The sequence below is a fragment of the Amblyomma mixtum genome, chromosome 4 (genome assembly GCF_055824585.1).
Source record: "Amblyomma mixtum isolate Tamu chromosome 4, ASM5582458v1, whole genome shotgun sequence".
In the NCBI taxonomy this organism is placed as follows: Eukaryota; Metazoa; Arthropoda; class Arachnida; order Ixodida; family Ixodidae; genus Amblyomma; species Amblyomma mixtum.
Window position 1 is genome coordinate 77,103,834 of NC_143015.1, and position 144,179 is coordinate 77,248,012.

General features: G+C 46.6%; 3 protein-coding genes across 4 annotated transcripts in view; 1 reads left to right on the forward strand and 2 right to left on the reverse strand.

Moving 5' to 3' along the window:
• Positions 1-6,574: 6,574 nt before the first annotated feature.
• LOC149347122 (sodium-coupled monocarboxylate transporter 2-like) lies at positions 6,575-74,696 on the reverse strand. Its single transcript, XM_089541494.1, has 16 exons — positions 74,583-74,696; positions 69,111-69,374; positions 63,411-63,476; positions 59,788-59,839; positions 56,875-56,942; positions 53,527-53,684; positions 49,346-49,486; positions 48,637-48,766; positions 45,980-46,068; positions 42,978-43,087; positions 17,691-17,758; positions 16,032-16,118; positions 14,716-14,888; positions 8,639-8,739; positions 8,028-8,122; positions 6,575-6,595 (listed from the first exon to the last, which is right to left on the reverse strand). Exons 1-16 carry the CDS (start codon positions 74,694-74,696, stop codon positions 6,575-6,577), a joined length of 1,737 nt encoding a protein of 578 aa, XP_089397620.1.
• A 23,344-nt stretch (positions 74,697-98,040) lies between these two features.
• On the reverse strand, positions 98,041-114,906 carry LOC149347123 (pancreatic lipase-related protein 2-like). Its single transcript, XM_089541495.1, has 7 exons — positions 114,858-114,906; positions 113,210-113,358; positions 107,805-107,966; positions 102,230-102,547; positions 101,095-101,344; positions 99,691-99,882; positions 98,041-98,312 (listed from the first exon to the last, which is right to left on the reverse strand). Exons 1-7 carry the CDS (start codon positions 114,904-114,906, stop codon positions 98,041-98,043), a joined length of 1,392 nt encoding a protein of 463 aa, XP_089397621.1.
• Positions 114,907-131,137: 16,231 nt separating this feature from the next.
• LOC149347124 (prostaglandin reductase 3-like) overlaps positions 131,138-144,179 on the forward strand; it is a 17,659-nt gene continuing 4,617 nt past the window's right edge. The window contains exons 1-2 of one of the 2 annotated variants that reach the window (XM_089585496.1): positions 131,138-131,167; positions 131,905-132,165. In XM_089585496.1, the coding sequence (XP_089441622.1) occupies positions 131,147-131,167; positions 131,905-132,165 (282 nt within the window). In that variant the 5' untranslated portion in view covers positions 131,138-131,146. Of the gene's footprint in view, positions 131,168-131,883; positions 132,166-144,179 lie in introns of those variants that run through there. The other variant, XM_089585497.1, reaches the window with a different exon arrangement.

Consider the following 144,179-nt stretch of genomic DNA (forward strand, 5'->3'; position numbering starts at 1 on the left):
TCCTCGGCTTTCGCCTCTCAACTCTTTAGTTGCCAAATTTTTTTTTCTCGACCCGGTGCCTGTTTGAACGTGCACGCCATTACCACTTCAAAACTTTTTCAATCGCTTCACCGGAAAGACGGCCGCAGCTGCAGGGAATCATACGCGTGCCCTCGTCCTAGCTAGCAAAACTCTAGAGCAAACCTCTGGAGGTCACTCCCGCCGCCGACGCGGCTGCTTGGTTATTTTTGGAAAGGACGGTACCTCAGAGCCACTGGTGTTGCTTTCGCATGTTAGAATTTATAGATCAATTTATCTATCCGTGCTTCATCTCACTCATTTTTTTTGGTTCTTCATGACACAGAAAACGGTAGAGGAGAAGTTATTCATAGCTGACATCCGAAGGCTAAGAACGGTTAACGAGAGAACCCAGTAGGTAGCTGAAAGCTGTGTTTGTTCATGCATTGAAAAGGATCAAGTTCAAGTTCAAGTTCAAGTTTATTTTCCTTTCTTACAAAGGAGGAGCCGGGACTAAAAGCTGTGGTAACAGCTTGACTGAAGGTCCCGACTCCTTGAGACAGTGGCAGTACAAAAGGAAGGCGAGGGTCACATCATTTACATCAATTAGTAATGTCATGGGTATGCGATGCAGATCCACATTTACGCGAAACGCGAACACACATGCAAAACGAAAGTCGCAATACACACATGTACTCAAAGCAAATGTTATACATCACTAAAATATACAAGATAGATGTCCCAAACTTTGGAAAAAAAAATCATGTCTGCTTCTTTCACAGATTGAAATTGTCCCGGCAGTAGTCACGGATATTGTGTTTTGAATTTCTGGTAATATCAAAATTGTCATGGATTAGTTTGTTTAGCAAGAGGGGAAGGTTGTAACTTAAGGACTGGTTCATAGAGTAAGTTCTTGGTGTTGGAGTGAACCAAGTTTCTTTGTATCTAGTGTTACGGCAGCTGTTATTTTCTCTCAGTTGTCCAAGTACAATGAAGGGATTGTCACGTTGTTGTGAAGAGTATTTATAGCATAATAGAAGCCTGTAAAAGTATAACGCGAAGATTGGAAGGATATCATACTTTATAAAGATATTTCTTGTGGGGAAAAGGAATGGCACATTTGCTATGGACCGGACGGCTTTTTTCTGCAGCAAATGCAATCTGTGAAGATTTGTTACCCCTGTTGTTCCCCAAACGAAACTGCAGTATTGGATATGACTTAGTACTAACGCGTTGTAGAGCAACACCTTAACCCTTACTGGAAAAATATGTCTAAAGCGACCAAGTATACCTAGAGCTGAGGAAACTTTCGAACAAATGTGTTCTATGTACGCATTCCAAGTTAGGTTGTGAGAAAAGATAACGCCCAGTGTTTTTACAGAAGTCACAAGCTCTATTGGTTGGCTGTTTAAGGCTATTTTGAGAGGCCTAGATATTTTCTTTCCCTTAGGGAGGTATAACAGAATTTGTGTTTTTGACGGATTTATGCGCAAGGAGTTTGCATCTGCCCATGAGTGCAGTTTATTAAGGGCTTCGCTTATTTTGCTTTCAATCTCGGCCTCGGAAATACCTGTGACAAAAAAAGTTGTGTCATCTGCAAATGACACAACCTGAACATTACTAGCGCTGTGGACGATGTCATTTATATAAACTAAAAATAGCAAAGGCCCAAGAATGCTTCCTTGGGGCACTCCACATGTTATATGAAGGGTAGGAGAGGATGCTGTGTTTATATCTACATATTGGGTTCTGTGAGATAAGTAAGATTGTAATAGGGTTAGCGCTAGGCCCCGCACACCATACCTTTCTAACTTAAAAAGAAGAATATCATGATTTATGAGGTCAAAGGCCTTAGTAAAATCGATGTAGATACCCATGGTGAGCTTGTTTTCACTGAATGCCTTAATTATAATTTCTTTCTGAGTTAGAAGTGCTGTCTCTGTAGATCTTTTCTTCCTGAATCCATGTTGAAAATCTAGAAATAAGTGATTTTCGTCAAAATAAGAAGTCACTCTGTGATGTATTATTTTCTCGATGCCTTTGGAAAACACAGGCAGTATAGAAATCGGTCGGTAGTTTGTGAATAGGTTCTTGTCACCTTTTTTAAAAATGGGTATCACTCGAGCAATTTGCAGGGCACGTCGTTCTAACCTTTTGTTCTTTGGACTAACCGATGAAGAACAAGAAACGTGGTCGGAGTCTGAGGACTCAGTCGTAAATTTCTGTAGTACTAAACTGAACATTGAAATTACACCTACGGACATCGAACGGGCGCACCGGTTGGGAAAATTTGATTCTAACAAAACTAGGCCTATTGTAGTAAAATTCGCACGCTTCAAGACTAAAGAGCAGATACTTTCAAACGAAAACAAGCTGAAGAACACGGACTACCGCATAAGCCAGGACTACTCACTGAAAACCCGTACCGCACGGAAACATCTCGTCGAATATGGAAAGGCACAACCGAAAACATTTAAGCTGCGTCATAACAAACTCATTATCAACAACAAAGCGTACATATTTAACCATACTATGCAGAAAGTCGTCCCAATAACCCCGTAGCTAGACCGCAACACCAGCACGACTCATAATACGAATGCCGTATCATTTCTGTACACTAACATAAGTTTACTACCCAAGCTTGACACACTTCGTAGCCTAATCGGCACGACGGAAAGCAAGCTTATCATATTAACCGAAACATGGTTAAACTCAACCATCCACGACACAGAAATTCTTTCATTTCTTCCCGAATTCAATATCTTCCGGCGTGATCGCGAAAATAGGCGCGGCGGTGGTGTACTCATAGCTACCCACCACTCCCTCCACTGCACTCTAATTAACATCACTTCTTCTTTAGAAGCCGTGTTTGTAATATGCAACATCTCATACCCACCCATTATTATCGGAACCTTCTATCGAGCCCCAGACGCAGATCCCTCGTTTTCTGAACACTTCTACAATGCCGTTCACTTTTTAACATCGTCATACCGCCAAGCCTCCATTTTCCTGTTTGGTGATTTTAACTTTCCTGCTATCACATGGTCTGACGTCACATTAACAACAGCTAAAAATAACGCCGAAAGCGATTTCGTCAATGCATGTCTTACATTCGGGTTATCCCAGCTTGTTTCCATCCCTACTAGAGAAGATAACCATTCCGCGAACATACTAGACTTAGTGCTCACTTCCCACCCCGACAACATATCTTCCCTTACGTATCTACGTGGCATTAGTGATCACAAAATAATACAAGCCTCGATCTACTGCCAACTACCTCATACCAAAAAAGCTAAGAAGAAACTAACACTTTATCATAAAGGGGATTACGCAAAATGAAATGATAAGTTATCTGAGTTTAGCACGTCGTATCTAGCAGAATTCACCACTCGTTCCATTGAAACCAACTGGTCGCTTTTCAAGCACAAAATGCACGAACTCATCGATGCACATGTTCCTACTATAACCGTAACCGAAAGATCAATGTCCCCCTGGTTCAACACTACATTAAAGCGCCTAAGCAACAAAAAGAAAAGACAATATCGAACAGCTAAACGCTTAAACACCCCTTCCGCTTGGGAAAAATACTACACCACTGACAAAACGCTTCAATCACTGATCACTAGAACTAAGCGCGCCTTCTATTCAAATACATTGCCTAATATGCTACTCACAAATCCTAGACAATTCTGGAAAATTATTAACCCAACCCAATCCAATCCCTTATCTCTTCTCGACGAACACAACAATCCTATTCCTGATCCGGCAGTGCCTCAAGCTCTAAATTCCGTATTTTCATCCGTATTTACTAATGAGCCTGATGATAACCTCCCAGATTTCCCGCAATACAATCACCCAGTCATGCTTGCCGTTACCTTTGACGCTATTGGCATCGAGAATTTAATAGACAACCTTAAGGTCTCATCCTCAGCCGGTGTCGACGGGATCAACTCCAAACTACTCAAGAACACAAAAAATATTACAAGCCTAATACTCTCGTACATATTTCAGCAATCATTATCATCTGGAGTGGTGCTACAGGACTGGAAGGTGGGCAAGGTGATTCCAGTACCAAAAAAAGGTTTGCCATCTTCATGCAAGAGCTATCGTCCCATATCCCTCACAAGCATTTGTTCGAAGTTAATGGAACATGTAATTTACTCTCACATCGTCAATTTCCTTATATCAGTAAATTTCTTTCATCCTTGTCAGCACGGTTTCCGAAAAGGTATGTCATGTGACACTCAACTAGCTCTCTTCATTAATGACGTTAGAACTAACCTAGACCTTAACATACCAGTGGATGCATTATTTTTGGATTTTGAGAAAGCTTTCGACAAAGTTTCCCATAGACGGCTTTTTCTTAAACTTTCACGACTGAACCTTAACCCTCTCATTCTTGATTGGATACGAAGCTTCCTCACTAACCATCAACAGTTCGTACATGCTAATGGACACTCCTCCCCCTTGCACCCCGTTGTTTCTGGTGTGCCACAAGGCACAGTACTCGGCCCTTTGCTTTTCTTAATCTACATTAATGACTTGCCTACTGGTATCACTTCTAACATGCGATTGTTTGCAGATGACTGCGTAATCTACCAGCCTATCACTAACACCAGCGATCCCGAAATATTGCAAGCAGACCTGGACTACATCGAATCTTGGTGCAACAAATGGCTCATGTCTTTAAACACTAATAAAACATCGTTAATTACATTTCATCGCAGGCAGTCCTTTGTTTCACCAAATTACTATATCTCTGGCTCTGTAATTTCCGCTGTTGAATCTTATAAATACCTTGGTGTCACCATTTCTAATTCCCTGAACTGGGCTTCCCACATTTCTAACATTACTAAAGACGCCAACCGCGTGCTCGGTTTTCTACGTCGTAACCTGCGTCTAGCACCTCCTTCTATAAAACAGCTTACCTACATAACACTCGTCCGTCCCAAATTGGAGTACGCATGTGCAGTTTGGGACCCTCATCAGACAAATCTTTCTCTCGCCCTCGAATCCATTCAAAATCGTGCAGCAAGATTCATTCATTCGAACTACTCCTATCATTCAAGTGTCACTAATATGAAGTTGCAATCTAATCTTCCATCCCTCGATTCGCGACGTAAAATAGCCAGACTATGCCTTTTTCACAAGTTTTACCACTCATCACTTGGAAGCTGTGTCATCGTCCCTGCACATCGAGCCTCTCACCGCCTTAACCACAGCAAAGCAGTCTACCCGCCATCAGCACATACCACTGCGCATCTGAACGCTTTTTTCGTTCAGACAGCAAAGGACTGGAATCGCCTTCCTGCCGAAGCAGTTCGCCACATCCATCCAGACCGCTTCAAGTCATTCATCGAAAGAATAACATAACGCCTGTAATAAGCCCACCCCTCATGTAATACCCCAACTGCGGCATTTGAGGTATAATAAATAAATAAATAAATAAATAAATAAATTTCTGTAGGGAAAATCCCAGTAGAGAAAATCAAATTATAAATATAGGTAATAATTGGGCACAGTATGTCAAGAACATATTTCAATAGGGAATATCTGAAAGCCATTTACGTCCAGCGTTTTACTATTCTTCAAGTTATTGATGGAAGAGAAAACCTCAGCTGTTTCAGTCGGGGCCAAGAACAGCGAACTTATCCTATCGTTTCCTCGCACGTACTGAGCGTAGTTTCTAATGGTACTCACATCGAGTTCATTATCTTTCGTTTGCTGAATAAAAAAGTGATTGAAAGCATCTGCCAATGGAACACCGGAGAGCTCTTTTTCCTCATGCCTAAAGGTGCCAAGTGTAAGCGTAGGAGTACCGGGACGCACCAAGGAGTTCAACTTGCGCCAGGCTGCATCTGGCCGCAGTGTAGTTTCAGCATCGAACATATCTATTAGGTATGAATCATTAGCTTTCCTCAGCGTAGACGTAAGTTTATTCCGGTAGCTCTTAAATTCTGCAAGTATATTTAGATCTTTAGTCCTTACAAATTTGGCATACAACGCATTTTTATGCTTGACCATTCTCAGGTGTTCTCTCGTTAACCAAGGTTTTCGCGCTCTCTTTAGCTTTTTTACTTGTGTTACTGGAAAATGCTGGTGGTATATTTTCTTAAGTATACTTATAAAGATAAGGTACGCTGTGTTGCTCTCACGGCATTCATATACTGCATCCCATGTTTGTTTTTCAACATCCTGGCGGAATGATTCAAGACGCGAAGATGTAATAACTTGACGGTATGTGGGCTTTGGTTCGTTCCACTTGATGGGAAATTGCTTGTCTACGAATAAAAAGGTTCCCAGATGGTCACTTATACCTGTACAAAGAGTGCCAGCAAATGTAGTGTCTGTGTTAACGTTGGTAATAAATACGTCTAATAATGTAGAACTTTGCTCTGTGATACGCGTTGGGTTGGTGATTACATTAGATAGGCCATATGTAGAAAGGGTAAGGCTCAAGTCTTTCTGGTAAGGAGTAGGTACAATCATGTTCACATTCATGTCTCCACCTAAGAAGATCTGTGCTTTTTGCTCCGTCACATATTCTAAAAGTTCTTCAAGGAAGGCCAAAAAACGGCTAAAGGTACCAGATGGCGGTCTGTAGACCACGCAAAACATATTGTCAAGGTGTCGTAAGGTAAGCACTTCAAAATCAGGAGTGACAGCACATAATTTCTCTTCGGTATCACACAGCAGGTTATCTTTTATCAGCATAGAAACACCACCGCCTCTTTTGTCGTGACGATTTCGATAGAAGCATTGATAACCAGATGGGCAGAATATAGCCGTTTCGCGTTCATACCATGTTTCAGTAAGCATGAGCACAGTGAAAGACATTTCAAGTACTTCTAGCAAAGCATGCATTTCATTTTCTTTGTTTCTTAGAGATCGGACGTTCTGATGAAAAAAAGATAGGGCAGGTTTTTTCTTTTTGACCAATTCATGAATTTGCTGTGGTAGAAAATCCATGTTTACAGCATACAAGCTGTACAGATAAGCTGGAACATTTTAAGCAATCCTAGACAGCTGATCCTTGCTAGTGATAGGAATAACTGTCGATGTTTCAGTTTGGCGAACGTAGATTTTTCCATTCTTGACCCAGGCGTATTCCCATCCTCGTTCCTTTTTCGCGGCATTTACAGCACCGAAGAGGCGTTTCATTGCCGGACACAGGTGCTCATTGACAAAAATTTTGTCATCTTGTTCTATCGCGAGGTCACGAGCCGTTAGCCTGTGCTTTCTTGCTTTTTCTAAGAAAGAGTTGCGCGGAGCTCTGTGAGTAAACTGCACAATTATGTTAGGGGAGGTAGAATTTCCGGCGGTCTGGACCCGATGGCAGACTTCAATGTCAGTGTCCTTCAGAGGCATCCCGATTACTTCACCCAACTGTTTTGTTAGCTCGTGCAGGTTTTCACCGTCTACCTGTGGCACGCCTTTAATTTCGACATTCAGGCACCGCGAGTGTTGCTCGTTTTGCATAAGTCGGGATTCCTGCTCTTTTACTTGCGTATAGAGAGCTTCGCGTTCTTCCTTCAACGTGCTTATACTTTCTTTCAGAGCCTCGTTCTCTGCTTCACCGATATACACTCCACAGCATTTGAACAATACATTGATTACCCTGCTCACCCTTACAGTGTGTGTGTGGGGGGGGTTGTACATACCCGTAGTTTTTTTCTGAAGGCACCCATTTAGTTCTTAATTACTCGTTCATTTACACACGACGGCGTATTTTTGTCATCTTTCTCATGAATGTTGGAGCCGTAAACGTTACTAGCCCCACGCGACACATCAACGAGAGAAATAAAAAAATGATTGCCGCTTTTCCTCTACTGCGCCCCCCCCCCCCCCCCTTTGTCTCTACTTTTCCTCTACTACCACACTTCAGTGCGTGAATAACTGCAATACAGGAATTGTTACATGCTGGATACATTACATCTTTAAGCATTCATCAGAGGTTTGGCCATAGGTGTGCTGCCTAAAATCAGAACATTCCTTAACCTTTTCGTTCCAGCTGGATGCCTTGTACTCACCTGAAGTGCTTGCCGAAAAGGCCTGAAGCGCATCCACAGGTTAAGGAACACGGGGCTAGTGAGATGCATATTTTTTCGGGCTCTCAGGACTCCGCCTAAAGGAAGGCCAGAAATATAGAGACGGAAAAAAATTGAAGGAGGCACCTAAGCTCCACATTCAGGGTATGACGCGACAGCGTAATGGGTTAATCCTCATATATGGAGAAGATCATTCTCTAGGTTCATAAATCCCTGGGAGTCCTCATGCCCCTCCTGGCGCAAGCACAAACCGAAGAAGAGCGAGAGGCTCGTCGGAAAAAGCAGGGGGCAGCAGCGGCGGGAACGACGACAGAGGATGCTGGTAGCGGACGCCGCCATTGCCTACGCTTCGAGCTTCTGCTCTGTAAACTAGATTAAGCCAGGTTCAACCGCAGGGAATTTTGTCTATGCCGTAATCTGCTAACGCTGTGCGTACTACATACGCGTTCGACAACGAGCTTTCTGTTGCGATAAACACCCATAGTTGTGCAACTCGTAACAACGGTGCCGTTATTTCACACTCGCCAGCTTCAGTCTCCATGGCTGTTTCGTTATTGTGCGCCATGAATGAAAAACAAGTCGCGCATACTCGCCTGTGACCAAACTGAGGGCCGTTCCCAGGGAAACTGTGAGAACGATTCCGAAGAAGGCGACCCAGAAGAAGGACAGCCGGTACAGTGGGAACACGTACGGGCTGCGTAAGAAATAAAGGGACAGAATATTAATGGCAGTTCATGAATGACAGTTTGCTAAAATTCCTCAAGAGAAAAGTCTACAACAGCTGTATCTTACCGGTACTCACTTATGGGGCAGAAACGTGGAGGCTAACAAAGAGGGTTCAGCTTAAGTTAAGGACAACGCAGCGAGCTATGGAAAGAAAAGTGATAGCTGTAACGTTGAGAAATCCGAAGCGGGCGGAGTGGGTGAGGAAACAAATGCGGGTTAATAACATCCTAGTCGAAATCAAGAGGAAGAAATGGGCTGCGGCAGGGCATGTAATGCGAAGGCAAGATAACCGCTGGTCCTTAAGGGTAACGGAGTGGACTCCAAGAGAAGGCAAACGTACAGGGGGCGACAGAAAGTTAGGTCGGCGGATGAGACTAAAAGTTTGCGGGGATAGGGTGGCCGCAACTGGCAAATGACAGGGTTAATTGGAGAGACATGGGAGAGGCCTTTTTTGCACTGCAGTGGGAGTATACCCATGCTGCTGATGATGATGGCGTGTGAGCTATGCATTGACGTGTACTTAGCAGGAAGTAAAACTTCTGCCCGCAAAATAACACACCGATGTTATCCTAGAACAGTCTATGGCTTTACTGACATGTCTCTTCCGCAGGTGCCGTCCAGGTCAACTTAGGTGTCAAGCTGTCAGATGGGGATACCAGTGCCGGTTGTGCTTTCAATACCGCTTTACCAGAGCCATGCAAGGGCTCTGGCTTTACCAGAGCCATGCATAACATACGATTAGCTGCGCTCTGTTATCCAGCCTGTCAGGACTGCCGACGAGAGTAATAAATGTCGCAGCTATTCGTGGGATATTTCTGCGAGGTTTCCTGCCCCGCTTTCAACAGACAGTGACGCAACTGGAAAATTGCAGGCTACGCTGTTAACTGGTGAGAGGTTAACCAAGGTCGACCAAGGTCACGTGGACAGCGGGAGCACGCCGAGACGGTCACGACGTGGGCGTGGACTGGACATCCTGAAAAACGTTTTCTGCACGGCCGTCTAGACCCCGGGGGTGTGCGAGGGGCGCTGATTCCGGTGAAATGCGGTGTAACTACCATCACGCCCCCACACCACACGCACTCTGTTCGGCCACATTTTATGGAATAGGAAAGACCGACCACTGAAGCTCCACATCTATCTATCGCCAACCCCCTACTCCCTAACTCTTCCTTTTGCAACAATAAATGTTTTTAATACTACTACTACCACCACGCCTCCTAGGTCCTGGAGAAAAGGTGCGGGTCTGAGAAATATCTTTTACTCCGAATTTTGGTTAACATGGACGTCTAAATCAGTCTGGCGCTAAACAAATGGGGCCTAACTTTCCTGGCTTCTATAATTTTGCGATTTGAATACCATAGCATTAGAAGGCTCATTTAAGAAAAAAATCCCCAGTTGTGGTCTGTCAATAAATTCGGTGCTCGGTCGTGGCAGTTACGACATGATGAGGTCACGTGACTTGCCGTGTGCGACACCTGCTACCTCTCTTCCTCCTCTCCATCTGCACTGCCTCAAACAGAAGCCTTACCACAGAAAAAATCCGGCGTCGTGGTGTGTCATAAAGTACGCTGATTTAATGCTATCACATCAACACATAAAGTAATGGTATGTCCCCATAGTTTTTCTTTCACAGCGAAAGCTGTTAACTGCTTGTTTTCCGGCTTCGTAGAAGGAGTGCGGGGAGGAGGAGGGACAGGAAAAGGAGGTGCCGGTTAGAGAGGAAGTAATCATCGACGTCATCAGTCTTAACTACATCCACTGCAGGACAATGGTCTCTCCAATCAATGAATAATTAATCTAATCCTGTCCTGCGACAGCTGCTGCATATTTTCTCCGTTGCTTTCACAAGCTGGCGACTGTAAGCGACAGCTTTGACCGTTATTTGTCTGGAGTGAGAAAATAAAAAGCTAGAAATTTGTTCTTTTAGGAAACGCAGAGCAAATATCAACGAACATGAAGCTCGTGACGTCACACACGGGGTTGCCCGTAGAAATAAGAGAAATATAGGTTAAGAAGAGAGAAAGTATAGTATTAATTTCCAAGGCAACAAACTGCTGTCCGCCAGCGAAACCTGGCACAAAAGATAAGATGACTGCGCTATACGTAAGCCTGAGTAAAATCCGGACTGTTAGGAAACACACCTGAGCGTCCTTTGAAAGAGACCGACCACTGACGAAAACGTATCGTGAGATTATGGCGGAGACGAAAAGAACGGGCCTCATATTGTAAGAATTGAGCACCGAAATATCGAAGAAACTAGGATTTTGTACTTTCAATTTGGCATTAAAAATCGCATAAAACGAACTGAAGAGCGATCTTGTGGTCAAACCCTTCCGTTATTAGCGTATCCCATTACGCGACCCTACCTCGCAAAATATCGCTGATTTGTTTTAAGTGCTCTTTGTTTTTTTTTTCTTTCAGAAGAGTTTCATGTTTTACTCTAATTCTCACAGAAGACTCTCACAACTTCTGTATGCGCCAGCGAATCACTCCGGAACTATGCAGTTCCGCGCATCGATCCTTCTTAGACTACTAGTTCGCTGCGCCGCCGCGGCGTGGCGTCGATTCTGTGAAAATCGCCGGTAGCTTCGAAGGAAGACGAAACCTCTGGTAGTATTTTATGCAGGTCTACAAATTGCCGATGGTTCAATTTTGTACTATATACAGGGTTCTTCGTTGTCGGGATTTATTTTTCTCACATTTAGGGGGATAAAAATCGAACGGTGTTTTTTCAGTGGATGCTCCGGTAGATATCGGCTGATAAAAAAAATCAGGTCCGTAACTTGCATCTTCACAGGTATTTTTTTATTGGAGTGAAAATAATGCGCTGCTTGCACTTTATTTCTCTTCGGACTTAATTAAGATGCCCCAGCTGTTGGCCATTATTTTTAAAAACATTCGGGAACGGGAAGTTTTCGCTGAAAGGCGGTCAACAAAATGAATGATTTCTTTTCGTTCACTTACTCTTTTGTGTACACTGCCGTCGCCATATAAAGCCCTTTCGCACATGTCTTAGACCTCCCAGTCTTTGTTTCTATGTTGTGAAATATTTTTATCAACATCACATTGGCCATATTAACCATACAATAGTTTTGACCAGGACGCTGTTGGTGTGAGGGTCTGCGCTGCATAAAATACTGCAATTAAGACGTCTGGTCTTCCTGTGTTCTGGCATCGCTTCCGAACGCATGTTTCCAGCTTACTTTAAATAAGCAGCACTATAGACAGCAAGCGGTAAAATTGAATTAAAGTAATCAGCTATTAGGCGAAAACAACGTTCCAGAGCAAGTTAAGATATCAGCTAGTTGCTGTGTTTGCCTTGAGGTTAATCCACTGATGAACAAAATTTTCTTGAATGCGCATAGGACAGAAGTCACGTTTAACCTGATTTTTAATCAGTCTACTTGGGGTGAAATAATTAGCAAAAACTGGGCTTTACCCGAAGACGCAGGACCCGAAAGATATCTCAGCGCTAGCGGCTACTAGCAGGGAGAGCACAGTGCCATCCCTGCGCGGTGCCTACTGCTGGCTCAACTTTTAAGTTAGATCGTGCCGACTAGAGCACAGATTACGCTATAGCAACAAATGACAAACACTGTCAAGTGGCAGTCACCTAAAAACACTAGAACGGTGGTGGCGTTACTTTTAGTATCCGAATTCTAGGCTTAATGAAGCATTCTTCCAAGTTTCAGTGACGCGTGGAAGAAGCTCACAGGTTAGGCGTCGTCCTGGTCCACTCCTTTACATTTTAACCTCATTGTCTGCCGTGCCACACTGCAAATATACTGCAATAGCCAACGTTTACAGCGAAAGCTCTACTCCTCCAGGCAAACTCCCAAGGTGAAATGTGGCGCAGGTTTGACCTTCAGCTGGCGGAGCGGAGGTGTGTTCTGTGACGTCACGCCACTTGACCCAAGGCGGAGAGGCGTCGCAGCTGCGGTACCACGTCACTAGCGGGGCTCCTTCACGTGCGCTGGTCGCTCAGTCTCGCCATGGATGAAACACGCGCCGGTCTGAGCGCGTCAACTCTTCGCCGCAGGCGCCAGGCTACCCATGCTTAATAGATATTTCGCCCTTATAACTAGATTGAAGCCGTGCTTAAACCAGCCTCAATTTTAAGGCGGAAGCCTTTAATGCCTCATCGTTGTAAGCAGGAGCTGTCGACAGAGAATGTCACGCTTTTCAGTTGGTCGAAACGGTCGTCACGTCACAGTGCGCGAATTTCAATCGGGGCCAATTGTACTTTGGCTACTAACCATGCAACCAATTAAAGGGCTCGTATAGTGATGCTCCAAGTAAGTTTGAGTTTAGTTAATTGCTTACTTAACTAATTAGTCTAATTAACCTTTCTAGTCCGACCAGATAAATAAATAAAACCAAGTAAGAAATTTGCCGAGCTTGGGAATCGAACCCCGGTCTCCGGAGTGCGAGTCGAGCACGCTTCCACTCCGCCATGCCAGCACGATGGTTTGGAATGAACAAAGGTGCGTCTAGTGAATACGGTGTCTTCGTTCACTCCCATCTTCCTCCCTTCCCGTTACGGTGAGGTTTAGGTGTCCACTGAGATATGAGGGACAGATACATTTCCTTTCCTCAGAAACCAATTTACCGACGAGCAAGGCGTAATTGTCCGCGTTTCAGATTGGTCCAAATTGTCGTGACATCACCGCGCGCGCATTTTGACGGGTGTCCACCGAATTATGTGACACAGTTACTGCGCAACTTCCTTTCCTCAAATACAATTTTCGACTAGTGTCTACTCAGATATGTGAGACAGTTAATGCGTAATTTCCTTTCCTCAAATACAATTTTCATTTTCTTCATTACGGCCCCTCTTTCTTCTTTCACTCACACTTCCTCCCTTCCTGTACGGTGCGGCTCAGGTGTCCACCGAGATGACAGAGAATTACAGCCCCATTTCCTTTCCTCAAAAAGCTTTGCGTTCAAAGGGCAACGCATCGCGCCGAACGGGTGGTGGCGTTCCTTGGACTCCGTGGCAGCGCTACAACACGCTGTCGCGTTCCACTTCTAAAGGCGAAGCTTAAGCGTCATTAATTGGCAGTTAATTAATGCACCAACAAACTGTGCAGTGAACAATCACGTAGCAGAATGCAGCACTCAGGCTTTCGCCTTTCAGCACTTTAGCCGCTAAAGTTTCTCGTAATTTTTTCCCCTTAGGGCAGAACATTACACTTTTGGGCTCCGGGTCATGGCGATGGCCGCTGCATGTGAAGAAAGTACTATGAAAGCTTATCCAGTGGTCTGAGTACGGGCTGGTTCATACTTCACAAACGTGTCCTTGCAAAATGGCACCAGCAGTCGTCTCGACGATTTCATAAATGGCCGTTGACTGTTACCGCCGTTACGAATCTGTCGTCCCTCTCGCAAAAGTTCCCCTCACGGCACATCCATGACTCGCATTTTCTCAAAGTAATGAAATGCCACAATTCACTCATCCGAAACTAGCAGTAAGTGGGTGGAAGTTCCGGCAAATGCGTACAGTAGCTACATCAGCAACGAATGGAACGTGAACACGAAAACAGAGGTGCCAACACAAAAACACCAATATATTAGCTCTTGGAGAGCAAATAGGAACGAGGCTGATTAACACTTCTGTGGAGTCCCCGCGCTTTCAAAGTGAAATTGCCCTCTTCTAGTATTAAGGTTTCCCTGGCTAAGAGCTTCTTATTTTGCTATTTGTAGCTTAGTTGTCCGCGTTTCATTTCTTCCTGATAGTACATCTCTCAGGGCTTGGTCCCAACGGAGTTACGTAAACTGATTGGAAAATACGGCACTAGCTTTTGATACTGCCCCAACAATTGACGTCAGTATCCGTTTTCACCAATGTGACCATGCCAGTAAGTGGACGCTCGTCATTGCGCTTGCTTGCTGGAAGTACGTTAGACGTTTGAAGAGAAGTGCTACTTGCCTGGGCTGCGATAACGGGTTCATTGGAGATGCTGTAGCGCCGGCTGATGTGACAGTGTTGTTGGTCTGCGGTGGACATCGCTCCAGTGTTCCGGTAACCACGGGCGGTGGCGGCACTGCCGACAGCCCCCTGCCCACAGCGTGCCACAACTGCAGCGCGCACGCCAGTAGGCTGGCCCATGCAGCACCCTACACACCATACAAGCACTGATGCCATAAGCGTGCGGGCTCATTAGATATTTACTAAAGAATAATTAATCATTATGAAGATGATAATTTTTATGGCACAAGGGCATCTGTGGCCAAAGAGCGACACGCCACAAGATGTTTTCGTGTACTCAAGGTGGGGTAAACGACACATTTCCAAGCATTTCACCCCAGATAAGCCGAACACCATGCCAGAAGAAAGCTAGTACCGAGTGTAACGCCGGTGGGTACTCGGCGGACTGGGGATCGAACCCCGCGCCTCGCGCATGCGAAGCGGTAGCTCAAACCGCGAATCCACCGCTGCAGAGATAAGTGCTCATTAGGGCTCATAAGCGCAGCCATAAGGGCATTACAAATCTACTCCACCATGGAGGATTCCCTAAACGTTTGTATAACTCTACAGATATATACGGATTTGGTTTGGTTTATGGGGTTTAACGTCCCAAAGCGACTGAGGCTATGAGAGACGCCGTAGTGGAGGGCTCCGGAAATTTCGACCACCTGGGGTTCTTTAACGTGCACTGACATCGCACAGTACACGGGCCTCTAGAATTTCTCCTCCAAAGAAATTCCAGCCGCCGCGGCCGGGATCGAACCCGCGTCTTTTGGGTCAGCAGCCGAGCACCATAGCCACTGAGCCACCGCGGCGGCACAGATATATAAAATGTTCATTTAAATGCTTACCGTACCATGTGAGTTATGTTCGCTCAGCAACTGCATCACCGAGAAACCTTCTTCACGTCACTCTAAGCTAGAAACCGTATTCTCTATTAGTCTGGTTGGGGCAATAATAAATGCGTTTGAAGTTTCGTGGTGTGAGGGGCCACATTTGGGATGAAAGTACAAGACGCTTCCCACTCGAAATAGACCGTGCAGCTGTCATGAGCCCATTGGCCTCGTCAGTTTAACCTGGTCCCCTCCCTCCTTGCTCAGGTGTGATCCGCAGCTCGCTGTACGCCTTCCTAGAGAAGCTGCCATACTGGACGCTCTTAGTAGAGGAAAGAGTTGAGGATTAAGCTCCCTCACGCTTACCCCACAGTCCCGCCCCCCCAAAAAAACGTGCTGCTCCAAATGTCACGAAAAGGTCTCATTGGTCAGTGCTTATAAGGATGCCGTGATACAGACCTTTGCATTGACCCACGGCGACGAGACAGCTAGGAGGATGAGACCAACGAACGGGCCCGAAGCTGATGAGTACAGTGACACGAACAGCTGTGGGAGGAAACAAATCTGTATAAGGAACCGAATCTCTGTCCGCTTGCGGCAGCTCGTTAAATGAGTTTTGCGGACGGCGTGAGAGACCACGCAGAATCTAGGTGAGCACTTTTCTTGGCAACTCGCTCCACTTATGCCGTGCCTTGCATATCAGCACTGGTTTCGGCTGTTTGTTACGCGGCGGAAACTATAGAGTAGCGACAGCATCTGGCGGGAAGCGCTGCTATGCTCCACAAGACGGCACGGCATTGGCTGTCAATACACTCTCGTTTGTTAGGATCTGTACGTCGTGTTCCCTTACCGGCGACTTTTGTCAATTCTGTAACCGCAGCGACTCTCCCGGGTTTCCCCTATACTTGATCTGCTGACAGATTCAACTCAAGCTTCTTACTGGACCGTTCGAAAACCCCTCATGAAAGCAATGCTTAGAGACCCAGTAGGGTAAATGGCCGAATGTTCCAAGCTTCCCCATTATCCCGTGACATGTGCCAGCAAATGGAAATGAGTAGAAGTGCTAACAAAATGCCAGTACGCCACCCACTGTTAACCGCACAGACCCTGTCTTAAATAGCTCGGATGCCAACACCATGTTTGGTCCTGGACGTGCGATGCACGCGTTCGTGTAAATGAGGTATTTGAAGCAAGAGGTTCAGTGCACTGTGGTGCAAGGTTGCCGCAACTGTCGCGCTACGTACCTGTTCGTGAAAAGATTTATGAAAATGAGTCGTGAGAAGATTTATGAACTCCCTCCCTCAAGGCAAAACGCAAGAATCAACCGAAAAAAGTTGTGCAAAGTTTTGTTTCCTTTACATCGTTTGAACGAAGGAGCGCAACGAGCTTATTATACTACTGGAATTATGGTTTGGTGCAGACTCTGAGACTCTGCCTGTGCTAGCGACAAAAGTTGAAAATTATGGCTTAAAGCTGTACACAGCTCAAGCATCTGTTTCGGGGTGAATATTAGAGACGGACTTAAGAATGACTCCGCCAGACACTGGCCACAATATTAAGTAGTAGTAAGGGCTCCATCTAACGTGTAAAAAAAATGAAATATATTAACTGTTTGTGAACAAGCGTCTGTATATGTAATCTGCGAGCACAGCAAGGTAAAACGGCTAAGTGTGAATCCATGACAGCTCGATAAAGGGTGTAAGGCAGCAGATTATAGCGAATAATGACACCCCTTTCGGAAAATTTGCTCAGCTCAAGGTAAATAGAGACCAAACACAAATAAACTAAAAGGCTTAATATGCCCTTATTTACACATGGAGGTTGCGATTTCCTGTTCGAGAGATGTAAAGTAGACCTGGGTTGAACCAGAAATAAGACCGCAGCTGGAACTCAGAAAGGTTTTTATCACTACTATGGGAGACATTAACTTGAAGCATGGGATGAGATTTTCGTTTACAACTAATTTACCGGTGCAGCTGAATGACAAGTGCACATGAAATTGCAAAGTTTTTATTGAGCTATATCTGAACCCGTTTTACTTCACTTTTCTTCAGCACCCGGATATTCTTCGATGTTGAGTAAGCTCATTGAGTGGTCGATTGGAGAATCAGTACGTACCCTAGTAGCCGTGCCCATAAGTGGTACCGCCACGGCATAGAGCGTCATCATGACGCCGCTTGCTAAAGCTGGAAATAATTTTCGTATGTTAGTACACTTTGCCGCAAAATATTAGCTCCATTAGAAAAATTCCTTTCGACAGTATATTGACCGTCCATAGACTTTTGTCTATTAAGCACATTAACTTTCTCTAGACAAATCCTATAGACTAGTCTATAAGCAATACAAGCTCTATAGACAGCCGATAGAGAATCCATTATGGCCACAAACTTTTAGTAGACTTTTGTCTATACACTATGAAGAGACAAAAGGCAATAGTGTCTACAAGCTGTCTATACACAGTCTACAGATAATTTTTGTAAAGGCTGTTCGCTTAATAGTTCAATTTCATTGCATTTTATGGCAAAATTATTGTTCAGTAAGCATTGCACTCGACCGTAATGAATTTTTCGGACGTGCTAAGAGGCTCTCAACGTTGTGAAACCCAACCTCTAAAAACGACCTGATCGACACAATATCAGCCTCCGCTTAAAAGCCACCGACAGTAACAGAAAAAAGTTTAATGCGTTGAAATTCATGTACAGTTTCTATTAACTAGTTGCCACATCTGACCCATCGAATTTAAGGACACCGGTGCGCGCTGTCATTATCCAATCACGTTCGTTGTATGTCGACAAGGTAACGTAATTTACGGTCTCCGACAAAACGCAGTAAGGACAATTCTCGCGCTGGCGTTTAAAACAGCAGCCAATTTCCGATCTGGAGCTGTGGTACGCTGACGACTTCGTGAAAAATTCCAGCCATCACTGAACAAAATACGTAACTGAGCCCGAATGCAATGTTTGGTTGCATATCCTTGCCGTCGGTGTTGTCTTTATCGTGTGGCCCTTGCTTTCGAGGCGCAATATGTTTATTTGAGTCGACGTTGAGAAACACCTGCTCTGCTAACTCTCTTCGGCTCCCCACACCTCAGCTGATGCTTCTGTCGAAGGCGACAAGGTCGTTATTTTCCCGCGAGTCGAAAATACACGTAGTAAGTTTTCTTGTTGCAGTCCGCAGAGTAGAACAGAGAGGGCGCCACACACACAAATAAGCTAGAGCTCTAAAACAAGCTAGTCACTGGATCAAGGGTACGAAAAACATGCTGGCTCATAACTACCGATGCGTCCCGGTTCGCTCCATGAAAGAAATGCCATTAGAAAGCATTCGTCGAGACCTTTCGTACGGTATACGCGAGTGTGCGAGTATTAAGGCGGAAGCCTTTAATGCCTCATCTTTGTCGACAGAAGGTTGTCAGCAGAGGTGTCACGCTTTCCAGTTCCTCGAAATGGTTATGACGTCAGAGTGCGCGGATTCGGAGTCATCCCCAGGATTCCGGCCCATGCGCCTCGGAAAACCGGTCGCGCCATCTCGCGACAGCCGGCGGCGCGGCGGCGCGTAACTGAATGGCGATGAAAAATAAAAAATCAATATCTCGTCACGCATAACAGTTACAAGCGAGCTCTGACCCTGAGGGGTTAAATACCTCATAAAGTTTCTTTTAATAAAGTTTCATCACTGTGGCTTAAATATTGCGTTTACCCTGCGCGATGAGATATGGTCGCATGATGCCTATGACGAGGTCGCGAAAAAAACCCCACTTGTCCTCACTTGATCACTCACCGCTGCCATGATTTACAATATATCGGACTGCTCTAGGAGCTTTAGGTAGCGAAATGTCCCATCTTTTAATAGATGTAAAGTATTTTACATTTGAAAGAGGCAGAATTTTTCCCTGGCTATTTTTCTATTCATCATGCATCCTCAGCATCGGCAAGAAACGTGTGGCGCCCTCTCTTGGTGCGTTTGGCTAGGCGCACGTCTACGCTTTCTTTGCTTGCTTTAAGGAGTTCAAGTCACGCCTTGTGAATGCGCGCTTTTATTAAAAGTGTCCCCATCGGATGTAGGCACACAAACATGGGCCGCTACAAGAAAGTGCTCGCCATGAATGGGTATTATAGAGGACTATAAGCAAACTCCAGAGCTTTACAGACACATTTACTATTGCAAACGCGTACAGTGGCTACTTGAGGATGAGTGATAGTGGAAATGCGTGCGCATTAACTATACAAAGCCACGAAACTTAGGTATCAGCGCATTAATCGCTACATCTTAAAGCTCAATTGCGTTCAGCTCTTCGAAAGTTTAGGCGATGCGGTCAAAATGCAGCAGGGATGCGTTGAAATCAGTGTACCTCTGTAGTCTCCTTATTGAATATAAACTATTTCTGTAAGGGTACAAGCCCAATCAAGCCGAATTCGTTTGGCTTCTTGCTGTACTCCTGTCATCTGTACATATATAGATGCCCATAAGCTTGTACGTTGCAAGTACTGCAGGATTCTATGCAAGAAACCTGGTGCTCCGTTTCGTGCCTGTTTCACTAACTGATTGTGCGCATTAGGCAATTTGTCCAGTGTAACAATTCGTAGTGTGGTAATTCACAGCATTTCTTCTAGGTTGTTAAAGTGCCTCCAGTTATTCGATCATTCGCCGTCGCTAAGGGCTTTGCCATTGCCGTAATCGCTGCTAATTTCCGCGTTCATGTCAAAAGTGTGTGCAAACTATGAAGCGATAACGAAGAGTTCATAGAACGGCATGTTGTGAGCTATTCTGACAAATCTGCCATTTGCTGTGCAGGAAGCTACGCCTTTTCCCAAAGCTGCAACCCAGAGGCAAATCCAATTAAAATTTTATGACTATAATTTGCATTTATTTGAGAAGTAAACGCCAGCCAAATAAGTTCTTGTAGGATAACACGACGTTTCAAAGCCGGCTCTGTTTCTGCTTTAAGGCGGCAGCTGGGCGCTCCATCCGGGCCACTTGCGCAATGCGCCGCTCGCGCTGTCCATTAGCGACAGGACGCTACGTGCACGCGGCCTAGAATATGCAGTTAATTTACGCGCGTTGTAAATGTGTACAACAAAGCTTAGGCACTAGCTTGCGAGCGGCGCGAACTTGGACAACTTGCAGAATAACGAGCGCCCTCTACAATTTTCCAACCAAGAACCCTCGTACGCAGACGGCAATCTCTCATTCTTCTTCGAAAAGAGAGAGGAGAGCCGTCCCTTTATCTGTATGGGAGGGAAATTGTTGAAAGGACACAATAGAGCCGAGACGCGAAGGACAGGTGCGGGTCGAGACAGGCAGTCGTCAAGGGAATGCATCATTGTAACCTTTGCAAAGCTTTCCTTTACACTCTACCTCGAAAGCTGGCAATGTCTGGCGGGGCTTCAGGTTCACGCAGATTTGTGGGGCGCCCCGCACACCTTTTCGAAGAAGGACACAGTGCAGGGCTGCTGACTCATCTCCCCTCGCGGTTAAACCCTTCATGCATCATTGCAGGAAGCGAAAACGTGTCTGTGAACGAGGGTTCTTGGTTGGAAAACATCTTCCTGTTAGTCAGCTTTCCCGCAGTTTTGCAAGTTGTCCAATGGACAACTTGCAAACAAAGCTTCCCCGTCTTTTCTGCCGGTCGCTTTCCTTCGTACTTTTCCCGCTATCCTCTCCCTGTGACTTCCGCCGGCTCTGAATTCCGTGAATTCCACCGGCTGCAGCTCTCGTGCTTCCTTTTTGTATTTTTTTGTCAGTAAACGATTACTACTACTTCTTGAAGGTGCGACTGCGGGCGCGTTGCGGAGCCTTTTTTAAGCCCACATAAGGTCGACCGCAGGGTCATGGAGCTTATACCGTGGATGTAGGAAAAGGGAGTTATTCCCAGAAAACATTCAACATTCTCCTCCGTCATGACTCAAGTAGAAGGCTTCTGCGCAGTTTGGTTCGGTTTCCACCACAATAGTGCCGTCAAAGTCACCCCTGTGGTGGCATGGCTGGGAAGTACGGCCACTGCGCTTCTGTTCATTTGCTTGACATAAGCTTTGTGCTGCTTCACTCTTTCCGTCATATTGTTGGTGTCCCCAGCCTAAGCCTCGTTTACATGAACCGGACTGCGGTAGATCGAATCGGGGGGTCAAGTTGTGTAAGGTCAGCCCGACTCGACGATTGCGTGTTTACATGAACTAGATTTTAGCGAGTCGAGACCGGTTCAACTGCAGCGACACCAAGCGTCGAGCAGCGCAGCGGGTGAGGGCAGTGGCAGCCTCCAAGATTGCGGCCCGGCACCGCTGTCTCGCAGGCGCGATGGCGCAAGCGTAAAAGCAGGATCGTAATTTATGCTCTCCACTCCCGCTAACCCGACTCTTCGTCTGTATCCGGTTTACGTGCTATCTTCCGTTGGAATTGAGCGAGTCAACCCCCCCCCCCCCCCCCCTGCAGCGGAGTTGACTGGACTCACTTCCTCGACTCCCGGAACCGACTGTGCGGTGTTTACATGAAACCAGTAACCGGTTTTCAACTGAATTCCTCAACTAAACCCCTTCAAGTAAACGCCGCTCTAGACACCATGCACTCGAGCAGGGTTTTTGCGTACCACGCCTTGCATCTTTTCTGTAGGACGATGGGTCTTCGGGACAGGGGAGGAGGCGCCTGATAATGATGTCCGGCTGGTACCCAGTTTCCACCGCTTCCTTTCCGCGAATGCTGGCCAATGTTTTGCTGACGCCTTTTACGTACAGATTGCATACGCGTTTTTGCTCCTGGCGTGTACTTACTTAGCCTACGCGTAGAATTGTTTTCGTTGCGTTTTTTCCCATAAGGATGTTTTCTTTTGTTGACAAGCGCCATGGAACAGTGTTTTCTTCTACATAAGGTTAGGTGAAAGACATTTTTCGAGTCAATTCACCTCAGAGAAACCACGAAAAAATTTGTATGCATTGGAAAGCGATAGGTACCCGGGGGGCACTGGGAATCGAACAACCGAACCGCCCGCGAACCGCATGCTAAAAGCACTGCTATCGCTGATTTTAAAATAAATAAGGAAGAATTGGGCATCGCTTTCAACCTAAACTTGCTTGAATTTCACGCTACCCTTCCGACACAACTCTTTGACAATATGTTCCTCTCAGAAAGGCTATGACAACGCGACACAAGATTCGCAGAATTAAATGGATGACGAACACAGGGAGAAATGGGCGTTATTTTCAAGAGGTACGTAGGTGACCGGTTGCGGGGGTAAGGGGGAGGAGAGAGCAAAGGGCAGTAGGGAGAGGGTGCTGTCTCCTGCTGTACCTTTGTGTGCGCCTTTATCTTTTTCCCCTTTTACTTCTCCTCGAGCCGTGGACCGCAGGCCGCGAATTCTTCTAAAATGCGCTGTTTTTTTTACTTCCGACGCTGAAGAACGACAAAGCTGGCGCGTCTGCCAAACCGGTCCTGAAAGGTCTCATGCATGAACGCATCCTTGCCGGCTCACGTAAAAAAAAAAAAAAAAAAAAACCCTTACAGCTGCTAATGTGCCACTCCTGACTGAAGCGGTCAAACATTTCCCAAAAATCCCATCAGAGTTTTTGGAGAGAATCAGTTGCATTCTCTGACGTCCTGGTTACGCAGGACTGCCACCAGCTTTGCGAAGAGAGCAGTGCAAGGCAAAAAGAGTGGCACAAAAAGAAATTTTGGTCCATTTGTCGTGGCTACGGCAAATGCGAATTAGATGTGTTAGCACTGCGGTTTCGATATTCGAATCCGCTGATCACGGCTGCAAGTTGATGCAGAAGATACCCAAAGCACAGCGCGAGAGACGGGTAGTTTAGGACACGGGATGTTCGGCTGCGGTGATGTAAGAGCGAGTGCTGTGGTGCTGAGGTGTGTCGTATTACGTGTCATGTCGATCTGCTACTGTTTTCCATATGGTTTGAACACGGTTCATGTACATAGAACAAAAGGCAGTGATGTAGTGGTCTGATGCAGTGGCCAGCAAAACTAATCTATACGCGCCGTCCGGATTCGCAACCCACTCGGTCCGTAAGGTATTTTCGTTTAGTTAATTTTATTTAAGGTCAAGAAAACTCCAGACATACAGACGGACCTAGGCGAACACTAAGAAGCCTCAGCACCGAGTAAAAAAAAAAACTTTGATCGCATCAGGTCGCTGTTGTTCCACTGCCATGTGGAGCAAGACCTTTCTGCGGCCACGCGTAATTGGTGGAAGCTTCGGAAACCACGTGTCCTCAGCCTGTGTGTCAAGAAACCAGCCGTATTGCGTTTATTTTTTCTTTTCTCACCCAGCGTGTTCAAGGCGGGCTGACTGTGCGGCTGCCCCCCGTGCTCCCTTTGTTGGCGTGCAGGAAAAGGAAAAGTCGGGTCGCGGCTAACAGGGCTCTGTGCCTTCTTCGTGCGACTTCGAGCGATGATTTGTCAAAAATTACTGCAAGTATACACATAACATAAGACATGACTAAACGTCCCATAAGCGGCACAGAACTTTTTCGAGACAACGGGACAAGATTTTGCTGCGATAATCAGAGAGCGGAGCCCTAAAAGCCTGACAGTTGCTATCATTAACAACATGGTCGGGAAGGTATCCAAACTGTGAAGGATGAGGTAAATGGGATAGTTGGTTCAGAAGCAACAAAACTTTCCACCACACCAGCACTTCTCAGCATGAGGGGTTGTTTTAATAAATATTTTGTGTATTGGAGCTCCACAATACTGGTATTACTGCAACAAAATGGCGATATTTCTACTTCACAGCTGCATCAGAATGCACATTTTTCGTTCCATAGTTGCCCCAGAACGCCCATTTTTGTTCTCCAAAAGCTTTAAAAAAAAACATATTTCGGCCATTCCAGCACTGTTGTCAGCGCTCCGTCACTCAGTCGCTAGCTTTCGTTGCGAGCAGTCTCAGTCACCGGAAGCAGGACTCCGAAAGTTCGCGAACAATGCTGAAACGGTGAGCGCAAGCGGCGCCTATGTGTTGATCCTGCGTGAACTGAACGAAGCCTTCAACGGTGGGCAGAGTCACGCGCGATCTTGCGATGCCACCATTATTAGGAAGTGCGCGCCCACGAAGTCAAAACCGCCAGACGCAAGAAACAGCAAAAACAAAGAAGGTGCCATTTGGGCATTCGAATGCCAGTTCAGCGTCAATACATTCGGCTTTACGTGTTTGGCCAGTGAAATGCAGACTAATACCCGTGCCACACGGACAGATTTAATGCCATTAAGTGCTTACTGCCTTAAGTTTAATGGCATTCGTGTGGTGCCACACGCATAAATTTAATGGCATTAGCCTTACTGCCATTCGCGACCTGCTGAGTTCGCCACAACTCATTCGCCCGTGCAATGTGTACTCTCGTTCCCATTCCACACGCAGAAAAGCGTGCAGCTTTGTTAGTAACAACTTCCTAGCCAGTAGGAAATGGTTGATTCTTAACTTTCAGTCAGATGAGGCATCTATATCGCATTTTCGTTGCAAAGAGAGCCATTTTAACCAGCCTTATTGACAGGAACTGCCATTTTACTACTGACAGGTACTCTCGACTTATGTGCTGACATGTGAGTTTATGGCTACTTTTTCGACTTGTAAAGCAGGAACAGCCGTATTTTCTGGAAAGTCGTTTTCACATTACATTTGAACAACATTCCCGTTATATTATACTCATTAGGAATGTTTATATTCAGATGGAACTTTTGACCACCTTGCAAGCGTTATCGTCATCGCCACTTTCGATAATGGCATTAAATGTGGACGTGTAGCACCAACTCCAAAAATAATGTCATTAACAAACTTAAGGCCTTAAGCATTTACTGCCATTTCTTGTGCGCGTGTGGCACGGGTATAAGACGCTGCCAGGTAAGCTGTAGGTACTCTGAGCAGCTCCGTTTTTCATAGTGAGGCGGGGCTAACCAAAGTGCAAGCGCAGAATAGAAGGCTTGATGATCGATACAACTCATGAACGGTACGACGAATACACCCTATGGCTTCACCGATTGGCATGACGCCGTGACATCTTGTACCTGTCAGCCTGTCATCACGAGTTTTTGCACGTTAAATGGGATTACTGAGGATTAGGCAGATTAAACACGACGATAGCGAAACCCGGCAGACGGCATTTGACGGAAGGCCTCCTTTCAGCGGAATTTGTCGATTACGGTTCTTGAGTTCTATTCGACAATTTTGACTTTCTCAGCTTCTCAGATTATCGGCTCTTGAAAAAAAGTATAATATGTGATTAACGTAAATTAAACCAAGGATAAAAAAATGGAGTTCCAGAGCTACGTGAAACCACCCACAGAGTGTTTCCCGTCGTATGGTCCTCCTCAGAGTATTTTATAAATTCCGATCAATTAGTTAATTAGGTAAGATTAATTATGCTAAATTTTAAACATGCACTTTAGGTTAACGTGCCTTTTGTTAAGTTGTAGAGGAGAGTTACGAAAGAACCGATCAAGTTTTTTTGTAGGAGCGTGTCTTCTACGTGGTTCTTTCTTCAAGTTTTTTTTTAAAAAGCCCGCGAAATATGAAAACATCACGTGTTTTCTCTCTTGCGCTACCGTACTGTCGCGTTGCAAGCCAGCTCTGAATGAACGAAGCGTGTGCGCTCACCGTGGCCAAGTAAGCGGCCGGGGCGTAGTTCGACGGGCTGCAAAATTATGAACAAAAAAAAAAGGAAGACTACACTGGAATACACGACTTCACTACTTTCACTTCATTTTTTGGTTTGCCTGCGCGATGTCTCATAAAAGCCCTATCGCAATTGGCAGATCACGCCGTGCGCTTTCCATGCTGGAAGAATGTGCTGATCGCACTTTCAAGATTATGCTAAGAGCGGCGTCGACTGCTCACTTCCAGAAGGTGAGCGCGCACGCTTCATTCAGAACGCGCTTGGCAGCGCTACAATGCAGTAGCGCAAGAGCGCAATGAAGTGTTTTTTCTTTTTCATATTTAGCGAGCATTCCATGAAAACTCGAAAAAAGGGCCACGTACGTTGCTACAAAAAACTGGATCGGTTCTTTCGTAACGCCCCTGTACAACTTAACAAAATGCACGTTCCCTTACAGTAAACGTTAAAATTATGTATAATTGATCTTAAATAAGTAACTAATTAAGCGAAAATAAGAAATACTCTGAGGAGCGCCACACAGTGAGCAACAACATGTCGTTGGTTTCACCTGGCTACGCAGCAACCCTTTTTTTTTAATCTTTGGTTCAAGTTCCGTGAAACACCCTGAATAGATTTGGCCTGCAATTGCGTCTATCTGGAATGAGGCAGGGGCCCTTGTGCTTGCCTCGTCCTCTGGAATAATGACACACGCACCCTATGGCGCCTCTTGGAAAGCGCTTGGGTGCTTTATTTCGTTGCTAAGGCGTTTCACTAAAAAACCTAGGGTTCCGTGTTTTCAGTATTTCTTTTTTTTTTACATTTGGGGGTTATATGGGGTTTATTTTTTCTCTTTGGTTCGATGATTTTCGCTTTCTACTTTCAATGCCGGAGAGAAACCGGCGTTTATCGGGATAGGTGTTGTAAAGCGGCTGTATAGTTACTGGAGAAAATATAGCGCACCTGAATTTTTTCATTAAACACATACCAAACACCCTACCCAATGAATTAATGCCCAAACGAGTAAAAATAAAAGAGAAATGCTATGACAGCAACGGAACGCTGCACGACGTAAGGTTATTCAAAATTTTGGCACGAATGTAGTTGGGAATACTGCCACCGCATTGAGCCTCTGCCAGTGATGGCATCGCTTGGATTGCCTGTAGTGTATGTAGTACATACGCACGCAAATACTTGGAACGACGAACGCACGGCGCCGGATTTTCTCGTAATGGAACTATAAGGCTTTAAAGAGTATAAAATGTTATATTTACACGTAGTGAAAAAAAATGGACACGTACATTGAGAGATTTGTCAGCCATCGGAGGAATGCGGCCAGAAAGCACACGTTTTACATTTGCGCTTGATGGGGGGATGGCAAGAAAATCAAGAGATGGTTTTAACAAGACCGGCCATTCTTTACAGCGCGCTCTCCATATGCTGTGAAAGCAAACGTCAGCAGATGTATTTTGAACAGCGATTATTCTGAGATCCTTCTTTCAAAAACGGGTGGTCTGCAGAGCTCACAACAGGCGAAAATAATCCATTAAAGACTTCTTTGTCATCAATTCCTGCTCTATGGGCGGGTCCACAACTTGCACTTGATGCCAGAAGTCATCGCTATCAAGTGAGTTTTCGCGGAAGCTGCGCATATATTTCTCGCGGACTTCATAGCTTGTCGAGTAGCGAATATATCGGTCTTCGCACCAAACGCTGACCATTCAGGAAGGTATTGACCAGTGAAGGTGCAGGCTAGATGAACCAGGATTGAGTACACGCAGCAGACAAGTGCCTCCTCTGATTCCAATGATTTTATTGCTGTGTTTATTGCTTCGATGTTCTATACCACGCGATTACACTCCACAAAAACTATATATACAGTCATGTCTTCGGGGATAGCGAGTACTGCTAGCAGGTTCTCGAGCTTTTCACCTTTTGTTTGATTGCTCTCCAGAAACCAAGAACATGAATGAACGCTAAAAAAAAAGTACCAGCTCTCAGGGGAGCCACAGCGGCAAGTTGCCAAACTGGCAATGAGAGAGACGTGCAGGCAATGTGAAAATCCCGCCGTATTCCCCTGGAGCCTGTAAGCACTGCTGAGCCGAAAGAGCAGAAGATTTTGTCGGGTGGGGAGCTTGTCCTAGGTACTCTCGTGTCCTGTTGCGTTCCTCGCTACAGGAAACTTATGCCTGACCTACACACTTGAAAACCGTCACGCTGGTTAAGAGAAGACAAAGGAACGCGACAACAGAATTTGGTTTCGATTGAAAGGAATGGTACCAAGGACAGTTCAGTGCGGCTGTGTTCCGGGTGAACTAGAAAAAAAAAGTAGAGTACATTTCTTCACTTGAAACTGGCATTCTTTTCTTCAAGGACGGCTGAAAATAAGTGTTCATTGGTTTTCCAGCATTCATATCAAAATGCCGCGGGGGTCATTTTTCGGAGTTTAACGGAGTTTAACGGATACCGAAAACACGGCATCTCTACTTGTAACAGGGTTAGTTGGTGCGATTGCAATGTTAGAACTACGCTCACTTCAATAAACCGGCCTACACGGATTCGTGTACTACCAGTACGTGTGGGTCTTTGTTCTGTACAGTCCAGCCAGCGCAGCTCTAACGCAATATGTTTTCCTCTTTCCGACTTTCTACGGGAGCCAGATCAATTTCAGCTTAACTTCCACACTTTCACGCAGCTGCTGCGCGGCTTCTAGAACGGATATGATAAAACGTTCCGCTGACAAACCACTTGCCCGAGTGCCTGGCATACCGAAGTTTACCAAACATGAACCGATGCTGCAAGCAGTACAGCGACGGCGTACGCCGAACGGGCGCCGAAAAAGGGCATGCACCTCCATGTTCTTGGTGCTGGCTGGCTCCCCCTCTGAAGCCGACGGAAGTAATTTCGAGCCGTGAAGAAAAGAGGTTGGGTGCTCTGAAGGGCAACTCGAACCGCGAAAAGTTCTGGGAACCTGATAGAGCTTCAAGCCATAAAGAAAAGAGTCGCCGAGAGCTCCGCTGTCCTCTGAATGTCGTAAACCGGACCCCGCTTCCTACGCGTGCGCGAGCGCCCGTGCGTTCCGGTGGTGGTCCGGTGACGTCTCCTATAGTGCGCATGCTTATACCGGTTCTGTGGTATTCCAAGAGCGCCCACCTTGAGCGCGTACGCCAAAGAAGGGCCCTTGGAGCACACTTTCAGCATATCGAGTGCCCTCAACAATTTTTCAACCGAACATTCTCGTTCGAAAAATGAGGGGGGAGATGTCCCTTTGTCAATATAAGACAGAAGTTGTGGAAAGGATGTGAGGAGCGGGTCGGGACAGGTACTTGTCACGAGAACGCATCATGGTAACCTTTCGGCAACTTCTTTTTACACTATCTCGATGGCTGGAGGCGTGCGTCGAGGCTTCAGGTTCCGGCATATTAGGGAGCAGCCCCCCTCACCTTCTTCCAAGAACGACACAATGGAGGGCTACTGTATCATCCCCCTTCGCGCTAACCCCTTGAGCCAGCCGAGCAGGAAGTGGAAACGCGGTCTGTGAACGAGGGTTCTTGGTTTGAAGAGACCTTCATGAAAATAAGCTTTCCTGCAATTCTGCAAGTTGTCCATTTACTTCAGACACAATGAATGCCGGCACGTCGAGAGTATGCTAGGGTGCGTCAGCGGACATCAAGGCCGCCAAGCGACCCACAGCGAAAGCGGGTATCTTCCACGGAGCTGCCTTCGTTGCCTACATTCTCAGTGCACGCTCTGCGACGTATTAACATCGACAGCTGTTGAGGGCATGTTTCTCGGTTGTGCATCGTCGGTGTTGGTGTTGATGTCTGAGAGGTACGAGCACAGTTACATCACGAGTGAAAGAATAGTGAGGCCATGCGTATTGAAAGCAATATGAAAATGAATGGCAATAAGAAATACGAATTTCATCACCTGAAATCTCGCGTTCTACAGCGGTAATCACGTCCTGTGATTTTTGCATTCTACTCTGAGCGTTTTATTTTTGTTTTTGATATAGTGACATTGGAGCCTCGACGCTTTGTCGTCGCCAGATGATCTCTGGAGAAACGGAAAGTTTGCTACATTCGACTGGTTTCTAGCCACACAAGGAGAGAACACGCGGTTTTTGAAGCTTTGACCAATTACGTGGCCGCTGAAAGGTCTCGTCCGTTCCCAACGGTTTGTTTTATTTGATACTGCACACAAGCCATAATAACACTGTGCACGCACGTTTAATGAGAAGGAACGAAGTAAAGGCTCTAGGAAAAGCCTTTCAGCATGCCGTATTTTTCAGTAAGTGAGCAGACGAGAACCACGGCCACTCGGTGATGCGGTTCCATCGAGCGGCCGTTTTTTTGTCAACCGCCACCTCCACAAACTGGTAAAACAACAGCCAGCTGACGGGGTCGCATTTTTTGGTGCGGCACTAAGGCTTGAATTCTCGATTTCGACGTGGTCTGTCTGTATGTCTGAAGCCTGCTTCACGTGAAATAAAATAATCGAAAATGTTTTGCGGCCGCGAGTGGGTTTCGAACCCTGGCCAGCGCGAACAGATCAATTTTAGACAACTACATCACCGCAACCGAGCATCCCGCATGCATCTTAAACTACCAGTCTCTTGCGCTGTGTCTTGGATATCATTTCTTCAACAGCATCCGTGCGCAATGGATCCGAACACCGCAACCGCAGTGAAAACCGGAGTGCGGGCGCACCTGCGCATGTCGAGTAACCGCGCTAAATCGTCCGAAATTTGTTTTTGTGCAACTCTTCGTACCACGCCATGACCACGCGCTCTGGTTTTAACAAAGCTGGTGGAAGTCCTTAAACTGGTGGAAGGCCTTAAAGAATGTAACTGATCCTCTGCAAAAGCTCTGATGTCATTTTTGGGAGATTTCTTTCGCGCATGGAGTGACCCTTCGCCAGGACTGACACATTACGGGTTGTAAGTTTTTTTTTTTTATGAAAGCCTAGAGACAAGAGTGCGTTCATGTATGAGACCTTTCCGGGCCGTTTTCGCAGAGGCGCTGTCTCCGTCCTGTTTCACTGTAGGGAGCAGAAAAACAGCGCACTCCAGAAGCAACCACGGTCTGCGCTCTAGGACTCGAGGAAAAGTAAAAGGGGAAAAAAAGAAAGGCAGGCAAAGGCACAACAGGAGACCCCCCTACTGTCATTTTCTCTCCCGCCCCCTTACCACCCACGACCGATCCCCCGTTGCAAAATAACCGCTCTTAAAAAATAACAACAATTTCTCTCTACCTATGCAACAGCTCACATGAGTCACTTCATCCTTCGCCCTTCATGATACTACACCTCCCCCTTCTTCATCAGTTCCCCGCTGGAAAAAGTTGTATGATGCAATAAACTCATACAGTTTGTCATACAAATATCATATACTTATCATACGAATCATAAAAAATTATCATAGAAATGTCATACATTTCTGTAAAATTACACAGTCATCATAGAGATGTCACAGAATATCATACAAATTGTATGATATATCATAAAAATTGCACGATATTCTATGATGAAGCCTCTGTGAGGTTATTGCATCATAGACCTTTTTTTCAGTAGGGTTTGATGTTGCCAACAGTGCGTCTTGTTCTTGTTGCCTTTGTGGGAAGAACACTGCCAAAAAGTCATGTCCGAAGGGTACAGTGAAATGCAAGCAAGTTTTGATTAAGACGAAGTCAGCGAAACCTTGGCCAGTATTCTCAAAAAGGAAGGGATGTAAACTACACACAAGCCGGCCACCATTATCGGACGCCTCCTCCACCGTCCCAAAGACAGTCATCCTAAAGAAAAGGCCTAAGGCGTGGTATGTAATACCTTGCTTCAAGTGCTTGGTGTCGTAGGCTGTGAAATATGGCGGTAAGGTGAAGCAGCACAATGCTTACGTCAAACAAATGAACGTAGAGCGAAGCGCGGTGGCCTAGCCCTTCGAGGCGTCTGTCAACAGGACTGACTTCAACAGAACCATTGTGCTCGAGTCCGAGCCAGATTTGCGCAGAACGAAAATAGTCGGCCAAGTCGGTGACGCCGCAGTGCGATTTTCTCACAGTGCTTTCACATGCAACGCGTACCCAGCGAATTCGGTCGGAGGGACACGCAAGGTTGGTCGATGTTTGCATAGGCAACCCACGATTAAACGCGACAGAAAGGCTGCACGGAATGTGTTGACGATGTTATGGCCAGCGTGTTTTTAGATGCAAGGCAATAATTGGTATGTTGTGATTAGAATAAACAGTTTGGATTACGCCGCGGGAACAGCTCCCACGTGACCCCATGCCGAGACGGCGCGTGACGTGACGTCACGTGGGAGCTGTTGCCGCGGCGGTCTCGACACGCGCGCCTCGAGACCGGCCGTGGCCGAGGCAACAGCTCCCACGTGACACGCGCCGTCTCGGCGCTGCCCATTGGTCAGTCGCAGAGCGAACACACCGACGCTGCGACTGAATTCCAACCGGACGGAACTTGGTCGCAGGCCGTCTGCGGCTAGACCGACGGACCTCCCCAATCACAGCGTCGCAGGCGAGAATCGCATGCATGTGAAACGGCCCTAAGTCATGGCACAGTTAATTTTTTTTTGTGTGTGTGATGGAACAGAGTAAAACACCGGGACACAGGTTTTTGCGCTGTTCCATCACAAATGCAAATGAGTAACCAACATGCCCAACCTGTTGCCCTGGCTGATTTAAAAGTCGCGGGGGAATGTTAATCGTTCCCTGGAAATGGCTCCCTCTTCTTAACCCGCGTTTGTGGGCTTAAAAAGAACCTGCAACTCCCCTGCAGTCCCTCCTTTAAGAAGTAGTAGTAGTAGTAGTGGTTTGCCAGAGGCAATAACAGTTGACAAAAATAAACTAACGAAATTAAAAATGTTGCCGGCTGCGGTGAGTGCTATCGAGTACCTTTGCCCTGCAGTGGGTGTAGTCAGGCTGATGATGATGATGATGATGACCTCAAACATTGGAGCTGCGCCGGTGTAATTAAAGGCAAAGGGAGAGGAAAGCGAGAAGTACGTAGCGGAGCGACAGAGAAAAAAGGCAGGGGTAGCTTTGCACAACATTCCAAAATGAAAAAAAAATTATATGTTCGCGCCACTCGCGTGCGAGCGCCTAGGTATTGTTGCACGTATTCGCATCCGTGACGGGTAAATTCACTGCATATTCAGGGCCGCGCGCACGTAGCGTCCTCTCGCTAATGAATCGCGCGAGCGGCCCACTGCACAAGCGGGCGGGGTGGAGCGCCAAGCCGCCGCGCTTGAGAAACCCAGTCAGCTTTTAAACGTCGTGCTATCTAAAAATAACTTCTCTTCATTTCTCAAGAAATTTAAATCATAATCAACAACATTTAACTAAGGTTTGACTCTTGAGTGCTGCTCTGGGTAAAGGCGTAGTTTCTTGCCGAACAGACGGGAAACGCTTCGGAATAGTTCCCAGCATGCCGTTTGTGAAGTCTTCTTTAGCTCTTCATAGTTTGCGTACACCACTGGAATATTTTCAAAAACTAGCATCGCTTGCAGCAGTGGTAAAGCCCTTATCGACGGTGAACGAATAATCATCGGAGGCACTTTACCAACCTAGAAAAAATGTGAACTACCACACTACTAATTGTTACATTGGATAAATCACGTACCGCGCACAATGAGTCAGTGAAACAAGCATGAAGCGCAGCATCAGGTGTTGCCGCTTATTATACTGCAGCACTTGCTCACTCAACGCATTCGTACTGCATTTTCACCACATCGACAGAAGTTTCGAAGAGCTGACTGCTATCGAGGCCAATAACATGAGTGTTGAAATGCAGTGATTAATACACGATTTTAATATTTTTAATGCACAGAGTAAGAGCCACATACAAGTATTCGTGAGTGAGCTCTAAGTATGAGCGTCGGGAATTACGCATTTCACTGCTTGAACGAGTGTCCCTGGAAGTTTCATTGCTTTTGTATTGTTAAAGGGGTGGAGACACCAAATTTTGAAGCTATAAAAAGCCTGCTATGGGATTCCTAAGTATGCAAGGGCAGTCACTGCCAGGTGTTGGACGCAACAAACGTTTAAAAAGTATTTTAATTCGGTTCCAAAGATTACCTAAATGCTCACTCTCACGGCCTAGACCCATTCGCTAGCGCCATCAACCATGACGTCACAAGGGGTGTAGAAAAATAAAGTTTTAGTGACGTCATACCAAAATACAGTGACGTACGATGAGCGGGGCACAGCCGCGTGAGCGCAGTCGACGCACCAGCGAGCCGCGTTTGCTGCTAACCGCCACTCGCTCGGTTTGCGGCGCGCCGTTGCGAACAGCGTCGCAACGTCCGATTGCAGCTCGTTGCCTGCGTCCGGCCTGCTAGATGTCAACGGCGGGCCGCTCGCGGCAACAACGACGGGAAGCGGCAGCCAATGCGAGCGCGGAGAGCGGCAGCGTCATGATGACATAGGGCGCACTCCTTGGAGCCGGGCGGCCTGCGCCAGTCTTCGTGCCGAACGCCGGCATCTGAAGAACGCGATAGTATTGTTTGTTCACGTTCATAGCAAACCCTGGGATATATGAATATCAAAAATGCATCGTTTGTGACGATCGTTGGCAAATACCGAGTTCCTGGTAGAAGTGATGACTGCGATGCAAGCAAATTTCATCCCATAGCCGGTTTTGTGCTGCTGCTACCTGGTGCGGTTCGCCTGCCGTCTGCTAGCTCTGTTGCTGAAGACGTCGTGGAAATCGAGCATATCTTTTATTATGGGACGAGTTCACAGTAAAGGGGTGCCGAGCGGAGCACGTTTCTGAGCGCTGGCCAGTCCCGAAGCTCCCTCAGCTGCGGAGTCGATATCGAAAGCAGCTAGGCCTAGCGACGACTAGGGCAGTCTGGGACCAGCGCGCAGGTCGTCGGCCGGCGTTGCCGCAGGCAGTGTCGCTGCCGAAAGATCCACTTTTAGCACAGATGCATGCTGTCGTATCTCGAATCTAGAAAGCATCCTTTCTGGTGGCATGGCTGTTTTGTATTTTCTTGTGCGGACGTGAAGTACGCCGAGTCTGCCGGCCGGTAGGTCAGCCTGGATACCGTCTGCCGACGTCATAAAAGCGAGCTAAAGAGTGTTCTTGACGTAAATAATAAACCATGGGACAAGAAATGTGAAAAAAGTGTCATTTTTGAGGATCGCTGACCAATACTGAGCTGCTAGTAGAGGTAACAACTGTGATATGAGCAAATTTCTCACAAACGCGCCTAGCAGCTGCCGCTGGCGCGACGTCGGGGTCCGGCTCGCCTGGCGCCCGCTAGCTCCGCTGCCGAAGGCGTCGAGGAGATTGACCATACTATTATTTTATTGTGAGATGATTCTGTTAACACTACAGCTATTTGTGAAAAGTAGGCCTTTTATTATAGCGCAGGCGACTTCCGAAGCGCCGGCCGCTTGCTAAACAGGCTATAGGCCTAGCGACGACCACGGCAGCCAGGCAGCAGCAGAGCTCGTCGCCCGGAGCGCCCGCGAGCGGTGCCGTTGCCGAAAGCTCCCAACATAAGCAGACATGCTTTGTCGCTGCTCGAGTATAGCTGGCAGTTCTGATAACAAGGCGATCTTGTCTTTTCTTGTGATATTTGTACACCATCCCAAGCAGCGCTCAGGTACTGCTGCACGGCAGCGAAGTGTGACACCGGTTGTGGGCGCAGCTTGGGTAGAGCGGCGCAGCGATGCTTACTGGCATTTTGCAAAGTGTTTCGCATCCTCACGCGAACCCGCGAAGGCGATATTAGCGTGCGAACAAAAAAAAAGTCGATGTCCTCACTCGTTGGAATCAGATCTGTCAGAATCCGAGCTGCTGGGACTAGACGTGCAGTTGTTTGTTTTCATATGCGCTGGTCAGCACGTGTGTGGGAAAGCAGACGATGCAGCAGTAGGTGCGTCACAACTTTTGTGGGCCCACGTGACCAAGCGAAGCAGTTGATCTTCCCCTTCTGTGACGTCAGTGTACAACTCGGCGTTCCGAAACCGAAACCGAAAATCGTTCACCTAAAAATGCTATAATAAATTATTCACTGTGAATATATGAATCTTTGAGTGTGTATCATGCTTCCTGGAGCCATAAGAAACGTTTGCAACTAAGAACGCGCGAACCACAAATTTGGTGTCTCCACCCCTTTAATGCGTACGCAATATCAGTGTCATTATGCATATGTGGTCACTGTACGCGCTTAATAAAAAATGCACCTATCACGCAAAAGAGTCCTTGTAATCTCCTCTATCCACCCCGGGCGCGCTTTCTTGTCGCACTTTATGCAGCAGCCCATGGTATAGCCTCACTCCGATGGGAGCACTTTTGATTAAAGGGGTGGAGATACCAAATTTGTGGTTCGCGCGTTCTTAGTTGCAAACGTTTCTTATGGCTCCAGGAAGCATGATACACACTCAAAGATTCATATATTCACAGTGAATAATTTATTATAGCATTTTTAGGTGAACGATTTTCGGTTTCGGTTTCGGAACGCCGAGTTGTACAGTGACGTCACAGAGGGGGAAGATCAACTGCTTCGCTTGGTCACGTGGGCCCACAAAAGTTGTGACGCACCTACTGCTGCATCGTCTGCTTTCCCACACACGTGCTGACCAGCGCATATGAAAACAAACAACTGCACGTCTGTATAGTCCCAGCAGCTCGGATTCTGACAGATCTGATTGCAACGAGTGAGGACATCGACTTTTTTTTGTTCGCACGCTAATATCGCCTTCGCGGGTTCGCGTGAGGATGCGAAACACTTTGCAAAATGCCAGTAAGCATCGCTGCGCCGCTCTACCCAAGCTGCGCCCACAACCGGTGTCACACTTCGCTGCCGTGCAGCAGTACCTGAGCGCTGCTTGGGATGGTTGGTCAAATGTTTAGGGGAATCCCCCAAGGTGGAGTAGATTTGTAATAAGGGAGTAATTACTCATTGTCATCCACCCAAGCGCAGCCATACGGCTACAAAGGAAAGCTATACAGCTTTCTCAGAAACTTCGTAGTTAAAGAAAAATTCGTCCTGGTCCGGGGATGGTGTACAAATATCACAAGAAAAGACAAGATCGCCTTGTTATCAGAACTGCCAGCTATACTCGAGCAGCGACAAAGCATGTCTGCTTATCTTGGGAGCTTTCGGCAACGGCACCGCTCGCGGGCGCTCCGGGCGACGAGCTCTGCTGCTGCCTGGCTGCCGTGGTCGTCGCTAGGCCTATAGCCTGTTTAGCAAGCGGCAGGCGCTTCGGAAGTCGCCTGCGCTATAATAAAAGGCCTACTTTTCACAAATAGCTGTAGTGTTAACAGAATCATCTCACAATAAAATAATAGTATGGTCAATCTCCTCGACGCCTTCGGCAGCGGAGCTAGCGGGCGCCAGGCGAGCCGGACCCCGACGTCGCGCCAGCGGCAGCTGCTAGGCGCGGTTGTGAGAAATTTGCTCATATCACAGTTGTTACCTCTACTAGCAGCTCAGTATTGGTCAGCGATCCTCAAAAATGACACTTTTTTCACATTTCTTGTCCCATGGTTTATTATTTACGTCAAGAACACTCTTTAGCTCGCTTTTATGACGTCGGCAGACGGTATCCAGGCTGACCTACCGGCCGGCAGACTCGGCGTACTTCACGTCCGCACAAGAAAATACAAAACAGCCATGCCACCAGAAAGGATGCTTTCTAGATTCGAGATACGACAGCATGCATCTGTGCTAAAAGTGGATCTTTCGGCAGCGACACTGCCTGCGGCAACGCCGGCCGACGACCTGCGCGCTGGTCCCAGACTGCCCTAGTCGTCGCTAGGCCTAGCTGCTTTCGATATCGACTCCGCAGCTGAGGGAGCTTCGGGACTGGCCAGCGCTCAGAAACGTGCTCCGCTCGGCACCCCTTTACTGTGAACTCGTCCCATAATAAAAGATATGCTCGATTTCCACGACGTCTTCAGCAACAGAGCTAGCAGACGGCAGGCGAACCGCACCAGGTAGCAGCAGCACAAAACCGGCTATGGGATGAAATTTGCTTGCATCGCAGTCATCACTTCTACCAGGAACTCGGTATTTGCCAACGATCGTCACAAACGATGCATTTTTGATATTCATATATCCCAGGGTTTGCTATGAACGTGAACAAACAATACAATCGCGTTCTTCAGATGCCGGCGTTCAGCACGAAGACTGGCGCAGGCCGCCCGGCTCCAAGGAGTGCGCCCTATGTCATCATGACGCTGCCGCTCTCCGCGCTCGCATTGGCTGCCGCTTCCCGTCGTTGTTGCCGCGAGCGGCCCGCCGTTGACATCTAGCAGGCCGGACGCAGGCAACGAGCTGCAATCGGACGTTGCGACGCTGTTCGCAACGGCGCGCCGCAAACCGAGCGAGTGGCGGTTAGCAGCAAACGCGGCTCGCTGGTGCGTCGACTGCGCTCACGCGGCTGTGCCCCGCTCATCGTACGTCACTGTATTTTGGTATGACGTCACTAAAACTTTATTTTAGGTCTGTTCGATTCAGAACTGGTTCTCTGCACTAATTCTGAAAAAGTTCCGTCGGTGCCGGCGCGGTGCAATTCCAGTTTCTTGGTGCAGGTGCAGCGCGTCAGCAGCGTCACAAATCACTGGTGCGGAGATTTTCAATCGAGCGCGTGCACGCACATGCCTTGTCGTCTGCTATCCGGTTCTCGTCCGTCGTGGTGTGTTGTGTTGCGGTGTGTCGCGTCTGTTTTTCGTGCCTCGTGGAGTCATGGACTACGACATCGCCGAATCCACTTTTATGGAATTTTCTGAGTCGTCAGACAGCGAAGATGAGGAAGCCGACGTGGTGCTTTCTTTAGCAGCAACACACTTCGGACAGACCGCAACAGAATCCCCAACTACTACGAAAGCGTAGTAGCTAGGTATTTCAGCTTCGAATTCAAGAGGCTGTTCAGGCTGTCGCGAGAAACGGGAAAAACTTCCTTTAGTTGGCCATTGACGTTAAGAAAAAAAACGTCGGCTGCGCGCGTCGTCTGCTTACGCTGTCAAACACGTGCACCACTATCCTGCACCTCCGTCTCTGAGGGTGCCGCGGTTCTTTGCACCGAAGCGGCACCACGACTGCACCAAAATCAATCGCGGATGGTGGTGCAGGGGGCGCTTTGAATCGAGCGCTTTGGTGCAGCGCACCGTGAACCGGTTCCGGCGGTGCAGAGAACCACGGCTGAATCGAATGCAGCTTTTTCTACACCCCTTGTGACGTCATGGTTGATGGCGCTAGCGAATGGGTCTAGGTCGTGAGAGTGAGCATTTAGGTAATCTTTGGAACCGAATTAAAATATTTTTTAAACGTTTGTTGCGTCCAACACCTGGCAGTGACTGCCCTTGCATACATAGGAATCCCATAGCAGGCTTTTTATAGACGCTTTACAGCGGCGTATCATGGGGGCTGCCATCTTTGATCACGTGATCACGCCGCCATTACTCGCCTCCTGACTGCTCGGCGCGCGCCTCGTCGCGACGGTTGATGCGTCTGATGTTTCGCTTCCGACAGGCAGTGTTCCGGCTGATACGGCTGTAAAGGAGTGGGAAGACGACACTGTGGTTGGTCCGAAGCTTCGAAGGACATGTGAAAATGTGAAACACCAATTTGATCACTTTAGGCGTGAAAACGTGATCGGGCTTCATGTCGTGAAGAGCCGCTGAGCTCTCCGCCTGTTCGATGCAACGGGTGGATCGCCTGAATGCCGCAGAAGGCTTTGCTTATTATTTTTTTATTGTTATTATCTAATCCGACCTCTACTTGAATATGCCTCCCCTGTATGGAACCCGCACAAACAACGCGAAATTAACCAAATCGAGGCCGTGCAGAAGAAAGCCGTTCGCTTCATATGCCACAGGTTTGGTAGAGATTTTTCGCCTTCAACAGCACTTTCATCACTGGGCCTGCAACCACTGTGATCTCGACGAAGGCCTGAGTCTAAAATTTTTGTATTGCATTATTAACTCTTCCTGCCGGACCTCTGCAAATGATTACCTAATCCCTGCTATACCATCTAAAACTAGAAGTCACCACAGCCTAAACATCACGCCTTATTTTGCCCGCACATACACTTTTAAATACAGTTATTTTCCGCGTGCAATCGAATATTGGAATTGTTTACCCGGTTCTACTCGCTCTCTTCCTTTAGAGCTGTTTTTAGCGGTTATTGAATAGTTTTTCCGTTTTTCTTGTTTTCACTCGTACTGTTTCGGATGTTTGCCATTGTTGTGCTCCATGTTTTCCTACATTGTTGTTCACACCCACCCCTGCAATAGCCCAATAGGGCTGCAGTATGTATACATAAATAAATAAATAAATAAATAAATAAACAGCAAGGTATAATGACCCTGCGGCTGCGCAGGTCGTTGTCGTATTGTGTGCATGCATGCAGACACTGCTCTAAAACGCTCACATGCACATCGTACTCATTTGTTTACAACCTGTTAAAAGTGAAGCCTAAAATATTTTCTGTTGGTTTGCTAAACAAAGGAAGGCGACAAAAATAAATAAACAAACAAATGTTACCCAATCATTTAAGCAGTACCATGCATCAGGCAGCCTTCACAAGACTGCATGCAATCGTTTACAAGGATTCCGCGATATAATTGTTATAACGCGCGCATGGCAGAGCGTTCACTGCACGAAGTTCACAATTATGTCAGCCTCACATAGTATAAAATTGTGGTACACTCCATGCTCGATATGCGGACATGAAATTGCTCGAGGTCTCGTTGGTTGTAAGTAATCAGCTGAAGTCACTTTTCACGTCTGTCTCGCATAGATCGCGAGGAAGTGACAACCGCGGAGCACAGCAGCCGTAACACAAATGCTTTATTCCGATTGTGGGCCACGAAAACCGCGCTACTTGGAGCGAAGTTCAACAGTAGCACCAAGACGGTGTGTAATACACGAACTGACAGTAAGCGTTGTCCGCTCGCACGGCTATGCACTGCAGAATATGCAGTAGAGGTATAGGAGCGTAAGTCGTCTTTTTTTTTCTTTTGCGACGTTTCGGTGGCAGGACAGCTTGTTCATACGGCTATGTTGCGCACTTACCCTCGCAGATTTTCGAAGATCGAGACCTTTCTTTCTATATTCGCTGTCTTGCGCTGGCGAACATGTGTGTTGCGTTCGCCCGTTCGGAAAGGGTGGATGCCCAACGGGCGCGAGCAGGGGCAGTACGTACTTGTGCGGTTCGGTTCCGTGAAGCTCGCAAACGATCGCATCCCGCCCCTATAACTATTTGTCGCAATTCTTGCAATCCACAACAGAGCATGTATTTTCTCTTTCTACATTTCCACTGCTGCGCCGAGGCATACGCCGGCGACTTACGAGGCAAGTAATGACGCCGTGTTTTGAGCGCACCTGTGGCGCCATCTGGTCTCAAACGGAAGAACTGCGCGCTGTAAACTGTCTATAGCTTCAAAATTTGGTGTCTCCACCCCTTTAAAGTACGCCTTCATGTGGCACGACTCAACCTCTCAAAGCAAACAACCAAAGCATAGCACGGCCGGTCTCGACGCGCTCGCTCACGAGCGAGCGCGTCGGGACCACATAAAAAACTTGCTTTCGAAAAATATTTCGTAGCTAGCAGGGCTAAACCGCCCCCAAATTTTTTGACGAAGTTGGCATGCGTACACCGCACTAGCCACGGTCCGGCTTCTTTTCTTTCACCCCAGCAAAGAAGGGAGCGAGTAGGGGAGCGACACAATCAGCGCGCCTTGAATACGCTGGGTGACAAAAGAATAAAGGGAATCTCTGCCGGGGCCCCGAAAAGTTGGGTTCACGTGATGGGAGCGCACACAAAGTGGAGAATGGGGGAATGTGAAGGCATCTCTCCCCCAACCCAGGAAGGAGGAATGTAAGAGGAGAAGGAGGAGCTCAACTTCATTCGGCGCGTGGTGGCAGATTTGTGAACTAAGGGCGCATGAACCAGAATCCTGGCCATGAGTGAGGTCACCCACAGATGCCTGACGCCCCCTTTTGGAGGAGACGACAACTAATAATAAAACAGCTGTCGTCCGCTTGGACAGGGGGCGCAAGGCGTCCGTGGGTGACCGCATTACATACCTCTTTACTACGAACAGAGCCATGGACTGTGGACACTACCGAACTCATCGAAGCAGAGAGAGAGTCGTGCTAAAGAAAAAGTCAAAGTCGGCAGTCAAAGTGCGTAGTTGTAATATGTAGTCAAAGTGTGTGGTCAAATAAAGCACTAATACAGCACAAACAGTCTCCAAGTCAACGCCAAGCAGTGCGCCAAGAAAGGCTTTTGCCTTGCAGCACTTCAGAGAGCCAAAGTGCCCCCTGAATGTTTTCTAGAAAATTTGGGATAGCGAATAAAATACAGAAGATTTTTCACCTGGGATCTTTCAGGATTTTTAAAGGTACGTTTTTTGAGTAAGAAGAGCGTTTTTTTCGGCATAGCACTGCCAGCAGTGTAGTACATCAGAATACAGCAACGACGTGCTAACTTGCAGGCTGGTTGACTAATATTGAATAGTTAACTTTTTAACTGACTGTTAGGCTCCTCAATTATTAAGAGATGTGTAGCCCACAGTAAGTAATATTCATATCAGTTTTTGGAATTTACAAAACGAGGTTACCTTCTGCACTGTGGTCCAAAAAATTCTGGCTATATCGCGCCAAAATACATGCGCTTTCAAGAAGCTTCAGGTAAAGCAACCTTTCCAGTGCACGTAACTAGTCGAAATAGCCAAAGCATTGCTAGTAGTATCACGGCCTACAAACTTAAGCGCCCACTAAAACGTGTCCACAAATTGTCCACCATTCATTAGAATATACTAGAAATGCTTCCTTTTTTACCTAGAAGTCGCATCACGTGGACGGCTGTCCGGTCCCTCATCTTGACGTACGGTGCGATGATGTCGATGTAAAAGGTGGCGGCATTAGAGTTGACGACCGAGGACACTGTGCTGCAGAATGCGAGAGGCAACGTCGTAACAGGACGAATACGCCCAAATGTGCACTATCTTTGTCTATCCCTATATTTTATGTGATTCTCTACTTTTCGATGGAACTGCTTCACCATACTTTGCTGGGTTTCCTTATAAGAGTGCATCAGCAAAAAACAGTATCATCGCTATCGCGCTGAGAACCGGTACATTGGTGCCCTTATCAACACCACTTACATTTGAGACGTTCTCTTTACGGTTAGTTTATTCGTCTCCACCATTCCAATAAACTTCGTTCTTTTTCTAAAAGTGCGTCTGACATGTTCGTAATGACTGGCATGGCCAGCCCACCTTACTTTCCTTGACACCCTCACTCGCTTATATTCTCAAACGCGATGCTATAGACACCTTTAACATATAGTGTAACGTGTTACCGTTATCGTTACCGGAGTACCGGAAGCGTGTTCGCCAAATGCAGCCGGTACAGCCAGCGATGACAGCGCCGCCCACCGGCAGGTAGCAGCCACCATTAAGGCTCGTTATAAATATTCATTCAGAACGATGGCTTGACATCGCCGCTATGGCGCAGTGGATTAGAGGCACGTGTTGCGTATGGAAGGTCGCCCGTTCGACACCGCTCTCTGTACTGTAATTTTATTGTTTTTAAATTTCATTTCTTATTTTTTTTCCCTTTTAGGTCGCAAATCGTGATGCTTAGTGGCATATAACGCCGTTTAAGCATTATTTAGGGAATAATTACCCCTTTTAGGTAAGCCGTTGTGACAATCTTCAGTCACCGTGATCAATTCACCGTGGTTTCAAGCCTTGTGGCTGTACAGGCTGCAGTTGGCGAATACGCGTACCGGAACCCCGCCCACCACCGGTGAGCACGCGCTGATTGGTCCCGATGCTGCAAGCGCGCGCGCAGCTACCGGGTACCTGGCGCCACCTGGCGCCGTCAAGGCGATTTGCGCATGCGCATTGGCGGTGGGCGGGCTTCCGGTACTCCCGTACCAGTAACGGTAACGCGGTACACAGTATGCTAAAGGTTCTATTCTCCCGGGTGTAACGGAATACCTATGGAACTGGCCAGAAGTATTTAGTAGCCGCAGCCTTTGGGATTTTAATCAGTTACAGGTGTGGACAAAACTAAATGGAGCACGCGATTGTCTTCTAACATATTTGACGCGTTTCCTAATTGAAACTGGCAGATGTATGTGAAGGCTGGTAGAGGGTGCTAGTGCGCTCTCTCATGAACAAATATGTATTTTTGTTTCATGTCCAATAGGAAACGCGTGAATGTAATTAGAACGGAATAGCATGACCCTTTTAATTATGTAGACACCTGTGCATCTATGAGTTTAAGTATCACTTCGAAAATTCCCGGCCAGCGGTGCAAGCTAAAATGCGCAGAATAGGTTTGATTTAGTTTATGGGGTTTAACGTCCCAAAGCGACTCAGGCTATAAGAGACGCCGTAGTGGAGGGCTCCGCAAATTTCGACCACCTGGGGTTCTTTAATGTGCACTGACATCAAACAGTACACGGGCCTCCAGAATTTCGCCTTCATCGAAATTCGACCGCCACGGCCGGGATCGAACCCGTGTCTTTCGGGTCAACAGCCGAGCGCCATAACCACTGAGCCACCGCCGCAGCCGAAAAAAAAATGCGCAGAATAAAAAATAAGTCACCTTAAAGGGCAGCTGCACCACTTTTTGAAAATTCCTCTCTATTCAAGGATTCAAACCTATATAGGCTGCAGGTAAAACATACAAAATATTTTTGCGCTAGCATTCAAAATAGTCATGCAATTGACGATTAAATTTTAGGCTTCTCCTTACAGCACCAGTGGACTGCGGAGGAGCTTGGTGTGACGTCACGGAAGGTAAGATTTTGAATTTCCACTCCCGCCAACACACCCCACCGCGCCTAGTTTGATGCTGCCATACAGCGCTGGGAGGTCTTTGCCTTCGGTGGCGTTGGTTTTTTTTCCTTGAAAGCAAGCGTTTATGCGTTGGAAATGTAACTGCGAAGACGTCATGATGCGCCTCCCACTTGGAGCTCTGCGCTGCGGAGAAGCTTGAAGGCCGTCTCGATTTAAATCGACGATTACGTCACCATTTCAAATGCTAGCCCGAAAGGACTTTGCATGCTTTATCTGCAAGTTTCACACTTTCTACCGCATTAAGCTCGTAGATTTCTAAAACTTATGCAGTTGCCCCCTGTGAGTGGGAGGTGATAGGATTAGAAGCTGCTACACGTTTATGTCTCCGTGTCAGTTATTTCGCCACATACACAATGTCGTCGTTGTCATCATGTCTTTCTTTGCACACCAATAACAATGTGCTGAGTGGTCTGCGGAAAACATGTTCCAGTCTGCCTGTCTCTCTTTTTACCTCTTGAACGCTCCCCCCTCGTTTATTAGGTTTGCAGATTTTGTACCGCGATCATAAGGAATTGTGAAGTCATCGCTCTCTCGACCAATCAGCGACTTTTTTGACTAACGCAAGTCGCGAAAATCACATGATGTGAAGTGCCGCGGTGAGCAGGTGGTAACTGAACTGAATGTAATTGAATTGATTTAATTGCCACCTGCCCCGATAGGCACGTTGTGACGTCATCACCCTCTCACGAAATCAGCAAGTATCAGTTAATAGAACGTAATTAATTAAATTGTCATCTGCCATGGTGAACTGACTTTAATGATGACACATGGTCACGAGGGACATAGAAAACAGTCTAAACCCCAGGTGGTCGAAATTTCCGGAGCCCTTCACTACGGCGTCCCCCATAGCCTGAGTCGCTTTGGGACGTTAAACCACTATAAACGAAACCAGTCTATAGGCAATACATATTCCTGCTCTGCAGGAGGAAAGTTGCGTGCGAGACGGCAACGTCGTTTACGCTCCCTTACCTTGTAGCAGCGCTTAGTAATCCGGCCAGGAACAAGCCCCGCAACATTGGAACGTTTGACAGTCTTTCCTTCATGAAGTACGGGACAACCTGAAAAGGAAGGTTTCACGCGGAGTGCATACTGATGTTGGCCTGAATCGACAGACTACAGGATTCGAACGACAAAGGGACCATTCTCACGGAAAACGGCGCCTTTATAAGCTAGAAAAATGCAAAAAAAGGAAATGCAGGTGTCGCCATCACCGGCGGATTTCGCAAGTAAACTGGATACGTCGACACCGAATTTCCGGAACTGATCCCAGAGGCCATGCTACATCGCCACTCGCTTCAAAACGGCGCTAACCAATCCTTCTCGGTGTACACGTCACAAGTCTGAATGGAATGGAAGGAAATTCTTGAACATTATTTTTTTCAAAGACAAATGGGTATTGTGCTGCCGGGCAAACAATAACGCACTTTGAAACTGCCAGGTATTCAAATCTCCCCGAGAATAGTAATTCGTTGGATCAGCGTCCTTTTAAAACTTAAATTGCAGAGAATTAGTGATGTCACGCCATTAAAAGAAGATGACGAGAACGAAGACGCCGAGAAGAAAATAAAATAAATGATAAGGACACGTGGCATTTCCTTGGAGTGTGCGGATGTGCAGTTCGAGGCAATGTGAGGTGTCCATGACCCTTTTGCGCTGCAGGATACCGCAGCTGAATCTTTATTTATGCCGATCGGGGTTTTCGATATCCAACCTTTGTGAGTCTTGTGGCGGAATTGAGTCTATATAACATTTTTTCCTCTCCTGCCGGCGGCTCGGTGCTCTCCGTAGAATGTACTTGGAGATTCCTCTCGCTCGGCTCGGGCTTCCTCTATCTATTCTGATTCTCCTATCCTTCGGGGCAAGCGCCAAGGGATATGCCCTGAAACCAGTGTTCGATTATATCCACGATTATGTAATTTCATCTGGTAGATTCCTCCGCTAGAATGTGAACACACAACTTTCCCTTCTCAGTATTTTTTGTTTTGTACAAATTCTAGCTCTGCGTTCCAAAATTTTAAAAAATACTCCTTTCCCTGTATACATGAGTGCGTTTGTATGCGCTATGCACCCTGACCAATCCCCCGCCGTAGGTATGTTCCATTAAGCCTGAGGATACCATCATCCTCATCCATGTGTGGTCAATGAGCGTAGTTTGCAACGGCGACCGCTCACGCATTTCCGTCGTGTCGCACAAGCGAGCGCCGTTGAGTTTTTTTTTTTTCCGGCTTAAGGCCGAAGCCCTCCGCGTCGAAGGCTGCCAAGGCAAGCAGCGCGCAAAAAAGTGGAGGGGACATTCAAGCTCCGCCTTAAGGGTATGACGTCATAGCGTAATGGGTTAATTCCCATATATGCAGAAGGTCATTCCGTACTTTACATTCATATATCCCTGGGAGTCCTCATACCCCTCCTGGCATAAAGGTGCAGCGGTTAAGCGATGCGCAGCTGCCCTGGGATGGCAGATGCTCCCAGCGGTGGGCCCTGTGCGGCCCAGGTTACTCTTCCTGAGCGACCAGTCGCTAATTTAATTGCCAATTGCCATGGTGGGCAGTTTGCTCACTATCCGGTAAGCAGGTGGTGATGACGCCGTAAGGTCACGTGACCTAGATATCCCACCACCTGTCTCCTAGTTTGCTCTCTGGGCAGCCCCTGCCCGATTCACGCGCGGGATTTTTCCATACCCAGCAATTCTGGAGAAAATTGTTTTTATTGCGAAAGCAATACCAGTTGCACTTTCAGCCCGTCGCGTAGCGAGGCCGGTAGCTGCCATATTAGCATATTGGATTGGATTGGATTGGATTGTATAACCGATGCATCACCACAAGTCTAACCACAAGCACCACCACCAGCTACACTACCAGCTGAACCATGGCGTAGGTACGGATATTGCTTTCGCAATTACCGAGCTTAACCAAGCTAAGCCACAGCCATTTTTTTTAGTGGAAAACCGTTTATGAACGCAATTTTTTGACATTATGTAAGATTTCACTATAAAAATCACTATATCCGCAGATCACCAGACGGCACTCTTGAATTTTTTTTTTCTGTTAACATTTCTGCTATCTTGATAAGTGTTCGCTACTGTTTTTCTGTGGAAGTCTTAACTGTTCGATGCGATCGATAGAAAGTCTTTAAAGGAAAGATTTGGCTACATATCAAAGAATGGACCATTACCTTCAATATTTTTATAAGAGCATGTTACAATTTTCCAATTTTGAAAATTTTTGTCCGAGAATGTCGGACGTGGCTTACAACGCCGACAACGGATTTTCTGGGTAAAGGTAAATGGTAAATTGGTTTTTGAGGAAAGGAAAATGCCGCAGTATCTGTCTCACATGTCTTGGCGGACACCTGAACCGCGCCGTAAGGAAAGGGAGGAAGGTAGGAGTGTAAGAAGAAATAGAGAAAGAGGGGCTGTAGTGGAGGTCTCCGGATTAATTCGACCCCTTGGAGATCTTTAACGTGCACTGACACACACGGGCGCCTTTAGCGTTCCGCCTCCATCGAAACACAGCTGCTGCGGTCGGGTTCGAGTCCGGGTACGCCGGCTCGGTAGACGAGCGCCTTAACCACAGAGCCACCGCGGCGGGTGGGTAAAGGGGCCCTTAACGCCCTCTGTTTAGAATCACCTGGTCGTAGGTGTTGATAGCGCCGGAGAGCATTAGGTCGCAGTCACGGTACCAGTATACCATGAATAAGGCTCCGCACGTTCCTAGTACGAAGAAGGACACGACAAAGAGACCGCCGGCGATCGCAATCCTGCAACGAAAAGGGTGCGAATTATAATTATGGGTTATTAAGGCGAAATCCTTTAATGGCTCCTACTGTCGTCCGTTAACAAAGCGTGTCAAACACGTTTAACTCCAGAACTAAAAATAATGGAACAAATTCAATGATTGCCTCAGATAGAGGAGGAAAAATGAACCTAGAAGCCAAGTTTGATGACTGTAGGTTAGTTAGTTAACTAATTAGAGGCAAAAATTTCGAAATTGCGTCGAAATAGCGCGGACATCGATATAGCCACGGGAACAGTGTGACGTCACATTCACGAGAAGTCGTCACGGCAGAGCGAGAATTGTCACAGAATGGTCGGAAAAACGTCGGTTTTGTGTCAAATTAGATAGAAAATGTGTACTTAAGCATAATTAACACTTAAGATCTTTGAAAGATGTATAATTTGGGTATCGATATAGCCACGGGAACGGTGTGACGTCCCATCCACCGGAAGTCGTCACGGCATAGTGTCCTCGGCTTCCACCTCTCAACACTTTATTTGCTAAAGTGTCCTTGCAATTTTTTAAAACTTTTTATGTGTTAAGTAAGACTAAAAACGAATACCTCCTCGCCTCTCGCAGTGTCCTGGCAGCAATGAACCTTTGCACTGCCATCTGGTCCAATCCGGTGCGCACCATGGTGAAGGACAGTCCTCCCACCAGGCTGCTCCAGAAGTTCTCGTCGGTGGTCACGTCGAAGTCAGTTCTGAACATGGGACGGAAGCATTCGCTCGCACGCGTACGCAACGAGGAACTTTCAACGACAGCCTGGTATATTTTAAATTATATGGATTTAAAAAATTGGCAGAGCTAAGCTTAACGGCTTTCGTGGAGAAACAACCTAGGTTGGGCCACCCAGGTCACGTGACCTTGTCGCGTTACTACAATGCGCCCACCAAACTGCGAGCATACTGCGCACCGTGATAGGTAGCAGCAGTTCATTTAATGATTGGTCGCCGGAGGTTGCTCGGGATGAGCAACCTGGGTCTCACAATCCCCCATAGATGGCAGCACCTACTAACGTAGGGCGGTGGCGGGTAGCTTAACCGCTGCACCACTGCGCCAGGAGGGGTATGGGGACTCCTGGGGACCTGTGAATGCTATGGATAGAATGACCAATTTTGCATATATGGGCATTACCCCGTACGCGATCGCGTCATACCCGTAAGGTGGAGCTTAAGTTTCTCCTCCCTCCAGTTCTTTTGTAGCTTGCTTTGTAGCTTCGGGTTCTAAGACACCCTGATCTAGCTTCAAAGATTAGGGCATTGCCTCTTGAATTTTCATACGACGATTTCTTCGTGACCTGCTTTTACAATTTCGATATAGTTCTACGCTCTGCTTCTTTTCCATCGACTTAATCCAGTTTTTACCTTCTGCGTTTTTACCTGTAATTTAAAGCTCTTCATTTCTCCGTTCTTGTGTCCTGCATACTTATTGGTTAGCTTTCTAGTACTTTTCGCCTCTGAGACAAAGCTATTTATGTGTAACTATTTAAATACCTTAGCTGCCCACCTGTTATCGTCCAACTTCCTCGGGCGTTCTTCATACAACATTTTACTCTGAGCTTCCCATGCTTCAAACGATGTCCAGCCCATATCCCCTTGCATTGCCTTGTTTATGGTTTTGCCGTGGGCACCTAGCACTAAATTCCCCGCAGCGGTGGCTCAGTGGTTACGGCGCTCGGCTGCTGACCCGCAAGACGCGGGTTCGATCCCGGCTGCGGCGGCTGAATTTCTTGAAGGCAAAATTCTAGAGGCCCGTGTGCTGTGCGATGTAAGTGCACGTTAAAGAACCCCAGGTGGTCGAAATTTCCGGAGCCCTTCACTACGGCGTCTCTCGTAGCCTCAGTCGCTTTGGGACGTTAAACCCCAATAAACCAAACCAAACCAAACCTAGTACTAATCTTCTAACAGCTCTGATTTACTTCTAATCTCGACTGAACTTCTGCCCTTAAACCCATAACAGCATACCCGAAAGTAAGCCCACGCACCATTATTCCTTTCCAAACACCTCTCAATACTTCACACTTGTTTTACCCCCATAATGCCCCATGTTTTGTTATCACGGCATCTGTTCGCCCTTTAGCACTAGCAGTCTGTCCGTGCTTCTGCATGTCCTTCATTTACCCATACCGCGAGATATTTGCATTCTGCACTATGGGTAATTCATGGTCCCGTATTGTAGCGAGAGCTACATTGGCCGTATTCTCGCCGTTTCGCTGTGGCCGGTGGCCACAATGCGAGCTAAGCCGTTGCCTAGCAACCGCCGCAGCTGGCAGCACCGCTCGCCGTGCCATCTGGCATGACGTCAGAGGAAGAGCCGGTGAAACCACGTTGCAACAACAGAGGAGGAGCCGGCGTTGCATCCTGTATATAGAAAGGGCGGCTCGGTGGGATTCGTCGGCAGATATGAAGAGTGAGTCGGAGAGACTGAAAGAAGCCAGTCTTCGTCGTCGGAACGAAACCAATAGGAGGCAGCGAGCCGAGGAGACGGAGGAAGAGCGAACAAACTAACAAAAACAAGAACAAACAAGAACAAACATGCAAAAAAAAACAGAAAAAACAGACAAGCACAAACCTTGGCCTCAAAGTAATGTGTCGGAGCCATTGAGACGGCTGCTTGCTACTTCACCGACCATCAGACCGTTTTTGTGGTAATTGAAAAGCAACAAGATGAAGGCTTTGAAAATAAATGCGCTACACTTTAAAAATGTCTAGTCTTTAATGCAACCACAACTTAACGATAGGTAATAACAAAGCCTAAACACTGAGACGTTCCAAGCTGAACGATAAAGATGTAACCGTAGAGATAACCAAGCTAAACAATAAGATTAACCGCACCTCTCGCTACGCACATCCAGCCATAAGTGAGTTAAGCCACAGCCAATTTTTGTAAGCACCTGATGAAAGGAATCGCTGAAAATCATCAGAGCTGACTTAACTGGACTTAAGTGAAGTGTCTCCTTTGTCTTCAGAAGAATTAACTCGAGTCTGCGCATATTCCTGACTACCTGCTAGCAGTATAATATTTTCCGCATGCATTAAACCGGGGAGCCGCTGCTCTACGACCTTTCTGCCTAATCTGTACGACTGATTATAACCTAGCTTACTTTCTTGTGGCTTTCTTTCCATATTTATCATATAAGTCATGAACAAGAGCGGTGATCGAGAACAACCTTGCCTTTATCCTTTTCGTACCTAGAGAGATTTTCTACCCCTTATTCCTTCCCATGTAATTTAACATTATCTCGGTATATTTGTAGATTTCCTGTGGGAAATCAGTTATCTCATGACCATACCTTCTACTTTCAGTATGTTCCACAAGCGTACCTTGTTGACGTTTTATGCATGACTTACGTCAAGAAAGGCAGAGGTCCGTTTTCCATCCTAGCTATATTGTCACGTTGTAGTGACGGCAGTACAGCGGTCAGGAAGACACCAGAAATACTTGCAAACGAAGCTCTTTATTTGGGCTGACTTGCGCCCGCAAAAGAACTGACTCACTCGGTGGCGGCGTAAGCAACAAGCGTGCTCGTCAATCGTCGAACTAAGAATGTCCGCCGCTCGCGGCATCGCTCAATTTAAAGGCGGCAAGGAAACTTCCAGATAACAGGACAAGATCATCTACAGTAATCTAGAAAAACCTAGATGCAGCCCTTCATGGCTGCGATCAATCGAGATTAGTCTGGTCGCTTCTCGCGCCACGAACAAAAGTGATAACAACCCTTTCCTGCAGCCTTGAGCGTGAACGAACAAACACTACAATGATACGTGGCAATATTTATCCATTGGGTAAGCACGAACAGACTATCATCTAAGCGCCTACCACTTCTGACCCCGTTCTCAAGCTCTCTTAGTATCTCATTGATTTCTACCCACGACTACAGTGTTAATTTCACACATAGCCTGCATTGTGAGCCTGTATATAACAGATGTTATCGTAATCAATGCGTAGGATTCTATGTGCATCCTATCTCCTTTCATTTACAAATCAAATTCATTTTATTCTCTCGCCAGCTGTCCAGAGTTTACTTATTATGACTTTATCGTATGCTTTTAACAACGTTTGCTTGCTTCTTGGACCAAGCGCTTGTATTGTGTCTTTATTCGTTCGTCTCGTTTTCCCGCGCTGTTTTCACTATGAATTCACTAAAAAGCTTGTTTGGATTAATTGGGTTCATTAATCAGCTTGATTGGGCCTCCGCCCTCCAGAAACGCCACCTACCACCCCTCCCAATCACATCCACCCACCTTCACTCTCCAGAAAAAATCTGACGCATTCATTAGAGCAAAAAGTCGCAAAGTAGTCATCGCGGGTAAATTGAATTTATGTCTCAACTTTCTCGCCGCAGGTTTGACGTTCGTCTAGTCACTTTTTTTTCCAGCAGGGATCCCTGAGGCCATGCTAAGCCGTCATTCAATTCCAAAAGGTGATCACGGAGTCCTTTCCGGTCTGAACACAAATTTGAATCGAGTGGGTTAAAACTTCAAATTTCCTTAGCAGACAAAAACGGTTACTGCTACCGGGCAAAAACCGATACAGCCAGAAAGAGCGAGAGGATTAAGTTTTGCTGAAAACATTAAATGGATGATGTTGTCCTCAGGAGACCTTCATAAGGATAAGTTGAATGACATGGCTTCGCCACCTCAGCATGCATCTGAGAAAAGCGCTATTGGGGCCGACTCACTTTATCAGCAGTCCTGTTACTAACATTACAAAGAAAACACTCTGTGGCGGAAATCTTACCGAAGCATATAAGCCGTGATGTTGAAATCACTCAAAGGCCTCAGAGGTGGACTGGCGCTGCCTGAGTCGTGGATTACCTTTGCGATAATGATTGCAGGCATCGAAAGCATCACCAGAGCTTGGACGCAGTCCGCCCACACGACACTGCGGAGTCCGCCCTTTGATGGAAAAAAGAGATATTATTAGAACCGCAATGAAAAGTTCAATATGACGAGTACCATAATGCCATGTTTTCTATATGGCTCATATAAAGTTCGTATGGAATGTTTGTGTATATAGACTATATAAAATAAAATGCGCATATAGAAGCATACAGACTGTATATTATGGCACACTCATCATATAGTTACCATATGGAGAGCAAGCGGAAAGAATGCGATACCCGTATGCCAAACGTGCGGAAAACAATCGCATTGCTGTATACGTAATTTTCCTTGTCATATGGACTCTACATACCCATAATTCAGTATTAGCGGCTCATATGGAACGTTTCAGCAGGGAGTGTGGGACAAAAAAAGAGGCCAGAAGTGTTTTACACATGCTACGAAACTTCTACCAGCCATAATATTCTTTGGAGCCATTTGTGTGTATTGACACAATTAATCCCTTATAAAAATGGTCTATAGACAGTCATAGACTTCTTATTGACTCTATTGACTTCCTATAGATATTGCTTTTTGTCTATTCATAGTCTATAGACGAAAGTGTACTAAAAGTGTATGGCCATAAACCTATAGATGGTCTATAGACTGTCTATGACATTAGTATTGCCTATAGACTGTTCTCTAGGATTCGTCTATATACAGTCTATAGACTTTATAGACAGAAGTCTATAGAAACTCTATAGACTGTCTAAAACTTTTTTTGTAAGTGAAGGATCAAATGCTCGAAGTTAAAGAAGAAAACACTGCAAAGGGGACAAGAACATGCAGGAGGTGCACATGATTGGAATTTTCTGCTGAGATAATCGGGAAGGCCTAAATGGCGTATGTAGTTAAAAACAATGTGCAGAGCTTGTGCGCGGATATTGTGGACACCGAGAATTGTGACACACAAAAATGGCGTGCCACCGCAAACTCAATCGAGGTTCCTTTTGAAGGGAAAATACCGGCACTAGATTCACGTCCGAGAAAATCCGACTCCCTCCTCATATCGCCTTATTTTAGAGCGGGAGCTCTACTACTCGAGGTACAACTCAGAGTTTCGCCTGACTCTGCGCGTTTGACCTTGAAGCCCGACCAAGGTCAAGCCAATCACACACCCCAAGACTAACAATGTATGACTATATGTGTCTTAATTGCGGCATATAGCCTCGATATGCATGCATGGTATGGTCATAACTAATGGCCAGCAACCACGTGACCGATAACCAGTGGCCACTTGACCGTTCACCCGTTGACCTTCGCCTTTAGAACTGAGATTCGCATCGCCTGATGTGACGTCATGCGATGACGTAGCAAAACGTCACACCATTCTTCACTATAAAGACCACCGGCTTTGCTTTCGCTCGTTTACTAGATTCAGCCTGGTTGAACCTCAGCCAATTTTAAGGCGAAAGCCTTTAATGGCTCATACTGTCGTCCGTTAACAGAGGGTGTCACAAATTTGGCAGCGTGTTAACTCGGGAACTAGTAAAGATAAGAGAAAACCAATGGCTACTTCAGATAGCGGAGGAAAAAGTAAACCTAGAAGCCACGTTTGATGATTGTAGAGTAATTGGTTAATTAATTATAGTCAGGAATGTCAAAATTGCGTAGAAATAACGCAGACGTCGATATAGCCAAGGGAACAATGTGACGTCACATCGACCGGAAGTCGTCACGGCGTCGTGAAAATTGTCACAGAATGGTCGGAAAAACGACGGATTTGTGTCAAATTAGATGGAAAACTGTGCAATTAAGCGCAATTAACACTTAAGATCCCCGAAAGATGTATATTTTGGGTATCGATATAGCCACGGGAACGGTGTGACGTCACATCCACCGGAAGTCCTCACGGCATAGTGTCCTCGGCTTTCGCCTCTCAACACTTTAGTTGCCAAATTGTCCTCGCAATTTTTTTTTTCACCCCAGCTTTGTTAGAGCTTTGAACCTTCAGGTTTTGCGGTTTTCCTGAGATCCGTATCAGCGGGAATGCGTACAATAGCTAGGAACCCTACATAAGGATCTGCACGCTGTCGCCCTCCTGAGTTATGCCGAAAGCCCTACTCGCGACTCGCACAGATGCCAGCCCCAAAGAGCGCTCTAAGACACGCGGGCCTGCCGCACTCCCTCCCACCCTCCCTCCCTCCCTCCCTCCCTCCCTCCCTCCCTCCCTCCCTCCCTCCCTCCCTCCCTCCAAGTTATCCAAACAGCCGTTTGGATAACTCTTCTAACCGACAGCCGCGCATGGAAGTAATACGCATGGAAAAAGCAAGGGCTCACCAGCAATTACGGAAGCTCCTCGAACCTAGAAAAGCGATATAACAATCGTCGATGGGACAATGAGGACTTTAGCTGAACCATTGCTGTTCAGGTGTTAACACCTGAACAAGATTGTTTAACCTGGTGTAGTACGAGGGCGAATCACGAGACTCCAGGACTGCGCTTTCAGCAACGCCACACTCTGGTCTTGATGTCGAATATGGCTAGGATAAATTGTATTTGTTTTTAGCTACGCGAAGTAATTGACAGAATTCCGCTTGCCTAGAGACGCGTGAAATTAGGTTGCTGGCAAGACCGCGTCAGCATGAGTTGTTTAGTGACAGCAAGTACATAGAAGCTTTTATATTGGTCAAATGTTTAGAGGAATCCCCCAAGGTGGAGTAGATTTGTAATAAGGGAGCAATTACTCATTGACATCCACCCAAGCGCAGCCAACACTGTTCCCATTTCGAGTTATTGATCAATTCACTCTCGCCCTACCATAAGCTTGCCGTCCCGGTTAGCTCAACTGGTAGAGCGACTACTCCGGTGAAGCGGTGGCCCCGAGTTCGAAACCGGACCAGGACAAATTTTTCTATAACTACGATGTTTCTGAGAAAGCTGTATAGCTTTCCTTTGTAGCCGTTTGGCTGCGTTTGGGTGGATGTCAATGAGTAATTGCTCCCTCATTACAAGCTTTTATATTTTGCCTTCGCAAATGTATTGTATGTATTATCGCGCTGTTTCTAGCGATTCGCTACATTCACTGAGAGGATGCTGAACTCTGCACGCTTTATCAGTTCATGTTTTCTCTTGTAATCTCTTTTACATGTACTGATTTTATTGCACGTAATATGCAGAAATAAGAGCAACAGAAAGTTCTCAGAGTATTTCAAATGTTTCAACGGAAGCCCAATCCTTAAAACAAGTGCACAATATTAGTTACCATGGCTGTGTATAATGTTCCCGCCAAGCCGATGGCAATGTCTGAGTACACCAGAGGCACCGGAAACACTGTAAAAGCAGCAAAAAATTAGAGATGCAGGAAAGTTCGGTGAAGCATACTCAACAATGCTGGACAAAAGCATTTTTGAAAGGAAAAGGGTTTATGAACGCAGTTTTTCTTTTCATGCATTGAAAGATTTCACAATAACATTCAAGATATCAGCAGATATATCCGTAGGCATGCTGTTATTTTTGCTTGCTATTAAGGTTTTTGCTACAATCAAAAGAGTTCGCCATTAGTTTTCAATAGCAGTCTTAACGGCTCGATGCGAGCGATGGTGGCGGAATAAAAGAAACATTTTGCTACATATCGCAAGAATGGACCATTATCTTCAATATAAAGATTACACATTAAAGATATGTATAATTACAACCTATGTCTGCATTAATTCGAGAAAGGAGGCAAAATAACAAGATCCTAAAAAATTAGCAGAACTAGCCGTTAAGAGTTCGTCAGGTAACTTCACAAGAAAACCAGAAAACTAGAAAGTTGGTTCCTGCAGAACAAATTACGCTGCACAAACCCTAAAACACCGCATTCCTTTGGTCTTAAACTCGTGTTTGCTTAAAGATGTAGACATTTTAGCGCTGAATTCTAGGCAGCCTAAGAATATTTTTCTTCAATAAATCGCAAACTGTATGTAACCGCAGTTAACATTGTACAATTCATAAACAGATGTGTTGTCAATACTGAAATCTGATGTATTCCTTTTTCGGTAACCATGTTCAAATGCAAGTGCACTGCTATATCGAATAGTGAGTCGAGTCATCATTGTTTATAATGGCGTAAATTTACTTTCCTTAGATTTGTTTAGTATCATGTTTTGTTGCCATATATTGTTACCTTAGGCATTTGTACATTCTGCCGCGTCAAAACGACTGTTCTTCTGATATGCTTTTTCTTGTTTAGTGTTTTGCTGTCAAGTGCCCCCTGTCGTTTTCATGTAGGGGGGGAGGACCAGTCAAGCCACGGTTGCAGCTTTTAGCCCCGTCTCCCCCATCTTTTTTGATGGAAAATAAAGTTTATCTTTATCTTTATGTTCACATCAGTACCTTACAGTTTTTCAATATTCAAAACTTTTGCCCAAGGTTGTTGGACGTGGTGCTTGATTTTGAAAAACTGAACAACATTGACACAAATGCACCCTGTGGTGTCGGGGAATAAATTACTTTGCATGCAAAGGGAACTCTGTCACGGAGATCTTGCGTTTCTAAACAATTAGATTACTAACAAGCGCTTGCCACGTCGTTTACGTCGTTGTTCACCTCAGCATGCCTTCTCTTTTGTTATCACATACAAATAAGGTGATCGATTAGTACTTCAGGTCAGTTCACTTTATTACCTTTTAAGGACCTCAGAATTGGGGTAGTCATGTTTTAACGGTCGTCGTTATAGATTACGAAGAATGCGCACAGGTGGACAATATATATTTCTTATTTGTAAGACAGGAATACAGAAAAAAATCTATAGTTATGTCCCGTGGCTTCTTCGTAATGAAAATAGTGCCAAATTTCTGAGGTAAGTAAAAAAAAAAGAAAACTAAACCAGTTAACTCTTTTGAAGCATTAGAGTCCAGCGCAAAAAGGCGGCACAGGACATAGCAGAAACACAGAACACAGGATGGGCGTTGTCCTGTGTTCTGAGTTTGTGCTGTGTCCTGTGCCGTCTTTTTGCGCTGGACTGTAATTTTTATAAATGAACGAACTAGCCCAAGCTCAGATTTGAACAGTAAATTCCGTTTGGCTTTTCATTTCCGTACGGCAAGGATTCAGGCAATGGGGCCTTTATACACAATGACACATTTTCAACTTCGTTTTAAGCTTGCAACCCGTCTGTGTTACTGTTTCGGCAATGAATGAATGGAACACAAAAAGCTACTTTCTGAGCAGTGCTTTCGTTTTGGCACACACCACATATGCTAACACAGGGAAGAAAAGTGTTTAACGTTATTTTGAGCTTTTGGTTTGTTCTGCTCAATTTAAAAGCAATTCTGGATCGCCCTGCAAAACATGATCAAAGTTGCTTCTGAAATGTATTTCTTGAAGCCCGCTCGTGCAGTCAATGCGCGTTAAAGAACCCAAGCGGTCAAAACTTCTGGAGTCTCCCACTACGGCGTCTCTCATAGCCCAATTCGCTTTGGGACGCTAAACCCCAAAAACCAAACCAAACCAAACCAAACCAAACCAAACCAAACCAAACCAAACCAAACCAAACCAAAGCAAACCACAATAAGGCTACGTATTGTTTGCGTGCACCAGGAATGTCTTCAGCCAGCCACCGTTGTGTTACTTGCCTTGTTCTACACGTAATTAATCCGGACCTCTTTCTACTTTTTTGTCGTTTAGCCATTTGCTTTGCCGAACATAATCGATGCCTTATTTACTACCATATGCTCTAACGAGTTTAGCGGTTAAGTATTCTCGGTAATTAACTGTAAAAGAAAAACATCGTTGAGCACAGAACGGAGAATGGAAGCTTCGCGATTGTGTTAGTCGTGTACTTTTTATGTCCTTTGACAGGCGCTGATTTGGTTTTTCACCAAACCGCTTTGGTTAATTTTTTTTTTTGGGTCTAAGAGAATGGTTTTATGGGAGTTTAGCGCCCCAAAGCGACTCAGGCTATGAGGGGCGCCGTAGTGAAGGGCTCCGGAAATTTCGACTGCCTGGGGTTCTTTACTGTGCACTGACATCGCACAGTACACAGACCTCTAGAATTTCTCCCCCAAAGAAATTCAACCGCTACGGCCGGGATCGAACCCGCGTCTTTCGGGTCAGCAGCCGAACGCCGTAACACTGGAGCCACCGCAGCGGATTGGGGTCTAAGAGGAGAAAACGAATGCGCTGGAGTACGTACTTGTTGAAATTCCAATGGCAGCGCTGTAGATGCCCACCGCACCCAGTGTTTGCTGCGTTTCAAAGCAACGCACAAGTGAAGGCCCTTTGGAAGCTTTGAAAACTATAGGGCTTCCTTCACACACAACAATCATTTACCGCACGAAACAGCACCGGACTTGCAAACGTAGGGGGCGCTCGCAGTCACCGGCGCCGGCTGTGGGTAAAAGCAGGGGTTACGGCCAATAGCAAATGCTTACGAAGCTTTTTTCTAATTTCACGGAGCACCCTTCGCGAAGAAAACCCTAGTACATCCTAGAACAGAATTTAAAAGGAAGAAACGCCATTTCAAGGTGGTGTATTTTTAAACACCGCGATACCTGCGCGGGGCACTAACTATCCGTGGGTGTACAGGGTTGGAGCGCGACCTATAACCACAGATGTAAGCAAAACTTTCGGAAACATTTTTCTTGTTTCACACAGATACCCATGGAGGCGGCTGTTTGTTAACAGTTGGCGTGTAGTTTGAAGAAAATTGTGGCAAAGTATGCCGCGTCATTTCGGAGCCATCTTTTTAGAACACCACTTGTGAAGCCCGATTTGCCCCCAAAAGGCTCTCTATCCGCTGGACGGTTCTCCGAATCGCGTACGCTTCTCGTGCAGTTCGACATTCTACCGCGCGAGCGCTAGAGTCCTTAAATATTAACAGCATTGACGGCTCTACATGAAAAGCAGTTGTCAGCGACATGATAAACAAACGAAAGCGAACCGATGTATTAGAAGATGAGGTACAGAGAGTACCCCCAGCTTTACTTGCAAATTCTAGGATGTACTCGACTATTCATGACATGACGACTTCAGAGGTCCACTGTGCAGTCAAAAAACCACTTTGAAAACTTTTGTTGACATGCATTCTTATTAGGAGTGACCCAGCCTTTACCCCCAGTTTGCCCCGCAAACTATAGCAGCGTCACCGCATTTTGCTTACAGCACAGGCTTTTTTTTTTCTATTGAAATACTAATGTGTTTACGTCTTCATTCTTCCCACGTACAACTACAGAATGGCACTTGCTCTCGTATGCTGGAGTGTCTGAGCCCAGGGTTTGATCCGTTATGAAGATTATCACACGAATCTGTCTCAGATCATAATTTTGTTGTGTCACTCGTCCACTTGTAACAGTTTCCTTGTGGTTGTATGCGTTGTGATTTTTATGCAATATGTGTTCTTCGTATTCGCCGTTTAATTTCGCAATAACAGTCACATGCATCGTTTACCGTGTAAGTGATCTCATGGCTTTGATAGCCCATTTATTTTTCTTGGTGTATGTAAGTAACACCGCATATGATAATGCAAAAGTGAAGGTGCAGGTATTTTGAAGAGCCATATAACAATTTCACGTTCATAAATACAAGAAAAAAACGTCCTCACATAATAAAACTGACCTCACATTTCCCGTTTAGCAGGCGACGATACTCGGCAGTCTCAAGGTTTTCCGAGCCTTCGGATCGCCCGAATACACGTGTTACTTTTCTTAACCTACCGCTCCCTAAATCATATATGTGCAGTGCAGTCCGATGCGTGAGTTCCTGGCTACAGTATACTCAATATAATTTTTTTTTTTCAAGATTACACGGCCTGAAGCCACAGAAACCTTTGTCCGGATCGTGGCGTTTTATGTGTAATTCTGGGGAGATTCCACTTGATAGTTTAAAATGCCGTTTTGTTGACGCCATGCTCTGAATACATTCGAGTCGTTTCTTTTATCTCTTTATTTCGAGCTCAGAACGAAACTTTCTCTTAACGATGTGAAACTGCTTTCTTTCTGTAGCTTTGTTCGCCCTCATCGACATCGTCGGAATCGCCACCATCGCCACGTGCTTCCACGTGCCGCTACGAATCGCCGTGCCAACCATGTGGTGTATGTCACCTGGCTGGCGGTAACTTTAGCCGATAGAAACAGCCTCCCGCATACGGGCGGATGAAAAATCGAGAAAACTGCTAGCTGTAGAGAACCGTTAACGCTTACAGGCACGACTTATTGAGCGGGCCACGTATTACACTAGCTGCTTGCTGAATTGTCCCGGACGTATTCCAGAAGCACGCTGAAATATGTGAGACAAAAAAAAAAACTGCACTGAGGTTACAGCTGTGAGAAAATTTCAGCTTTTTTTATGACGTGCGTAGGCCGGGGAGTCACTGATTTGCAAACCTGTTACCGGCTGTTCATCGTGGAAATTTGCGATTGTTTTACTCCCACAGCTGTGTCTGGGTTACTGCCCCTATATTTTTTTCCTGCGCGATTACAGGTAACGGTATTAATTTTCTTCCAACTTACTGAAAGCGGGTGGAGAAAAAATATAATTGAAGAGGATGGTAGCGCTAATAAAGAGACGTTAAAGAGATCGAAATAGAAGGCAGGAGAAAGTTGAATGCAGTACGTGGATTGAACGTGTCCGTGCTGTTCTTTGTGGTGCCTAAAATCAGAGTACGTCTACGACGTGTCTACGCACTGCCGCCCAAGTCTGCTGCTCTGACATATTTAAAGACCACTTGATACTGTTCAAACTTTGTATAGAGCAAATGATGTGCTTGAGGAATCGTTCAAGGAATGGACATGTCACACATGGCAACATATGACACACGTGTATTTGCTGTCGGCAAGTGCTGTTCATGTGGCGGACTTGTGGTGGTATATAGGGGAGGACTAGATTCCTCGCTATGAAAAATAGTGTTTGCTCTACGGGAGAGATGAGCACGTAGAAATCTTTATTGGCAAACACGCAGCATCCGCACAAGGCAGAGGCAGAAATCCAGGGACCTGCCAGAGTGCCTTAGTGGAAACAGTGTTCCGCTTCGGAGCCCTATACTATAGCGCAAGCCATAACCGATGGTGTTTCCTCAGTGCGCTAAAACCGTTTAAACCATGGACCATTAAAACTCCGTAAATCTATATCAGTTCATGGTTCGCATCTTTGAAGCATATTTTGAAGCAATGATTGGTCACAATTTCTTCCTGATTATCCATACTCACACGGTAACATACATTGGAGTTCTGGACAGCCACTATCGTCAGCTGGTACCATTCTGTAGACTGGTCATTGAGAAACTCAGTGTGAGCCCGCATATAATAAGAGAATATTCAGAGAGTTAGAGAAATATTTCTGTGCAGTAGTTATTAATTTATTTTGGCAGCTGTTTGCAACAAATTCGCAGTACTCAGTAGCTCGCGAAAGCCTTAGAAGTGTTCATTTAAGACTGCATTTTGGTGAAACTGTCGTGGCTCTCATGTATTGCTGTTGGCTGCATTTTGCTAACTGGCTCTAAAGAAATAGCTGTTGTTTTTTACCTGCACAATTTACCTACATACTTTACCGACATATTAAAAAATCCGAATCCTCCTCAAAGTAACTTCTGCCACTTAGTGAAAGGATCATAAACTTCTAAAGTAAGGTAAACCAGCGCAAAACACGGGACGAAGGAAGAAAACGACACACAACGCGCACAACACGCGGGAGTTTAGGGCTGGCTTACCTTACTTTAGAATGTTTTACCAACTCGCCCGAGCTTCTGCTTTGACATCATAAACTTGCACGGAATCGAGGTGCATGCGTCAGCGCCGTATATACGTTGGGTTCTTTACTCACACTGAGCACGAAGTAGACGACGCAGGCGGTGATGCCGACCTTGTTGTCGAAACGCAGCCGCAGGTACTTGAGATCATGTGCAAAAAAAAAGAGGAAATGAAACGATGATCGTGGTGAGAAGCTATATGGCGTGTCGCTACATCCGCACGCCAATTTTTCATACTGACGCCAATGCTTTCCTTGCTGTCATGCTGCAGCTTCAGTGCTGTTTGTACGTTTATTTTATTCGCATGCTTGTTTTTGCCGCACCATTATGTTAAAGTTAGCTCGATCCGAGCAGTCTGTAATGGGTAATGTTTTCCCTGCAATAATGAAATTGTGGTGCAGCAGGTATTCTTGTAAATAAATAAAACGATAATAAATCGGGGAGAGGGGAAGCGGTGAGCATCCGTGTAAAAATTTATCTTTCTATGATTCTTTGCGTGCAATCTGAAAACTTGTAATACAGCAATGCCTGCGTCATCAACTAGCATTTTACATCTGTGGTACCTCTAGAACGCTTCGAATTTTCTTGAACTGGTTTAAGCAAACGTTAAAGCTGGACGGTTAACGCATATCCGAGCTGAAATGATCCGCACATTCCCGAAGAAGGCTCGCGCAGAGTGTGATGGGCGACAGGCATTCATGTCTGGCGGAGAATGCGCTTGTGCATTTTGCAGAACTCATTCTTCTGGCTACGTGAAGAGGCGAAATTTTTACCCAAGGATGCTACAACGCACGTAGTGAGCATAAGCGCTTAATGTTAGGATTTCAAGCACGGATTAGCGGCTTTTTACAGGCGCCGCTTGCACACATCACAAAATATGGAAATGTGTTTAACCCGGTGCACTTATATAGCCCGAACAAATGCCAAGAAGCGCGATCTCCTGTCGGCCTGCGAGATCGATTATGATGGGAAGTGTTTTGAAGAACACTCAGAGCTATTTCGATTTTAGGTCGAGTATTATAAGACAGTGTGGTTTAGCCTGGTGTGGTTCCTTCGTATATTACACTCGTAGAGTCATCCGCCATACACTGTACGGTCATTTGCGTAAGGAAGAAATGTGCAGTTTGTGACACCTCAACAAGAATAGCACATTCCAGTCAAGTGTGAAATAAATGGATCAAGTAGTTAATAAGCTACAGGTACATTTAGAAGAAACCGTACACATGCTTGCAACCCCCTTTTCACATTTAAAGTTTAAGTAGAGCACGTTGACGAGACACTTTGAATTTTTGGAAGGATTCTGGATAACATGCGTGGTTGTTCGTGATGTTTATTAGGAGCGGCTGTCTTCGGAAGCGTCACATTTAAACCACGCGCTTCTGCAGGGGAGAGAGAGAGAGAGACTTTGATGAATAAAGGAGAGGTCTTCCTGGTAAAGAGCCTGGCATGCTACTCCGGTCTGCAGGGGAATGCACGCTGTGACCCGCGTGAAGAAGACAGCGGCCGATTTAGACGAAGGGAAAGAAGACAACGCAGACGGAGGCTCTTGCTCATTTTCATATGGTGAAGAAGAAGAAGAAGAAGGCTCTTGCTCGGATGGAGCAAGCAACAAAAGAGTTTTGGGCATCTGGAACTCACCGTGCGTGTCTTGGCCAATGAGTATGGGCAATTTTTAACTTGAGAACAACGACAACAACAAACAACAACAACAAACAACCAGCTGGCTTCACGCGTCGCGTTTAGTAAATCAGTAAACACAAACCACACAATACGTTTCATGCTAACTGGCTCGTGCAACTGCGCTGTGAATGACCGCCGCTCTGGCCATTCACGATAGGCCATGGTGAACGCATGTAACTGGCGGCTTCACTGTACCCAGTGACGCAGCGAGGTCACGGTCCTCTGACATCATTTTAGTTATGTATTGCGCTTTCTAATGTAGCCGGCGCCGGGAAGGCACCCTCCCATGTAGAATCGGAAACAAAAGTAACTGACCCCCCTTCCAGGTTCCTAATCGTGCCGCACTGCATGCAGGCGCCAACTGACAATGCACTCCTGGTGTCTCCGGTCTCGACACCAGGAGTGCATTGTCAGTTGGCGTCTGCATGCAGTGCGGCACGATTAGGAACTTGGAAGGGGGTCAGTTACATTTAAGGCGAAAGCCTTTAATGCTTCATCCTTGTCGGCAGAAGGTTGTCAGCAGAGGTGTCACGCTTTTTCTAGTCAGACCAGGAAAAAAATCTTTTTTTGCACGACGGGATTCGAACCACCATCCTTCCGTTCCACAGCCGAGAGTGGTAATGGCTACGCTACTTCCTGCCAACGCATACGTAGTTATCCTTGTCTAGGACGCTGAAGAGTGTTTGCAGAAAGGCGTCGAATCAGACGGATGCCTCCCAAACGCCCTCCGGTGTCTCCAGCATTCAAGATTCACCAACAATTGTGTACTTGATTAACATATTAACTACACGTCAGTGACACAAGCAGCAACACCGCACTAAAGGCTTTCGCCTCACCGCACTTTAGGCCAACAAAGTGCCCCCTTAATTTTTTTTATTGTTTCCGACAGCACCTCGGCTTCTACTCAGACACTAGGCAGCAGCGATGATTAAATCTCGGACGTTTAACGTTATTTGGCAAGATAACCGCTGATTCCCAAGGGCGACGGATTCGATTCCAAGAGAAGGCAAGCATAGCAGGGGGTGGCAGAAAGTCAGGTGGGCGGATGAGATTAAGAAGTTTGCGGGGATACGGTGGCCGCAGATGGCAAATGACAGGGCTAATTGAAGAGACATGGGAGAAGCCTTTTCACTCGGGTTTGGTGACCTGGCCATCGCTTCAGTGTTGTCCATAACGGCGGCAACCCATGCGCTGGCAGACTGTTGGGAAATGTTGGTCCCTGCACCGTTTTATCGCCGAGTAAAGCTAACAGAGTTATTTTACGACAGGTCGTTATCTCACTGTCGGCGCTTTTTTTGCCAAAAGATTTGATTTAATGCCCCAGACGGGCTGTAAACAGCGCCGCAAAGCCACAAATGCGAAAAGTAAACGGCCTGAGACGCACTGCAAAGCAGGAGAGCGATACGCTATACATCAAAACTTTGCAAATTCCTTAAATACATACTTCCAGTCTGTGTTCACAGATGACGATGGCCGCACACCGGAGAGTATTCACCGCAATCAAACACCGCTAGACATGCCAACAATAACTGAGACAGGCGTGCTCAACCTACTATTAACAATAGATACAAAAAAAGCAAATGGTCCTGATAATATTCCAAACACTTTTTTGCAAAGATATGCCGAAGTCAACGCGAAATATTTACATTTAATGTTCAATAAATCTTTATCAACCTGTAGTCTAGCTACTGAATGGAAAATAGCGAAAGTTATTCCTATACACAAAACAGGATGCAAAGATGACGTTTCAAATTACAGACCAATATCACTAACGTGCACGGGTAGGAAAATTATTGGAACACATTATACTAAAGCATATCACCAGTTATGTTGAGCAAGAAAACATTTTATCGCCTGTTCAACATGGATTTCGAAGGGGACTTTCAACTATCACCCAATTACTCGAACTAACACATGATTAGTTCCAGAGCATTGATAACCAAAAGCAAGTTGACTTGATTGCACTTGATTTCTCTAAGGCGTTTGACAGAGTAAGCCATAAAAAACTAATTAGCAAACTTAGATCAACTTTAGGTAACGGCCCTATTATCAACTGGATCGAGGACTACTTAACTAACCGATCTCAGTATGTTGTAGTTAACAATGAAATTTCTTCTTCTGCGCTCGTTACGTCGGGAGTACCCCAAGGGTGCGTCCTTGCTCCACTTTTATTTCTTATCTTCATTAATGATCTGCCCTCTAACATAAAAGTTAAAATTAAACTTTTTGCCGATGACTGCATCCTTTACAACGAAATTAACTCTGTAAATGACCACGATGATTTAAACAGCGCCCTTCATGAAGTGGTAATATGGTGTCACAAATGGCAAATGGAACTGAACATTAAAAAAACCGCCTTCCTATGTGTAACCCGTAAAAAACAAAGGTCCGAATATGTATACAGCATCAATAACATACCGCTCACCCGAGTTCACGAACACAAATACCTTGGATTAATCATTTCACATGATCTAAGATGGGAATCACATATTAACAGTATAGTATCATCTGCGTTAAAACGATTGTTCTTCCTTAGAAGACGGCTTCGAGAAGCGCCACCGGAGACCAAACTGTTAGCATATAACACATTTATACGATCAGTTCTCGAATATGGAAACACGATTTGGTTTCCCTACACACAACAGCTCATTAACAAACTAGAAGGAGTGCAGAGAAAGGCAATTAGATTTATCTTTAACAAATACAGGACCAGTGATTCACCATCCCAACTACTAAATCAAGCATGTATTCTTACTTTACAGAAACGCGCCAGACTAGCACGACTAAAATTATTGTTCCAATTAGTTCATAACTCGTTAAACATAGATACTTCGTTATATATATCTGTAGATGAATCGAGACCATCCCGGCATAAGCACCCATTAACCCTTAGAGAGTACGCATTCCGAACCGACTGTTTCAGATATTCATTTTTTCCGCTTGCCATAAAAGAATGGAATAGTTTGAACCCCTCTATCACTACTAATACATCTTTGCAGAAATTTCTAACTCTGGTGGAAGAACAGTTGCGCGATAATTAAATAGATAAATAAATCATAATTATACAAGTACAACAGACCACTCGTATCACTGCATATACCAGCATCTGTATGAACATACTACTTACAATATATAAAATTGCACCCTTTTCTGTGAAATATAATCTTTCGTTATGTGTTTTATTTTCTCTTATCTGTGTTTTTTTTCCCATACTCATGTAATTACTTGCAAACAACAGTGTTTTTAATGTATACCATTCCATTTGTATTCGCTTTTACTATGTGCCCATCCTGTAAAAATCCCGATGGGATTGACAGTATCTGAAATAAATAAATAAATAAATGTGATCCCCCTTCAGCCGTAACGCGGGCGCTGCCCAAAGATGGCGCCACGTGATGTCCACACGCCCAGCAGCTCTTGCTTGAATTTAACCGTAAGCTAAACCAATCGCTTTCTATCAGACTTTTGTTTTATTTTGATTTACAAGTACGTAAGTGAGGAAGAAGAACGGGGAGAAATCTCTACGTCAGAGTACAGAGTAAATTAAATTTATATTATCGAAGTGTCGAACTAACTACGGGTTTTCCATGTTAAGCTATATCGGGCCAAAGTTCTTGACTACCTTGTTCCCTGACCAAGTAAATACGATGCCTTTGTCTACCATCCGGAAGAGCTTTATAAAGCAATCTATGCTGCAGTGACGTACTGTGCCACTCTGTGTTATAATTTCACATTTGGTTGTTACTTATTGCTTTTGATTACGAGACGTGCACTTATTTCTGTGAATTTTTTTTTATATGAGTGCACAAAGATTAGTACTCGTGTTTGTCCAGTGATTGTTTTCGCCTTGTGCCTACTGCTGACTTGTAGGGTGGTGAGGCCCGCCAGCAATGTGTAATTCACTGTTTTTTTTCTCGCCATCCCCATTCTGTATGTGCAAACAGAAATAAAATAATGATTGATTGACTGATTAGCTGAAAATGGAGGTCGGTTCTAGCCGGATATCTTTACTAAGCTGCGGCCTAGCTTGGCCAGTATTTTTCTCCGCTTGCTGTCCAGTCGGGACGTTTCAATGTTCAAATCACTTAAGTTACCTGAAAGACAGACGCAGCACGCAGGTCGTACAGCAGCGGCACCAACACCGTCGACGTGAATGCCACCGCCAGTGGTGTACACACGAGCGCCCAGAACGTGTGGAAGCCGTATGCGTAGAAGTGTCCCAGGAAGCCCACCACGGACACTCCGTTCACTACGGAGCCCAAGACGGAGATGGTGAGCGCCACCTCGGGAAGGCTGCGGCCACCCAGGAAGGCGTCCACCACGGCACTGTCCCTGCCGTCCGCTCTGCCGTCAGCCACCTAAACAAGCATGAGGGACATTTCTGTAGCTCAGCACTTTCAGAAAGCTCATTTAAACGAGCATGGACACCGAGTATGCTTTGTGGTTCTTTCTTTCTTTCTTTCTTTCTTTCTTTCTTTCTTTCTTTCTTTCTTTCTTTCTTTCTTTCTTTCTTTCTTTCTTTCTTTCTTTCTTTCTTTCTTTCTTTCTTTCTTTCTTTCTTTCTTTCTTTCTTCCTTCCTTTCTTTCTTTCTTTCTTTCTTTCTTTCTTTCTTTCCTTCTTTCTTTCTTTCTTTCTTTCTCTCTTTCTTTCTTTCTTTCTTCTCTCTTTCTTTCTTTCTTTCTTTCTTTCTTTTTTCCTTTCTTCCTTTCTTTCTTTCTTCCCTTCTTTCTTTCTTTCTTTCTTTCTTTCTATTCTGCATGACATTACTTTGCATGGATCACTACGGGGTACTCACCTAGAATCGATACATAATCTATAACTACATATTATGGTTATGACGTTAAAAGTCACTATGGGTTACGTGAGGCATGGAGAAAACCGACATATGATCTCTGCGTCTTCACTCGTTGTGATCGTGGCTCTCGAGGCAGGCTCGCTTTAACCTTGTAGCTAATCAAAACGACCAATCAGCGATTATACCACAGTTTTTTTCATGCATCATGTGACTTATACAACAGGCAGAAGAATATATAGTGTTTATACTTCTTTAAGGAAAATATCAGTATCGTGTCAATATCTATGTACACAATGTCATCATCATCATCCTGACTATGCCCGCTGCATGACAAAGGCCTCTGCCATATCTGCGCAAAGCAAGAGAGCGGTACAAGCGATTCCCCTTACGCCGTAAGGCAGGCGCAGGCCCAAAGATGGCGGCGCCATGTCATGTCCTCACGCCCAACAACTCTCGCTTGAATTTAACAATAAGCTAAGCCAGAGCTTAGCTAAGGCAATAGCTTTCGATCAGACCTTTGTTTTATTTTGATTTAAAAATACGTACGTGAGAAAGAGGAAGAACTCTGTACGTCAGAGTACAGAGCAATTTTGTATTACCGAAGTGTCGAACTAACTATGGGTTTTCCATGTTAAGCTATATGTTGCCAAAGTTCTTGAATACCCCGTTTCGTGACCAATTAAATATCATGCCTTTGTCTGCCATCCGGGAGAGTTTTTAGTCTATGCTGCAGTGACTTCGAGAGCTTGCATGTGCTGCGACACTCTGTGTTATAATTTCACAATTGGTTGTTACTTAATGCTTTCAATTACGAGGCGTACACTTGTTTATGTCAACATTATTTTGTATAAGTGCACACAGATTAGTGCTCGTTTTTGTCCAGTGGTTGTTTTTCGCCTTGTGCCTACTGCTGACTTGTAGGGTGGTGAGGCCCGTCTATAATTCACTGTTTTTTCCCGCCATCCCAAGTTTGTTTGTAGAAACTGAAACGAAAGACTGATTGATTGACTGACTAATTGAAAGTCGAGGTCGATTCAAGCCGGATACTTTAACTTAGCCGTGGCCTAGTTTGGCCAGTATTTTTCTCTGCTCCCTGCCGCTCATGAAGGTTTCAACGTCAACATCACTTAAGTTACCTGAAAGACAGACGCAGCTCGCAGGTCGTACAACAGAGGCATCAACACCGTCGCGGTGAATGCCACCGCCAACGGTATCACGCAAGCGGCAGGCGTAACTTAAGGGACAGGAAGAGGGAAGAGTGGGTGAGAGAACAAACGCGGGTTAATGACTTCCTAGTTGAAATCAAGAGGAAATAGGCTTGGGCTGGGCATGTCATGCGAAGGCAAGATAACCGCTGGCCATTAAGCGTAACGGACTGGATACCAAGAGAAGGAAAGCATAGATGGGGGTGGCACTCAGTTAGGTGGGCGGATGAGATGAAGTTTTGCGGCGATAATGTGGTCACAACTGGCATAGGACAGGGTTAATTGGAGAGGTATCGGAGAGGCCTTTTTTTCTGCAGTGGACGTAGTAAGGCTGATTATGATGACGTGTCTTCAATTACCCTGTCCTGCGCCAGCCGTGGCCTCCTTATCCCTGCAAACTCCTTAATCTCATGCGTCGACCCAATGTATTCTGCAGCACCCATGTACATGCATTACAGAAAAGATGACGTCAGCAGCAGAATTCTAATCTAAAAGCTCTATGTTAAATTATTTGCTCCTCCTTGACTAGTACATAACACGTTTGACGTCATGGCAGACACCCGCCAAAAAGTGTCTGTCACAATATTGGTGTGAGAGAGCCGTGGTGGGCTGACCAAACTGACAGAGGGGAAGGGGAATGAACTGGGGAAAACGTTATTGCAAAACATGGCCCCCGGTACATGGAAGGAAAATCATTTTGCATGCTAGACCATTGGGGCTGCGAAGCCGACATTTTTGCTTTCTGGGCTATGAACTGACTGTTGGAGATGAAGAGACAAATTCTTTACTGGAAAGACCGTGCTGGCGGAAATATCAATAACTTATATATTAACGATTTATGGTATCGTCTTGAAAAGCAGCTGTACACAAGGACGGAGGGTGTGAAAGATGAGACATGTCACTTTTTTTTTTGTGGAATATTTGTCTGCTGCCCAGCAGCCTACCGCTTAAGAAATGGACATCACTGTAGCTCTCAGCATACATCCTTGTTTGCATGGTTTGTAGTTAGGAAAAAAAACTATCACGAGTGATTAAGAATTTCACAACCAAGGCAACGAATACGGAATATAGACGCCACGTTTACGCCCTGGCCTCGTGGTGTGTTGTGGCCGCACGAAATAAAACACCACCTATAGCTGCCATAAGAAATCCGCATTGTTACGTCACGACACGCACTCCAAGTGAACACCCAGAAGGTGACAAGGGTTTATATCATGACCCGCGTTTTTGTAGCCAGCACTTCCACTATCACCGCCGGACATCATCCGCCGGGGTACCAGCGTTATCGCGGTCCCATCGCTACGCAGCAAGTATGGGTTCCGAAACGCCTTTCATTATTCGAATTGGCCAGTGACTAAGCCTTATTTTATTGCGATAGCGTTTAGCTTACTTGAGACCGGAAACAATAGCGCCTACAAAGACGAACACAACGGAAGCACGACGCGGACAAGCACTTGTCGTTCTTGAGTTGTGTTCGTCTTTGCTGGTGCTATTGTTTCCTGTCTCAGGTAGTATGCACCACCTAGCCCAGATCAAAGTTCTAAAACATTTAGGTTTGGTTTGGTTTATGGGGTTTAACGTCCCAAAGCGACTAAGGCTATGAGAGACGCCGTAGTGGAGGGCTCCGGAAATTTCGACCACCTGGGGTTCTTTAACGTGCACTGACATCGCACAGTACACGGGCCTCGAATTTCTCCTCCAAAGAAATTCAGCCGCCGCGACCGGGATCGAACCCGCGTCTTTCGGGCCAGCAGCCGAGCACCATAGCCACTGAGCCACCGCGGCGGCCTAAAACATTTAGGTGGTCGTCATGCAGTTTCCGGTTTCTCTGACGAAATTCCATGATTGGTCCATTCCCTGGCGACGTCTTAAGGTCACCTGACCATACTGACCAGACAGCTCCACCGAAGTTGAAATTTTCCACTAAATTCCCTGACTGGTCGACAGAGGTCACATTAACTTGGGACACCACCACAACCTGCGTACAGTCATACGAGACAATGAAATTAATTGAAATAAATTGAATGCAGTTACCACCTGTCCACCGTGGTGCTGCGCATGAGGCTTAAGGGATCTCGGGATGAGCAACCTGGGTCTCACAAGCTCAACCGGTGGCTGTATTTGAAACAGCCGCCAACTGGGGCAGGGGCGCATCGCTTAACGGCTGCACCCCTACGCCAGTTGTGGTATGAGGGCTCCCTGCGATCTGTGAATGCGACTGAGAGTGTCATGGCGTCATCATCACGTGACCACCTGTAGGCCACTCATAGGGGAGCGCCAAATTTGGAAGCTGAGGACCCCCAAAGTTTTTAATGTAGGCCCACATCAAAAAATGGATTATGGTGGATTAGTGGGCCGGTTCTGTTCAATCTTGTGTGATAATACGGGGGGGTACCCAAAAGAAACCGAACTTATTTTTGTGTGAACTTATTTGTTCACATTTTAAGCACAGACCTTCAATCTCCTTTAAAGTACTCCCCACTTGCAATGATACGCTTGTCGAATCTTTCATTCCTTTTTTCAAAACATTGTTTAAATTCATCTGTTGTGATGCTTGACAGTCCCTCCGTCGTTTTTTTCTTCACTTCAGCAACATCTGCGAAACGCTTTCCATTCACCTGTCTTTTCATTCTAGGAAACAAAGAAAGTAGCATGGGGCAAGGTCGGGTGAGTACGAGGGTGGAGGAACAGGGGTCATGCCATTTTTGGTCGAAAATTGTCGTAGAGACAGGGCTGTTTGAGCAGGGGCATTGCCATGGTGGAAAAACCAGTCACCCGTCTGCCACGAATCAGGCCGCTTCCACCGCACACTGTTGCAGAATCTTTTCAAAACATCCAAGTAGAAAGCCTTGTTAACTGTCTGACCCTGCGGAACAAATTCTGAATGGACGACTCCTCTCACGTCGAAAAAACAAATCAGCATTGTTTTGAGGTTTGGTTTCACCTAACGAGCTTTCTTGAGGCGTGGTGAATTTGAAGTTTTCCATTGGCATGATTGTTGCTTTGATCCAGGATTTGATTCAGGAACACTTGAGTTTTCCCTATAGCATCGTCCTTGAACGTCTTTCTGAATATTTAAAGAGTTTCCGTTCTACTTTTTACGAGAAAAAAAAATAGAATTTCACCGGCGCACGCTGTTCACGAAAATCAGCCATTGCAAAAACGACACTCACACAAAACAGTCGTCACTCTAAAACTCTGCCTAAACAAGTCGGGCCTCCTTCAGCGACGGCACTCGGCTTAGTGTCTCTGGAATGTTCGTTCTATGCGCTCCTAGTGGCAAAACGCGGTACCGCAGAAGCTCTGCCGATTAAAAAAATTAGTTCGATTTCTTTTGGGTATCCCCTCGTACTGTGGAAGGAACTCGAACATTCTAGAAGGTGATGACTCATGCATACCACTTAAGGGTATTGACACCTTTCCATCTGGAGTTTCGGCGGGAAAATCGCATGAAGAACATTAGACACTCATTGTAGACACCACAGCAGGCAACCTAAATGCGAACCCATTTTCATCTTTAAGAACTGTTTAGTAGGCCACAAGTTTTTTTCACACCAAAACGTACCTCACGCCGTCGACGAGCCACGGAGAAGTAGAGGCCGACCAGGTATCCAAGTGCGGTAAGCACGGCAAACACGGTGCAGTCAGCTGTGTCCAGGCTCTTTGGTGGTGATGACATGTTGCCTCAGGAAGTCTTCTACTAGACTAGCGTGTGTGACTTTCCGATGCTGGCCTTTAATGCAACTTGTCAACCATATCCTTTAACGTTTGTCAATTCCTTCAAGCGTTTCTATTGTCACTGCTCTTGAAAGTCGCTGAACTCGCGAAATATATTGAGTTCACCGAAAAGTTCCCCTATAGACTCGATTTTTCCCCTTTTGTGTCTGCCTTGCTCTTTTTCACAGTTGTGGAAGCTTCTTCACAGGGCTTATATGCGACTGCTTTCCGGACTTCTCTTCGCCTGACTCTACCGTCCCAGATATGATTGCCTGGCTGGAAGTTGTACCTAAATCTCCCCTTCTTAAAGTCGGCCTTTCTGTCTCCTGTTATACTATTTGCTTTATGGTCAGACTTTCAGGAATTAACGTTTGAGACTTCGGGTGGTGTATCCAAAAGTTCGGACATGAATTTGCCTCCCCAACACTGCGGCGTTGCCGCGTTCACTCCACCCGCAATGGCGTCAATACGAAATGAAGCTTCAAACTTTGCTGCTCACTTTGCAGGGTTGTCAGTTGTCGTGTCGGGTCGAATTAGCGACGGAGGTGTTCGACAGGTAGACGGGACTACTCGCCGCATTCACTGCGTGTACGACAACTACTTTTGAGAGTGATGCTCGTCGTAGTAACGACGGTGTCGAAGAGTGTCAAGTGCGAGCACAACGTGGTCAGGCCAACTGCGTTGTGAGACGTGCACTTCCGAATCAGCAACTGATCTGCCGCCCGTCTGAACTGCGAAGCGTAGTGTGCTTCGGCCGCATTACGGTGTAGTGCATGCTTTCAACGCAAGTTGCTCGCAAGCGTTGGAAAACGAACAAAACTTTATGGCGCTCTCCATCCGCTGTCACCCACTTTTTCTGCGGTCATGAGGAAATATTGAGTGCATACACCCACTGCGCCATAAAACACAGCTGCTGAAAAAGGTACAACTGACTTTTGCCTGAGGACGTCAGCGCCGTATCCGTCCATTACAAGCCGCGGGGACGGGAGTAGCGACGTGCGGCCGCAATCACAATAGTGCAGCGAAGAACAATGCTCCGGAAATCCCTTCGCCTTTGTTTTTGAAGCTTTTGGGCAAACAGTAAATCGAACAACAGTACAGGTTTAAAACGGTCCCCGGGGACAAACTTTTAAGTTTCCAGTGTGCAAAGAATGTTACTTCACCTCAACCAAGGGAAGCGTATAGAGAAGCCTTTTAAGTTGTTTTCGGCGTAAGCGGCGTTGACGCCTCTTCTTAGCACGATCAAGCACGACGTACGTCGCAGGCAATGGAGGGAAGCTCGGTTAGCGTTGATTCTGAAGATAGTCGGGAATAGAAAGCAACAGCCCTACTGAAACGTTTCGCACCAGTCGCACTCATGTAATTTTGGAGGAGGGGGGGGGGGGGGTCGTGAGATTTTGATAATCGTCATCACCTTCATCATCGTTATTCGCACGGTCATCATCATCTTAACTACGTCCACTGCAAGACAAATGCCTCTTCTATATCCCTCTAATTAAGCCCGCCTTTCGCCAGTTGCGGCCACCATATCCCAGCAAACTCCCTAATCTCACCCACCCACTTCATTTTTGACACCCCCTGCAACGTTCATCCTCCCTTGAAATTGTCTCGTCTTCGCAATACATGCTCCACTGATGGCCACTTGTTGTAACGGGAATACAGAGTCCGTATGATAGGAAAACATGCGAAAATCCTCACGGTTTGCGTACGTTTTCCGTATGGGTGCCGCCTAATTTTCCCAACATGTGCGTGATGCAATGTTATAGAAATTTCGTACGTTTTCTGAACAGTGAGTCAAACAATAAACGTACTGAGTGCATCCGTATTTCCCTATGAGCCGTCCGGGAAACACGCGGAATTGCGGCATTGGCTAAATAGAACGTTTAAATGTGGAGGCCTTTTGTTCGCTTCATGGCACGCGGTGCGAATTACCCAATGCTGCGCGGCAAGTATGACCACGCTGATCGGGTCACGGGCCTCATGAGGGAACGTACGTGTAGATCGGAAGCCAAGACCTGCTGCTCGTCATCACGCGTCTTTGATCCGAAGCCTTCTTTCCGCCGTAGCTACCACGGAAAGCGGAGGAAGGTGGGGAGGAGGGGGGGAGAAATGCGAATTTTTAATCGTTTTTACAACTCCACTGTGAACTTGGCGATAATCAAAACCGCATATGAAACTTCACATGATTATGGAGCCCTTTAAGTGCACGGATGGGGCAGACGTCGTTGTGATTCAAGGGTGTAAAAGGGATAATGTTTTTTTTTGTCTCACAGTTTTTAGCTGAAACTTTCAATTTGGGCTCTCCCGCGTCTTTTGATGCTTTGTGCCCAATTTCGCAACCAAGCAGCGCATTGTCTTAGCCAAGTAAATTCAAAATCTTCCCGATTTGCGGCCTCAATCGACGCGATTACTGCGGGCAGCCTTCTATATGTAATGTCACCAGCTGCACGCTTATCTATAATCGCTCGGCGTTCGGTGAAAAAAATTTTGCGTTTCATTTCAATCGTTTGAGAAATAGGGATCGATGCAATCACAGTCTGCAGTCTAGCCATTAAGCGCGCATACGGCAGGTTTTGTGAAAGCGCCCGTGACCTCACCATGGCTCGATCATGACGGCATACCTTGGAAGAAACCAGGTTCCGGCTCTCAGTTTTTGCACGTTTATAATTGTCTTCCTCGTTTGTATTGAAAAAACTATTATTGTATTTAAAAAAAAACAAGAGAGGGAGGTTTAAGAAATCTAATGCGGTAGACAACAAAACAATTTAGAAGATGGCCACCACTGTGCAACGAGAAATTCATCCCCATTTGTTAAGGTATATAAATTTTGTACTTGTTCACGAAGAGGACATGAGAGCGACTCACATATATGTATAGTTCTGGAGCCTTATTTCTAGCTTTCCGCCACACACACTCGTTTTTTCAACTAGCTCTCTTCTAACCGTCCGCCGTTCTCGGCATGCGGCGCACCAATGACCCTCTCCTCAGGTGGCGCGTTTCGTAGCAGCGGCCGCAGATGGACTGTTCTACATTCCTTCGCTCTCAACATTCCCTCCCTCTTCTATCTAAGGCGACCACCCTCCATGCTTCCCGTGGTAACCACATTACACCTCTACGCTCTCGCCATACTCTCCTCTTTCCCTGCAACCACTATCCGGTCGGAGATTCCTCCGTTCTCACCACATCCCCCCCTCACCACCTTCTGGACGGTTCCCATGGTAAGCGCATTCCGGTTACGCCTCCCGTCACTTCCCCATACCTTCCTACTTCTACAGTAACTATCCTTTATCTAGGATACCTTCCGGATGGTTCCGGTGGAAACCACCCACCCGCTGGGCCTTCTTGCACTCTAGCCGTACCTTCAACGGTGAGGACCTTCAGGATGGTTCCGGTGATAACCACCCAACGGTTACGGCGTCCAACGCGATCGCCATACTCTCCTACATCCACGGTGACCACGTTCCAGATGGTTGCGGTGGTAGCCACCTGCCTGTTACGCCTTCTACATTCTCGCCATAACCTCCTTCTTGTAAGGTAACCCTCCTCATCCTTCCACAAGAACTTCTCTCCGGTGGTTTCCGTGGCAAGAATTCCCCGCTTACGCCTTCTTTGGCCTTTGCCACACTCCCCTCCTACCCTGGTAACCATCCTGCGGTTGGGAATTCCTCCGCTCTCACCACATCCTTCTCCTTCCACGTAACCATGTTGTGGATGGTTTCCGTGGTAGCCACCCTAAGGTTAATCCTTCCTACGCTGTCGCCATACCCTCCTCTTTCTACGGTAGCACTCTCCTTGCAGGGTAGCTACAGTTCATGTGGCTCCCTTGGCAACAACCCATCCGGCTGGGCCTTACGCTCTCGCCATACCCGCCTCCATCCACGGTGAACATCTTGCGGATGGTTCCGATTGTAACCACCCACTGGTTGCGACTTCCTACGCTGTCGCCATACCCTCCTCCTTCTTAAAGGGTAACTACAATGGGGTTTCTGCAGCAACAACCCACTGGTTGCGCCACCCTACGCTCTCGCCACACCCGCCTCCATCCACGGTGAACATCTTCCGGATGGTTCCGGTGGTAACCACCGGTCGTTTGCGCCTTCTTACGTTCTAGCCATATCATTCTCCTTCCAAGGTAATCCATCTCCTTCTTGCAGGGTATGCACCCTCCAGGTGGTTCCCGTGGTAACCAATCACTGGTTGGGCCTTCTTACGCTCTTACCATACTCTCCTCCTTCCTCCTGTAACGGTGATCCACCTCCCGTAGAGTTCCGGTGGTAACAACTCACTGGTTCCGACTTCATACGCTGTCGCCATACCCTCCTCCGTACGCGGTAGCCGTGCTTCTTCTTGCAGGGTAAATATCCTTCGTGTGGTTCCCGTGGCAACGTCTCAGCGGTGACGCCTTTTCACGCTCTCGCCATACCATCCTCCTACCGCGGTAACCACCCTCCGGATGTTCCGGTGGTAATAAACCATTGGTTACGCATTCCTCCGTTCACGTCATACCTTTATACTTCCACGGTAACCAGCCTGCGAGTGGTTCCCATGGCAACGCACCCGCGGGTTACACCGAAGACTACGATCTACCTTACTACCAGCATGACGACGACGCGATATCCAGGAAGGGCATTGGAGCTGTCGCTGTAAAATCACAGGGCTGTTACAAGTTTGTAATGGAAATGACCCACCGTTGGCTTGCTTGTAATCGCGAAGAAATGGAGACATAATGGAGTTGATTTATTAGAGTGGATGCTGTAATTTGCTTTGTAGCGGTGGCCTAGTGACTAGCGCATCCGCCTCGTATTGGGGAGATGACGGGTGGGAGGTATTGGCCGCCTATTGCCGTACCCACATATTCAATTTTTACCGACGGTTGCCCGAAGTTACACTGTTGCTTATGGGTGCTGTGCTCATAGGTTCGTAGCTGGGAGAACGATTTTTGCCGGCCGGAGTCGGGAGGTGCAGTTCAACCAGTGGGTATACGGACGGCGACCCTGCAGGCATTCCGGCCGGCCATGACATTTCAGTTATAATAATTGTTGCTGTTGTTTACCTCAGTAGATATGGCACGTACCCACGCGGGGGGATTGACCAAAGCACGGTGAAAGAATATACTTCCACCGTGGACCAAAGTACAGTGTTGAATGCCAAGGAAGTATTTGTGCGGGAAAAAAGTCGTGAGGCGGCGAAGTAGAACAGTGGAATGACTGCAACTAGAAAAAAATTATATTGATTGTTGAATAATTTAAATAAATTAAAAGAATCGATGTGCGAGGAATAGAATGAAGTACACTTTTTGGTCATGCGGCACAATTTTATGTATATTTAACGCGGTAATCAACCAGTTGCACTAATGTAATCGTGAAAGTAGCCGCAAACATTACTTAACGAGAATCCCTTGGCGCTCGCACCGAACGACAAAACAACTGGTAGCGACACAGAGAGTCCTAACTTCGAAAGAGGGACCTCCAAATATTGCCTTCTCTGAAGTGCGAACCGCTGGTAACAGAGGAGAAAATGTTCTATTGCAATAAGACCTCATCTTCATTTTCTTCAATGGTCAAAGGTCATCTTCACCGTCTTGCGCAGCACGTGACAATTTTCATCTGTTTTCTTTGTACATTATTCTTTCCTTTTCGCAGACACAGATGTGTATACACATATATGCTCCGGATCCCCAATAAAGTTTATTTGGAAGCTATCACCTGTCCTGTCGCTTGTCTCGTCCTCTTGTGTTTCTGCCCTACGTTTTGCGTGTAATAACGAAATCAGCCATTTTCCAAGCATGAAGTTGCACTGCTTTTCGAGCACATTCAGCCGCGTATAGCATATGCGCGCATGAAACACAGTTTCCTAGACATAATTTTCTGCGTGGTGGCACATGTGCAGCCTATGTCGGAGCATCGCGGCGACAATGACTAAAGCTGCACGAACGCGACACGATGACATAGCTTTGCGTATGTGGTCAGTCAGGAGCCGACGTAGTGGAATGCGCGCGCTAGCACAAAGCTTTCAGGAGTTTTCTTTTTATTTCTTGATTTACTTACAGCATGTCTCGTTTCACGTTTGACGCTTTCACGTTTCACGTTTGACGTTTGATGTATAGTCACTATACCAGAGTGACTATACATATTTAAAAAAACGGATGTGCTTCGAATTTAGTGGACTGTGAAGTTCCAAGAAAGCGCCAGAGTATAAACACTAGACAACAGCGCATTATCAGTCACCATGGAAAATGAAATGCCTTTGCAAGTCATCCGTAAAGGGAACGTAACAAAAACTGTTCACCGCAACAATATACAGTCTAGCCCGTTTATAACGAAGTCATTTATAGCGAAATAGCGATTATAACGAAGGGATTTCAATTTACCATTCCCATTTTTGCATTTTCAATACATTTTGGGTCCGGTTTTAACGAAGTAAATAAGAGCGCGTCAGCGGATATAACGAAGAGATTTAATACCAACCGAAAAATAATCTGCCAATCAAGACATTCTTGCGTCCTTGAGGCGATTTTTTTCCGCGAAAATAGAGCAAAATTCGGCTGACGGCGTCCTTTCGTGGCGTTGTCTGCTCTCCTACGGAGCGAAAGGTTGCTTCACTGTATCCCTGGCACGCCGGTCACGCCGGACGATGCTAGTTGTGCCCCTAAGCCGGTCACCTCCGTAGCGGCCATCGCAGCTGTTGACACGCTACGGATGTACCTCGGGAGTCCGGAATGCGACCAGATCTTTGGTTCGCAGTTGGATGGTATGGAAGTCGCAATCCTGAAGTCCGCACTCGCGAAACGTGTTCAGGGGACGCTGGACGACTTATTTCAGCGGCAATAAATCGGTATGCCGATGTTTGCATTTTTTTTCTCGTAGTCCACATATTACGAAATAGCAGATATAGCGAAGTGATTTCCGATTCCCGCCGACTTCGCTTTAACCGGGTTAGACTGCACTTTCCACATAATTTATTCGGCAGCATTCTGTGCTACAAGCGAAACAACTGGAGGGGACACTTGATCACCGCCTTATGACGCCATAGCGTTAAGGGGTTACGCCCATATACGAGGAATTGTTCATTCTCTACTTTACATTCATAAATCGTTCGGAGTCCCCATATCACTCCTGGCACAGAGGTGGAAACGATGATATACGGATAATCCTTGCAGATCCCACCCGGCTTGTTGAAGAAACCACTTCCTAAATCTAAAAAAAATGACTACTGTGGTTTTACCCAACAAAAGTTCCGAGACTGCCCATCCCTCGATACCTGCAATATGTTTTACTGGTTGTTTGTTTTATTTAGAGAGGAGTAACGTTTTTGTTTAGTTTGTTCAATTATAAAGAAGTTAGGTTGTCGAAGAACTGAATGACGGAAACCTTCGTTTTTAGAAGTGCAGTTTGCTCTGTCCACAGCTCTTTGGTTACGCGTGAAGAGAAGACTATCTTTACTGCGGGAATTTTCTCCAGTTCTGGAATGTTCAGCATGCGTGCAACGTTATTTAATTTACCTAGCAAGTCCACGCCCTTGCTTTGCTAAATACCGTGAACCTCCGGATTTCGCCGGTGGCTGTACTGACTCATGTCGTTAAATTGCTTTCTCAGGTTTTTGAAATCCCGATTGATGTCTTCTCTTCTATTCTCTGCTTTGTAGTCTGCAACCTAGGAACTTCCTGTCCTTATGTGGTCACCAATGCGAGCAGGATATCACATTTGGAGGCCAAAAATTGCGTTGTTTCGATGTTTTGCGGTGTTTTTTTCACTGACAACAGGACGTTAACTTTGTCAAGACACAGAGAGGAGCACAACAATCATCTTGTTCATAACAGTAAGCTTAGCTGCCACATCCTTCTTTGCTCGCATTTAGTTTTTCCAGAGCTCCAGGCACTTGAGTATAGACGCGTTACCCGCGGGACACGGCTATACCTTACCAGCGCCTTGTTTTGACTTTTCCCCTGCCCTAAATTGGGCCCTTTCTTTTTCGACTTACTGCGTTGAAGGCCACTGCGGTAACAACGCCACTACACGTTGATGTCTAAAAGCGAGCGTTCTCTTCACCTGTTTCTGTTTTTTTACGTGAGGCGAATACCTCACTTTTTTTAAAGGCGGGTAGCCAGCACCTCTTCCCCCTTCCCCAGTTGTACGAAACTTTACTCTCGAGATGCTATAAAGCAAGTGTTATTAAAAATAATTGTTTGATGTTACGGCTGTCAGGACCAAAATGGAAAGAACCTAAGCACTCTACATGAACGAGCTTCCAATGGTTTGTACCTAAGAACCGCACAAATTACGGTTGTCGAATGTTGTTCGACCCTCTCCCGCATTTATTAAATAAGGAATCCAAATCGATATATAGCTAAACACGGCCAACACTTTCATGTTCCTGCGATTTCTTCCAACGTTTTTCACTGAAAGTTCTCTCGTGCTGTTTTACTGACATATTCATGTGTACCACTGCCAAGTCCTCTGCAGGGTGCGTCAGCCTCGTCAAGCCTTCCCACTGGCTTATTGCCGGCGCACCCAACATCCTCGTGATGTTAAATAAACATACGATCGCTCTTTCGTTATTGCGTTCGGAAGTCAGTAACGAGTATCCGCTGGGGCACGCGTGCGGCCTCAAAACCGGTCCTGCGGTTCGAACGGGATGGCTCGGCCAAATCCGGGGAAGCTCCATGCCTAAGATTCCTTAAAAACAAGCCAGTTCACATGTCTGTGTTTTCCGTGTGTGTTTCCAGGAGCATGTGTGTCAGTGGCGTTGAGACTGACTATAGTCGGATACAGCTCAAGAACGAAGCTGCTTGTCCCCGCTCAAAGGAACCAACTTCCAGCCAGTGGCGCCGGCCGATTCTCATGACCCTGCTAGCGTGACAATGCAGGGAGCGGCGCGAAAGTGCAAAGAGGGGACTACATCCTTGTCATCTGCCACTCCCTGCATTGTCGCGATAGCAGGGTCATGAGAACCGGCCGACGCCATTGGCTGGAAGTTGGTTCCTTTGAGCGGGGACAAGCAGCTTCGTTCTTGAGTTGTATCTGACTATAGGACGTATTCACAGCGTCCACCGAGCGAAGAGCGGCTCCGGCCAGCGCGAGTGCTCGAGCGCGCGAGTGAGACGGTCCCACGGGCGACGCGAAATAAACTAAAATCGTAGATAAGTCTTTACTATTCTGGCAGTATAGCACCTGTTTGGCGAAAATGCAGCTGTTCTGTGTTCGAAGCCTCCGCCCACAACCCACCTGCCCACCCTTCAAAGGCGCGAACCACCAGAAGGCGACGTATCAGCAGAACTTAAAAGCGACGGCGAAACCAATTCAAAGACTGGAAAGGCGATTATTGTTAAAACTGAATAAAAAAAAAAACGCCGCTAACGCACATTTGCTGCCTGAAATCGTATGATCGCTTATCTGTTTTTCAGTAAATATAGTCTTTGTATTTATTTACCTGTGCGTTTACTGTCAAGTAATTGTGCGTAAACCACTGTAATTTACGGTCACCCGAATCAAGCAACCTGAAAGCCCAGAAGGATAACAGAAGGAATTCATTGCAAAGCTCTCACTTCAAAAACACAGTCATCACGGTGTTATATATGTTTTAAGGGTAACTAAGCCGTGGATATTTTAGAGCCTAGTTTTACTGGGGACTTCGTATAGCGAGTCTGTCGCGCCTTTTAATCCTGATTGCGAGTTGCGGGCGCAGTATGCGGCAACCATAATTGGCGCATGCACTCGCTAGCCTAAGCGAATGTGATCAAAGCGGGCCTGCAGAAAGGGCAATGCTAGCCGCGGAGCGATGCTCTCCATAGTTGCGCTGGCTGCGATGGGCCGGGCGAAAAGCCTGCGGGCTCTGTCATAGCGGAAGTTAGGTTGGCAGGAGCCGCTTCTATACGAGACACATGCTTGAACGTCGGACCGTAGACTCGCTGTGGGCGTGCTCTGTTTTTACAGACTAAAAGACAACATGAATACGACTGCGAAGTGAACTAAACTTTCATTCCTCTTCTTTTTTGCTCGAGTTGTCTCTCCACAATTAGGGCGCACCCTAAACGAGAAAGGGTAACAACGGAGTAAGCTGTCCTCTGGAGCACCTCCTTTTAAGGGAGTGCATCTAGGAGGAAGTATGCTATTGGACAGCTTACTCTCTTGTTAATTTTTCTCGTTTAGTGTACCCTCTGGCATCTTTGTTATTAGAACACAGTAATCTATCTATAGAGGACAACTATCGTCTGCTTCGCAGGACTAGGTCTGCAGCAGGTACGCCTTTGTGGTATAGTGTGCATAACTACTGAATGCACCTACATTGATCACAGCCACTTCCATGCCTCCCTGCACCATGGGATCAGAGTGCATCAGCCCCCTGTGCGCTAGAGGCCAGCGTACTCCCATTTTAACCCCCCATATGCGTATTCGTGTTTGTGGTGTAGGTGACCTGGTATTGCTTAGTTAAACCGCCACCGCCTATCCTGTCTCCTCGCTCCTTCTTGCAGTAAGTTGCAGGCGCTCATGTCAGGGGGGAGCGCAGCCCCAGCCGCCAGCCCTACTGGAACCTTCTGGTCTAGCCCTGTACACAGATGGAATAGAGCATAGAGTCCGAGTATTATGGAGAAGATAAGGAAATTTGTGTGCTTTTCGTGTTTGTTTCGTGCCGGTTTTTAGTAACCTTTCCGTGTCATTTGCGAATATTTCCCGCAAGACGTCCTCAACGTCGTGCTGAGTCCGTATTTATTACGATCTTTACACATGTGTCGTTTGTTCAGTCCGCTTGGGCTCCATATGTTCTGTTCGAGACGCACGGAATCCGCATGAAATTCAGTACGCCGCTTCACAGGACGCAAACAGAATGAGGCAACCTCAAACAGGATACAAATGAATAATCATACTGAATGTCTGAAGAGTGAAGTAGTGCGGTCTGGGGGGGATAGCCGGAGTTTAACAAGAAGGTAATTTTTACACCAGAAGAGGACGACAGGAGCACCACACTGGCACTACTTCTTTTGAAGTAGCCCTAGAATGTCCAATTAAAGTGCTAAACTTTTTGTGTCCGGTTTTTCCAACTATTGAGCATATCCGCTAACGCGCAGAACAGATATCCTATGATCTGTTAAATAACAAATAGATTTAAAGGGTATACAGGCAATCAATGCCAAAGCTAGCAGAGGCAGGAAGTCCCGTGGGGAGATGAGATTACGAAATATGCTGAGATATGGGGTTATGAAGAGCAGTTTACTAATATAACTCAACAAGAAAGTATACAGCGGCTATTTCCTACCGGTACGGCCTATGGGGCAGAAAAGTGGAGGCTAAGAGCGGGTCATTGTGAAGAGAGTAGAGTGGATTAGGAACAAGTGCGAGTTTATGACATGCTAGTCGAAATCAAGAGGAAGAAACGGCCTTGGGCAGGGCGTGTAATGCTATGGCAAGATAATCGATGCTCATTAAGGGTAATGCAGTGCATTCCAGGAGAACGCAAGCATAGCAGGGGGTGGCAGAAGGTCAGGTGGTCGGATGAGATTAGTCAGTTTCCAGGGGTAAGTTGGCCACAGCTGGAATAAGACAGGGTTAATTGAAGGAATATAGAAGAAGCCTTTGTGCTGCAGTAGACGTAGCTACGCTGCTGCTGATGATGATAGAGCGGCCGTGTCTGGTGTTGGAATGGACTAGCTAGAAACCAATTTCAAAGGATTTTTTTTACTAGTAGTACACGCGCTACTGCTGACAACGGATGAGTTGATGAGGCTTGGATAATCTCTTGAATTGTGCTCCTAGCGCTACTACTTCACAACTTCACCAGCGCTGCGACGAGGAACAAAGACCGGTGTGACCAAGGTGTCTAATAAAAAAGCATACTTTTCTCTTCTTAATAGGGCTAAGATTAAGTTTAGACATCAAGATCAGTTGTCTACGGAGTTGTGTGAAGCCTATCACATTCACAAGAACAGGGACACGTGCGTTAGCACTCCTCCTGTAACCATCAATGAGAGTGAGATTTCGTAACTGGATTCCTATCTTTCTTTTGTGTGCTTTTTTGCGGGAACTGAGGCGCTTCGGGTTGTCATTTGAGAGTATATACCTTGTGTTTTTTCAAATAAACTTTCAGCTGTAAGTAGCGCTTGTCCCTGTCCTTCCTTCTATGTCTTTGTTCCTCGTCGCAGAGCAGGTGAAGTAGTGAAGATGTACCAACTAGCTCAGATCACGGTTTCGCTACTACTTGTGTCACGCGATGTCCTTTTGCAATTAGACCTGTGCAGAAAGGCTTTCCTTGGTTTGCAGCGTCGCAGGATAGTAGCAGGTGGCAGCAGTAAACTCAATGACGTCTTCATTCCGGAATTACAAGCAACAACTTGCGACCAGTCATCACTGATCCTCACACCACCATCATCGTCATCACCATCAGCCTAACTAAATGCAGGAAAAGGACCTCTCCCGTTGGTCTCCAGTTTAATCATGTCCTGCGCCAGCTGCAGATAGTCGCAACCAGGGAGAATGGGCTACTGCCGCGCTCACCTGGCAGGCAACGTCAATGCTGAATTTGTAGTCACGAGACCATCACTTTGCGGGCAGGAAAATGGCTCCCATAGGAGCCCGGGAGTATTTTTTGTGCAGCGCCTGCTGTTAAGCGTCCGTTCCCTGGGTTTTGAGTTGTAGTAGTAGCATGAAACAAGTGAGTGGTCACACGGGAACCGTTCGAAGGGTGGTTGCCGTGGAGGGTGGAGAGTATAGCGAGGGCGAAGAATGTGCATTCGTGAAACTAAAATACCTGAACACCTGTCGTTGAATCTCGCGTTGCGCAGTGGAAACGACTCGATCAGACACATGACAGAATTTTTTGTCATGTCTCTGTCGTACGACAAAATTTCGTGTCGTGCGACAAGCGTTCTTGTCATGCAATGTGTCGTGCGACATAGGCTCGTGTCGTGGGTTCTGTCGGATGACAAAAGTGTTTGTAGCGGGTTCTGTCGCACGACAAACATCTATCGTGCGACGAAGCTGCTGTCGTGCAGAGCGTCAGAGACTGCGCTAAGGACACGCCCTCAGCGTATTGGTATGAATAGCCTCAGTACGAGCTGGTACACATCTGTAGCAGACTGCAAGTGATTACGTACACCATTGTGTGGAAGGAAGCTAGGCTTCCATATTTATTCGTTTCACTCTACGGAGGAGCTGAAATTCCTTCGAATTTGTTGAATTATACAGACTGCGGCCGTATTTATCACTTGGCCAGCGCCTCCTCTATTTTTACAATGCCAGCCACATCGCCCGCTTCGCAATGGGAGCCGTCGGTACACCTCATTTCAGTTAGTTGCCGCGCTGCGGCGCTAGCCAGATGGTAGCACTGCTTGCGTCATGCTTGCGTATGGGCGCGCGGTGGTGATAGCGCTGTCCTACTCCTACTCCTGGCGTCTGTCAGGTTGTTGCTGTCTACCCCTTCTTGTGTAGCTCTCGCTTCATCCGTGGCGCGGCGCTTTTTCCAACGGCAATCGGCTGGAGCGGCAGCTTTGCTCGCCGTTTGCAGAGGTGGCCTGTGGCGATCGCTCCGCCTATCCCTTCAGGATGGCGGCTTGCATACTTTATTCGCTGTTTGAGGTACTTGCGCTACTTATTGCTCTTCCTTGCCAGACGAGTAGAGTGTTATAAGTTTTAAGGCTCGTTCGTTTCGTGGCACCATTGTTAACGAAAATTTTTTTGCGCGGGTAAATGGTGTGGTCCGCGAAGCTGACGAGGTGTCCTCGCAGCAGCAGTAAAATGGCAACGGATAATTATGTGCAGCAGGGCTGCTGCTTTCAGTTTTGTGCGAAGAGTGGGCAATTTTAAGCTCGTTTAAGTGGAGCTGAGGAAGTTCGCTGCACAGACAGTACAAAAGAAGTTGACGTTTACGTGAATTTATTCACATATATTTACAACAATTTACAGCAATAGTATATACAACTATTTGTATTTATAGCCATTTACATTTTTAGAATTGGTGTCTATTTTCTTGTATTAGCAGGTATTTACAGCCTTAAGAAGTTTGCATTGTAGCGCAACCACTTTTGTACGCACGAGGAGGACAAAGCATCTCGTGCGCGAGCGGAGCTCAACAAGAATCAAAACACACCTAATGCCCGGGTGGAGACGCCAGTTCGTGTTTGGGTCGCCCTCATGTGTTTGGTCGCCCTCTCTTGCGGCGCTGAACGACAACACCGGTAGAAGAGACGCTGACGCGGCGCCGAAGAAACTCTGCCTTGCGGTTCGGCTTTTACGGTGACTGCCCCTGAACACATGTTGAAGAGGTTTTGATTTCCGTTTTATCTGCCTCCTTTTCTTCAGGCGCTTTGCTTTGTTTTGCATCGTTTTATTAGCGATTAGTTGCAGTCAGGACCAGAACTTCCGATATGCTTTGGCAACAGCTGCTGCGCCGTATATTTGCGAATGAAGTTCATTTTTCGCTTCTCAAAAGAATCGTAGCTGCAGGCTGCCAAGGACAAAGAATTCATTTCATTTCATTTATTTTCCTTAAAGGCCCGGTGAGGGGCATTACATAAGGGGTGGGTACAATATTCGTTGGCGGTAAGTGTTAACACGATGACAAATGAGCATGAAGATTATGAGCATGAAGAATAATCTTTATCTAGTCGTCGTAACAATGACAGCTTATCCTGACAAAAGTACAGCTACGACTTGAAAGCTATTGCTGTCTGGTAGTCTTGAAAAATGCCTTGTCGTGAAGATTTGCCATGCCTTCTTCATTTCATTCTCCAATTTTCCTTACTGAACATGATAGAATGCAAAACCAAAATAGCAGAACTTATTACTAAATACGTTTACTATCGTATTTATTATTTTCGCCAAGCAGTTTCATTTCCTCTCCCAGAATGTTTCAGCGTTCTAGTTTAGCTAAAAGACCGACATGATTCGGCAAAGCCGCCACAGCCTTCCGTTGCAATGCCAACGCCGCTGCGCCGCACTCTCTGTGACTTCTAAAACCAGCGCCTGCAGCGGCTTCGCTATGGCCAGCGCTCCACGGTGAGCAGCGCCACGAACAGCGCGCTCGATGACGCGTCCATACCTGGCAGGCAGCCTGATGGTCATGAAGGATGCAGAGCGCCGCCTCACGAAGAAAGATAGAAATGATAACAAAGTGGCCTCGTCCGCTTTCCGTTGTCTGACGCCACCCAGATGGTCCTCTCCCCCACAGACACACAGCAGGCGCGAAGGCTAGCCGACGGGGGAGAGTAAGAAAGGAGGACAGGAGAGGGTTTTGAACAGTCGGATCGGCCGTACTCGGCAGGCATTGTAAAAATAGAGGAGGCGCTGACTTGGCACATTCCAGGTCATGAAGCCGGTGCTTCTGGCGAAGTGTCCTGCAGGCGAACCCTCGGACCTTGGTCTGGCCATCCAGTTGAATATAAAAAAGTTCGTGGCACAGAGGATTCGAGTATTTACCTTTACGCCACGTGTAGCGCGACGGGATGTTATCGCCTGCTTCGCTCGTATTAGTCAGGCAATATCCTGGGAGCAACAGCCACCGTCCATTATTGCGCTTTCGGGAGCACCTGCGCGGCGCTAAGCTGAAATAAAAAAAGAAAGTGAGTAGGTTATCGGCCTCCCAGCGATAAGGCACCAAAATCAGCGATGAATAAAAAGCTAGAAAACAGCGCTGCATGATGCAGGAAACTACAGGGAAAAGTGCTGCGGCACAGTACGGCTATAAAAGTGAGAGGGGAATATCCCATGTAACCCGTACCCTTCACTATCGCAGCTATGGAATTTTTACAGGAAGCTGCACAGCTGCGCGCCCTTGAAGTTACGCGTAGGGACCTCGAATGAGTTAATGGAGTTTAAATTTTCAGTCTATGAGCTGCATTCTGCTTCTGACTTCTTATACGCGTACTCTTGCGTACGTGGGTTTTTCAAGAGGATCTTTTGGCTGTTCGATATTGACAGTGATTTGATATATCCGGGCTCGACTGTAACAGTACAACAGACGGCGAAGACGACGTTAAACCGGGCCAAAACCCCTCGTAGAACTATCGCTCTTTAAATTAGAATAGTGGAAGTGTGGGATAACCAAAGAAGCACACGTAGTCAGTCGAAAGTCGTCATTTGTGTTGTGCGCTACCTTGTGTTTGCCTCTTCAATTCATAACTTATAGCTCTTAGCAGAAGACACAGGATAAAAAAAAATTGGCAGTGGTTTAGCTCTGGTTAAACCTGGAGGATTGCGAAAGCAACGAAGAGAGAGAGAGAGGCGATGTAGAACGCGCGGCAGCGGCGGTGGCCCCGGCACGCGAGCTATGCGCCGCTACTGCGCATGCGCAACTGGCGAGCGCGGCGGCGACACCTCTGATAAAGTGAGCTAGCTCACTTTACCTCTGAGTCACCCGCGCAGCGACGGCTGCGGCACGCCAACCGTGCGCCGTGTGACGTCACTGCTCCTCGCGCATGCGCAGAATGGCCTTTCGTCAGCTCCGCGAAATGGCTCGTCGAATCGCGTAGTGTTGCTTTCGCAACAAAAACACTTTGTATGTTTTACCTGCAGCCTATATAGGTTTGAATCCTTGAATAGCGCGGAATTTTCAAAAAGTGGTGCAGTTGCCCTTTAAGGTGACCTAAGGTGACCTATATTTACGTAGTTCAGCCAAATGCGAATTAGATGCGATAGCACTCCGGTTTTCACTTTGGTTCCGGTATTCGGATCCATTGTTCAAGGTTGGAAGCTTTTCGGATAGCGATAGAGGATTAATGCTCATACATGCGGCATTGGTCATCCTATAGGAGGTATTCACTGAGGCCGCGCTACCAGACGGCGCGAGCGTCGCCGCGGCAAACGCGCCATATTTGCGGTCGTTTCACGCCAGCTCGCGCAGTGAACACGGTACACCGTGAGGTACCCGGCCTGAACTGTTAGTGATCAGTAACATATTTGCACGTTGTTAACTGCATCAGCGACCGCGTACGCTTATTGTGCATGAAGTTTGCAGCAGAATTCCTCTGCGCCGTGATAAAACAGAGCTGCCTCAAATCGGCAGCAAAACTGGCTGGCTGCACTGCACGCAAAAATGTACACGACTTGCAGCTTTTAATATCAGTTGATAACTGTCAGCTAGTCATGCAGGGCACATCGTGGATAAACAGCGCGATTAACTATACCGAAATTCCAAAACTGGCGCTGCAGAAACTGATAATTCCAGCGGCAGAACGGTCAAACAAATGCTCGCAGCACGAACGTCAGACCCAGCTAGAATATTTTGCAGTTTTGATTGTATCTACGTAGCGCTGCTTCAAGCCGTAGCAACACGTCACTTTCAGCAGATAGAGGTGACAAGTTAAGCTACAGCTAAGCGAACAGACCCTTCGAATTACCTCTCCAAAAACGGCTCTTCGGCCTGCGGCACCTCGGCCTTCGGCACCCTCAGCACGGCTCTTGGACTCACCTGCTTGTGAAGTAATTGCACCCTCTCATAGGTTTGTATGCTTTAATTCCTTGGCCTGTCAGCAAACTTAAGCCGTACACAAGGTGGGCCTCGATACCGGTGAATTCAACGCGCGCGGCAGCAGTCCTGTACGTAGCACACCATACCGGCGCCTCCGCATTCCTATGGGGGGTCAACCTTTTCACAAAGTGGAACCTTTTGAGCGTGCCCGCTCTTTTATGCTTCGCGCAGTTCCCGGAATATGCACTCAGTCACGCGGCGGTACGGGTCGGACAGAAATTATCTGCGGCGAGACGCGAAATACACTCACATTTCACACATCACCAGCTATTTAAACGCTGCGGCTGGCTGCGGCGGACGCGCGCGCGACCACCAACATGGCGAATGCCGCGCCGGCCGCTAGCGCCCCTTGCGGATGACGTCATGTGAATACCTCCTATACTTTACATTTATACATCACTGAGATTCCTCATATCACTCCTGGCGCAGTGATGCAGCAGTTAATATATGCGCCACTGCCCTGCGATGGCAGGTGAAGCTATCCGTGGGTCTTGTGCGACCCAGGTTGCTATCCCGGAGCTACCTCTCGGTCTCAGGCATCTAATGTTTAGAGAACGCGGGTATTAGTGATACTGCACTAAAAAGTGATAGATATTTAACGTATTTAAACCGCGTAGACGTGGGAAAGCTTGTGTTTAGACTGGCTGGCTCACGGTTTTGCTTTGCTAGGCGTCGGCACGTCTAGGGACGATATTAGTCTCAGGTTAAGCTCTGATCGAAGTTGACCTGATGGGTTAGCGCCGCACATGGGAGTTGATGAAGGCTGCGATGTGCAATGCATCTTGAAAACAACAGCGCGGTCGGAGCACGAACAAGAAAGACTGACACAAACACAGGCGCTGTACGGATCACGAGGGAAAGAAGAGCCAGCAGAACTAGTGATGAACTTGCTTAATATATAGTGGCTGGCTTGTTGGTTACACATCTTGACAATGTTTAACCAACAAGCCAGCCAGTGTAACCAACAAGCCAGCCACTATATATTGTGCAATGCATAGCGCGAGAGTGTTGTAGTTTAACGCGAGGCGTGATCGGCTGCGGCAATAGCAGAAGTGCTCTCGTGCACAGGCCAGCGAAGCTGACCTGATCGCGCCGCCGCGGGTTGCGAGCCAAGGCGCAGCAGTACCGCGTGTTCCGTATTTATCTGTCCCTGTTACGAAAAATTCCGCTGCGCAATCTACTGAACTATATGCGCTCAAAACGCCGACTACAAGGTACCTAATGATGGTCTTCGTCTTTCGATAAGTAATTTAACATCTAAAATTGCCTGCATTTTCGGGAATCGGCGAAAAACTGCATTCAGCTGCGGCAGAACTTTTCGTCCAAGCGAGCAAAAAAGCCACTTTGACAGGTTGCGCCATCTGGCGAGCGGTGAGGCAACCGATGTCACGGCTTGGGGCTGGAATGCGGACCTCGCGCGGTGTCTTGGGATGTGCGTGTCGTCTGCTCCTTGAAATTAACACCGCTCGCCAGATGGCGCAGTCTGTCAGACTGGCTTCCTTGCTCGCCTGGACGAAAAGTTCTGCCGCAGCCGAATGCAGTTTTTCGCCGATTCCTGAAAATGTAGGCAAGTTTAGATGTTAAATTACATATCGAAAGACGAAGACTATCATAAGCTACCTTGTAGTCGGCGTTTCAGCCCATACAGTCCAGTAGTTTGCGCAGGAGAATTTTTTCTAACACGGACAGATAAATACGGAACAGGCGGTATTTCATTTCTGCACCCGCAAGGTCCGGGACGCCTCAAGATTCTTGTTATGCGAAGCATACTAGCCGCACAACCGAACTCTTCCTTGCTGCGCCGCGCGCGGCCGCGTAGCTACCACTTGACCTACATCGGCGCACCACGTGATATGACGTCACAACAGCTGTGAAAGCTGGGGATCAACTCGTGCGCTCGCTTACGGACGCGCAGCCACCACCGACGGCCTAACTCCCGCTCCTTCCGCTAGGGGCGCTGACGTCACAACCGCTGTGAAAGCTGGGGCTCAACTCGTGCGCTCGCTTGCGGACGCGCAGCCTCCGCCGGTGGTATGCTTCGCATCCTAGGCTTAACCATAAGCTAAGCCAGGCCATTTTTGCGTTTGACACCGTAAAGTAGAGATTTAGCACTTGAACACATACAGATGGGACCGACGCTACTGCCAGAAAGTGTTAATTAAGTTAGACTGCAAGCAAGAATGAGAAAGCAATCGGACAGGAAAAGTTTCGAGGCCCCCTGCATAGCAAAGGAAGGAAACAATTGCATTAGCGTACGAGGAGCTCTAGCTGAGATAAATCTATCGTACACAACACACGGCATGGCCATTGCGCGTGTGTGGCTGTGCGAATCCCATGAGATGTGCCGCTATGCCTTACGCCACAAGGATAAGCGAAACCTTGGCTCGGTTAGACGCCATTTCAAGTGCATGTCGCCCATAATCCAGTGTTATGTTTCGGGTGATTCGACGAACGACGAGCAAGCGGCGAATTGTAGCCGAAACTCGGATCCCGCGCACCGATCTCTCGTTTGGGCTCCAGGTCACCAAGGCGTCCACGGAAATGAGGCAGCCGACGCCGCCGCCCGCGCGCTTTCTCTCCGGGCATTTCCCACGGGACCCGACGCCGACCAGGACACTGATTTCAATCCGATTTATACTTTTAAAGAAATATGCGAGTATTACAAATCCACGCACCAAACTCTTCCCACCCCGTGCAAAGGGCTGGGGAAGGTCAACGAGCGGGTACTCCTGCGCCTGCTCACCAACACGATGTTGTGCCCGGCAACTCTGCAACATTTCGATCCTCAATTCGACGGGCGGAGCTCACACTGTGGGGAGGTGTCTGACACGTACCACATGGTGTGTGCCTGCCAGCAGAACCCATCCCTACCCCCTATCCCGAACCCCACCCGACAGGACTGGGAGGCGACCCTGTCCAGTTGCTGCACCCTCGAGGCCCAAAGGGCCTTAACGCAGCGTGCCCGGGCTGCGGCAAACGCCAATGGGGTACCTGTCTAGGCATCCCACCTAGTGGTTGTAAGGGCGTGACCCTTCAGGTCACGACCCACAACACCTCTCCCTATGATTTAATAAATGTTTTCACCACCACCACCACCACCCCACACCGAAGGTTGTCTGGAACGCCTTTATTCCAACTCAGCAGACGGGCAGGAAAGAGCGGCGCAGCGCTCTGCTGTGGCGTTTATATAGCATCCCCAGAACGCCGGCGCGCGTCCCACTCGGCTCGCCTAGAACGCCGGCAGCGTCCCACTCGGCTGGTCCAGAACGCCGGCGCGCGTCTCACTCGGCTCGCCCAGAACGTAACACCAGGAAGCAAACTGAACGCAGAAAGATGAACGTAAAAGAGTACTTCTATGCGAAAAATACTCTGGTGTCGTTTACTGCGTCCTATGTTTCAGCTGCGACTGCGTCTACATTCGTGAGACTGGAAATGTTTGTTTGGTTTTTTGGGGTTTAACGTCCCAAAGCGACTAAGGCTATGAGAGACGCCGTAGTGGAGGGCTCCGGAATAATTTCGACCACCTGGGGTTCTTTAACGTGCACTGACATCGCACAGTACACGGGCCTCTAGAATTTCTCCTCCAAAGAAATTCCAGCCGCCGCGGCCAAGATCGAACCCGCGTATTTCGGGTCAGCAGCCGAGCACCATAACCACTGAGCCACCGCAGCGGCTCTGGAAATGTTGAGAGGCGCGTACAAGAGGATTGCAGCGATTTAAGCAAAAAAAAGTAGGCCCAAATTCTATTGCAAAACACTACGTGCCAACAAGCCAAGACACCGGCTGGGCCTCCCCCAGCACGTGCTCCCTCCAGGCACGTGCTGGCCACCGAAAAGAAGCTATGTCTTTGCGTATACCTGGAATCGTTATTCAAAGAAAAGACAGGTCACTCTCTAAATCTAAACAATGGAAATCAACCGCTGTCTACACTGACTAGTCGACGCATGCCCGCAGCGCCGTCTGTTGAAACGTACGCACTTAAACGCCTATCAGTGCTTTTTTTCATTTCATGAACAAGGCTCTTATACGGGATCCGTGTCTTCAGTTTTCTTTAGCTCATCAACTTGTGGTCGACGTCTGCTATTCAAGCTTATTACTCGCGAATATGCTTCCATTGTTCCTGACTTTGTTGATGTATGTTTATAAATATCTTGACTTTGTAAACAAAAAAGGCACCTTGCGCCAGCCTTTATCGTTTGTGTTAATTTTTTTCCCATGTCTTTTTTATCATAATCATCACCATCAGCCTGACTACTCCCACTGCAGGGCAAAGGCCTCTCCAATGTCTCTCCCTATCCTGTGCCAGCTGCGGCCAACTTATCCCCGCAAACTTCCTAATCTCATCCGCCCACCTAACTTTTTTCCGGCTCCTGCGGCGCTTGCCTTCTCTTGGAATCCAGAGCGTTAACCTTAACAACCATCGGTTATAGGCGCTAAAAGTTTGGAACTCAAGTGACCCGCTAGAAGTATTTTCCGCCTTAATATGCGTTTGCTTCCATTGCGCTTTTGGTTTTATGGCCGTAAAGAAAGTTTGTTACGCTCTGTCCCCACTTAATATAGGGCCGAGATAGCATATGTGAACATAAAAAGAAATAAGAAGAGTCGCAAGGAAGTAACTGGGTAACACTATTATAATAGTCCGATTCATTATCATCGTTATTACTATCAATATAAGTATTGAAATGCCGGCGCTCATTTCGAGAACGGGAGAGCATTCTTTGGCGTCATGCTGCGCCTACGACGGTGGCATCTCTTCGAGGGGTGTATCGTATGCAGCCCAGTCGAAGAACAGAACTGAAAAATTTGTCTTCATAACAAATTTTCTGTAATGTATTTGACCAACAACTTGCAGTAACAAAATAAATTTTTGTAGTTAGAATATAATTTTGAGTAGTTACTACAGAAACGTGCTACAAAACTACTGACTACGGAAGAGTGCTACAGAAAGAATAGCAGCACTACCGAAAAGTACTACAAAACCACAGAAAATTCTGTCATTATGACTAAACTACAAAATATTGTGCCGTATTTTTGACACGGTTCTGTCGTTTTTTTCGACTGGGAGCTGTGGCAATGAAACACAATGCAGGACACTCTAGGATCACCAGGGACACAGACGCTTTGCTGCGCCTTCTTGTTGCCCCTACAGTATTGGGAATCCCCGTGACCAGATAATTTTAGGAAGCCCATTTGCAAATATTGGCGGATACAGATGATAACAGAAGCTGTAACAGCGGAAGAGACATGGCCATATGTGGCTATGCATATAAAGCCTATCTGCACCTTTGACATAAGGTAAGAAATGCAGAACTGTTACAGCTGCCTGTGAGTGGAAGGAGAGCTGGTTCCATCCTCCAGATGTTCAATGCACTTTCTTTCACTGCTGTCACTCCATCTTCCTTCTTGTTTGCTATGGATGTTAAGAATAATTTAGAGCGCGTAAGTGCTGCGCACCTATTAAAAGGTATTAAGTACCTTTGAGATTAGTTGACACCAATTAGAAATGGCCGTCAGAGTTGGTCTCAAATTGTCCCGTTCCGACAACAGATACTGTCGTCCTGTGTTAACGACAGCAGACGCAGCAGTTTTGTACGACTGTTGGCAGCACCAGAGAGCCAGTTCTATCGTGAAGACCGGTGATAAAGCAGCACTACAGAAAGTGGTTATGTTACAGGAACTTCCGTCGTCACCATAAGTTCGAATGTCTCAATACGAAAAAAACGTCTGTTGTGACTGAAGTAAGTGTGTTGTGTTGTTCAAGTTGGATATGTGAGTAATCTTAGAAGTACAAGGCCAGATTCAGTGACCGCCACTATTTGTAAACAACATCCAAGGCCTGGTAACAATGCCTATAGGACAGTAGAGCCAGTCTTTGAATGTTCATTGGTACAGAAGGGTGCTTCGCTTCTTGTCTTGAGGTACTGAATGCCTCGTCCCTCGGCCCTGACGCTGTCGTAGCCCATCGCCCCGCGGGCTTTCACGTCGTCTTGCTTCAAAGATCTCGGGCTTATCCCGTTCTTGTTTCCTCTAGCATGGCCAGTCACCTGATGCGACACAAAGATGCACCCGTGGTTGGTGATGGACTCGATCATCAGATCATGTGCCCTTCTGTGGCTGCAACCTGCAACAGGGAATCGGTTGGAATCAGTTTGCAAACCTATAAGAGCCAAAAAAGAGAAGTACATCGTTGAGAGAGTAGAAACAAACGCTAAACAAAGAATGAATGCTCGTCTAAAACAACTAATCGCATAACTTCACTTTACAGACAACACACGCATCCGTAACAAGCAATGTTAATCTGCGACGTTTTCATTCCTTCTCTCTTCAGACATTTACATTCTTCATGTTTGTGACGTAACTTTGGCTGATTAATTGAAAAGTTAACATGTCATTCGAGAAGACGCGGTGGTCGATCGAAGGTTTTGGCGTTCTGCTGCTGATCCCGAGGTCAAGGGGTTAGAACCGGCCACGGCTGCCGTACTTCGATTGGAGCGAAATGCAAAAGGGCCCGTGAGCTGTGCGATGTCAGTTCACGTTAAAAAGCGCAGGTAGCCTAAATTAATCCGGAGCCGTCCGCTGCGGCGTCCCTCATAGGCCATGAGCTTATTCGGGACGTTAAAACCACACGAATTACAAAAATTACCTTGTTCGAGACGCTTCACCCAAGGAACACATTTCATACTGTGTTCTGACCTTCCATTCCACTTACCTCTTTATTTCGCTCCCTTCATCCCCTTTCTCATGTACAGGGTAGCAAACTGGGCAGTGCCCAGTTAATCTCCTTGGCTTTACATTAATGTGCCTCGTTCTTGAAACAGGTTCGAGGCAACCACCTGCCGGAAAACCTCCTGGTTAGCCTCCTTGCCTCTCCTCTTTCTTTTTCTATCCCTCCTGATCTTGTATACTGCGCTTTTTTTTAATGAACACCTTCGAACAGCTGGCTTCGGTCCTCAGACGTGCATCAGCAACGTTGATGTGCGTCAACGTCAGCTGGTTTTGAGTTCCAATCTAAACTTAGCATACAAGGATCTCAAGACGGGTTTAACACAAAGCGATTCTGATCGCTCACCAGCAGTACCTCACGTATCAGAAAAAATCTTCGATTTACCCTATTATATACTCTGTGGAATATTCATTAGAATAAAAGCATCGAAGCAATCACCGATAGTAAACGCAACTGCTTTGCAAGAATTGAGAGATCAGATGTCTGACCGCATTTATTAAAATTGTTCTTTACCTCAGTTGTGAGTACTAAAGATGACTAAGAGCGAATATATGAAGTTCTCTTTGGGGTGTAATTTTCTGCATGTCCCCATATACTATACTAGTGCAGTAAGAGTTCTGGCAACACTGTCGGCACCGTTAAGTAGTTACTAACAGGTTTACCTGACGAGCTTAGTTCTGATGCATGCACTATATCCATAAATAACGATTACACATATGCTCTTGTTCTTCTTTGCGCTTGTGCCTGAAGTACCACGAGGAAGAACAGAGCATACCGATCCGGAAGCATCCAGGCTGAAGCGAACCCCCATTGGGGAAGAAGTCCACGTCGCCCACTGCTGCGGCCAGGCCGAACTGGAAGCCGTCCAGGTGTCCCATGTTGGTGTGAATGACGTCCACGAAGTCGGCGTCCCCCCTCGACACCGTCACGTTGGTTCCTTCGAAGAGAGGGCCAGCAGGATCCAGAGCTGGACCACAGAGCCGCGAAACAAACAGGCAACATTTAAGGTGTGCAGTCGTATCGAAGATCCTAGGCGATCGGGTGTTTGTTTCTACAACCTCTATGCGCTTCATGGGGAGTACCCAGCACTTCACATTACCAGGGGGTAAGGAAAGCCTTCCTCCTCACCCATTCAGGGATTTGGAGAGTTAGTGATGGTTCTAGACGTCTGCGGCATAGCTTATAGCAGTAAACCCAATGGCCCATAGAAACAGCACGTGGACTCTGCTGGTCTCTTAAGAATGACGGATGTCCGAAAAAAAGTTTTTCTATGCTCCTACGTGCGATGGTTTACACAGAACAACCGGATTACATTTATTGAAACATTCAACTGTTAATAGGAGGCAGTTTGAATTTCAGAGTTCAGCCACTGCGCTAAGGAAAATGGAAGCGCGTGAACCAGAGGCAGAAAATGTAAGCATGGCTTTTCCTTTATGCTGTATCTCGCCCCAAATCCTTGACCGTGGAATGCAGTGCGCCTGGGCCTATGTACCAGCCTAGATCGATCGATCGATCGATCGATCGATCGATCGATCAATCAATCAATCAATCAATCAATCAATCAATCAATCAATCAATCAATCAATCAATCAATCAATCAATCAATCAATCAATCAATCAATCAATCAATCAATCAATCAATCAATCAATCAATCAATCAATCAATCAATCAATCAATCAACTAATCAATCAACCAACTAATCAATCAATCAATCAATCAATCAATCAATCAAGCAATTCAAAACTTTGGAGCTCAAAAAGTGAGGCATGTTCATTCAGTCGATTAATCAAACGCTAATTCGGTCACGCTCAATCAATACCTGTTGAGAGAGGCAGGGGAAATGGGATTCTCAGAAAACACGAAAGCACACAAACACAAAAAAACACGCAAATAGAACGAGGGGCGGGAAGAAAGCATCAGTCCGAAGGCTAACGTTTCGACGAGGGTGAATTGTGTTCTCCAGAGCTCGAATAGTCCTTTTGTCGAAATGCTGGCTAGCGGACTGAGGGTTCCCAGTTGTCCCTTGTTAAATCTCTATTAACTCGATCAATCCGTTACACAGTCCAACTCAATCATTAAATCACACAGAGAGGCAATGAAGCACTCATAAAATTATTAAAGAGAGCCCTGAATCCATTCAACCGTCCATCAATCAAGACGATCAGTAATTTACTGCACCTGTTATGCGGCCAACTCTGCGGCCCGTGTGCATAAGGAGGTGCCTCCCGCAGAACCCCGCCACGTGCGCACCCAGGCTGAAGCCCACCAGGTGGATTCTCGCAGGCGCCAAACTGGCGTCGGCCTTCATGAGCAGCTGCAGCACCACCGACAGCTGTGCGCCCACCAGGGCCGTGTTGGCAGCAGCCAAGGAGTACATGGGCGCAGCGGCTCCATTGCGCCAGTCCACAAGCAAAACGTTGGCGCCTACCTGCGGGGCATAGGAAGAAAGGGCGGCAAGGGCGCGGTCGAGACCATCGTGCCAAGGAAAGCGGTAAATTCCAGCGTCGACGAAAGGTTTCTCTGTGCTCCTTTAGCCCTTCTCAAGCCTACCTTCCCTCCGCGCCTTGGCAGTCTGGCCTGTGGCCGACAAGGCAGCATTGTTCCCGTCCTGAACGAAAGAGGGCAGGGTGCAATGCGGTCTCTCGTCAGATGTGCCACTTTTGAATGGCCCAGTTTTCGCCAATAGTAACCGAGCAGCCGCGCAAGCGGTTGGAGCGGGCTTGCACCCGAGTGGCGGCACTGTGATTTCCTGCGCTTTCCGCTGCTCCCCAGCTGCTAGCGTTAATTGGCTGACGTAGGCTTGCGCATTCGTTTATTACAACAGCGCTCCGAAGGCGCGAAATCGCTCACCGCAAAAGCTGCCCTCTTAATTCATATCTTTCTCATCGAAGGAAGGAGAGCGATGACGCAGGCTTACGTCGGCTAGTTTACACTCGCAGCCGCAGAGCAGGGGCCACTGCCGGGGACCGCAGCGCCGCTGCTCCCCGGCTGTGAGCTGCCTCCCGCCACCGTCGCGTCCACTCGCTTACTTATGGCAAAGACGGTACCTCCATGCACTACTTTGTTGTCTCCTCCTGTAAAATATGACTGGCTTACTTTCAAGATCCTTTATTAAGCCCATATCTGTGGCCTCTTCAGTTTACCCATTCACTTGAAAACTTTCTGCCAGAATTACGCCACCATTCCGAAAGCTCGGTACCATGCTCGGGACACAAGATCTTGTGGGACCTACCCCCTCCCCTTTCCGCCCTTTTTCCTGCTGCCTAGCTTGCGTAATATTGCTTCTGCCGGTGTCTTTCCCTCTCAAACTTACCACTTTCAGCAAGGCATTCGCCATGTCCGTCACCCACGTGGCCTCCGCACTCTCAGAGAAGCCGTGTATGATCGCCACCAGTGGCCGCTCGTCGGGCGAGGGGCAGCCGCGCAGGTTAGACGCCGAGGAGGGCATTGTGACCTTGAGGCTGCGACGAATGCCGCCTTCCCGCACGCAGTAAAGCCAGAATTGAGCGTCGATGCTCTCACGGGACTGAGGAAAGCCGTACGGCAGCCGCATCCTGTCCCGAAGTGTGAAGCAGCCCAGGTCGTTGTAGCAGAGACCGCGAGAGCCCAGCGCCTGCTTTTGGTACCCGGCCTGGAAGATTTTTTGTCTGTAGACTCAACAAAATAGACACCTCTTCATAGCAAAAAATGCGTGCACCCTTGTCCCATGCCTTGAGATAGACGCTTGCTATTGCCCACTTTGACAGTGACATTGGCTTACCAGGTAACAATCATCATCATCATCATCATCATAATCGTCAGCCTGACTACGTCCACTGCAGGGCAAAAGCCTCTCCCATGTCTCTCCAATTAACCCTGTCCTTTGACAGTGACAGCAATAGCATCCTCGCAAACTTCTTAATCTCATCAGCCCACCTAACTTTCTGCCGCCTCTTGCTACGCTGGCCTTCTCTTGGAATCCGCTCCGTTACCCTTAAGGACCAGCAGTTACCTTGCCTTCGCATTAAACATGCCCTGCCCAAACGCACTTCTTCATCTTGATTTGGACTAGGATGTAATTAACCAGCGTTCGTTCCCTCACCAGCTCTACGCAGTTCGGGACTCCTAAATGCTAGACCTGTTATTTTTCTTTCCATAGCTGCGTTGCCCTTAAGCTAAGCTGACACCTTGTCGGTAGCCTCCATGTTTCTATCCTATAGCTGAGTTCCAGTAAGATACAGCTGTTGTATACTTTTCTCTTGAGGGATATTGGTAAGCTGTCATTCATGATTTCAGAGAACCTACGAAATACGCTGCACCCCATTCTTATTCTGTAATTTGCTCTCACAATCCGGAACATCGGTCACTATATACCTGCCCTAAGTAGACGTGTTCTTTTACCGCTTCCAGCACCTGGCTACTAATTGTTTACTGCTTTTTCCTTGCATGGCTATTGAACATCACTTTGGTTTTTCTAAGCCGACGGTGATAAAATGTTGGCTTATAGCGAGCCTGTCATCACCGAGCACAGTTCAAAAAATGCCGAGTGCAATGCGTCTTGGACGGCAGCAACTTATATCAGCGTAGAGAGAGAGAGAGAGAGAGAGAGAGAGAGAGAGAGAGAGAGAGAGAGAGAGAGAGAGAGAAAGCATGATTTTGCGCGCCATGCCCTGGTCGCTGATTAAGGAGTGCGGTTTGAGTATACAGCTCCGCGCAGTGTAGCGGTTATCCAGCACGTAGATGATGTGGCCGATCAGAAGCGGGCATAATGTCGGACGGAGGAGTGGAGCAGGCCATCCAGCCCTCCCAAAAATAGGTGAGGTAGGGATTTGAAATTTGTATGCGAAGTCCAGCGGTGACTGAGTTGCGCATGCGCAGGACCAGCGTACGTACGTAGAGTCAGGGTAGACGCGACATGCCTGAAAACATGGATGTATCTAATGCGCGTCAAGGATTTGCATGTCACATGTTCTGCACTCTAAGAGCTGATGCACCTCACTGCATTGTGGAATTGAAAAACAATGACGATTCCTCATTATGGAATCATCACGATGCAGCTTTACTGCCTCTTTCTTGCCTTCCTCCTTTTTTTTTTCTTTCGACAGTGTGGAGTTGCAGGATGGGGACATCTTCCAGCGGCCGACCCCTCCTCCTTTTCCTGGCATTAAATACTGCATCTTCACCTTCTCTATAGTCCGCAAGAAGAACGCATGGACATGCACCTAGGTAGGGTCACGTGCAGTCATCTGCAATAATTTATTAGTAACATAAAACGGAGTTCCTCTGATCAGGTACTCCTGTACAAGCAGGTGCAAGAAACTTGTAAGCGCGAGATGCTCTACCATGACTGCGCAGAAGTTAATCTCTAAGCCAAGGTTATGTTAGGAACTCGCGTAGCTTAACGCCGTTTGCGCGTCCGCGTCGTCTAGTCAGCCACTGCTCTCACTGACGCCTCGCACACACACCCATACACAGGCGCACGCATTTGAATGCATAAAAACGCGCTATATACATGCATTACCGGGTGCAAAAGTCTCCAGGATTCGTGAGCGGCAACCGATGCCGCCGTTGGCTCCAGACATGCTCGGGTAAGTGAAAGGAGTGGCTCAGGTACTCCACTGTGTGGTAGTGAAATGAGGTCAGTAGCGGCGCTTCGGAGGACGTTTGATGTGTGGCACATGTGGAAGTGACCAATGACGACTCCTATGCGGAACAGCTTCTCCAGGATGGCGGGCATACCTTGGAACCACGAATGTTGGTGTGATAAGTGGACAGTAAAAAATCGCTGTATTAAAAAACTTTGCGCCGTTCTCCGAAAATTCAACTGCGTTGCTTCTTCTTTCTCCTACACCCCAATTACCGTTTCTGAAACTATGGTTATTGCGTCGCTTGTGCAAAGTAAAAAACTGAGGGGATCATTCGTAGACAAAGGCAGCTATGCTCTTAGACCATGTTTTACTCGTCCTAGAGCCTGGCGTCCTCGGTAGTACACAGACAGAAACGAGCAAATTCATAAAATAGGCGTTTACAAGCAAGAAGATTGACGAGAAAAAGTTATGGGCTATAAATTGGATCCATGCGGCCGAAATGCGATGTCATTTTTATATTAGTTCTGATTATATTCCAATTAAAACGAGTTTCCACTCTTGATTTGTTCTAATTCTGATCCTGCTCTGTTTTCATTATAATAATTTTTGCTGCGTCAGTCTTAGTCATGTTCATATGCGCCGAGTCATTGTTAGTCCGGCGTCTCCCTCCTCGCGGATAGGAAGAACGGGAGGGGAGAGAAGATAGAGGCGGCGGGAGGAAAACGGTTGGCAGGTGGCAGGTGTGGCCACTTGCCTGGTGGGACAGCGGCGGTCGCCGGATTTTCATTCAAACCAGGTTTTTATGTTGTCTCATAAAGAGGCAGGGAGCGTGAATTTAGTTTTCAGGAAAGCAAATTACGCAGTGCCTGTCCCACTTCACGGATGACGCCTCGGAGTCTGCAGTGGAGGGTTCCGGAACAAGGTCCACCATCTCGTGATCTTTAACGTGCGCTGACATGACACAGCGTGTGGGCGTGTTTTAATTTTCGCCTCATTGAAACGCAACCGCCGCCGTCAGGATTTCATTTCGCGTCCTCGAGAAGTATGGAGAGAAGATGAAGGAAAGAAGAGGGAGAGAAAAAATGTACCGTAATAAGTGGTCAGAATAGTACGGGACGCGACGTGGCACGTGCCGCCAAATGGCATGCGGTGATGTGCGGATATGAGCTCCATGCAGTTTTGGTTAGCGGACTGCGCGTCAGATGCGCTGAATCTATTTGAATAAATTGCAAGCGAAGAGAAGAGAGTCAGAAAGAAAAAAGGAGCCGAGCTGTGCGCAGACCCTGCTAGGAAAGAGGAACCTAAGAAGAAAATGCAGTAGGCGATATCGGTTAGGTTTGTCACGCAGAAGAGTAGTTTAAAAAAAAAAGAAAAATTTGGCCTGCGCTGTGCGGCTTGTACCTACGAAATTACGTACTTGTGGCTGAATTTATTGGTTCAGGATCTTTGAATTGTAGTAATGTTTATAAATCTGTACTGTGAGCGTATTCAGGAGGAGAATCCGCCATTCAATTGAAGCCATTTGGATAGGGCTAGGACGAAACCCACTAGTTCGATTGGTCTTATAAAGCTAGTGGCTGAATTCGCTCATATACCCATAGGCCCATAGATTACCATAAGGGGATAAGATGGGTGCAGGTGGGGCTGTGGAGCCCCCCCTAAAATAGGAATGGGGAAGAGGAGCGCATATCGCGTCCCATATGTAATGCCTTCTGGCGGGTCTTCGAGGTACAATTAAATAAATATTGTTCCCTCCTATACAGAAGGCACGAGCAGGCGTCGCCTTACATGTCGCTGCCCTTTTGGACATACCTGTCCACATACTGTATATGTACACCGCACTCCTTCTGAAAGTTTACAGCTTTGATGGGCTGGGATCATGCCCAAGCAGAGTCCATACCGAAGTGGATGCGACTCTGTTAAGCCTTCGTGACTTCATGAAATTTAAAGGTGGTGGAAAACATTTAAGGGGGGGGGGGTAGTTATGAAGCGATATGGTTATAGTTAAGGTTATAAGGCGATAGTATTAGTGGGTCCCGTCAGCGGCTCCACTTAATCTCACTAGCCCATTACCCAATCACTCGCTGGACTAATATTACCAGATAACATGAGAATCAATGCAATGTGGTGCAAGAATACAGTCGTTCGCGTACACTTAGCCGTCACCAACATGCACTTTTGCTACTCGCTTAATCGCCATTCCCTTAACTATACCCATCTAATCAAACACATACTGATTTCCACACATCGTAAACTACATCATTATGTGAAACGCCACACGACACACATGTAAAACCTTGGTTTATTGAAGCCTTACGAACATGCCTGAGTGGCCCAGGGCTGATCAGGAATCATTTACTTTCTATACTTACATGTCGTAACGACGTTTGAGGGATGTTGCGACCTTGTAATCAATATTTATCTATTGTTTTAATCAATTTTCAATTCCGTTGCTCTGCGTGTGACGTCAAACCTTTTCTACCAGTCAAGAGTTTCTTGACACAACGCCGGATGCCGGCTGGACAGCGCAGAATTTTTTGACGGACGGGAGCTTTAACGCTATCGTTTTAAAATACGAATGCATTCGCGCTTTGAAATAACAAAGGACGTGTAAAGATTTGATCATATTAAAGGACAACAAAGCAGGAATGATTGAAAAGAGGACGAGCGAGAGAGGGGCCTTAGTGGAGGGCTTATGATTAATATCAACCACATGAAGCTCTATATACGCGCACTGACATCGTACAGCGCACGGGTGTCTCGAAATGCGGTCGCCGAAGCCTGCAGTCTAGGCTCAATTGTCGCAGTAGCCGAACGTTAAACCCAAAGCGGCAATCTAGTGTGGATGCATGAGACAGGCCTCGCATCGTTTCCGCTCTGTTCTTCATGTGGTGTGTGCGGCAATATAGAAATATATGTTATGTGCTGCCCAGGCTACAACGCGCGATAGGTGTGCCCTACCCGCTTCCCTCAAGAGGGCAGGAGCGCCTCAGTATTCAGTTGAAGACATTGTTTACTCGCTCAGGAACAAGTCATATAGAAAGGAGCTTCCCGCCTTCTAAAATTCCTTCGACACCATGATCTGGTCTCCAGATTGTGACAGCGGCAGTTAATGACGATTGTGAAGGATTATGTCCACGGTTACATAAGTTACTGGGTCGCTGATCCTTGCCTCAAATTCGTAATCTCATCATCAAAGGTTTCGCAACAGTGGGCAAATTATTGGCAGGGCAACCGCAGGGCTAATTACACCAGTCGCTTACAGTATCCTCCAGTTAACTTAACTCAAACCCCGCCAATAGAGCGAATTCTACGTGATACCTCGGTAATGAGAGTAGACCTCATTCCGTTGTAGAACCAGCGTATGGGAGCGAACCGCCTCACTCTAGAGCGTCTGTTCGCTGTGCGCATTCGGTCTGTCCTTGTTGCAAGCAGCTGCGAAAGAAGCAGATCTACGCTGCCTTCCCTGCGATCTGCTGCCTTCTGAAAGGAAAAAAAACTTTCAGATCACTGTGGCGACCCGCATTGGAGCAGTGCAAAAGCAAAACGTCCACATACTATATCGACGTCCATGGCTCCTCTGACGTCCATGCACTATTTATTTATTTATTTTATTTATTTATTTACTCTCAGGGCCGAAGCATTACAGAGAGGAGTGGGTGACACACAACAAAAACAGAACAGGCAACGCAGCACTACAATGTAAAATCATTTACAGCATTTTTAAACAAGTCGGCGTTTGTAATGGAGGCGATGGAAGCGGGAAGGTGGTTCCATTCGTTAGCAGTCTTGGGGATAAAAGAGGCGAAGTGTAAGTTGGTGCGACTGCTGGGTACGCCAACTTTGAACTGGTGGTCGCTGCGAGATGAAATGTAAGACGGTGGTACTAGCAACGTATCTCTGAGATGATGGTTTGAATGGTAGATTTTGTGGAATAGGCATAGACGGGAAATTCTTCGACGAATTTAAAGATCCGGTAAGTTTAAATTTGCTTTCATTTGAGTTACACTTGCAGTTCTATGATAGTTAGAAAAAATGAAACGGACAGCTCGATTTTGAATAGCTTCGATTTTCAGAATTAGTGAGTTAAGAGGAGGGTCCCATACAAACGACGCATATTCAAGTTTTGCCTTGACTAGCGTTTTGGACAGTATAAGCTTCAAGTTAGTGGAGTTGGAGTTTCAAGTTATATCGACGTCCCCGACTATTTTGACGTCTAAGTGTTTTTCGCGTTTCTTGCTAGTATTTAATGAACTAATTACACCTAAGCAACCTAATTTTTCCCACGGAAACATTTTATCACACACTGCCCCAATCGCACTTTCGCACATTTATATTCAGAGAACGACGTAATAGTACGGACAAAATTGCGGATACAAAATTGCGGAAAATGCTTGGTAGATGCGACAGAGCTGTATAATGCTCTCGCATTAATAAGAAAGCAACGTAACTTGCTACGTACCATCGCCTTACGACAACATGTACCGGGTGTTTCCGCGAACACTTTCCAAAATTTTCAGAAATGCGCTTTTTGGGGTAAAAATATGAATTGCGGCATTTTATTACCAGTGTTGGCGGACACTAGAAAAGCGGTGAATCGTCCTAGGTAGGAAGCTGGTTTACTAAGCTTTAATAAACATAAACGAAACATAAAAATAAACAAAATTAAACATAATACGCGCGTTTAATCTTTATAACTATAAGTTAAGTCTGGGTTTCGAACGGGAGGTGAAAGAAAATCTCAAGTTTTTTCATGAATGATCAGATTTCGATAAAAACACACATTCCTACACCACCCGTTACACAGAACCGCGGAAGGTGGTCACTGCGCGGGCAAATTATTCCAGGCAAAAAGGGTCATACAAACAGCCAACCCTTTTAAATTCATTCCACAAATCAGGTATAGATTTGCATACAATTTCTGTACGAACCCTACGCAAACATTTCATTAAGAATCCTTGATTACAATAACAACTAAAAGTGTTATCTTGCCTTTTGTTATTTTTACCTCTTGTGGCTATGCGTGAGTGTGAGCGTGTGTGCATTAATTTTGAATATTGTGCTTTCTGCGAGTTTTTCTTTTTTGTTGTTGTTCTATCGCTGCCTGCTTTGTAGGGAGACTGCGGGCTTCAGTCAAGTCGCTTGTTGTCAAGCGGCTTTTATCCTCAGTCTCCCCCATCACTGATGGAAATAAACAAGTTATTATTATTATTAATAATTAACTTTTTAACTATTAGAGTTGGACGCCAACTTGCAATGAGAGATTTGGAGCCGGTCGATAGTAATAGCCATGCCAGTTTTTAGAATTTTGAAAACGCTATTACCCTCGCCGCTGTGGTTCGACAAAGTATGGCTGTATGGTGCGAAAATACATGCGCTTTCGAAAGCATGCAGGCAGAGCAACCCCTCCAGTGCGCGCAACCAGTCGAAAAAGCTAGACTCTGCAGCCACAGCGCCCAGGGTAATCACGTTTTCGGAATTCTAAAAACTGATATGGCTGTTACTAAACATCGGTTACAAATCTCTATTTGCAACTAGGTGCCTAACTCTAGTAGTTATTTATTTATTTATTTTATTTTGAACATACTGCAGGCTGAGCGCCCAAGCAGGAGTGGCATATGTTAAATTGTTAGGCAAATTGTTGTTATGTTAAAAAGTTAATTATTAAAAATTAGTTAACCACCTTACTACTTAAGACGATTCACCGGTTGGCTGCTGTCCGCCAACACTGCTATCACTATATTACTGGTAACACTGGTAATACTATATAGAAGTCATATTTTTACAGAAAAAAGCCATTTCTGAAAATTTTTAAAAGTTTTCGTTGAAATACTCGGTACACTCTAAGCTAATACGCTTATATAGGAGTAGAAAGGAAGTTCACTCTTTCATAAAAGAGAGTGCGCTAGGGGGCACCTTACTCCCTTGTTACTGCTTTCAGTTTAGAGTGTATAATGCTTGAGGGTGGTTTGGGAAGCAAAATGTCACTGGGTGCACAAACACCCGGTGACGTAACAGGAGTTGAACTCGTCGACAAATGAGTAAAACATGAGAATGTGAGGGCGCGTTGGGTTGGTCTTCGCAAAAACTGGTTTATAAATGGCAAAAGGACACTAAAGACCAATTTAAATTGATTTGTATTGATTGCAGACCACGACCAATAAAAGACAGGTTATGCCTCAACTCAAAACAAAGCTTTTGGAAGTTTCGGTAATGTTCTAACCTCTCCTTTCCCAACTGCCGTGTTCACTGCGCAAAACTACAACTCCGTCTTTTCTCCTCTCCTGTTGCTGGGCTCATTCCTCTCATCCATTTCCCTTTACCCCACTTCTGGAGTGCCGGGTGTCGTCGTCGACACTGGAATACCTGGGCAACTAGGAGCAAGATTTTCCGAGCGCTTGACTTGAGCTCAGAAGCAAAATGATCGCCTCTCGCTTTCTTAGCTAGAAAACTCCAAAAATTGGAACGCAGGTGTCACCGTCTCAAGCCGTTATAATGAGCCAACTGCGATGCAGGTAAGTGCTTCTTTTGTTCGTCACTTTCTGAGGCTAGACAACACGTTCATCCACTTGCAGCCGACGGTCATGGAGTCCAAAATTCTCACGATCTCACCATCAACGTCATGAGCTTGCAGAGAGAGCGGGAAATTGCATTCCAATTTAAACTCCTCATTGCCCAAATTTGATTACATCTTTTGCGGGTGAAGGAACGTCGCCAGAATGACAAAAGTGCAATGAAATTTTACTACAAAGGAGAAATCAATGGAGTTCTCAGAGTACCTTAAAGCTGTAGGACGTAAATGACACTGTTTGTAGAAAATGAGTGTCATCCTTTGATTCCTTTGCTTTTCGTTCATAAATGCAGCAAGGGTCTGAAACAAGCGTGAGAGCTCCCAGAGATTGCTGTTAGTCACATTCATCGCTATGAACTGCGCTGCTATTTTGCATTTGTAATTAGCACGCCAGAAGTTCCCAAAAGAGCATGTAGCCTCGATGCACCCTTCACTCAAGAAAACGAATGAAATCTTGTGACTCGATGCTCTCCCAGTAACAACAGTGACGACCGCAATCACCATCACCATCATCTCCACCATCGTCGTCCGTATCACTTCGGCCACAACAGGAAGTGCTCCTCTCATAGTCCTCCAATGAACCCTGTCGTGCGTCAGCAGCGGCCACCTTAATCCCGAAAACTTCCTAATCTCATCCACTCACCCGATTCTCTGACAGCCCTTGCTACGTACGCTGGCGCTACCGTAAGAAAGCATTAGTTTTCTGCTCTTTGCACTTCATGCCCTGCCGATATCCATTTTGTCTCTTTAATTTCAACTGACCTATAAATCGTGCTTGTTGCTACAGGTCGCCTATATATTTAGCACGTTTGTTGCCTATTAAGAGTGTCCATAAATCACATTTGTTGCCTGTAAATCGCCTATATATAGCGCGTTTGTTCCGAATAAATGCTGTCTATCAATATCGTGTATTGCCTGGCGATGCCACTCCGCTGTCTTCCTGTCGCTTAAAGTTGCATCATTTTCATTTCTATAGCTCACTGCGCTGTGCTGCATCTAATTTGAAGCCTTTTCGCAAGGTTTTGTGATTGCAAAAGTGCAAATAACGATGAGCAAACGACCATTCGCTTGTCCAGTTAGCATTATATTGAGATTTTTGCTCGCTAAAGCATCCGTGAGAAGTTCTCCTTTCCCCTTTTGGCGATAGATCTCTTCGTTCGTCCCCGGCTGTTGTTAAGTATGCGAGAAAGTTTCTTTTAACTGACATTAATCATAAACTGAAGTTGGCTGTTACTAATACATTACGCGTTCTAATCAGAAACAACCTACTCTAACAGAAAACAAACGTTTATAAGCTAAAGAAAGGCCAAATAAAGATAGGCAAGTAAAATTAAAATTATCCCCAGCACCATGCACTTCAGCACGCAAGCCGAAGTGACGTCAAAATTATTTTTCACAGGCCAGGCTGGACTAACGAGGCAGAAAAGTTTCTGCTTATGGGGCAGAAACGTCGAGTTAAGGACAACGCAGCGAGCTATGGAAAGAAAAATGATAGGTGTAACGTAAAGAGATCGGAAGCGGGCGGAGTGGGTGAGGGAACAAATCGCTGGTTAATGACATCCTAGTCGAAATCAAGAGGAAGAAATGGGCTTGCACAGGGCATGTAATGCGAAGGAAAGATAACAGCTGGTCCTTAAGGGTAACGGTGTGGATTCAAGAGAAAGCAAACGTAGCAGGGGACGGCAGAAAGTTAGGCGGGAGGATGAGATTAAGAAGTTTGCGGGGATACGGTGGCCGCAGCTGGAAAAAGATGGGGTTAATTGGCGAGATGTGGGACAGGCCTTTGCCCTGCAGTAGGGCATAGTCAGGCTGATGATGATGAGGCTACATCAAAAAGGACTTCCAAATAGTGATCACCGATTCCTTTAAGGTTCTAACACCATGGATTTGTATCCAGTTGGCGCATAAAAATTTTCGATTGGTAAATTTGGTTCTCCTAGCTTAAACGCGTCATTTGCTGCCATAGCAGAGCAGTAAAACGACAGGCAACTGTGATTGGTCGGCGTAGGCATGAGGACGGAGTAGGGCGTACATGCTTGCTTCACGAATCCAGCGAATGTGTGTATAGAAATCAAGTTCTGTTCGCGACCTGTCAGTAATGTTACATACAAGCCAAAAAAAAAAAAAATATCCACAGTTGATTTTTTTTTTTTACCAATAGTGTCTCCATCGGCGACGTCGATGTACGATCGCGGCGAGTTCTCACTTTGTCACGCCTCTGGATGTAGGTAACCATGTCACGTGAGTCGTCTTTCTGTTCTCTGTCATGGCCACTAGCTTCGCAGAATGCTGGATGTGAGGCCACTGAAAAATTTAAAAGCGAAGGCCAGTCTCTTCCATGACTAGAAGAAAATTCAACCTCAGTACTCAAACGGTTGAGCGCCGATCAATTGATAGATTTGTGCAAAGATATATAGGTTGTATATTGCCGCGTGCTCATGGGAGAGCAGACGACGAGGACGAAGCGCTCCTGTGAGTGAGTCAGCCATCTTGGCAGAGTGTAGGCTTCTATGTTCCCTTACAAACATTTTTTTAGACAGTCTGTAGACTGTCCATACACTTCTGTCTATAAAGCCTGTAGATTCTCTAAAAACAAATCCTACAGAACAGTCTATAGGCTAGAGCGAAACAAAACTGCGCGAAGAAGACGGGACAAAAGAAAGGCACGAATACACACACACAAAGCGCTTTGTGTGTGTGTATTCGTGCCTTTCTTTTGTCCCGTCTTCTTCGCGCAGTTTTCTGCGCTTTGTGTGTGTGTATTCGTGCCTTTCTTTTGTCCCGTCTTCTTCGCGCAGCTTTATTTCGCTCTAACCATGAACCGACTAGCCCAACATCATGTCTTAAGTCTATAGGCAATACAAATGCTATAGACAGTATATAGATTTACGGCCATACACTTTTAGTAGGCTTTTGTGTATAGACAGTCTATTGACTATGAATAGAAAAAAAGAATAATCTATAGGAAAGCAATAGGGTCTATAAGAAGTCTATAGACTGTCTATAGACCATTTTTATAAGGGCCGTGCCAGTGCGACAGTGGCAAGTCTTCGTTACGCTTTCTGTGTGAAGATGCGAATGGCCAATATCTTTCTATTAAACTACAAAGAGATCAATATATTCGCATAGCTTGAATAACGAGAACAGTTTCACAGTTCAGAGGAAGCGAAAGCAAGTTCAAGATCACTTGAGAATAGGTTTACCCAGATTTTGATTGTACTGCTTTTGTAGGTACCTGATTCGAGTGGGATCTACTCAGGCTTTAGAGTGGCCTTGCAGCATTGGCGTGACCTGGGAGGCTTTCTTGGCTTATCAGAGTCCTGTTTTGAATAGAGCACGTTCGATTTGTCGTAGCATTATTCAGACAGCAATGCGTCAACCTGTGCCGGCTGCTCTGCATACCTGCCACAAGGAGCATTCGTTGCCCATTGGTCTGTTTGCTGCTGGCTTTCACTTATTAAAGCCATGTTCTTTGCGTACAGATGCTGACAATGATCATTACGGAGCAAGGACATCTGTGGCCAAAGGGCGCCATGACACACTGTGTTTTCTTCGTCTACTCAAGGCGGGCTCAAAGACCCATTTCCCAAGCGTTTCTCTCCAGTGAAGATGATCAGCAGGTCAGGTGAAAACTTATACCCATTGTATCACTTATGGATATCCGGCGGCACGGGGCATCGAACCCCGGACCTCTGGAATGGGATGCTCAAACCCCTAGGCCGGCGCTGCGGTACAGCGTGTAGAGGATAGAATTATTCCCGCCTGTTTTTATCAGCGAAAGAAAATAATTAAAAGCTACGTACGTGTAATACACGCCACCAGTGTTAGAAGGCCTCCTAGGAGCGTGCGCATAAGCTCCCCTTATAATGTCGTTTCAGGTTTCGTTCTCTGAAAGCAGTAATGACCTTAATGTGAAAAAAAAAGTGATTTCAAAAAGTTCAGAAGTCATGTCATCCGGAATAAACACCTTCTCGCCAGCAATTCTAAATGGTTCCGAACCGCGGGGGATGATTTATCAGCGCAGGTTATTTTGGGTGGAGCGAACGGAGCAGTAAGTGATTAATCATTTAACTGATTCGCTAAAGGCGAAAAAGTAACAGCTCAACATATTTTATCATTACTGCAGGAGACAGCCTCATCGGGTAAAGCTTCATGACCTCATCCTCAGCCTTATTCTCGTAACAACCGATCAGACTTCAAAAATTGATAAACACAGATGACCTGAAAAGAGACCTTAGCGGTTGCTGAAGGTATCGAGAAAAGGCCTCAAGTTCCTCCTTTTAAGGACTCATTGCAAAAAATGCAATATCTCGCAGCTATCGCAGTTAAACAGGTTTAACTGTGACAGTTGACAGCCCGTGTTAAGGTACTCGAATGCTACGCCAGCAACGACAATATATGTGTGTTGCTTCGACGTTACGAAAAGCGTGTTAGAGCCAGCATTACGTCTTGTGGCTGTCATAGCGATTTGCGATCAGAGTAGCTGCTAGTATAGGAGAAGTGACAGTGAAGTGCTTGTACTACAGCATGATACCCTTTGTTATATGGTATAAAATGCGCAGCATATTTAATTACCACTACAGAAGAGCAAACGCTTGCTGCTTCATTAAAAAGACAATGCAACCGAAAAGCAGATGTGTCCTGGCGAATCAGTATGCAGCAAAAACTTGCAGCTTTTGGTGTATATAAAGCTGCTGAACATGTCGATTGCGCTCAAAATAGTCCCTCTTCAATAGCACCTGTGCACAGCTTTCGACGTTATCGGAAAATTTTCTCGCTTGATTCGGCCTGTTTTGCATATCTTAGAGGGTCAAGCACTTACCTGCCTCCGCGTGTGCAGCGGTGACGCTAGGAGCGAGTTTCGGTTATTCTTGATGCCTGTCCCAAAGGTTCCGCTTTCTTATGTAGGGCCATCGTGGCGAGCCAAGCGATTAACCCCTCAGCAAGAGGTTGTTCACTAGGCCACAAAAGACGGTGGAGCCGGCCGGACAAAAAAAATGGATTGAGCAATCACGGAGTGACAAGCGGTTCGGCCATTGTGAAAGCGCCCGAGGTCCTGACCGACGGAAACTGGGCGGAAAAAAAGGCCGAAAGAAACGCGCTTTGGTGGGACTGCGCGCCACCTGCCTGTCGAAGGTGTCGCGAGCGAACGCTCGTAAAGTACTCTGACATCTTTATTCAACACCTGCGCCGGCACGGAGCTGTTTATGGGTTGGAGGCGACAAGTAGAGGGCTTGGCTATTGCTACTGGCTCATGCTAGGGTTGTACGTCGCCACCGAGAGGTTAATTTACTCGTTAGTGAGATTCATGGGCGCATTTAAGGGCAACATGAGGCCAGATAATCTTTGACGACAAGATGGATGAAGAAGGCGGTGGAGCAGAGAGGCACTGATATACTGTATCTGACGTCCAGCGAAGGAATAATGTAGCCTGTTATGAGGTGCAAAGAAAGTGTTCGTTGGCATGGGGAGGCTCGCAAGAGCCTATAGATCACGAGGTCACGCGAAGGCAGTAAAAAAAAAAAAGAGTCCTGAGTTCTCAAGAATTTGTGACGGAACAGCGGAAAACATCGGGACAAAAGACAAGCGCTGTTTGCGCTTGTCTTTTGCGCTGTTCCGTCACAAATGAGTAACCAACATGCCCAAGCTGCTGTCCTGGCTGATTTCATTTCTAGCACCTCGGGCTCTTTTCAGTGTTTCACTCTTGACTTCCAAACTCTTATTTCCCTAAAAAAAAAAGAATAAAAAACAGCTCTTGTCTCTTGTCCCGGCGTTTAGTGCTGTTCCGTCACAAATAATAACCAACATGCCCCAGCTGCTGTCCTGGTTATTCAGAATATATATTAAAAGGAAGCTCAAAATTTGCATTTGAGCTCAGTGCAGTTAGAGATAGAAGTCCGCCGGTGAGGGGCGAGGGTCTATGGAGATGCAGACACGTACAAGCGCAAAAAAAAAAAAACACGGACAGAGCGGACAGTGGGCGCGGCGAAGCGATTGGCATCATGTCGCTTACCACGAAATTCTTTTTCACAACACAGGTTCTCCTGTGTGTGATCGCCGATTCATCAACTGTCAACGGCATGTGTACATGGCCAAAGGTTTCAAGCTGCGCTGTGGACACTGCCTTTTCTGCGCATCCTCCGTTCCTGGCCAGCAAACCGGATACTGTTCTACCCGACATTCGCACATCCGTTACGTCGACACTGAACCCAGCTATAAAAGAGCCTCCACAGCAGTTCTTCGGCAGTGGGCGCGGCGAAGCGATTGGCATCATGTCGCTTACCACGAAATTCTTTTTCACAACACAGGTTCTCCTGTGTGTGATCGCCGATTCATCAACTGTCAACGGCATGTGTACATGGCCAAAGGTTTCAAGCTGCGCTGTGGACACTGCCTTTTCTGCGCATCCTCCGTTCCTGGCCAGCAAACCGGATACTTTTCTACCCGACATTCGCACATCCGTTACGTCGACACTGAACCCAGCTATAAAAGAGCCTCCACAGCAGTTCTTCGGCAGTGGGCGCGGCGAAGCGATTGGCATCATGTCGCTTACCACGAAATTCTTTTTCACAACACAGGTTCTCCTGTGTGTGATCGCCGATTCATCAACTGTCAACGGCATGTGTACATGGCCAAAGGTTTCAAGCTGCGCTGTGGACACTGCCTTTTCTGCGCATCCTCCGTTCCTGGCCAGCAAACCGGATACTTTTCTACCCGACATTCGCACATCCGTTACGTCGACACTGAACCCAGCTATAAAAGAGCCTCCACAGCAGTTCTTCGGCAGTGGGCGCGGCGAAGCGATTGGCATCATGTCGCTTACCACGAAATTCTTTTTCACAACACAGGTTAGTTGTTCCTTTTCAAAAGTTCGTTCTGGCAACGAAATTTTTCTTGTTGTTGTGCCGTGCCCACGCACTTATATGAACCTGGTGTATGAATTTTACTTCATGTGCAAAATGCTACTCTGCGGCGATGTTGAGCAAAACCCTGGACCTTCAGTCGAAGATATGTTTCAGTGTATTTTGGAAGCTCAGACTCGAATCTTTAAAGAGCTTGAATCCATTAAAACCTGTGTGTCAGAAAACGAGCAACTGTTGCGTGATGTCGATTCTCGGTTGCGTTCTTTAGATGGACAGCTGAAACAAATGCATGTAAAGTCCCCTGCGATTGCTACTTTAGAAAATTCTACCGCTTCCCTTCAGAGCATTATTACTTGGCAAAAGGACAAATTAACGGATCTTGAGGACCGCAGTCGTCGTTCTAACGTTGTTGTGTATGGCATTGATGAATCCCCGGATGAAAGTGAAGAAACACTGAGAACTAAGGTGATTTCGGATGTATTTGGTGTAAAACTGGGCGTCCAGTGCACGTCCGTCGCTCGCATTCACCGTCTTGGGCTCAGCGGAACTCGCAGACCAGTCATTGCGTACTTCCAAGATTTTAATGAAAAACAAGCCGTCTGGCGGAACGTAAGCAAGCTCAAAGGTAGCAATATATACCTGCAAAACGATTACAGCCAGCACACGCTGCGCAAACGCAAACTGCTTTGGGAAAGCTCGAAGGCAGAAAGAGATAATAAACAAAAGGTGTATCTTGTTTATGATAAGTTGAAAATTGACGGTAACCTGTTCGTTTGGGACGAAGTTAATAACACACGCGTCGCGCTTCCTTCTCGGAACGCCGTAGAGACATGACGGAATGCATCCACTGCGCCCAAAGAGTTACGGGTAGTGAACTTGAATGCACAGAGTATTGCCAATAAAGTTGACCAGCTTGAGTTTCTCATTTTGGCCCATGATCCCCACATAATGATAATTAGCGAAACTTGGTTGCATGACGGCATTACTGACAGTGTTATTGTCCCCGCGTCACATAAAATGTTCCGAAGAGACCGACCTACCCGTGGTGGGGGCGTAGCCGTCATAATAAAAAACTGTTTGAATGGCACTGTTCTTAACCAGATAGATGACCATGAGAGTTTATTTGTTAGGGTAAACTGCTGGGGTAGTTTGTTCACAGTCTGCGCAGTGTACAGACCACCATCTGCCTCCCCCGATTTCTTGGTTGAGCTGTATGATCATATGTCTTTGTTCAAAGATGACCGCCTTATTCTCGCTGGTGATTTCAACCTTCCTTTACTTGATTGGGCTAACCCTGATTGTGTTTTTAATGATTCAACCAACCCTCTTTTGAATATTATGCTGATGTGTCATTTGGTGCAGACTGTCTCTGATTTCACTAGAGAAGTGGGTAACGCTCGTTCAATTCTTGATTTGGTATTTGTCAGCGCTAGTTTATCTGAATACAGTGTGCATGTTGACACGGCTATCTCTGATCACAAAAGCGTTCATTTGTCTTTGCTGCTTGATGCCCAGAAAAACCATAAGATAGCGAACAATAACACTGTAAAAAATTTTTCACGTGCCGATGATCTTGCGATCTTAGACAAACTCTGGGATTTATGTGATAACCTGCCTAGCGACGTCACAGCAATATGGACTACACTTAAGGACACTATTCACTTTTGCATTGAAAATTTTGTTCCCAACCAGCGTGTACGTACAAATAAGCCTAATCCGTGGATTACTAGAGAAATCATTCATTTGCATCGCAAAATTAAACGCGCTAAACGAAGCGTTCATAAAACTACCTGTTTTCGCACGCTGAAAACTCAGCTAGCTTCTAAGCTTTCCGAAGCAAAAAAAAACTACTTTTCGCAGGCACTGCCCAACTTCTTAAGAGAGAGCCCTGAGAAGTTTTGGCGTTACCTACGTGATTCTAAAGATGAGGTAAATCAGCTATCTATTGACGGCATGGTCTCTGAGATTCCTGTGGATATTGCAAATCACTTCAATAGTTTCTTTCATTCTGTCTTTGCCTCTAGTGATCCAGATTTGGAACTTCAGGTATCTGGATCTGATATATCAGGTGACTTTATAAGCTATGAAGGCGTACTAAACATGCTGCTAAACTTAAAAACGAAATCGGCAGTGGGGCCTGATGATATCCCTAATGAGTTTCTGCGCCGTTATTCCGAACCATTAGCCCACATTTTAACTCGCCTCTTCGAACTTTCATTAAAAGATTCTGTTGTCCCTGATGACTGGCGCTTAGCTCGCGTTGTTCCAATTTTTAAGAAAGGTGATCGTTTGAACGTTAACAATTACCGTCCCATATCGCTAACTTCAGGTACCTGCAAGCTTATGGAGCATGTTATATCTAAATATCTTATGTCATTTCTGGAAAAAAAATAACATCCTGTCTCCCTTTCAACATGGTTTTAGAAGAGGCTTATCTACGGTTACTCAGCTCGTCACTACAGTTCATGAATTCGCTTCATCGATTGACAATGCTGGACAGGTTGACGTCATTTTTTTAGATTTCAGCAAGGCGTTTGATCGCGTCATGCACAATAAGCTCATCTTTAAACTTCAGCATCTTGGTCTTCCAACAGCACTTGTCAAATGGATTAAAACCTATCTTTCCAACAGAAAACAGTTCGTCGATGTTAAAAAATCTCATTCAGGTATTTTACCCGTTACCTCTGGTGTGCCTCAAGGCAGCGTACTTGGGCCTCTTTTATTCCTTATTTATATCAATGATTTGGTTAACTCCGTAAATACGTCCGAAGTCAGTATTAGACTATTCGCAGATGACTGCATTCTGTTTAAGAAAATTAGCAGCACTACCGACCAAGAATGCTTGCAGTCAAATCTTAATAATGTCCTAGAGTGGTGCACCCTTTGGTCCATGAAAATAAATAGCGACAAATCAGTTCTTCTTCAGGTTACTAACAAGAAAGCGCCATACAGTTTTAATTACGCAATAAACAATCTTCCACTGCTACAGGTGAGCGAATACAAATATCTTGGAGTCACCATTACAAATCGCCTTTCATGGTCCAGCCACATTAATAGCATTTGCTCGTCTGCTTCAAGGAACCTCGGCCTTCTAAGACACAAATTAAAACACGCTCCCTCTGAACTTAAACAACTTGCCTTCAACACACTAATTCGTCCGAAACTTGAGTATGCTTCCGTCGTATGGGATCCGCACTTAAAAAAGGATATAAAGAAACTTGAAATGATCCAAAGAAAAGCCGTCCGTTTCATTTTTAACGCTTACCATAGCTCTATCTCGCCATCCGTTCTGATGTCTACGAAGAACATATCCACTCTAGAAAGAAGGAGAGCACTCGCAAGGCTTAAATTTCTGTACTCATTTTACTCTAGTCAATTTAATATTAATGCTGCTCCCTATATATCCCCCCGTTCTACACGACAGACACGCAATAGCCACAACCATAACCTTACCCCGTACTTTGCACGCACAAATACGTTCAAAAACTCATTTTTTCCCCGAACAATCACAACATGGAACTCACTGCCAGCAAATGTCTTTTCGGCTCAGGATGCCGCTGCTTTTGAAAAGAGTGTCTTATTGTATGTGTAAACTTAACAATATCATTGCCCTCTGTTTGGTTTTCTTCTTTTATTGTTGCCGGAACGCTGGATTTGCGTAGTGTTTGATATTATTTTTGCTTTTTGAATGTTGCCCCCCTGCTTGGTCTCTGACTGCAGTATGTGTAAATAATAATAATAAAAAAGACTTGGTCAAGCGAGCGCTTGTAAGCGCTCGTGTTGTCCAAGTCTTTTCTCTGTCCGTGTTTTTTTGCGCTTGTACGTGTCTGCTATGAACCAACTAGTCCAAAGGTCTGTGCTCCTGATGGAGATGCGGAGGCTGTCGCCAGGATTCAGAACAAAAGAAGGAATTTCCCAGTACTGTAAATGCCGCTGGCATCGAGAATTTCGTGTCTTCAGTGCGTATTAGACACCAGGAATGGATACTGTGGAAGAAATAAAGAAGTTTTTGCATATTCGATTTACTTTTTTCGTATGTTCTGACTTGATAACTATCCCCTTAGAATCTTCAGAAGGGTACAGTCGTGCGCTAAAGTGGAGAGACCACGCGAATGGCTGTGATTGCGATTTTTCTGTGTACAAAGTCGTGTTTGGCAGAACTATGTGGGCAGACAGGCTAACATGTTTGGTCAGCCATCTTATGCGCGCCTTGAAAACAGCCACTACACAGAGAGAAAGCACTGGCACTCAGTTTTGTCAGTTCGTGTGGACGCTCCACTTTTGCGCAGGGCTGTACATTCCCCCGAAATCCGATGTTTATTGATTCAGTCTTCCCATCCAGGCCAGCTTGAATAGAAAAATTGCCCTTTCATATGGAGGCACGTAAAATATTTTAACTCTATTTGCGTGGTACCGCAAGAGGGAAATTAAGGCCATTTGCCTTTACACGTTACGTAATTTAACAGGTTTGTCCCAGATAATTAGCCAAAGAAATTTTACTCTCATTTCAGGCGTAGAATAGCATACGACTTCGTAACCAATTCAAGCAACAAATGATCGACTGTTGCTAAACGAGGAGGTTATATAACAGTTCCGATGTGACAGCCGCCGTTTTCACTGATATCCCAGACTGACTGTAAGCTGTGTGCAAGCGAATGGCATTAGGGCTACTTTCTCGACTGACCGAGGCCGAAAAAAAAACAACAGTGCGCTGTACAAGAAACGTTTACTAAACAATACTATCTTTGCACTCTTGAACTCAGCTTAATCTTAATGTACATGTTCCCAATGTGCAGCGTTGGTTAAAAGTTTCCAGGGCACAGGGTCTGAATTTTATTGGTATATTCTGGAACATCAGATGTTTGTTTATGGGGTTTAACGTCCTAAAGCGACTAAGGCTATGAGAGACGCCGTAGTGGAGGGCTCCGGAAATTTTCGACCACCTGGGGTTCTTTAACGTGCACTGACATCGCACAGTACACGGGCCTCTAGAATTTCTCCTCCAAAGAAATTCAACCGCCGCGGCCGGGATCGAACCCGCGACTCTCGGGTCAGCAGCCGAGCACCGTAACCACCGAGCCACCGCGGCGGCTTGAACATCAGATGCCGATAAAGCTATTAAGGTTGTCAGAGGCTAGAACTATAGTTCTTTTACCCTCTACAGATATCTTGAGCTTGGCGGGAGTCGTAACTGCCTGACTATACTGCTCGAAAGCAGACCCTGTAGCCTGGAAACTTGACCGACCCTGTACACGTATGTGTAACGTACTATAGGGGACAAAAGTGGTATACTCCACGCGGCGGGAGCCGGTGCGACGAAAAACTGCGTTGCAACGCCATCTAAAGGCGGCATCTGGGATAGAGCAGGCATGTCGCTTGGCTCGTTTAAATGTTTCGTGCTTCAGCTCGCCAAAATGCCGCAGTTTTCCGTTGCTCCGCCTCCCGCCACGTGGAGTATACCACTTTTGTCCCGCATAGTAGACGTTCCCAATCATCAACGTAGCACTCAACAACGCTGTTTTATTACGCATTTAAGCTTCCTTTAAGACCCGAGACATTTGAGAGAAGACCTGCGTTACACGTGTGAATAAAATGAACAAATAAATTAAACCAAATAGATATTGATCATGTTCCTGGCTTCACAATGTGGCACAAGGATTATGGATGTCTCGAGGGGGCCAGTCGGTACTGAGAGGTACGACATTAAATATGAAGCTTCCAGGATGACTTCGAAAATGATGTTCCCAGGTCTATGCATTAAAACGGCCGTCTAATACCTGAGTATTAAAATATCTGCAGATACTGGTAAATCATACCCGATGGTGCCTATGACGATGGCATAAGTGCTATTTAGGGAGGAAATATTATTTCAAATTGGTCAAATAAAGTGAGGTCTGAGCGGATGGTAGCGCCACGCTGTGTTTTCTTGTTGCGGCTAACATGGTAGGCGCCTGCATTTCATGACTATGCCCAGCGTCATAGAAATAATTAAGTTTTGTTCATCTGTACTTAACGCACCCCATTTTTCGCTCTTTCAACAAGCTACGAGGACATTTATTCTTTAAACCTTGGTGATGCCCAACATTCTCGTACAAAAAGTTTGAAAATTTTAAAATTGAAAGACACTATTACGGAAATATTGAAGGTAATGGTTCATTCTTCTTACATGCAGCAAAATCTTTCTTTTAAAGTGTTTCTATCAACCGCATCGAACAGTGAACACTGCCATAGAAGAACAATGGGGAACGCCTTTGGACGACAGCAAAAATGTTAACAGAAAAGAAAAACACAAGGCTGCCGTCGGGTGACCTGCGGATATATTGATTCTTATAGTGAAATCTTACATTATACAAAAATATTGCGTTCATAAACGGTTTCCTGCTCAAAAATGCTTTTGTAGAGAATTTTTGGGTATGTATTCATCTTTTAAAATGGTTTCGAAAAAGAGATCGTACAAACCACGTCGCAGCCATGCTTGCAGTGCAGCTGCCATTAGTGTTACCTGAGGCGACGACTTTGCGTTTGGCCGCAGCCGCCGTAACCACGCTGCTTACTTGCTGCCACTAATACCTCGCTACAAGGACCCATAACTTTGGGTCTTGCTTTGTCATCATCTTTTCAAATATTTTGATAGAGGCAGATTGCCGATACGCTGCCAGTGGACCCGACTGCTGCCGGCAAAAGCGATTGCTGGAATTTGTCTCAGATATCACTAGTAATATTTTATTCATAGCCTTTTTAAAACGACCTTAATGCTCTAAACAGAAGTCGCAATAAAACCTCTGCATCTCGGCGACATCACGTCAATTACTGTCATCGCACGCCGCCTACACGATGCGGCATGCATAGACTCCATAGAGTTACATAGAGTCGCTGTACTGATTACATTTCATGTTCCTGATGTCAGGGTTCGCGGACGCCGACTACCATAGGAAAACGAGGCTACCATGTGGAGAACATTAGGTTATAAATTGTTATGCTGTCTACGCAAAAGATGGGTATTCGCTTATTGGGGCTAGCAGCTTTCGACTGCAGCAAAAAAAAATGTTGGATAAAAATCAATGGCTGAGTTCAGCAAAGTCTGCAGCCAATCATTAGTTACACTGTAATGTGTTGTTTGCATGTGGCACGGGTCTAAGCAACCGTTCTCGTTTCTTTAGTCTTCATCTAATGTAAGGTAGATGATGATCAGGAAAGAAAATGACCAGACGCTTCGACATCTGTTGAAAGCTATCCATTGCACTAAGTTGAATATAAGGTATGCCCCAAACTTGTCATACGAATCCTCTCGCCAACTGAAGCACGCGTATGACAGTCCGGCCTACCAGACACGTCTTTATATCTCCCTTCTCCAGATCTCGTAAGCTTGTATCCACCCCCACAGCTCACCATATCATCGATTTCACCTTGGATAACTAAGCAGGCTTTTAATTCATCACCTACGTGATAAATTTCACGTTGTTGCGAAGGCAGACACTAACGGCGTCCCAAAGGAAATTACGTATTGTGACATCAGACAGCAGTATTCCGGAAGACCTTTCAGCTCATGCGTACAGGCGGCGCGCGCAGGCCGCCCTCTTAGGGCCACCAAGTGACTCTAGAGGACCTCTTATGCTCTATGCAGAAGAATCGCCATGAGGCCGCCATATGACGTCATTTGCCGGAGAGGTGGGCGCGCTCCTGCTGCGTCTGGACCAATCAGCGAGCGCGCACTCTTGGTGCGAAAGTCTATCACTCGGCGCTAGAGATGGAATGACCCTATTGACTGGTCTATCAAAATTTGAAATGCTAGCTGTTCTTGTCATCTAACACAATGCTTCAACGTCGGCGGAAGCTTCCACAAGTACTGCTGCCAATCGCTGAGGACGCCTTCGGAAGCGACAGGCGAGACCTTAGCCACAGGAGAGGACAGACAGCACGATCGCTTAAGGAATCATCAGGCTGGATCTTTGAACACCGAATAGAAACAAGATCAAGAACGCCTTCGGAAGCGGAACCTCTGTTCAGCAGGCATGCATTCATGCAATAAGGAAGGCTAAACGCAGCGCGGATTACAACGCCACTTTTATCCAGAAAGCTTCAAGAAGTAACTGGAGCCGGGTTCTAAGTAACCGCATTGAGAAAAAAGGAAGGGGGTTATGCTTCCAATTTAACCAAAAGTTTCCACTTACCGAGGCAAGATTGACACTGCAAAAGTTTGTGACCCACATAAGAACCGAGTCTCGCTCCAGGTAAAATACGTGGAACAGAAGTTATAACTAGAACTAAGGTGGAAAAACCACCGTAGACTGTATCACCGTATGGACGAGATCGCAACTTTGCGCTTCCTCGCAGTTTTGAACGCTTGCTTTAAGACGTCGAAGAAAGAACGAACGTGCACGATGAACAAACCACTCAATTAAAAGTGTCAGGGCAAAAACGGTTGTATACAACATAGATAACAGGCTGTTTGTTGAAAACTTCCTTAAAACTATAGCCCAGCTGTGTGTGCTTTTGAAGCATACTTATACGAAACTGCTTTTTGCCGTTGGGCGAATCTCTAATTGATTTTTCTTTGCGGATGTAACCATTGATCAACTTTACCTTCCTGATTAGAAAATGCGCGAATGGAAAGGAATTGTTTGCCTTGGAACGATGGAAGGGCCACGAAGCGTAGATAGGAGCCGTCTTTGCGCTGCAGACTGTAGTGACAACATAAAGGATTCCAGTTTACAGGATTATTATAGCAACAATAAGTATTTATAGAGGCATTGTTAATCTTTTATACTTTATAGTTTGTAAAGTTGAGTTTTATTTTAGTTTTATTGCTTTATAAACAAAACATTTATACTACTATAACTATAAACTTTTATAAACAAAAGTTTTGTAAAAGTTTTAAAAATAAAACTGAATTTCAGGTGTGCAGGCTTGATTTTTTTTTCTTTGGCACAAGAGCGCTAACTGTAAAATATTTCCTTGCTTCTTCTTGTATAGCTCAATAAATACCTTTGTAAAATTTACAGACGACTACGATAGACGGTAATGCGAAATCTGAGCACAGCTCCTGAAACGCCACCTGCCACTGCCGCAGGTGACGTGTTATACTGCCAGCCACCCACCGAGATCTTCCCGTGGCAGCCACCTTCCAGACGTCCATTCCTGCACTTTCGTCGTGGCAGGTGACGCTTCCCTCTGCTACTGCCTCCTGCCACCATAGAGTTTCTTACTATTACCTAGAGGGAAAGCTGGCACCCCGTCTATGGGAGTTTGCATGGAGCTCCCTCAAGACCGCTTCAGCCACCATGGGCGCTCAAAGCATCATGGGCCGGTGAGCTACCGACTGCAGTACAAATTTTGGCCAAAAAATAGTAGAAAAATAAAGCTGTTCGATAACTACAAATGTCCTAACATTCAATGTCCTGTTTGTAAATTGCAACAAACGATCAGAAAAGCATGTAAATGCAAAGTTTGCTCAAAATGAGAGATGGCTAGCTTTCCTATTGGCCAAGTAATGAACACTACAAAAACTAATGTTTTGTTCTTAACAGGCGCACTTTTAAAACGAATTTTTTAAAAAAATGTTTTGCCTAGACACTTCAAGAAGATTTTTAATGGCGCTTCGGAAAAGTGAAACCTTTTATTGGCGTCGTATGCTGTTGCGTTTTCACTACTATGGCTTTTGCCCACTGCGTTCGTGCCAAAGTCGTCTGCGCACACGAACAGCGTTTTCGGAATGAAATGTCTTAGTAGTGCCACTCCGTGTTCCCGAAAAAATACGACTGTCCCGCAACAAGTAGCTCACCGCCCCATGATGCTTTGAGGGTCCATGGTGGCTGAAGAGCAGCGCCGCCAGCTTTCCCTCTAGGCGATAGTAAGAAACTCTATGCCTGCCAGGGTTGTGAGGAGTCGTGTTACGCCGACAATGCCGACGACACGGAATGCAGGAACGGGCGCTTAAGAGCTGCGCTGTAAAAGCTGCACCGGTTAATATATGTTTCAAACTAGCGTCCGGGTGTCACTGGAATGAATGTTTGCTCCCGTTTTAACCAAAATAAGCAGTCAAAGCCCAGCGAAGGACAGCGGGAAGGCAGTGCGGCGACCACACCAGACTTGTTTATTGATTTATAGATACTGAAGCCACTATATGGTGCTATTGCACGAATCAAAACAAATCAATAAGCTTATTGCACAAGCAACAAACAATAAAAACAGAATTGACATAAAATGCGTCACAGCACAAGAGGACATAGTAGGTATTGCAGCACGTAGCACAGCTGTAATGCGTCAGTGATCCTCTTCCCCTCTTTCCATCGCAGCAAGGCACACAACATTGATGTTTAGCAACACATGCGACTATGGCATTCCGGCTGTCACGCCGCTGCTCTTGTACCGACGCGGACGTCTACCTCCGCTGTCGCTGCTGCTGATCTCCGCGTTGCACACTGTGGGTCGGTGTTCGTGATCAAGGAACGCCACTTTCGTGTAAAATTTGTTTGAATGCTTCTACCATCACCGTCACCTGTTCTTTAGAAATTTGGATGTAGCACTATCAGCAAGAGTAGGTTGGAGATTACTCAATAAAGCCCATGTGCTGGTGTAGGCGGACTATTACTGTGATGAGTGAATAATTGGCGAGGCGAAAATGCGCTCTTCGTAAAAATAACGGTGTTTCTGTAAAACGACGGTGCTTGGCTGGGTCATAATCGTCCCTCACTCCGATGCTCCGGACTCCAGCTTGAGGCTGTAGTTCACGGGAGTATTTTGCGGAACATTTACGGTTTGCGGGTGTGTAGAAAAAAAAAAGAAATACTTCGGTGTCGTCACTGCAGTGAGTCACATGAAATTAGGGCTTCAACTTCGGCTTGTTGGTAATTTGTCCAAGCGGGTATTGTCTTTGCTTACGTAGCTACTGCAGCGCGATTTCTTGTCTATAACACCTGTAATGTTGGCAGTTATGAGGGGGCTTGCATGCTGCATCTCGAGCTTAGAGGTAACAGTGCAAAAAAATTGTCCACGACCGCACGCGTCCCTCAAACGACTTTATACTTGAGCAACAGCTAACACTAACCGTAATTCTATTTTTGGTAATCTCGCTATTGCACGAAGCTTCCCCCTGATCTTACCAGGCTCTATTAGAGTAGGGTAGCCGCTCTACGTGATGGAGGGGGCGAGACGATACCATTATAAAGTGGCTGCTGCACTAAGTTACCGCTCTTACTTTCTCGAAAGCAACCAATACAATTCTGTCTCTAGCGCTTCGTATGTCACCAGCGTCGTTGAATAATTATTTAGAGGCTGTGTACTCGCAAGGTGCCCCGCAGATTGAAAAGGCGTTACAGCGCATCTTTATGCAACAAAAAAACGCAAACATAAGGTCAAGATTTAATGTTACACTGATGTTCAGAGGCAAGGACTATGCCAGTAGAGGCTGACCGGCAACCTGGCCACTAACCAGGAATGTCTGCTGGGTGGGTGGTTTCGTAGCTTCAAGGGTAAGGTGCCCCAAATATAGGTTTCTCCTTCAAGGTCTTGCCAAAGCTTTTAAAGTGGCACTTTTGGCTCCAAAGCATCGCAGAATTAAAACTAAAAGGTAATACCAAGAATTATTTCTGCATGGTAATCGTTGATTAGAAATTCAAAATACAAGAGAAAATTGATTTCGAGTGAGGGGTTTATAAGGCAATTCTAGCCAAAAAATTCTCAGAATGCAACCTAACAAGGAACACCTCCCAGGCGGAAATGATAAAAATTTGCCAACTGTTCATTTCGCTGCTTCTAAACAAATGCTGTCGAGCGGTTTAGGGAACAGCACTAATCTATTGCATCACAAATTTTTGTGCAGCTGGTGAATTTGGTGTGCCACGGCATTTGTCCCAAGTCCTTATGTACTATAGGAAGGGACTATATATACAGAATATTTATAAAGCTACCAGCTAGTGACCGCGCTGCACTAACTTGGCAGCACTGCACAGAATCGCCGGCAGCGTGAACTTTTAACTGTGCTCTTATACACTCTTAGTGAAATTCTAGTTTCCTCTAGGTGGCGCGGCTACATAAACAAATTTAACCAAGAAGATGACACATGTGCAGTGTGTGGTAAATATGTAGAAACAATCCCACTAGAACATCTCCCACTAGAATGTGAAGGTATTCATCCGGATGTCGATGCAGGCACAGCCACTCTCCCTGAGGTCCTATGATTTAGAGATGACAATGGTCATGTGGACGAATCTACGTTAGAAGTTAGCAAAAAGCAATTGGAAGATTGGTGGCCCAAAAGCAGAGAGATGACATTGTTATAAGTATAGGATTAAGAATGTATTTAAAGAAAATGGCGAATTTATAGACCAATCTATAACATCGTTAAAAAAATACAAAGAAAAACCCACCCAAGCATGGCGGCAACTGCGAACACCCTGTTTCAAGGGGGCGCTCATATCTTCTATCCATCCATCCATATCTGGCTTTGGCGGTTCGGAAACAAGCCTGGCGGACCGTGCTAGGGTGGTGGCAACTTCTCGTGAGGGCCCCTACTGTAGGGTTGGAGTTAGTGCGCCCAGCTGTTAATACAATTGATAGAGTGCCCTTAACCATTCATGCAACAATAAATGCGATTCTTATACCGATATGAGAGCCATCCGGGCCTACTTAGTGTGGCCGACATTTTCGGATTAAGCTCTGGCCGAGAAATCAGTCCAGAAAGTTGGCAAAAAAGCAGCACGAAGGGAAGGCAACGGACGGAAAGAAACTCAAAGCTAGACAAGAATATATGCAGGGACCAGAACACTAGGAGAAGGACAGTTAGCACGCATTTAACTGTGTGCTTACTGCAGTAAATATTATTTGCGAGTTAGCGCCTGTCCTTGCGTTCCTCTCTGTTCGTCGTCTTCCCTACGCGACTCTTCATCATGAAGGTAGTAGTCACAGTGTTAGCTTATCTGCAGTAGACGCTACTAAATGACTACTCGAATATTAGTTGCGTAAAAGATGATCAAACACAATGTGGAGAGCGACGACCCTTTCACATTACTTCAAAAAAGAATAAAGAAAACAATACAATTATCGGGCACTTAGTCCGCACCCAGCACTACGGTTTTCCCGCACAAAGAGGTTCGGAAAAAGTAAACAGATAGGTTTGGGGGCATCCGCAATCACCTCGTATCGAAATGCTCATATCATCCACCACACAAATGAAGAGCACTACGCCGAGTGCGTTGAGCGTACCTTCCACCAGATCACCTCCTCTCCATATGAATCATTCTGCTGTGAGCGTCAGAATAAGGGGTACGACCTAATGAACGGCTTTCGCATTTAAAAAGAACATGCGGACAGTTCGAGACTCCCTCCCAACCTATGTTCGCATCAGTAGGAGAAAGTAGCGATAAAAGATTACCTTTTGATAAGAATCTCGAAAATTCATGTGCCATGTACTGCACAACATATCCGTCATAATTACAAAAGAGGCACGCACTGACCTCATCGCTGAAAGGTAAAGGACCAGCGATGAGCAGCTGAAGTTAATTACCGCGTCCTGAACGCACCAAAACAAGACTGGGCGGTTATAATTAATACCTCAGCGCGAAGTTAAAATAGGCTTATCATTTTAGCTGGGCGAGGCCACTGACGACGATGAGATGTTTGTCGTTCGTTCCGAGCCTTCGAGCGACCTAACCTTTCTCGCTGCGATTACCTCACGTGGGACCTGTCAGCCTCATCTCGCATGCCGCCTGCAGCTTCAGCGGCGTTGCTGCGAAGGCTTCCAACATGCACTGCCTGTGACACCGGAATTCCAGCGAGATGAATGCTGGCGCATTGAACGCAGTGTATTTTCGTTCCGCACTCCAATCCTTCAGTGCTCTGCCTATGCAATGCATCCGAAGAGTGTGACAGCTGGCTCAGGGGGGATGATTGTTTTGCAATAGGCGCGGTGTGCTATTTGCGCGGGCCAGTCATCAGTTCAGTACGAGTAGAGTTGCTGAAGAGGGCGATCATGGCGACCAGCATTGAGGTTCCTGCCGAGTTCCGCAAACTAGTGTGCGTTAAGAGGACACCCAACTTCCGCGAGGCGGTCTCCATTGTGACGGTTCCTACGCCAAAGCCCGGCCCGGGAGAAGTGCTCGTGTGTACACGCTACGCTGGTGTCAACGCCTGGGACGTCAACGCCACTGCTGGTCGGTTCGAGTCGGCGACTGGCGAGCCCCCGTTTGACCTGGGCTTCGAGTCAGTCGGCGATATTGTCGCCGTCGGCGCCAACGTCATTGGGTTTAAGGTAAATCGCAGCGAACACGGAACGGTCGACGCCGATTAGCTTCTGTGTCAGATCACTAACTGCAGGGAATACTGTCCCGAACTCTGTGCGGCTTCTCTTAAAAAAAAAAAAATATCTTGCACGCATATTCAATTTTCTTTGTTTCGGTGACTGCGGCACATTATATTGGGTGCACATTGTTGGCGGTGTTCGGATGTTTTGATGTAGCATTTGTGGGAAGTTGATTCTGTGTTAGGTGCTGTAACGTTGGGGAATTTTACATTTCTTCTCGAAAATGCATAATCTCGCCTTATCGCATCGCTCTGGCCTGCCATCTATCAGCAGCAGTACCGCCTTCTCTAATCTAAACTACAAACATGCTAGGATGAACAAGAACACGAGAAATAGACGGAGATGCAGCATTGAGCGCCGGCGATGTCCAGCGCCAGAGTCACAAAGGTCAGTTGTTCCAATTCAGCTGGTTTGTAGGTGGCCAGACGCGCCACGTCGAGCTAGATGGGTAAAGATGAAAGGGATGGATTTCAACGCGGCAAGTTAAGAGTAAGGCTTGCTTAATATGAGCATCGGGCTCGATGCAATTGGGGCATGCAAGCCGGTGGAGGAAGCAAGGGGCTTGGGAGAGGGCTGTATTCAGTACCACCGAAAAGGACGAGTTGGTGAACGTTTAGTATATATAAACCGCGCGAAGAAACGAAGACTAAGCAAGAAACACGTACACAAACGAAGCGCTATCGACGAATTTTTTAAAGGCGAAAGCCTTTAATGGCTCATGCTCGCAGTGTCCGTCCGTGCGCTGGAATCGTGCCAAATGTGGCCTCTCCTCCGCGCAGCGGCGCAACCTCCTCTCCTCCTTAGCAACCGGCACGCCGGGGGGGGGGGGGGGGGAGCGCAGTTGTGCATAGCAACCGTGACGTCACACAGTAGCGGTAGAATGAGCGCGCGCACAGTGGGTTGACCACAAGGCTTTCGCCAAACACACTTTAGAATTTCCAGTGTCTTCGGTAATTTTTTATTAAGAAAGTCTCATGGTTATGAAGCCTTCAGATACAGTGCGCGCAGGCGCATAAAGCTTAAAACACACACACACACGAACACACACACACACACACACACACACACACACACACACACACACACACACACACACACACACACACACACACACACACACACACACACACACACACACACACACACACACACACACACACACACACACACGCACGCACGCACGCACACACACACACAAAGCAAGAACAAGTCAAAGGACACGCGTGCAATACGTAATCACGCTCCAGTAGTTCCGGAAGATAATCGAGCTCGATCAGCTGTAACGCCACCGAAGGTGTTGCGACACACGGGGTGTACGATGTGGCGATGAGATATGCCTCTGCTACCTCCCCACAAAACTGATATCTATGCCTGTAGACAACGTCGGTAGCTCCCATCTCCGATGAACATCTTGTATCATTTTCTTGCCACAGTCGGGGCAATGGATGACAAGATTGGAAGAAGCGGACAAAGCCCCCAGCGCCCACTCGTGTTCCCTGAGACGAGCGTTGAGCACCTTCCCTTTTGTCCATAATACACACGAGAGTGGTACATTGTACACAACCGCTGTCCTGCACGGCACGTATCTGTTGACAATTTTCTTGAACTGCTTTCGTTTTATCTGGCTTCGAGCTTCGTCAAGTAGGATGATCTGACCCATGTTCAACGGTCAGGGTTGAGGGTCGCCCCAATCCTCACTGACGTATTCCTTGGGATGGTACACAAGGCACTCGAAGTCGGCATCGGGCTTCTAGCGATCAAAGTGTTCCGGTATGTAGACGACTACCTTGTGTTCACTAGAGAAGGCAGTCACTTGAGAACATCAGCAGACCTCTTGAAACTTTTCAAAGAAACGGGAAAGGGCTTAAAATTCACTTCTGAGTTCCTCGAGAATCGGCATATTCAGTTTCTTCTATTGGACCTCAAATAGAGATCACGCATGCTGGAAATATGCACCAAGATCGTAAAAACCCCTTCTGAGCCACAATTCTGGTCACTCGAGGCTTGTTAAAGATGGCACAGCCAGTCATGCCTGAGATCGGCACTGAAAAAGCCTTGCCCACACCTGGTTGAGGATAGATTCTACGTACAGGGCTTAAGGACGCTGGCTTTCTCGAACAGAGTCTTGCACGTTTATCAGATAGGCTCCTGGTGCGGAAGAAAGGCGGTTTCTCAAATGCCCGAGAACGTCCCCGTGACAAAAGGAAGAAAGTTGCACCCATCGCATATCGACACGGCGCCTCAAAAAAGTTGCAGCCAGGTTTGGCACACAAGTGGTTTTTACCGCTGAACACAACGTCGGCAAAATATGTGGTGCGGCCAGAGAGAAGCGGGAAGAGTCGAGGCCATATGCAGGAAAGTGCGCTATCAAAATACGCCAACAGATACTTGTCGTGCAATACAAGGGCTGTTTGCAAAGTTCCGCTCTTGCGTGGAGTCGAGGCCATATGCAGGAAGGTGCGGTATCAAATTACGCCAACAGATATTTGTCGTGCAACACAAGGGTTTTTTACAAAGTGCCGCTCTCGTGTTTAAAAGTTTATTACGGGTAGACATGCAGAAGCTGTTAACAAAGACGTCTGCAGGTGACCTGTGTGTCCCCTATCGTTAATGTACGTAAGGTACACAGACTGGTGCACTTAAGTCGGAAAGAGGCTCTTTACAACTGTGCGCCTAAACGGATAGGGCGCTGAAAAGGGCGCAAACAGTGGTAACCAGTCCAATGGAGAGTCACTGCCCTGACAGACATCGGCCACCACCACAACGTCTTATGCTGTGTTGTAACTGGCGCCTGCCACTTGGTGGCGACTAGATTGGCATGCTCTGAACAGGAGGGGAGGGGGGGGGGAGCACTGCGATGCGCTTATTTATTTATTTGATACCTCAAAGGCCCATGGTATGGGGATTACACGAGGGTAGTTGCTTCGTGATAGCAGAAACTATGTTCGTCACCGCATCGACATGAAACAAAATTGCATGAATGACGATGATCATGATAGCCATCCTTATCATCCTTCATCAGCCCATTCTGCACTTCCAAATTCTCAGAGGCGGTTGAGCCGGGGCCGTACAGCGGAACAGAATGAGTCAATGGATGGGAAGGCTCGCCTTTGTCGCCAACGTAGTTGTAGCCGCACACAAAAATCAGAATGCGGCCTAGAAGGCCGAACACGTCCCTAGGTCCCTAGGGCCGAACAAGAGCGGGTGAGCGCTACGGCACGACGTGCGGTGAAAGCAGCGAGGGACCCTGACCTTGATGCCAATCATGAAAAATGAAACGGCTGAACGTGGCGGGAAGCAGAACGCCAGAAGTGACCAGGCGTAGAGTTTCTCAATATTAACTAGAGGGAAAGCTGGTGCTCCCGTCTACACCAGTTTCTACCGCGGGAATGCCGGGAAGGCGAGGGTGTTCAGTTGGCTTGTCTAGTGTTGGCCATAAAATATGGATTCATTTCAGAATCGGCAGCCGCACCGGGATCCCCATGATTCAGTCGTCTACGCACAGATGAAATTATTTTATTGGCCTGTTTATCACTTTTTAAATAAATCAAACATAAGCGTTAGGCTGATGTGGAAACTTTGACAGCATATCTTGGAGGTTTGTCGCGAGAAAAGCCGTACTGTTATTTCTTTATCAACGTTCCATGCTGAACTACAGCCAAGCCAAACACGAAATCCCATCTTCCTGGTATCCCTGGGCCTCTCCATGGAGGATGAAATGCAGCACTGCCTGCTTTCCCTCTGGGTAATATCGAGAAGCTCTATGGCTGGGAGGGACACAGAACACGATGTTTAGCTGGAAGAGAAGCGGATGATGGCGGCGGCTTCGCAAGCCCTGAAAACATCCATCGAGACCAAGCGTCGGCAGTTCAAAGAACAGGAATGGGCGAACGGGGTTGCACATTGAGCCGATAAAAGAGCTGGATTATAGCCCAGTACGGCTGGGACCAGCTCTGAGCTGTCCAACTGATAGTGGTAAAGCTTTCGTGCCATAAATTTCACGACTGCATCTTCTTCCTACGAATCTCGGTCTTCGCCGCCGTTTGTCTGTACTAAGCTATTGTCCGTTACCACGAGGTTTCTCGGGAACAGCAGTCTCAGAAGCCCCCTAGATGATAGCACCTGCCATCGCAGGGCAGTGGCGCATCGCTTAACTACCGCCCCACTTCACCTGGAATGGTATGAGGACTCCCAGGGATGAACGTAAAGTGATCACGAATGATTCTGCATATGTGGACACTAGCCTATTACCATTATCGCGTCATAGCCTTGAGGCGGAGATTAAATCCGATTTGGGTCGATCTTTGAAGCCTGTTTGGATCTGAAAACCGAGGAAGGGAATGAAGGAAGGAAAAAAATGAAAGTGAAAACTGAAGTGCTAGCACAGCTAATTCGCATTTGGCCTAACCACCCCAAATGGTCAGTCATTCTTTATGTTGCCTGGCTGCGATTATGTGGTTTTTATTGATAACTCGTTTTCTCGAAGTCTCCTCAAGCTTGTAGTTTTACCTTAAAACGCAAGGAACCAATACGATCAGCCCTCTTATTGCGAAATCTTGCACAAAACACCGCATGTTGCACCTATTACAGCGAAGAATGTGCTATTCCTCAATAGGCTGGCTGGGTTGTTAGGCGACAATGTATGCAGGTGCATTTTACCAACTGTGAACATGCGTTGACTTGAATATGCTCTACTTTGCTCGTATTGGCATTCTATTGTCAAAGCATTATTTTTATTAAAGTACTGCACGGGCTTCACGCTGATGCCCGAGCCCGGCCTAGGTCCGCGGCATGGATGCTGGGCCCGCTTCGTTATCACTCTAGCGAGCCCGGCCCGGCCCTCCAAGCTAGGCGTTAGGCCCGGCACGGTTCGGGCCTGTTCCCGCAGGAGCTCAAGAGGCATATTGTACACTGTGTGCAAGTATGCTTCTAATAGCCAAGTAAAGAAGTGCCCGGGAAAGGCGCTGAAATCGCAATAACGGTTGAAAAAATCGGTTTCCTAAACAGAATAACAGGAGATAAGGCGGGATTATCCGCTCTATTTTTTGTTCATTCTGCTCATGTGTGTGTAGCTCTGAAGTTCTGGCAGCCAAATAGAAAGAGTCGCATACACAAGTTTTAAACAACTCTGCTTTACCTATCGATATTTAGTCAGTCATTCTTTACAGCCCGCAATTTCTAAATATTGAAACTTCCTCGAAGCCTTAGCAATGACATTTATTATTTTGTTTTAATGAGCATGATTTCACGGACACATCATACCGCATGGTATAATCGAGGCTCACCTCACTTTCCGAACTGCTCCTCAGTGCGTGCCAACCCGGTACCCCCCCTTGACAGCTATAGCTGTTAGTTCTCTAACCTCGAATTCGCAGCGTAGGGCGCCCACTGTCCGTATGCCCGGCGGACAGCAGCACTCAGTGCCTTGCGCAGCATGGTAGGGTAAAAGGGAGGGATACTCACGACCGCCTAGATCCAGCACGTGGCGCGGCAAGGTAGGGATGTCACAGCGGAGTGGTACGTGTGAGTGGTCACCTTGGAGGGTGGCTACATCACATACTGTAGGGAACAAAGGTAAGTGACTTCCGCTGCAAGTTCCGTACCATGTCGCCCTGCATGCGGTCTCCACCTTGTTTCCGACAGGACGTGGAATGGGCTGCGATAAACGGAACGCGGTGGAGTGCTCCGTCAGATCTTCGTCGGCGTTCGTTATGAATCTACTAGGTTCGTCGTACGCGCAGTCGATGCAGTCGATGAAGTCTCTGGAGTGGGAGCACTTGCGGCGTGCTCGAGAGGACTCGGGGCGTCGAGCAGTAGAGCGGCCAAAATAGAGTGAAGCAAGCGAAGGCCAATGACCCCCCATCCCTTGCGATGTCTGCTCACTACTTTACGGCTGCGATTATGCAGCACCGTCAGCATTCACCCGACTTTTACAGACGGGCTAATGCGAGTGCAGCGGCAAATGATGTGAACGCAGCAAAATAACATGCCCGTGCCCAGTGTCACTACTAGATGTATTACTCTACACTGACCAGCAAATATCACTCCCCATCCGATCGGAATCAGCATTTCGCATCAGCGTTCTGCGCAACCGAGCTGTTCCCGCAGTTTGCATTACCAGAGAGGTAAACATCGGGTAAACTGATTACTATGCAGGGGAGGAGGAGGTGAAAATTTTATTTAAGGCCAGCACTAAGGTCCAGTGATGAAGAGCCATGTTTGAAACAGAAAAGGCGCGAATGGGACACGGACAAGAAGGTCAGCAAAGTCAGCACTGGTCAGCAAGTTCCTCACGCGTTCCAGACAGCAGATTGAAAGTAATTATTGAAATCTGAGCATGCAAAAAAAAAAGCGTTTTGCACACACGTAGCAGAAGCTTGCATACAATTTCCTTGCTGGGAGAACCTGCACCCGCACTTTTTGTGGGCGTCGTCACTCCGTATACAAGTCAAAGGCTGAGCAGCAGGGGAAGCGACGCTTCATTGTAAGTTTTTGGGATTGTTAGGAACAGAAAGCTTCAGAGAATACTTCTGAGAAATTTCTAAGATACTTAATGACCGCTGTGTGAGGTGGCTCCTCGGGGCGACGATGAAGCGTTTCGTCTCGGCGCACCCGGGGTTTAATGCAACTGAGTCACCGCACACTGAAGAGGGAGTGGCGTTAACTGCATACTCATCAGTGGTCTCAAAGGAAGAGTACCACTATATACGACGATGATAATCCGGTATTTTGAATCCCGTCAGGTTTGCGTAAAGATACAGCGAACAAACGAGGGGCCGTCGCTGTCAAGAAAACTGATGCGTCGCACATACACCTTCATGTCGGAGCGGCGAGAGGGCATCTGGCAACATTTTTATGCCGCTCAGACAACGAATGGCCAGCCGTTGCTTCCGCGCGTATTGCCCGCTTGAGTAAGATGTTCAATGCAGTAGGCTGATGGCGAGGTCGACGAAGTACAGTCTTTTGTATCAAGACAAGTGGGTGTAAAGGAGCGGGCGGTAAGCTGGCGGCTGCGGTGCGGCCGACACGTCACACACCGCCATGTTGGCCAGGCGGAGCTAGGCTGGCTAGGCCTCTCGAGGACTGGCGGCGCAGGAGAAGAAACAGCAAGCGTACCGCGAACACGCTGGCGGCTTCAGAGGCTGAATCTGTGCGGCAGATTGCTGCCATCCGGCGTCTGGTATCATGACAAACGAGCAGTCTTTGCCAAAAGTAACCAGGCTGATGGGAAGGCTGCGGGAGCAGACGCGAGGCCGTGCGGCGGCGTTTCGTTCGCTGGCGCTTGCCGGCGCTCGTCCGCTCTGGGGGTACAGAATATGACGTAACTGCGAACCCTCACTGTCGTTCTTCGGACGACAAACGCTAGGCATGTGTGATGTTCGGGCTATGCTTTCACGTTTTCGGAGCACAGTTGTGTCTAGCGAGGGCACTCAGTATATAGCAACGGTGCTGTTCGCTGTTTTCGAGCAACTGCCCTGAAGCGGATATATGTCGCGGTTTTCGCTGTATAACTACGAGTGCTTATGTTCTGTGCACCGGCGCTCAAACCGATCACCAAAACAGCGCTTTTCCGAGTGTATGATGTGTCTAAATAAAAACAGGGTAACGGACCTCGAAATCTAAATCAGCTTCTTCCAGGGCGCCTTGCGTACTGCCGCTTTATGAGGCTCGAGTACAGAAATATGGGGAAATTTTTTAGCCCTTTCAAGCCCACTTAATTCTCTTTTATATTTTATATTCTTTTTTATATTTCTTTGATATTTTCTCTTTTATATTAGCTCCTTGATTAAGCTATGTATAAATAACTGCAATACTTGACTGTAATAATTTCTTGTATTTGCTTGTGAGTAAATTTTTTGCTTAAGAAACAAACTGTGATAAGCCTTCCTGACGCTCAACCATTAGGGACGCGTGATTAATTTTCTCAATACGCCGAAATTTTTATTTCTGGGTGACTCTCTCTCGCAAACCTAGCACTCCCAAAAACGAATAACACGAGCACACGATGTCAGAACTACCGCCTGCTTTTGTGTTTTCCGCTTTTATTTGAATACACCCTTGATCGCTTGGAGCCGATTGTCGCATCGGGGCATCAGCAACATTTTGGTGGGCAACCGTTCTGTGCAACTAAAAGGCTTGGTCCCAACCTAGCCTTTCCCGCCCAATTTGAATCGTCCAGTTAGGATGTTCTTGAAAGCTCAAACCAACCACTCAGATGATTTCTCGATTGAGCCCTTCTAACATATGTCTTCGTTAGAAACACAGTACAAAAATCGACTAGTAAGCTTTACTCTCTGGCGTAACACTCCCGATAGCGTTCGCATTAGAGGTTCTGTTCTGCTGGTTTCTGAGCAGACAGCTGTACTCTTCGCGTTATGCATTTGCTGTAACGCAAGCCGGGAATAACATTTTTTCAGAAGAATAAACCGGAGGGGCTAATAGGCACGCTTTGAAAATATAAAAGATAGATAAGTGGGCTTGAAAAGCTAACAAGTTTCCCCATATTAAGCATGAAATGCTTTTAGCTCCCGTTTTCGGCAGTGTGGTGACGTCACGCCGAGACCGAGAGCCAACATCCGGGCACTGAATTCCACTTATCCGGGCACTGAATTCCAGACATCCGCGTGCTCAAACAAGAGGATCCGGGCACTGTACGAGATTTAACGAGACTCATACGTGATCTGTTAGGGGCTTTGAGAGAGGGCCGCTTAGAGCAAGAGGGGAGCTCCAGGGCGAGAAGGGCTTTGGGCGGAAAAACTGCTTCCGCGCCGTCCCCAAGGATGTCGCCGCGGTCCCACACTCACGCATGTAAAAGACCGGCCGCTGGGCCTTCAGCTCATGACGTTTCCCCCTTTGGCAGGCAAATGTATACACGCTCGCGGAGTATTCGAACGCGCTGCTTGTACATTCTTGCCAGGCCTGCGTCTCGTCGTGTCCGCGTACGCTTCTGCATCGTCCTGCATTTCAATGCCGCCAGCGTCACAGCTGCTTAAGCCGAGCAATGGAGCCTGATGAAAGGGGAGTTAGGAAGCGTCTTGCGGAAAGCGATCGCTTTGCGAGTGATACGCCATAGCAGAAGACTGCTCGCCCCTGCCGACAACGCCATGATTATGCGGCTGCTCCCGAAAGCGACAAGGCCGCCACGGTTCGCGGCTGCCTACCTAAGCCCGCACTATTGCAGGCGATCGCTTCGACGTAACAAGAAGTGTGTGATGTGGTATGGTGTGGTGTGTTGAACACTAGGCCCATTTCAAGATTTTGACTAGTACCGTCTAAAACCAATGTGTTATGCCCGTAAACAATTCATGCTTACTCTACTCTCGGTTAAGGGAGAGGCAGAGATTTTTATGCAGTAGAGCCTAACAACGCGGCAGTACGCAAGGCACCCCGTAAAAAGCTGATATAAATTTCGAGGTCCGTTACCCTGCTTTAGTTTAGACACATGAAACACGCAGAAAGCGTTATTTTGGGGATCCGTTTCAGCAGAAGTGTACAGAACTTAAGCCTCGTAGTAAACGCGACTTATATCCGCTTGAGGGCAGTTACCCGAAAAGAACGAACAGCACCGTTGCTATACTTGAGCGCCCTCGCTCGGCATAACCTTGCTCTGAACACGTGAAGGCGCAGCCTGCACACCATACGCGCCTAGTTTTTATCGTCCAATGAAGGAGACTGAGTATGCGAAGTTACGTCAGCTGCTGCACCCTCGCAGCTGTCTTGCTCCGGCAAGCGCCAGCGAACGCAGCGCCGCCGCACGGCAGCGCGACGTTGGCAGCCTTCGCGGCAGCCTGGTTATTTTTGGCAAAGACTGTACGTGAAGCGACAAGAGTAGCGGCGATAAGCGAGCCGGCAGCGGCGAGGAAGCCGGTGTCGTCACCTCCAAGCGTGGCGAACTGGCAGCTGCCGCTAGGCGGCGAGCAGACGCTAAGGGGTTTGTAAACGGTCTGAAGGAATATTCAAGCCGACGTACTCTTGTACGGAAAAGTAGTAAAATCATGTGAATGCTTGACTTTACTAATTCGAGTTCTTGACGGCAGTAAAAAAGGCGTATTTCCTCATTTTCACCACTTACTGCGAGTCACACTAGTTTATGATAGGGAGTTTAAAAGCGGGCTGTTGTCGTTATACTCCTATTAAGGCTAATTTATGTTTACACAGAAGGGGATTGAGAGTTCCCGGATGTTAATTAATTGGTTGAGTTGATGAGTCAACGCATTTCTTTCAATCCTAACGTGTTCAGGTGTCCAAGACAAGGGTATTGCGATTTTCGGACTGCGGCTATGGGACTCTATTAGAATGTCATGCAGGTTGGTCTCTAGTAACCGGCGCGTAGGTTGAAAACTGCATTGCTGGAATCGGTATAGATGCTGATGTCAGAATTTTGGTTTTTACTGAACACAGAATGTTATTTTACGGTATAGATTATCGCGTGTGTTTTCAGAGTGGGTATAATAGGATAATTGCAAAATGGCCCAGCTGTGTGGGAGATCGGTGGTGTCAGTACGGATGCATGTATTGCGTACACATATGATCCCATGCTAGAGGGTGTGGAGCTCGTGTATGTCGTCATACATTTGCTGTCTCGGTGGTGTCGCTTTGCTTTTGCTCTAAAGCAGCCCTCATGGCGGTGTCTCATCATATCTTTTTGCTATGTTCAGAAATGCGATGTTGCGCAGTAGTGGAGACTCTTGACTAACAGCTGGAAGGAAAGCGTATCGCTGAATACAAGCGAGGTATCGGTATCTGACCCACACAAGTGAGCGCTTCACACTGCTGTGGACGTTTATGAACGGGCTTTTCTTCGCTATATTCACCTTATTTATTGCTATTCAAAGAAGGATTAATCGGGGTACTTTACTGCTTACTGGGACATTTTTCCATTATTCAGCGTTATCGTTATTCAGTGTAATCAGCCGCCATTTCATTTCATGTCACTGCATCCGCTAGACGGCTGATATGAGTACGCAAACAATGAGGCTGACAGCCGCCTTTTCCGTAAGGCTGCCGTCAGAATGCTGTCTCGTCTGACGTGCAGAACTTGACAGATTCTGTGACGTTTTCCCTGTGGCGTCCTTGCAATTATCGCCCCGTTATGTGGATCTGTGCATGTACCCTGTTTTGTCGCATGACACATGGAAGTCCAGAGTATACCGGTCTCTTTCAGTTGCTCTACGACTGCAGAAAACTCACTGCTCTCGAAGATGCTTAACGCTGTAGGACGCTAGCAAGCGGACAGCTCCGAAATGCTTCCATATTTTGTGCGTGGACCACAGAGAGACACACTGATGTTTCATTAAGTCTGCAACCTTGTAACAGCCTTTTCGTTGTGGCCCTGCGTGTGAGCTACCTTTCTTTCAACCCGCTCTCGAAAGAATCCATCGCCCTCGCTTCAGCAGCTCGATTCACATGCACGAAATGAAAATAGCCCTCTATAAAAAATCAAAGCATTGCTTACGACAGTTTTTGAATTAAATACTGGTAATTAAAATGCTCGCGCTGAGCAAAACTCCCCTATAAACTTCAAGTCACTTTAGACCCCAAAGGGATACCACATGACACTGCCAAAAAGAAAACTGCCGGTAATTCATCCGCAGAAAATATAACTCGCCGAAAATGCCAAAATCTGCGTTCTGAAATAAACATCAAAAAATAGTCTGTCGTATATGCAAAAATATAAACCGAAGAGTCTAATCCTCAACTTATATCCTCTCCATTTCCTTATCACTTGCTTGATGGTGTCAATATGGTATATTGTCGAGCGCGCTTTGCCAAAGCCTGCCTGGCCTTCTAGTTAAATGCAGTCTAAGCTGGTTCTAATTCTACTAGCGATTACCTTAAGCGACGCACAGTAGTGGTGTAGTGCTTGACGCCCCCTTTTTTATGTATTAATATAACCTTAGCGTTATTCCGAGATTCCTGTACGCTCAAAGTCATGAGACATTGCGTATACAGGGTGGCAAATT

Excerpts from the sequence above, each read along its gene's own strand:
- LOC149347122 (XM_089541494.1), bottom strand. The coding sequence starts at position 74,696 with ATGTCATCACCACCAAAGAGCCTGGACACAGCTGACTGCACCGTGTTT. Across the intron at positions 48,767-49,345 it reads ACACTGCGAGAGGCGAGGAG|GATTGCGATCGCCGGCGGTC; the intron begins GTATTCGTTTTT and ends TTTTCGTTGCAG. Across the intron at positions 43,088-45,979 it reads TTACTAAGCGCTGCTACAAG|CACAGTGTCCTCGGTCGTCA; the intron begins GTAAGGGAGCGT and ends CGCATTCTGCAG.
- LOC149347123 (XM_089541495.1), bottom strand. The coding sequence starts at position 114,906 with ATGCGCACGCTCCTAGGAGGCCTTCTAACACTGGTGGCGTGTATTACA. Across the intron at positions 99,883-101,094 it reads CAGAGTTGGCCGCATAACAG|CTCTGGATCCTGCTGGCCCT; the intron begins GTGCAGTAAATT and ends TCTGTGGTCCAG. Across the intron at positions 98,313-99,690 it reads GCCTGGATGCTTCCGGATCG|GTTGCAGCCACAGAAGGGCA; the intron begins GTATGCTCTGTT and ends TCCCTGTTGCAG.